Here is a 135,686-nt window from a genome sequence, read left to right as displayed (position 1 = left end):
AACACTGCTACTCCTACTGCTCTCTCTTCGTCCGCCCACGTGTTCTCGCACACCCCGAGAGCTTCTGGTCAGCGGGGTGGTGGCACCGGGATCCTCATCTCTCCCAAGTGGTCATTCTCTCTTTCTCCCTTACCCATCTGTCTATCGCCTCCTTTGAATTCCATGCTGTCACAGTTACCAGCCTTTTCAAGCTTAACATCCTTATCATTTATCGCCTCCAGGTCCCTCGGAGAGTTCATCAATGAGCTTGATGTCTTGATAAGCTCCTTTCCTGAGGACGGCTCACCTCTCACAGTTCTGGGCGACTTTAACCTCCCGACGTCTACCTTTGACTCATTCCTCTCTGCCTCCTTCTTTCCACTCCTTTCCTCTTTTGACCTCACCCTCTCACCTTCCCCCTACTCACAAGGCAGGCAATACGCTCGACCTCATCTTTACTAGATGCTGTTCTTCCACTAACCTCATTGCAACTCCCTCCAAGTCTCCGACCACTACCTTGTATCCTTTTCCCTCTCGCTCTCATCCAACACTTCCCACACTGCCCCTACTCGGATGGTATCGCGCCGTCCCAACCTTCGCTCTCTCTCCCCGCTACTCTCTCCTCTTCCATCCTATCATCTCTTCCCTCTGCTCAAACCTTCTCCAACCTATCTCCTGATTCTGCCTCCTCAACCCTCCTCTCCTCCCTTTCTGCATCCTTTGACTCTCTATGTCCCCTATCCTCCAGGCCGGCTCGGTCCTCCCTCCCGCTCCGTGGCTCGACGACTCATTGCGAGCTCACAGAACAGGGCTCCGGGCAGCCGAGCGGAAATGGAGGAAAACTCGCCTCCCTGCGGACCTGGCATCCTTTCACTCCCTCCTCTCTACATTTTCCTCCTCTGTCTCTGCTGCTAAAGCCACTTTCTACCACTCTAAATTCCAAGCATCTGCCTCTAACCCTAGGAAGCTCTTTGCCACCTTCTCCTCCCTCCTGAATCCCTCCTCCCCCCTCCTCCCTCTCTGCAGATGACTTCGTCAACCATTTTGAAAAGAAGGTCGACGACATCCGATCCTCGTTTGCTAAGTCAAACGACACCGCTAGTTCTGCTCACACTGCCCTACCCTGTGCTCTGACCTCTTTCTCCCCTCCTCTCCAGATGAAATTCACAGTTTGTGACGGCCGGCCGCCTAACAACCTGCCCGCTTTGACCCTATCCCTCCTTCTTTTTCTCCAGACTATTTCCGGAGACCTTCTCCTACCTTACCTCACCAACTTATCCCTGATCGCTACATCCCTTCCGTCTTCAAGAGAGCGAGAGTTGCACCCCCTTCTGAAAAAAACCTACACTCGATCCCTCCGATGTCAACAACTACAGACCAGTATCCCTTCTTTCTTTTCTCTCCAAAACTCTTTGAACGCGGCCGTCTTGGCCAGCTCTCCGCTTATCTCTCTCAGAATGACCTTCTTGATCCAAATCAGTCAGGTTTCAAGACTAGTCATTCAACTGAGACTGCTCTCTCAGTCACTGAGGCGCTCCGCACCGCTAAAGCTAATCCTTCTCCTCTGCTCTCATCCTTCTAGACCTATCGGCCTTCTTTCGATACTGTGAACCATCAGATCCTCCTCTCCACCCTCTCCGAGTTGGGCATCTCCGGCGCGGCCCACGCTTGATTGCGTCCACCTGACAGGTCGTCCTACCAGGTGGCGTGGCGAGAATCTGTCTCCTCACCACGCGCTCTCACCACTGGTGTCCCCAGGGCTCTGTTCTAGGCCCTCTCCTATTCTCGCTATACACCAAGTCACTTGGCTCTGTCATAACCTCACATGGTCTCTCCTATCATTGCTATGCAGACGACACACAATTAATCTTCTCCTTTCCCCCTTCTGATGACCAGGTGGCGATCGCATCTCTGCATGTCTGGCAGACATATCAGTGTGGATGACGGATCACCACCTCAAGCTGAACCTCGGCAAGACGGAGCTGCTCTTCCTCCCGGGGAAGGACTGCCCGTTCCATGATCTCGCCATCACGGTTGACAACTCCATTGTGTCCTCCTCCCAGAGCGCTAAGAACCTTGGCGTGATCCTGGACAACACCCTGTCGTTCTCAACTAACATCAAGGCGGTGGCCCGTTCCTGTAGGTTCATGCTCTACAACATCCGCAGAGTACGACCCTGCCCTCACACAGGAAGCGGCGCAGGTCCTAATCCAGGCACTTGTCATCTCCCGTCTGGATTACTGCAACTCGCTGTTGGCTGGGCTCCCTGCCTGTGCCATTAAACCCTACAACTCATCCAGAACGCTGCAGCCCGTCTGGTGTTCAACCTTCCCAAGTTCTCACGTCACCCCGCTCCTCCGCTCTCTCCACTGGCTTCCAGTTGAAGCTCGCATCCGCTACAAGACCATGGTGCTTGCCACGGAGCTGTGAGGGGAACGGCACCTCAGTACCTCCAGGCTCTGATCAGGCCCTACACCCAAACAAGGGCACTGCGTTCATCCACCTCTGGCCTGCTCGCCTCCCTACCACTGAGGAAGTACAGTTCCCGCTCAGCCCAGTCAAAACTGTTCGCTGCTCTGGCCCCCAATGGTGGAACAAACTCCCTCACGACGCCAGGACAGCGGAGTCAATCACCACCTTCCCGGAACACCTGAAACCCCACCTCTTTAAGGAATACCTAGGATAGGATAAAGTAATCCTTCTCACCCCTTAAAGATTTAGATGCACTATTGTAAAGTGGCTGTTCACTGGATGTCATAAAGATGCACCAATTTGTAAGAGTCGCTCTGGATAGAGCGTCTGCTAAATGACTTAAATGTAAATGTAAATGTAAACACATAACCCTGGTTTCTCCTGTTGGACTGCAAGAAACACATAACCCTGGTTTCCCTGACAGGACTGCAAGAAACACATAACTCTGGTTTCCCTGACAGAACAGCAAGAAACACATAACCCTGGTTTCCCCTGACAGGACAGCAAGAAACACATAACCTTGGTTTCCCCTGACAGGACTGCAAGAAAACAGGACAGAACCTTGGTTTCCCTGACAGAACAGCAAGAAACACATAACCCTGGTTTTCCCCTGACAGGACAGCAAGAAACACATAACCTTGGTTTCCCCTGACAGGACTGCAAGAAACACAGGGCCTTAGTTTCCCCTGACAGGACAGCAAGAAACACATAACCTTGGTTTCCCCTGACAGAACAGCAAGAAACACATAACCCTGGTTTCCCCTGACAGGACAGCACGAAACACATAACCTTGGTTTCCCCTGACAGTACGGCAGTAGAACACCTAACCCTGGTTTAATATAATAATAATAATAATAATAATAATATATGCCATTTAGCAGACGCTTTTATCCAAAGCGACTTACAATCATGTGTGCATACATTCTACGTATGGGTGGTCCCGAGATCGAACCCACTACCCTGGCGTTACAAGCGCATGCTCTACCAACTGAGCTACAGAAGGACAGTCATCCACCTAACCCTGGTTTCCCCTCACAGTACTGCAGTAGAACACATAACCCTGGTTTCCCCTCACAGTACTGCAGTGGAACACATTACTCTGGCTCAAGTTGCCACCCTGTCGTTGTCTCCTGCGGTGTGCAGGGTAAATACAGCTGCTCCTTACCTCCCTCCAGCAGTAGGTTATATAGGCTGGCAGAGCCAGCTGCTGGGGCCAAGAGGAGGACAGGGGTGGGGGAGTGGGATGGGCTCAGGCGGTCAGTGAGGGGGCTCTGCCACATGCTCTGTTGCCTGGGAGTCACCTTGTTGCTGTATGTTTGTGTGACATTCTTAGGACACTGTGACTAGGTGGGGGTGAAAAGGGTATAAACCCCATGTTTAGAGGGTAACCATCACTTATGTCTGGGAGAGTTATCCCCCCTGAGGTGGTGCAAGCTGTAATTTTGGTCCCGTAGAGCTAGTGAATGACAATGACAGTAATCACAGCCAAAATAGAGATATTAGGTTTCCATGAAGGGCAAAGGAAGGTGTTTGGGCAGGTGTTGGGTTAAATATATGACACATTCTCATGAAAAGGAGAGATATAGGAAAGGAAACATTGAGTGACAAAATAAGGTCGCTAAGAGGACACTTTCTAGTAGAGACTTTCTGTTTTCACAAGTTAGGTGTTGAGCACATTTCAGCACAGGTGTTACAAATCCCATTTCACAGCTTCCGATTAAATCAGAGAGAGAGAGAACACGCTGTACTGTCAGAGGGAGGGGGAAACAGGGAAACAAGGTGAAGGATTCACCATAAACCTGTATACACATCAGATACTGTATTACTGGTCTGCATGTATGTTAGATTCCCTCAAAGGTTACTCAAAGGCCATGTAACACAATGAAATTGATGTCTGTCCTCCTCAAAGCTTACCATCTTTTATCCATGGATCAGAAGAGTATATATGATGGATATAAAAGATTCCTGTCATTCTATCATAGTACCACTAATTCTTCATTAATTCAGTGCCATCCATCAGCTGTTACCATTCCAGCAGAAATCTAAGTACCATGACACTATCATTAAAGAAGCAGTCAGATCTGACAGATGGAACATTCATGTGCGGCAATTATAATCGGCAGAAAAGAGCACGCTTCTATGTGTCACTCTGACTGACTGTATAAGAGTGGTTGTGTAGCCTACTGTATATTTGAAATGGTCGTTAACGATGGCCAAAAACATGTAAAAATGTAGGACAAAACACACATCTCGACAAGAGAGACACCACAACACTACATAAAGAGAGATATAAGACAACAACACAGCATGGTAGCAAGCATAACATGGCAGAGCACAACCTGGTAGCTAAGCATAATGCTAAACATCCAGATATATACAGCACCAGCACAGGAGCTGGGTTTGGCTGTTTCTATCTGGTGAGTGTTCCACTACTGTTATAAACCAAATCAATAAAATCATATGCAACAGCAACAGACTGAGACTGACTGCTAGGTCAGCCTTGAGCACAACCATTGAACCTATCAGTGATCCTTTTTGATCTCAATATGTCATCATAAATGACCATCAGAAAGATGGATTTTTATTAATTTTTTTATATTTTAATTCACCTTTATTTAACCAGGTAGGCTAGTTGAGAACAAGTTCTCATTTGCAGCTGCGACCTGGCCAAGATAAAGCATACTTGGTGTGAACAGACAACACAGAGTTACACATGGAGTAAACAATTAAAGTAAAGTCAATAACACAGTAGAAAAAATGGGCAGTCTATATACAATGTGTGCAAAAGGCATGAGGAGGTAGGCGAATATTATAATTTTGCAGATTAACACTGGAGTGATAATGATCAGATGGTCATGTACAGGTAGAGATATTGGTGTGCAAAAGAGCAGAAAATAAATAAATAAAAACAGTATAAAAACAGTATGGGAATGAGGTAGGTGAAAATGGGTGAGCTATTTACCTATAGACTATGTACAGCTGCAGCGATCGGTTAGCTGCTCGGATAGCTGATGTTTGAAGTTGGTGAGGGAGATAAAAGTCTCCAACTTCAGCGATTTTTGCAATTCGTTCCAGTCACAGGCAGCAGAGTACTGGAACGAAAGGCGGCCAAATGAGGTGTTGGCTTTAGGGATGATCAGTGAGATACACCTGCTGGTCACCTAACAGAACAAACTCTGAAGCTAGATGGGGGGCGATCAATTCACAAATGGTGTCCAGGGCACAGCTGGGAGCTGACGGGGGTCGGTAGCTGGCGGCAACAGTGAGAGACTTGTTTCTGGAGAGAGTAATTTTCTAAATTAGTAGTTCAAACTGTTTGGGTATGGACCTGGAAAGTATGACATTACTTTGCAGGCTATCTCTGCAGTAGACTGCGACTCCGCCCCCTTTGGCAGTTCTATCTTGACGGAAGATGTTATAGTTGGGTATGGAAATCTCTGAATTTTTGGTGGCCTTCCTGAGCCAGGATTCAGACACGGCAAGGACATCAGGGTTAGCAGAGTGTGCTAAAGCAGTGAGTAAAACAAACTTAGGGAGGAGGCTTCTGATGTTGACATGCATAAAACCAAGACTTTTTCGATCACAGAAGTCAACAAATGAGGGTACCTGGGGACATGCAGGGCCTGGGTTTACCTCCACATCACCCGCGGAACAGAGAAGGAGTAGTATGAGGGTGCGGCTAAATCAAATCAAATCAAATCAAATTTATTTATATAGCCCTTCGTACATCAGCTGATATCTCAAAGTGCTGTACAGAAACCCAGCCTAAAACCCCAAACAGCAAACAATGCAGGTGTAAAAGCACGGTGGCTAGGAAAAAACTCCCTAGAAAGGCCAAAAAACCTAGGAAGAAACCTAGAGAGGAACCGGGCTATGTGGGGTGGCCAGTCCTCTTCTGGCTGTGCCGGGTAGAGATTATAACAGAACATGACCAAGATGTTCAAATGTTCATAAATGACCAGCATGGTCGAATAATAATAAGGCAGAACAGTTGAAACTGGAGCAGCAGCACAGTCAGGTGGACTGGGGACAGCAAGGAGCCATCATGTCAGGTAGTCCTGGGGCACGGTCCTAGGGCTCAGGTCCTCCGAGAGAGAGAAAGAAAGAGAGAATTAGAGAGAGCATATGTGGGGTGGCCAGTCCTCTTCTGGCTGTGCCGGGTGGAGATTATAACAGAACGTGGCCAAGATGTTCAAATGTTCATAAATGACCAGCATGGTTGAATAATAGTAAGGCAGAACAGTTGAAACTGGAGCAGGAGCATGGCCAGGTGGACTGGGGACAGCAAGGAGTCCTCATGTCAGGTAGTCCTGGGACATGGTCCTAGGGCCCAGGCCAGTTGAAACTGGAGCAGCAGCATGGCCAGGTGGACTGGGGACAGCAAGGAGTCATCATGTCAGGTAGTCCTGGGGCATGGTCCTAGGGCTCAGGTCCTCCGAGAGAGAGAAAGAAAGAGAGAAGGAGAGAATTAGAGAACGCACACTTAGATTCACACAGGACATCGAATAGGACAGGAGAAGTACTCCAGATATAACAAACTGACCCTAACCCCCGACACATAAACTACTGCAGCATAAATACTGGAGGCTGAGACAGGAGGTCAGGAGACACTGTGGCCCCATCCGAGGACACCCCGGACAGGGCCAAACAGGAAGGATATAACCCCACCCACTTTGCCAAAGCACAGCCCCACACCACTAGAGGGATATCTTCAACCACCAACTTACCATCCTGAGACAAGGCCGAGTATAGCCCACAAAGATCTCCGCCACGGTACAACCCAAGGGGGGGGCAACCCAGACAGGCCGACCACAACAGTGAATCAACCCACCCAGGTGACGCACCCCCAGGGACGGCACGAGAGAGCCCCAGCAAAGCCAGTGACTCAGCCCCGTAACAGGGTTAGAGGCAGAGAATCCCAGTGGAAAGAGGGGAACCGGCCAGGCAGAGACAGCAAGGGCGGTTCGTTGCTCCAGAGCCTTTCCGTTCACCTTCCCACTCCTGGGCCAGACTACACTCAATCATATGACCCACTGAAGAGATGAGTCTTCAGTAAAGACTTAAAGGTTGAGACCGAGTTTGCGTCTCTGACATGGGTAGGCAGACCGTTCCATAAAAATGGAGCTCTATAGAGAAAGCCCTGCCTCCAGCTGTTTGCTTAGAAATTCTAGGGACAATTAGGAGGCCTGCGTCTTGTGACCGTAGCGTACGTGTAGGTATGTACGGCAGAACCAAATCAGAGAGGTAGGTAGGAGCAAGCCCATGTAATGCTTTGTAGGTTAGCAGTAAAACCTTGAAATCAGCCCTTGCTTTGACAGGAAGCCAGTGTAGAGAGGCTAGCACTGGAGTAATATGATCAAATTTTTTGGTTCTAGTCAGGATTCTAGCAGCCGTATTTAGCACTAACTGAAGTTTATTTAGTGCTTTATCCCGGGTAGCCGGAAAATAGAACATTGCAGTAGTCTAACCTAGAAGTGACAAAAGCATGGATTAATTTTTCTGCATCATTTTTGGACAGAAAGTTTCTGATTTTTGCAATGTTACGTAGATGGAAAAAGCTGTCCTCGAAATGGTCTTGATATGTTCTTCAAAAGAGAGATCAGGGTCCAGAGTAACGCCGAGGTCCTTCACAGTTTTATTTGAGACGACTGTACAACCATTAAGATTAATTGTCAGATTCAACAGAAGATCTCTTTGTTTCTTGGGACCTAGAACAAGCATCTCTGTTTTGTCCGAGTTTAATAATAGAAAGTTTGCAGCCATCCACTTCCTTATGTCTGAAACACATGCTTCTAGCGAGGGCAATTTTGGGGCTTCACCATGTTTCATTGAAATGTACAGCTGTGTGTCATCCGCATAGCAGTGAAAGTTTACATTATGTTTTCGAATAACATCCCCAAGAGGTAAAATATATAGTGAAAACAATAGTGGTCCTAAAACAGAACCTTGAGGAACACCGAAATGTACAGTTGATTTGTCAGAGGACAAACCATTCACAGAGACAAACTGATATCTTTCCGACAGATAAGACCTAAACCAGGCCAGAACATGTCCGTGTAGACCAATTTGGGTTTCCAATCTCTCCAAAAGAATGTGGTGATCGATGGTATCAAAAGCAGCACTAAGGTCTAGGAGCACGAGGACAGATGCAGAGCTCGGTCCGATGCCATTAAAATGTCATTTACCACCTTCACAAGTGCCGTCTCAGTGCTATGATGGGGTCTAAAACCAGACTGAAGCATTTCGTATACATTGTTTGTCTTCAGGAAGGCAGTGAGTTGCTGCGCAACAGCCTTCTCTAAAATCTTTGAGAGGAATGGAAGATTCGATATAGGCCGATAGTTTTTTATATTTTCTGGGTCAAGGTTTGGCTTTTTCAAGAGAGGCTTTATTACTGCCACTTTTAGTGAGTTTGGTACACATCCAGTGGATAGAGAGCCGTTTATTATGTTCAACATAGGAGGGCCAAGCACAGGAAGCAGCTCTTTCAGTAGTTTAGTTGGAATAGGGTCCAGTATACAGCTTGAAGGTTTAGAGGCCATGATTATTTTCATCATTGTGTCAAGAGATATAGTACTAAAACACTTGAGCGTCTCTCTTGATCCTAGGTCCTGGCAGAGTTGTGCAGACTCAGGACAACTGAGGTTTGGAGGAATACGCAGGTTTAAAGAGGAGTCCGTAATTTGCTTTCTAATAATCATAATCTTTTCCTCAAAGAAGTTCATGAATGGCTAAAGGCTAACAAAACTGGTCGCCTAGAGCGTTGGGGGCAGAGGATAAGAGGAGCAGGTTTCTGGGCATGGTAGAATATATTCAGGGCATAATGCGCAGACAGGGGTATGGTGGGGTGCGGGTACAGCGGAGGTAAGCCCAGGCACTGGGTGATGATGAGAGAGGTTGTATCTCTGGACATGCTGGTTGTAATGGGTGAGGTCACCGCATGTGTGGGGGGTGGGACAAAGGAGGTAACAGGGGTGTGCAGAGTGGATCTAGGGGCTCCATTGTGAACTAAAACAATGATAACTAACCTAAAGAATGGGTGGCACTGTATGGCTGTTTGTCTCTTTGTCTCTCTCTCTCTCTCTCTCTCTCTCTCTCTCTTCTCTCTCTCTCTCTCTCTCTCTCTCTCTCTCTCTCTTTCTCTCTCTCTCTCTCTCTCTCTCTCTCTCTCTCTCAGGAATTTTGTGGTCAGTGTGCACATAGACTGTCTTCTCTTGAGAGCCAGGTCTGCCTACGGCGGCCTTTCTCAATAGCAAGGCTATGCTCACGGAGTCTGTACATAGTCAAAGCGTTCCTTAAGTTTGGGTCTGTTTAAGGCCAAATAGAATTCTAGTTTGCTCAGTTTTTTCGAAGTTTTGGGAATCGCTTCCTTTTAGGTTGTTGTAGAATTTAATGGCTCTTTTCTGGAATTTGATCATTAGCGGGCATCGACCTAATTCTGCTCTGTATGCATTATTTACATTGTACATGGAGGATATTTTTGCAGAATTCTGCATGCAGAGTCTCAATTTGATATTTGTCCCATTTTGTTGAATTCTTGGTTGGTGAGCAGACCTCACAACCATAAAGGGCAATGGGTTCTATAGCTGATTCAAGTACTTTTAGCCAGATCCTAATTGGTATGTCAAATTTTATGTTCCTTTTGATGGCATAGAAGGCCCTTCTTGCCTTGTCTCTCAGATCGTTCACAGCTTTGTGGAAGTTACCTGTGGCGCTGATGTTTAGGCCAAGGTTTTTCTGTGTGCTCCAGGGCAACGGTGTCTTGGTGGAATTTGTATTTGTGGTCCTGGTAACTGGACCTTATTTGGAACACCATTATATTTGTCTTATTGAGATTTACTGTCAGGGCCCAGGTCTGGCAGAATCTGTGCAGAAGATCTAGGTGCTGCTGTAGGCCCCCCTTGGTTGGTGACAGAAGCACCAGATTGTCACACCCTGACCATAGTTTGCTTTGTATGTCTATGTTAGTTGCTTGTGTCAGCACAGGTCTTATAGCTTCACGGTCATTTTTTGTTTATTGTTTTGTATTCAGTGTTCAGTGCTTTCTTTAATGAAAATATCATAATGAACACATACCACGCTGAATTTTGGTCCGCTTCTTACGACGATCGTGACACAGATCATCAGCAAACAGCAGACATTTTACTTCAGATTCTAGTAGGGCGAGGCCGGGTGCTGCAGACTGTTCTAGTGCCCTCGCCAATTCGTTGATATATCTGTTGAAGAGGGTGGGGCTTAAGCTTGATCCCAATCTCACCCCACAGTCCTGTGGAAAGAAATATGTTTTTGCCAATTTTAACCGCAGACTTGTTGTTTGTGTACATGGATTTTATAATGTCATTTGTTTTTCCTCCAACATCACTTTCCATCAATTTGTATAGCAGACCCTCATACCAAATTGAGTCAAAGGTTGTTTTGAAATCAACAAAGCATGAGAAGACTTTGCTTTTGTTTTGGTTTGTTTGTCAATTAGGGTGTGCCAGGTCAATATGTGGTCTGTCGTACGATAATTTGGTATAAGGCCAATTTGACATTTGCTCAGTACACTGTTTTCACTGAGGAAATGTACAAGTCTGCTGTTAATGATAACGCAGAGGATTTTCCCAAGGTTGCAGTTGACGCATATCCCACAGTAGTTATTGGGGTCAAATTTGTCTCCACATTTGTGGATTGGGATGATAAATCCTTGGGTCCAAATATTCAGGAAGATGCCAGAGCTAAGGATGATGTTAAAGAGTTTAGTCAATTGGAATTTGTTGTCTGTATATTTGATCATTTCATTAAGGATACTATCAACACCACAGGCCTTTTTGGGTTGGAGGGTTTTTATTTGGTCCTGTAGTTCATTCAAGGTAATTGGATAATCCAGTGTGTTCTGGTAATCTTTAATAGTTGATTCTAAGATTTGTATTTGATCATGTATATGTTTTTGCTGTTTCTTCCTTGTTATGGAGACAAAAATATTGGAGATGTGGCTTACCTGTACGTCTATGGATTCTTCAATTACATTGAGCTGATTTCTGACGTGCTGTTCCTTCTTTTTCCGTGGTGTATTTCTGTATTGTTTTAGTGATTCACCATGGTGAAGGCGTAGACTCAGGTTTTCTGAGTCTCTATGTTTTTGGTTGGACAGGATTCTCAATTTCTTTCTTGGGTTTTTGCATTCTTCATCTTTTGTTAATTTTCTTAGGTTTTCTGTTTGAAATGTTTAGATTTGACAGGAAGCTGAGAGGTCAAATATACTGTTAAGATTTTCTACTGCCAAGTTTACACCTTCACTATTACAGTGGAATGTTTTGTCCAGGAAGCTGTCTAAAGGGATTGAATTTGTTGTTGCCTAATTGTTTTTTGGTAAGTTTCCACACTACGTTCCTTCCATCTGTAGCATTTCTTAATATTAATGAGTTCCTTTGGCTTTGATGCCTCATTATTGAGTATTGCTCTGTTCAAATAGACTGTGATCTGATAGGGGTGTCAGTGGGCTGACTGTGAACACTAAGAGACTACAGTACTACTACCAAGAGATGAGCTATAGGTGTACCTACCATAGGAGTCCACTCGAAGCCTACCATTGACTATGTACATACCCAGCGTGCGACAGAGCTGCAGGATTTGTGACCCATTTTTGTTGGTTATGTTGTCATAGTTGTGCCTAGTGGGGCATATGGGGGAGGGAATGCTGTCACCTCCAGGCAGGTATTTGTCCCCCTGTGTGCTGAGGGTGACAGGTTATTTTCCGGTTCTGGCATTTAGGGCACCTTTGGGGTTGCTCGTCTGTGGGGTTTAATGAAAAGTCTGGTCTTACCTGCCCGGGGTTGGGGTATCTTTCTCAAGGGAGAGCTTCTCCTGCTGAGCTATTTATTTGATTAGGGAAAGTCCAGCTGAAACTGTTTGGGGTTGCCCTGTACCAATACTGCTCCAGACTTATCGAGATTTATATTAGCTGACTCAGAGTCCTCGTTGTCTACTATCCTGAGTTTCCACAATTGGTAACACCCCCTCTTACAGAGGGCTGGCGTGCTAATATAGCTGTGCCATGCCAGGGGATGGTGTGTGTGGAAGATAAGGTTGCTTATGTTCCCATTTTTATAATAGTCAGCAAAAAGTGTCTCTTGATTTTCCATAAGGAGCTTCCTTTTGTATTCTTTTGTGTCTTATTATTCTTTACATACAGAGGGCACTGTATGTTAATTAGGCTTGGCAGCTTCTAAGGCCTCTCCATTTGGCTGGATCTCTCCTGCCATTGTTGGGCTCAAGGGCTTGGACACCTCTTGCTTCACACGTCAGTGCTAATTGATGTTGTATATTTTTGTCCAGCAAGCTGTGTAGCCTTAGCATTCAGTCCTTATAAAGTAAAATGTATCATTGTAATGTATTTTTCTTCTTGGCTTTTGAAAGTAAAACATTCCAGGTTGGACGGTGTTTTCAGGTTTCTGTTTGTTTGTGTCACGCCCTGGTCGAAGTATTTTGTGTTTTTTCTTTATGTATTTGGTCAGGCCAGGGTGTGACATGGGTTTTTGTATGTGGTGTGTAGCTTAGTGGGATTGTAGCTTAGTGGGGTGTTCTAGGAGAGTCTATGGCTGTCTGAAGTGGTTCTCAATCAGAGGCAGGTGTTTATCGTTGTCTCTGATTGGGAGCCATATTTAGGCAGCCATATTCTTGGTTGTATTGTGGGTGATTGTCCTGAGTGTCTTGATGTCCTTAGTCTGTGTTAGTTTGCACCAGTTAAGGCTGTTTCGGTTTTCACTATGTTTATTGTTTTGTAGAGTTTGTGTTTTGGATTCGTGTTACGTTGTGTGATTAAACTTGGATCGCAATATACACGCTGCAGTTTGGTCCGACTCTCCTTCACCACATGAAAACCGTGACAGAATCACCCACCGTAAACGGACCAAGCAGCGTGTCAACAGGCAGGAGCAGCCCAAAGAGGAGCTGTGTATTAAGGATTTCTGGACATGGGAGGAAATCCTTGACGGGAGAGGACCCTGGGCTAAACCAGGGGAGTGTAGCCGCCCAAAGGTGCAGCAGGAGAAGAGGAAACAGGAGCAGCCCAAAGAGGAGTACAGTATGGACTATACTTCTTGGGAGGAGATAGACAGGTGGGCGGTCGACCCAGGGAGAGTGCCGGAGCCCGCCTGGGATTCGATGGAGCAGTGCGCGGAAGGTTACAGGAGAATGAGGTTGGCGAAGCAAGCACGACGGCGCGGACGGAAGCCCGGGAATCAGCCCCAAAAATTTCTTGGGAGGGGGCTTACAGGGAGTATGGCAACGCCTGGTAGGAGACCTGCGCAAAAACTCCCTGTGCTTACCGGGGCTAGAGAGACCGGGCAGGCACCGTGTTATGCAGTGGTGCGCACGGTGTCCCCAGTGCGGGTGCATAGCCCGGTGCAGTATATTCCAGCTCCGTGTATCGGCCGGGCTAGATTGAGCGTCGAGCCAAATGCCATGAAGCCGGCTCTACGCATCTGGTCCCCAGTGCATCTCCTTGGGCCGGTTTACATGGCACCAGCCTTGCGTTCGGTGTCTCCGGTTCGCCTACATAGCCCAGTACGGGCTATTCCACCTCGCCGCACTGGCAGGGCGACCGAGAGTATTCAACCAGGTAAGGTTGGGCAGGCTCGGTGCTCAAGAGCTCCAGTGCGCCTGCACGGTCCGGTCTATCCAGTACCACCTCCACACCCCAGCCCTCCGGTAGCAGCTCCCCGCACCAGGCTTCCTGTGGGTGTCCTCGGCCCAGTACCACCAGTGCCAGCACCACGCATCAGGCCTACAGTGCGCCTCGCCTCTCGTGCGCTGTCGGAGCCATTCTCCTCTCCTGCGCTGCCGGAGTCTCCCGCCTGTCCGGCGCCGCTGCCGGAGTCTCCCGCCTGTCCGACGCCGCTGCCGGAGTCTGCCACCTGTCCGGCGCCAGAGCCCCTCAGCCCAGAGGCGCCAGAGCCCGTCAGCCAGGATCTGCCAGAAGTGCCCGTCGGCCAGGATCTGCCAGTCGGCCAGGATCTGCCAGATCTGCTAGTCAGCCAGGATCCGCCAGAAGTGCCCGTCGGCCAGGATCCGCCAGTCGGCCAGGATCCGCCAGTCAGCCAGGATCCGCCAGTCAGCCAGGATCTGCCAGGTCTGCTAGTCAGCCAGGATCCGCCAGTCAGCCAGGATCTGCCGGAACCACCAGCAAGCCAGGATCTGGTAGATCCATCAACCTGCCTGAGCTTCCTCTCACTCCTGAGCTTCCTCTCACTCCTGAGCTTCCTCTCACTCCTGAGCTTCCTCTCACTCCTGAGCTTCCTCTCACTCCTGAGCTTTTTCTCACTCCTGAGCTTTTTCTCACTCCTGAGCTTTTTTCTCACTCCTGAGCTTTTCTCACTCCCGAACTTTTTCTCACTCCCGAGCTTTTCTCACTCCCGAGCTTTTTCTCACTCCCGAGCTTTTTCTCACTCCCGAGCTTCCCCTCAGTCCCGAGCTGCCTCAGTCCCGAGCTGTCCTTCAGTCCCGATCTGCTCCTCAGTCCAGGGGGGTTCTGGGTGAGGACTACTAGTCCATGGTCGGCGGCGAGGGTGGTCTATCCAGGGACGCGAGGAGAGGGGACTAAGACAATTGTGAAGTGGGGTCCACGTCCCCCGCCGGAGCCGCCACCATGGACAGACGCCCACCCGGACCCTCCCTATTGATTTGAGGTGCGTTCGGGAGTCCGCACCTTAGGGGGGGGGGGGTTCTGTCACGCCCTGGTCGAAGTATTTTGTGTTTCTCTTTATGTATTTGGTCAGGCCAGGGTGTGACATGGGTTTTTGTATGTGGTGTGTAGCTTAGTGGGATTGTAGCTTAGTGGGGTATTCTAGGAGAGTCTATGGCTGTCTGAAGTGGTTCTCAATCAGAGGCAGGTGTTTATCATTGTCTCTGATTGGGAGCCATATTTAGGCAGCCATATTCTTTGGTTGTATGGTGGGTGATTGTCCTGAGTGTCTTGATGTCCTTAGTCTGTGTTAGTTTGCACCAGTTAAGGCTGTTTCGGTTTTTCACTACATTTATTGTTTTGTAGAGTTTGTGTTTTGGATTCGTGTTACGTTGTGTGATTAAACATGGATCGCAATATACACGCTGCAGTTTGATCCGACTCTCCTTCACCACATGAAAACCGTGACAGTTTGCCAGAACATTCTCTGTATAGCTTGGGAATAATAATCCTTGGGTGTAGGAAGCGTTCCAGGTGATACCAAGTAATTCCGTCCAAAATCAGGTTGATAGCGGGATCTGCTGTTCTGTGAAAAACAGCAGATCCCGCTATCTATCTGAGTTGCTGCCATTAGGATGAATTCTTCACACAACCACAGGAAAATAAGCATGTTCAAGCACTTACTGTAGCCTTCAGCAACTTGGACAGTATGTGGAACCAGAACCAATATGGCCTAATATATATAGTCTGATCTAGTCACATTTCCTGCGGAGCAGATTAGCCTGCAACCTCACGTACAATGTAATCATTAAGAGCAGAATTAGACGTTCACAGCACTTCTCTCAGACGAACATGGACAAATAACACAATTAAACTACAAGCAATGAAAGTATACCCTCTTTTATGAATGAAATGAGAGAGACCTGAAAACAGGTGAAAACAGGTGTGGGGGTAACCAACGCTGTTAGGAAGAGGACAGCTGGTTGAACTACTCAACCACACAGCTGTGTATCACTCACATAAGTCACTGCCTTGACTCTTACAAGGTCAATGGCACATCTAAAGAGTTATTTTGATGCTGCCTGGCAGCATGACAGCCTGATTGGAACACACAAACATGACCTGACAGCAAATGTTGGGCCCTTATTTGATGTTTTGAGGTTCCCCTCTCCACACTCCAGTGCTCAGTGTAATTACACCCTGCTTTCTATAACTCACCTGTCAACTTCCCTCTGTGCCAGGGACTGTAAGGAGAGCAGGTTGGGGGCGAGAGAGAGAGAGGGGTTGATGGGCATTGGTACAATCATTTTGAAGGAACAACAATCTAATAAATACAGTAATCCTTCCACTGACATGGGAAAAGTGTCTTTATCAACATCCAGCATAAAAAAAGTACTCGGGGAAATCAAAGGCTGACCATAATTAAGCATAATGTTTTGACACTCTGGTCTCTGTTTGTACTGAGACACACTCTGTCTGGATTTACAGTCCAAGAAGTAATTAAGGGAAAGGAAACACATCCGTAATCACAAAGGCACCCAAAGCGAAGAGACAAAAGTGAAGCAGTAAGAGAATGCCATTGTTTAGTAAGGCTCTCCAGAATTAACTCTCGTCTTCAATAGTCACACCATATTAGCCGGGTTAATTACGCCTGTCTCCCAGGTGTAATCCATCACGCTCTGGACACGGCCTGGGATGGGAGAGGACTGGCTTTAATGCCTGTGTGACCAGACTGATCATTGTAGATGATTGTAGATGATCACGTTCTAGATATATGGTGTCAGATGCATTTCAATGTCTACAGTATATGCAACGGACTCACTAATAATACACTCTCTCAAATACAACGTTTGATTCTGAGCTGCTGCAGGAGCAATAACGACTTGTCTTCCACCTCTGTGGTGAACCATAGCTTATATATAGAGCACATTATAGCATGTACATGTATTACTGTCGGGTAATTACAGCCAGCTCTGGCCTCAGACCAATAAGGGTTTCAGTCAGTAGTTGTGGTATAGTATTGGACTGAACAGTGGGAAGGGTTGGAACCCTCATAGCCTGTGTCTGTCTGGATCACTATAGCCAAGAGATAAATCTGTTTCCACCACAGATCTATAATTAACAAAAATATGAACGCATCATATGAAGTGTTTCATGAGTTGAATTAAAAGATCCCCAACATTTTCAGGAAGCACAAAAAGCTTATTTCTCTCATTGTGTGTACAAATGTGTTTGCATCCCTGTTAGTGAGCATTTATCCTTTGCCAAGATAATCCATCCACTTGACAGAGTGTCATATTCGGAAGCTGATTAAACAGCATGTGCTGGGGAAAATAAAAGGATGTTTTATTGTGTGCAGTTTTGTCACATAGATGTCTCAGATTTTGAGGGAGCGTGCAATTGACATGCTGACTGCAGTCACGTTTGATGGCCACTGGCACATTGGAGAAGTGAGCTCTTCACGAATGAGTCCAGGTTTCACCTGTACTGGGCAGATGGCAGACAGCATTGTGTGGGCGAGCAATTTGCTGATGTCAACGTTGTGAACAGAGTGCTCAATGGTGGTGATGGGGTTATGGTATGGGCAGTCATAAGCTATGTACAACGAACACAATTGCATTTTATTGATGGCAATTTGAAAGCACAGAGATACCGTGACAAGATCCTGGGGCTCGTTGTCATGTCATTCATCTGCCGCCATCACCTCATGTTTCAGCATGATATGGCACAGCCCCACGTCACAAAGATGTGTACACAATTCCTGGAAGCTGAAAATGTCCCAGTTCTTCCATAGCCTGCATACTCAGACATGTCACCCATTGGGGTGGCAGGTATCCTAGTGGTTAGAGTGTTGGACTAGTAACCGAAAGGTTGCAAGATTGAATCCCAGAGCTGACAAGGTAAAAATCTGTTGTTCTGCCCCTGAACAAGGCAGTTAACCCACTGTTCCTAGGCCGTCATTGAAAATAATAATTTGTTCTTAACTGACTTGCCTTGTGAAATACATTTTAAAAAATGTGCATGTTTTGGATGCTCTGGATCAACTCGTATGACAGTGTGTTCCAGTTCTCGCCAATATCCAGCAACTTTGCACAGCCATTGAAGAAGAGTGGGACAACATTCCACAGGTCACAATCAACAACCTGATCAACTCTATGCGAAGAGATGTGTCACACTGCGTGAGGCAGTGTCTGACTTGTTTTCTGATCCACATCCCTACCTTTTTTAAAGGTATTTGTGACCAACAGATGCACATCTGTATTCCCAGTCATGGGAAATCCATAGATTAGGGCCTAATGAATGTATTTCAATTGACTGATTTCCTTATATGAACTGAAACTCAGTAAAATCTTTGAAATTGTTGCGTTTATATTTCTGTTCAGTGTACTACTGTAACAAAGACACAGACAGTGAGTTCCATAAGCGTGAATACACGGATAAGCGTAGCATATGAACAGAAACAATACTCTCCGATGGGTGATAACAATGGAGTGCTAGACAAAGGGTAAATAATCAGGGAAGTGATGAAGTCCAGGTGTGTCTAATGATGAGGCACAGGTGTGCGTAATGAAGGTTGCCAGGTGTGCATAATGATGGGTTTGCCAGGACTGGTGGTTAGTAGACCTGCGAGCGCCGGAGAGGGGTAACGGGAGTGGACGTGACAATTACCTACAGATCTACAGCCTCAGGCACAAGTTCTGCAACACAGGCCTGAGGGAACTTCTGGAGCTTCGGGCAGAACATTATTTCACCAAACCCTTTCAGGAGTCCAAATAATCATAGCCCTATACATTATATATGAGGACTCCATCTCGTCTGTAGGTTGCTGTGTCTATAAATGTCTGATGTAACTAATAATGTAGTTTCTAAACTCACAGGAGAAACCACATCTTCTTTTTTAAAAGCATTCCTGTGAGTCTAAGTCGCGAGAGTTCCAGTCAAGTGGAATGGGTGCAGGAACTGAGTGGAGGAGCTATTTTCAGCCAGCTAAGACCCAGGAGTTGTCCGTCCTGAGCACAAGCACTTCAGCCGTCTGAAAACTCACAAGAACCCTGCAACCCACCGGGACTGATCACTTTATCAAACTGTTCCAAGATATGCACTCTGCATGCCATAGGGTTCACTGAAAGGAGGGGAGATAGCAGGAGCAGTGTACCCTATAGGGACTACGAGACTTACATAACAGAAAAAACTTGTAGCCCTTTCCTGCAGTCAAATGACCTATGAGTGGAATGTTATTCATATTTTTCATAATTTTATAATTAATAAGCTTTTTCTTTTTAAACCTGCAGATAATCCGGTGTTTCTATGTCAAACGGCTTTGTTTTAGATCAGTCTTCTGTGATGTATATAAAGTGTAATATTGGGATGCAAACTCATTGTCTACATTGTCTTCTTTTTTGTAAGCCCATATCCATGTGTATGAGGTGTATACTTTTGTTCCAAAGTAGATTTTGTTTAAGACTACCAACAAACACTCTGTGTGACTGACCCTGATTTATCCCACTGCAGTAAAATGTTATAGCTAGTTTTGAATTATTATCTAAGGCTATAACTAGGTCACAGAGGTTTTTCTGGTTAGTTTTCACATCAAAGAAACACTCCTAGCCCAATGGAGAGACCTGTCCATAGTGGTTGTAGCTGGTCATTAAAGTTCCTGTCTGTGAGTCTGGCATAGACTGAGTTGGGACGTCACATTGAGACATCAGAGTCCCAGTTTCCTCCCACAGCTCCCCCAGTGAAGGTGACTCCTCTCCTCGCTGCATTCCATTCCAAAGCATTCAACTGTGAAGTTCAGCAAAGCGGACACTGATTGGCTTGAACCAAGAGCAGCTTTTAACCCTATTTTTGCCCCCAGAAAGGGCCTCTGAAAGTTTACCAGTCAGTCAGGGAGCACACTAGAACTGATGCTCTCAAAGCAGGGCCAAGTGGGGGTTTTTCTCCTCTAGATTAGCATTTGAAAGAGCTGGAGGAGGCTAGGGCCGAGGAGGGGAAAGCTAGGAGGACATTGCCGGGTGGTGAGAAGCAGAGGTTTCTCTCACAACCAAACTATTCTCCTGCCTCAGCCTTTGAGGGTGGCTGAAAAGGGCCTTTTGTCAGTCAGTCTCACTAACCTTATTCATCCCTATTATATAGAGCAGAGGCCAAGGCCTCTCTGTGCATCACTTCATCTCCCCTACTTCATCTACCTGTCACTACATACTGTATAGTACCCACACATTAATCAACAGGTTTCACTTTGAGTTTCAAGATAGTTTGTCGGGGATCCTAACTGCAATTATTAAGCATCAAAAAATATATTTATTGAAAGAGAAAGGGGAGACTACCAGTGTATACTGTACATACTGTTAGAATTAATACAATGAACAATCTCACTAGTTAATTTGTTTGTGTGGTGACCTTCTGACGTGCAGAAGACAATTTCTCTACCCCTAAAACACTTTCTTTCTGGTCGAATGCCTCATGATGAGACGTCTCGAGTGGTCAGACCATGAAATTCCAACTGACTAGTCAAGGTGCCCTACCCTGACTATGGCTCTGGCCTCCAGCCAAGATTCCCCCAAACTACATGTCTTCTTTCCCTCCTCTTTCTCATTACAGGGCGGTATTTGCCAACCAGCTGTCACTGAGGAAATTTCGGCCGTTGTGTGTCGACAGCCTTGTAACCATGGAGGTATGCCCAATAGGAAGCATCTGAATCACAGCCTACAAAATATTCACATTCACCACTTTTGGCTGTGGTCGACAAATGTTTGTTTTAGACAGAGGCCCTACTTACACTGAACAAAAATTATATACGCAACATGCAACAATTTCAAAGATTTTACTGAGTTACAGTTCATGTAAGGAAATCAGCCAATTGAATTAAATTCATTAGGACCTAATCTATGGATTTCACATGACTGGGAACACAGATATGCATCTGTTGGTCACAGATACCTTAAAAAAGGTAGGGATGTGGATCAGAAAACCAGTCTGTATCTGGTGTGACCACCATTTGCCTCATGCAGCGCGACACATCTCCTTCTCATAGAGTTGATCAGGCTGTTGATTGTAGCATGTGGAATGTTGTCCCACTCCTCTTCAATGGCTGTGCAAAGTTACTGGATACTGGCATGAACTGGAACACACTGTCGTACGCGTCAATCCAGAACATCCCAAACGTGCTCAATTGGTGACATGTCGGGTGAGTATGCAGGCCATGGAAGAACTGGGACATTTTCAGCTTCCAGGAATTGTGTACACATCTTTGTGACGTGGGGCTGTGCAATATCATGCTGAAACATGAGGTGATGGTGGCAGATGAATGGCATGACAATGGGCCCAGGATCTCATCACAGTATCTCTGTGCATTCAAATTGCCATCGATAAAACGCAATTGTGTTCGTTGTCCATAGCTTTTGTCTGCCCATACCATAACCCCACTGCCACCACTGGGCACTCTGTTCACAATGTTGATCAGCAAACCGCTCGCCCTCACAACGCCGTACACGCCGTACACGCCATCTGCCCGGTACAGCTGAAACCTGCATTCATCCACGAAGAGTACACTTCTCCAACGAAGGTGAGCATTTTCCCTCATTTGCCCGCCGAACTGCAGTCAGTTCAAGACCCTGGTGAGTATGACGAGCACACAGATGAGCTTCCTGAGACGATTTCTGACAGTTTGTGCAGAAATTCTTCAGTTGTGTAAATCCACAGTTTCATGAGTTGCCTGGTTGGCTGGTCTCAGACGATCCCGCAGGTGAAGAAGGCGGATGTCCTGGTCTGGCATAGTTACACGTGGTCTGAAACTGGAAACACTTATGTATTGCCAAATTCTCGAAAAACGACTTGATAGTTTATGGTAGAAAAATTAACATTCATTTCTCTGGCAAGAGCTCTGGTGGACATTCTTTCAGTCAGCATGCCAAATGCATAGTCCAAAACTGCACATTTTAGAGTGGCCTTTTATTGTTCCCAGCACAAGTTGCATCTGTGTAATGATCATGCTGTTTAATCAGCTTCTTGATATGCCACAACTGGCAGGTGGACGTATTATCTTGGCAAACGAGAAATGCTTGTGAACAGGGATGTAAACAAATGTGTGCACAACATTTGAGAGAAGTAAGCTTTTTGTGCTTATGGAAAACTTCAGGGATCTTCTATTTCAGCTCATAAAACATGGGACCAAGATATTTTGTGTTTATTATTTTTGTTCAGTATAACATGTCTAGACATAGAAGGAGTTTCTTCATAGAAGTACATCAACAAACTGGTGGAAAAAATACTCTCACATAATTAGATTACAAACAATGTCCTGTGAGTGGGGATGAAAAAGCTGACTACAGCGTTTGCTGCACAGTTGTTTTTGTACTCAGTCCATGGACTGTGGCGTTCGCTACTCTATATGCAGCATTCTAGGGGTTTCTATACATCTGCATTAATCCACAAACCCATTACTGAAGCCAGTGCAGCACAGTAGCAAAAAAACAACTATTAGGGTAGAGTGGGGTAAGTTGAAGTGGTTGTATTTTTGCCACCCCTTGTTTCTAGGAAACCATACACAGAATCATGTGACCAAATATTTAGAAAGAGGTCATCCTTTCATGGAGTCTGTGAAGGAAGAAACCACATGGAAAAAGTGGTAAGCAAGTTAGAGGTTTCATGATGCTTGTATCTAAACCAATATAGATTATTTGATATAAACTACAATATGAGGTCCTAAACCTAGAATGAAAGTTCATCCTTGTAGCTGTGTGGGCTAATATAGTCAAAACGCTTGGGGTAAGTTGAGCCAATAGCCATGGGGTTAGTTGAGCCTATGGCCACAATACCCCATACAAATTATTATTTAATTTAGTCAGTTCTATGCGTAATATTTTTACAATGTGTCATGTCAGGCCTGTAATAATAAAAAGTTATTATTATTATTCAATATACATTTTGTATTTGTATTTATTTTATTACATTTTTTAAATAAATGCATGTGAGATGTATTTTCTATGGGTCATTTTAATATAATGTAATAAAGAAATAGTCCGCGACAATCAAGTTGGCTTCCGAATATTGGTTACATTTAAAAAATAATAATAATACGGTGGTTTATCTGAACAACGTCACGCGCATAAGCTAGCTAGCTCTACCACGCTAGCTTACTCGAAATGACTCACCAGCTAAGGTCATTTAGTAGTTCTAGCAATGGCAAATCAAATGTCGATCGCTCAGTTTTTCAAAAAAAGACACCTGGAGGAAAAAGAGTGGGTGCCAGAAAATTATTTGGATCAATCTACCGATAGCTTCCAGAATGAGACATTTAACAGGTGGCGCCAGGATAGAAACAACCGCAATCGCCATCACAACCACCAATAATACATACCATGTTGAGCCAGGCATTCTTGCCTACCCCACTGTCTCCTCTCCTCTCGTTCTCGATGCTGAATTGCATCTTTTGCTTTACTATACTCAATCCACACGAACTGGTCATACCACCTTGAAGCGAAGTAGCGTGATTTGCCATTTATCATACTCAAAGGGAACTTTGTTAACTTTGGTTGACAGGCTGGTTCATCAACGGCAGACAAATCTGTCGGTGGACCTACTGCAGGTTCACCCCGCCATTAATGCTGGAATGATTAAATAGGTCATAGAAAATCTTTGGAGGGAGTTGAAAGTCCGTGTTGCTCAGCAACAGCCCCAAATCATCACTGCTCAAGAGGAGATCTGCATGGAGGAATGAGCCAAAATACCAGCAACAGTGTGTGAAAACCTTGTGAAGACTTACAGAAAACATTTGACCTCTGTCATTGCCAACAAAGGGTATATAACAAAGTATTGAGATAAACTTTTGTTATTGACCAAATAGTTATTTTCCACCATAATTTGCAAATTAATTAATTAAAAATCCTACAACGTGATTTTCTGGATTCTTTTTTTTCATTTTGTCTGTCATAGTTGAAGTGTACCTATGATGAAAATTACAGGCATCTCTCATATTTTTAAGTAGGAGAACTTGCACAATTGGTGGCTGACTAAATACTTTTTTCCCCCACTGTACATTGGATTATGATGAAATCATCACCATATTCAACTCAAAGCCTCGCCGTCTGCACGTTGTGATGTAGGTCACGCCTTATGACACGTTTACTAAAGTTAAGGTAACTTTTTATAGTACTACTGCCCGCCGTGGTATACAGTTCAAGTCGGAAGTATACATACACTTAAGTTGGAGTCATTAAAACTAATTTTTCAACCACTCCACAAAGTTCTTGTTAACTAACTATAGTTTTGGAAAGTCGGTTAGGACATCTACTTTGTGCATGACACAAGTCATTTTTTTCCAGCAATAGTTTACAGACATATTATGTCACTTATAATTCACTATATCGCAATTCCATTGGGTCAGAAGTTTACATACACTAAGTTGACTGTGCCTTTAAACAGCTTGGAAAATTCCAGAAAATGATTTCATGGCTTTAGAAGCTTCTGATAGGCTAATTGACATCATTTGAGTCCATTGGAGGTGTTCCTGTGGATGTATTTCAAGGCCTACCTTCATACTCAGTGCCTCTTTACTTGACATCATGGGAAAATCAAAGGAAATCAGCCAAGACCTCAGAAAAAAAATTGTAGTCTGGTTCATCCTTGGGAGCAATTTCCAAACACCTGAAGGTACCATGTTCATCTATACAAATAATAGTACGCAAGTATAAACACCATGGGACCAAGCAGCTGTCATTCCGCTCAGGAAGGAGACGCGTTCTGTCTTCAAGAGATGAACGATCTTTGGTGTGAAAAGTGCAAATCAATCCCAGAACAACAGCAAAGGACCTTGTGAAGATGCTGGAGGAAACAGGTACTAAAGTATCTATATCCACAGTAAAACGAGTCCTATATTGACATAAGCAAGGAAGAAGCCACTGCTCCAAAAGTGCCATAAAAAAGCCAGACTACGGTTTGCAACTGCACATGGGGACAAAGATTGTACTTTTTGGACAAATGTCCTCTGGTCTGATGAAACAAAATAGAACTGTTTGGCCATAATGACCATTGTTATGTTTGGAGGGAAAAGGGGAGGTTTACAAGCCGAAGATCACCATCCTAACCGTGAAACACGGGGTGGCAGCATAATGTAGTGTGGGTGCTTCGCTGCAGAAGGGACTGGTGCACTTCACAAAATAGATGGCTTCATGAGGAAGGAAAATAATGTGGGTATATTGAAGCAACATCTCAAGACACCAGTTAAAGTTAAAGCTTGATCGCAAATGGGTCTTCCAAATGGACAATGACCCCAAGCATACTCCCAAAGTTGTGGCAACAAATTAAAGGTATTGGAGTGGCCATCACAAAGCCCTGACCTAGATCATACAGAAAATGTGTAGGCAGAACTGAAAAAGTGTGTACGAGCAAGGAGTCCTACAAACCTGACTCAGTTACAGCAGCTCTGTCAGGAGGAATGGGCCAAAATTCACCAAACTTATTGTGGGAAGCTTGTAGAAGGCTACCCGAAACGTTTGACCCAAGTTAAACAATTTAAAGGCAACGCTACCAAATACTAATTTAGTTTATGTAAACTTCTGACCCATTGGGAATGTGATGAAAGAAATAAAATATTCTCTCTACTATTATTCTGACATTTCACATTCTTAAAATGAAGTGGTGATCCTAACTGACCTAACACAGGGAATTTTTACTAGGATTAAATGTCAGGAATTGTGAAAAACTGAATTAAAATTTATTTGGCTAAGGTGTATGTAAACTTCCGACTTCAACTGTACATGGTAACATCAAATATAGGCTTGTTTGTCCATTGAGATTAAAATGCTCCTGAAGATGAGTTTTATGTTGTTGGCAACTGGTCTAAAGTTACTGTCTTATTTTAATATGCTGGGATAGGTAGTTATTTGTACATGTAACGAGGTCACTCCAAGTACTATGCACTAGTATAAATGATTGTATTATGAAATAATATACGGTGCACATCGCAAAATAATGTAATAAACAAGTAGACAAAATGCCTATCTAAATATTTCTAGGCCTAACAACAACAACAAAAATATTCTGGCTTTGCCCCTGCCTTGAGGTTCTTGAGAGAGCAGCCAAGGAAGTGAGAGAAGGGAAAACCATGAGAGCAGCAGCAAGGGATGAAAAAATAGACTGAATGACACTGAAGAGGTATATTGACAAAAGATGTAATGGAACTGTGCAAAAGAGAGGCTATGGTAGAGTAGCAGAGGCACACAAGGTCTTATCTGATGACATGGAGTCTAGCTTGCTAAACATATTAACAATCTCGCGCACCAGTTTCATGGGCTTAGTTGTCTCAAATGTAAAGAACTACGAATTGGCACATTGACACAATATCCCTGTCCCAGACAACTGGTCAAGCAATGGAAGGGTAAGTGATATTGAACATAGTTATTTATATCTGAATGTAGGCAGACATTTAAGATTTAAATATACCACACCCCCATTCCATGAATTAAACTTTGACCTACCAGCACCATCACCCACTTACCCCAAGGTGGCTCAACTTACCATGTCCCTATGCTCAACTTACCCTAACCAAGTTGTGCCAAGAGACCTTTTTTCGGGACAAGCTATGTTTTCAAAACTCTTATGTTTACATGCATTCTGATCCAGGGATATACAACATCCTGAATGTGGATATCTTTGTTAGAAAGAATATTACATTTCCCTTGATGTAGTGATGCTGAATGTAAAAGAATAACTCAACATACCCCACTCTCCCCTACTCTGTGGTTTTGCTTCAAAGACACCAACAATATTTTAATATCACAGAAACACCTACCAACCGATACAACATATTGTACTGTGACAGGCATGAGCACTTCCTCAAAAAACTGTATATTTACCTACAGACAGACAGACACAGAGGGCTGTGGTAATTGGTTAGAGGACACCCAGTGGGCTGTGAGGTGCAGCTCCCCAGGAGGCCCAGTCAGATCAATAAACGGTCCGTTTGATCTGTCCAGAGCAGAGCATGGTGGAGCCCCAAGCCCATGGTTGGCATGCGATGAAGTCATCCTCTCTCTCACAGAGCAAGTAAAGCATGAGCCCATTGGACTCTCACATTTTCACCCGGCCCGGCGGCCCTTTGATCTATTGTTCTGCCAGAGCGATTTCCTGCCTGCTCACCACTAGCTGGCTGCTGGGCCTGGTCAGCCTAGTGCTAATGAAAGCACACACAATCAGCCCAGAACCTTCCACTAGTCCAGCTCCAACGGCTGCGTGAGCGCTAAGCTCCCAGTGAACGGGCACATTAAAAGACACTTGTTGACATCCATAATGGAGCAAAAAGGATTTAATTGCTTCAGCTTCGGCTACAACCCATAGGTCCTATAGTGGCCTGTGTCTGTGAATCTTGCGTTATATTCCCAGCCTCCAATTTTGGGGAGGGTGAAGAAGATGCTCTTTTAATTTCATTCCCCTCCCCCATCATGTTCCCCCTCTCACCCTTTGTAGTTGCCGCCTCAAAGCTAGGCGATGTTGGAGGAGAATTAGGAGAGAGCCTAGTCGTGGTAGGCTGGTGAGTAGAAGGTGGTGGTGGAGAAAATAACAGCCAAATGACAAAGCATGCTGTGAGGGGCAGCATTTACTGGAGCACAGAAGATGATGACCGTACCCCCCAACTGCATGCCTGCCCAAACTAGTCTCAGAGCATTTCGTACTTTTCTATACAAAAATTTGCACACTCCATTTAATATTATATGTTACGTTTTGTATGGTATGTATCAATTTGAGGATTTACATCAACCATTTCATATGACATGTTTACGAATTAGAATTTGTATGATACAGTGCATTCGGGAAAGTATTCAGACCCATGGACTTTTTCCACATTTTGTTACGTTACAGCCTTATTCTAAAATGGATCCTCATCAATCTACACATACAACCCCATAACGACAAAGACAAAAAACGGTTTTTCAAAATCTTTGCACATTTATTACAAATAAAAAACTGAAATTCCTTATTTACGTATGTATTCAGACCATTTGCTATGAGACACAAAATTGAGCTCAGGTACATCCTGTTTCCATTGATCAACCTTGAGATGTTTCTACAACTTGATTGGAGACCACCTGTGGTAAATTCAATTGATTGGACATGATCTGGATAGGCACACATATATCTACATAAGGTCCCATAGTTGACCGTGCATGTCAGAGCAAAAACCAAGCCATGAGGTCAAAGGAATTCTCTGTAAAGCTCCGAGACAGCAATGTGTCCAGGCACAGATCTGGGGAAGGGTACCAAAAAATGTATGCAGCATTGAAGGTTCCCAAGAACACAGTGGCCTCCATCATTATTAAATGGAAGAGGTTTGGAACCATCAAGACTCTTCCTAGAGCTGGCCGCCTGGCCAAACTGAGCAAGGGCCTTGGTCGGGGAGGTGACCAAGAATCCAATGGTCACTCTGACAGAGATCCAGAGTTCCTCTGTGGAGATGGGAGAACATTCCAGAAGGACAACCATCTCTTCAGCACTCCACCAATCAGGCCTTTATGGTAGAGTGGCCAGACGAAAGCCACTCCTCAGTAAAAAGCACATGACAGCCCGCTTGGAGTTTGCCAATAGGAACCTAAAGACACTGAGACCATGAGAAACAAGATTCTCTGGTCTGATGAAACCAAGATTGAACTCTTTGGCCTGAATGACAAGCGTCATCTCTGGTGGAAACCTGGCACCATCCCTACGGTGAAGCATGGTGGTGGCATTCTCATGCTGTGGGGATGTTTTTCAGCTGCAGGGACTGGGAGACTAGTCAGGATCGAGGGAAAGATGAATGGAGCACAGTACAGGCAGATCCTTGATGGTAACATGCTCCAGAGCCCTCAGGATCTCAGACTGGGAGGAAGGTTCACCTTTCAACAGGACCCTAAGCACACAGCCATGACAATGCAGGGGTGGCTTTGGGACAAGTCTCTGAATATCCTTGAGTGGCCCAGACAGAGGCCGGACATGAACCTGATCGAACATCTCTGGAGAGACCTGAAAATAGCTGTGCAGTGATGCTCCCCATTCAACCTGACAGAGATTGAGAGGATCTGCAGAGAAGAATGTGAAAAACTCCCCAAATAAAGGTGTGCCAAGCTTGTAGCGTCATACCCAAGAAGACTCAAGGCTGTAATTTCTACCAAAGGTGCTTCAACAAAGTACTTAGTAAAGGGTCTGAATCCTTAGCTAAATGTGATATATCAGTGTTTTTTTATGTACATTTGTAAAAAATTCTAAATTGTTTATGCTTTGTCATTATGGGGTATTGTGTGTAGATTGATGAGGGGGAAAAATATTTAATCCATTTTAGAATAAGGCTGTAACTTTACAAAATGTAGAAAAAGTCAAGGGGTCTGAATATTTTCGTAATGTTATGTTATGAATTTGCCAACATGATATGTTACGAATTCAAATGTTTTGTTGCAAACGTCAGCTTGGTGGCTAACGTTAGTTAGGCTAGGAGTTAGGGTTAAGTTAGGTTAAATGGTTAAGGTTAGGGAAAGGGTTAGCTAAAAGGGTTAAGGTTAGCGTTAGGGTTACGGGAAGGGTTAGCTAAGTAGTTGAAAAGTTGCTAATTAGCTCAAATACTAAAGTTGTCCGTGATAAGATTCAAACACAACCTTTGGGTTGTTAGACGTTTACGTTATACACCCACCCACCTTACTTACATTTTTTGCCTTAAGTAATCTTCTGCCTTATGTAACCGTAACAACCAATAGATATGGGATTTTATCCAAATTTTATTTGTTTTCAAATTCTTTGTGGGTCTGTGTAATCTAAGGGAAATATGTGTCTCTATACATTTGTCAGGAGGTTAGGAAGTGCAGCTCCGTTTACACCTCATTTAGTGGGCAGTGTGCACATAGCTTGTTTTCTCTTGAGAGCCAGGTCTGTCAAAGGCAATCTTTCTCAATAGCAAGGCTTTCCTTAATTTTGGGTCAGTCACAGTGGTAAGGTGTTCTGACACTGTGTACTTACTCTCTGTTTAGGGCCAAATAGCATTCTAGTTTGCTCTGTTTTTATGTAAATTATTTGTGTGTCAAGTAATATCTTTTTGTTTTCCCATGATTTAGTTGGGTCTAATTGTGTTGTTGGCCTGGGGCTCTGTGGGGTCTGTTTGTGTTTGTGAACAGAGCCCCAGGACCAGCTTGCTTAGGGGACTCATCTCCAGGTTCATCTCTCTGTAGGTGATGGCTTTGTTATGGAAAGCTTGAGAATAGCTTCCTTTTAGGTTGTTGTAGACTTTAACAGCTCTTTTCTGGATTTTGATAATTAGCGGGTATCGACCTAATTCTGCTCTGCATGCATTATTCGGTGTTTTACGTTGTACGTGGAGGATATTTTTGCAGAATTCTGCATGCAGAGTCTGTGGTCCTGGAGACTGGACCTTTTTTTGGAACACCATTATTTTTGTCTTAGTGAGATTTACTCTCAGGGCCCATGTCTGACATTATCTGTGTAGGAGATCTAGGTATATATATTTTATAATTGAGAGTCTTAAAAGTAGCTACCCTTTGCCTTGATGACGTCTTTCCACACTCTTGGCATTCTCTCAACCAGCTTCATGAGGAATGCTTTTCCAAAAGTCTTGAAGGCATTCCCACATATGCTGATCACTTGTTGGCTGCCTTTTCTTCACTCTGCAGTCCAACTCATCCTAAACCATCTCAATTGGGTTGAGGTCGGGTGATTGTGGATGTCAGGGTCATCTGATGCAGCACTCCATCACTCTCCTTCTTGGTCAAATAGCCCGTACACAGCCTGGAGGTGAGTTGGGTCATTGTCCTGTTGAAAAACAAATGATAGTCCCACTAAGCGTAAACCAGATGGGCCGGTTTATCGCTGCAGAATGCTGTGGTAGCCATGCTGGTTAAGTGTGCCTTGAATTGTAAATAAATCACAGACAGTGTCACCAGCAAAGCACCCCCACACCATCACACCTCCTCCATGCCACACACACATCATCCGTTCACCCACTCCAAATGTCAAATTTGGACTCATCAGACCAAAGGACAGATTTCCACCAGTCTAATGCCCATTGCTCGTGTTTCTTGGCCCAAGCAAGTCTCTTCTTATTATTGGTGTCCTTTAGTAGTGGTTTCTCTGCAGCAATTCGACCATGAATGCCTGATTCACGCAGTCTCCCCTGAACAGTTGATGTTGAGATGTGTCTGTTACTTGAACTCTGTGAAGCATTTATTTGGGCTGCAATCTGAGGTGCAGTTAACTCTAATGAATTTATCTGCAGCAGAGGTAACTCTGGGTCTTGCTTTCCTGTGGCGGTCCTCATGAGAGCCAGTTTCATCATAGCGCTTGTTGGTTTTTGCTACTGCACTTGAAGAAACGTTGAAAGTTCATGAAAATGTATGGATCGACTGTCCTTCATGTTTTGAAGTAATGATGGATTGTTGTTTCTCTTTTCGTAATTTGAGCCGTTTTTGCCATAATATGCCATAATATGGACTTGGTATTTTACCAGACCCCTACCATGTCAAAATTCACCTGATTGGCTCAAACGCATTATAAAGGAAAGAAATTCCACAAATGAACTTTTAACAAGGCACACCTGTTCATTGAAATGCATTCCAGGTGACTACCTCATGAAGCTGGTTAAGAGAATGTCAAGAGTGCGCCAACCTGTCATCAAGGCAAAGGGTGGCTACTTTGAAGAATCTCAAATATAAAATATATTTTGATGTAACACTTGTTTGGTTACTACATGATTCCATGTGTGTTATTTCATAGTTTTGATGTCTTCACTATTATTCTACAATGTAAAACATAGTAAAAATAAAGAAAAACCCTGGAATGAGTAGGTGTGTCCAAACCTTTGACTGGTACTGTATATGTTTTTGCCAAAAAGATTGGAGAATTGGTTTATCCATGCATCTCAGTTTTGGATAGAGAACTTTTCTTGTTGTTTTTTGCTTAGTGTGTTCCAATTCTATGGATACTTCCATTCCATTGAGCTGATTTCTGACCTGCTGTTCCTTCTTTTTCCGTAGTGTATTTCTCTATTGTTTTATTGATTCACCATAGTGAAGGCGTAGACTCAGGTTTTCTGTGTCTCTGCCTCTACTGGGATCAATACAGCCCTAATGCCACAATTTACGAGTAATGTAAAAGGCAAAAAAAAAAAAATGGCCTATTCAGCACATCAGGGATAGAGAATCAATTAGCAGAAATTGAGATTGAAAAGGCAGAGGGAGGAATGGTGGGGAAGGGAGAAAAAGAGGGAAAAAACAAGAAGAGAAGGAGAGAGAGCGCTGCAGAGCGGAAGCAGCCTAGTTCTGAACCTTTAAGAGTCCAGGTGAAATATGATTTGCCGATGATGAGAACCGCAGAGGGGGTAAATTATGAAGCACAGCGCAGTCAACTCATCATACTCACCCCCAGGGAGAGGAGGTCCTGACATTGATGGAAATGGCTTCAGTCCCTCTGCCTGCCATTTACATCAGACAGTGACTGAGTTCAATATTAACCCATAGGCAGGGTGCTGCCTGCGTGGTGCGTGGGGGGAAGGGGAGAGGCAGGGAGGTAGTGTGAGCCACTGAACTGTGGTGCTTCCAAGGTGAAATACACAGAATGAAAAAAAGAATGTGAGACCTGTGAGAGGCACAGGCTTGTATAAACCCAGGCTGGCCAGTTCTACAGCTTTCATCATAAAACAGACATCAGGCAGCCATCCATCTGAGAGGACTGCCCGTCTCATCAATGTTGTCATCAGCAGACTCAATACCAGACAGGCTGTCCTCTTACAGTCTAGGTATGATATATCTTAATATTTGGTAGTCTTTCATTGATGATGCCTCTACATTTTCTAATAGCAGGAGGATATGCTTTATCCGGTATCAAGGTGTTTCCCAAGTCATGTAGGCTATAGGCCTATACTCTACTGAGGCAAATCATAAAACACTGTAGGGGAGAGTTAAGTTGAGCCACCCTTGTTTCTAGGGAAACATAAAAATATTAATAATTTGACCAAATATTATTAAGGAACAGTTCATAATTTCATGAGTCCGTGAAGAAAGAAACCACATAGAAAATGATTTTCACAAAGTCAAATTAATTTGTGCTAGAGGTTTCATGATGGTTGTATCTAAACCAAAGTAGATCATTTTAAGATTGTTTTATACATCAGTTGGGTTCTCAAAGTTTCAATATGAGGTCCTAAACCTAGCATGTAAGTGCATCCTTGTAGCTGTGTGGGCTAATAAACTCTAAATGTTTGCCGTGGGGTAAATTGAGCCTATGGTTGAGACAATGGCAAGTTGAGCAAAATGACATGTTTTCATCCCAGGCGTAATGCAAGGCAACTGCAAAAGATGCTGAAAATTATTAAAAGACAAAAAAGTGATTGTGATTGTGTTTGGGAACTAGACATGGTGTTAAAAAGGTAGTGGTAATATTTCATTCAGTACAGAAATTTGGTGACGGCTCAACTTACCCCATACCTAGGATAAGTTGTGCCAAAAGATCACTTTTTTTTGGACAAGCTACGTTTGTAATGTTGTAAATGAATGTAATGTTTACATGAATTCTGATTATTTCCAGGGATGTACAACATCCTGAAATATATGTGTCACGCTTGTCATAATGAGTGGACCAAGATGCAGCGTGGTATGTTTCCACCCTTTTATTTAGAAGAGAAACTTAAAGCACAAAAACAATATAGTGAATAAACAAAACATGAAGCTACATGCAGTGCAGAAAGCAACTACACACAAACACAGTCAAGATCCCACAAATCACAATGGGGAAAATGGCTACCTAAATATGATCCCCAATCAGAGACAACGATAAACAGCTGTCTCTGTTTGGGAACCATACCAGGCCAACATAAATCACTACTCAACTAGATGACCCACCCTAGTCACTATCACGCCCCAACCAACATAGAGAATAAACAGCTCTCTATGGTCAGGGCGTGACAGTAACCCCCACCAAAGGTGCGGACTCCGACCCACTCCGCTCGCAGATACATCATCCTCCATGGCGGCTCTGGTGCGGGAATCGTCTCCGGAAGCTCCGGACCATGGATCCTCGCCGGAGGAACCAGACCGTCTCAGGAGGCTCCGGACCGCGAACCGTCTCTGGAGGTTCCGGACTGGGAACTGTCGCCGGAAGCTCTGGACCGGGAACTGTCGCCGGAAGCTCTGGACCGGGAACTGTCGCCGGAAGCTCTGGACCGGGAACTGTCGCCGGAAGCTCTGGACCGGGAACTGTCGCCGGAAGCTCTGGACCGGGAACTGTCGCCGGAAGCTCTGAACCGGGAACTGTCGCCGGAAGCTCTGAACCGGGAACTGTCGCCGGAAGCTCTGGACCGGGAACTGTCGCCGGAAGCTCTGGACCGGGAACTGTCGCCGGAAGCTCTGGACCGGGAACAGTCGCCGGAAGCTCTGGACCGGGAACAGTCGCCGGAAGCTCTGGACCGGGAACAGTCGCCGGAAGCTCTGGACCGGGAACAGTCGCCGGAAGCTCTGGACCGGGAACAGTCGCCGGAAGCTCTGGACCGGGAACAGTCGCCGGAAGCTCTGGACCGGGAACTGTCATCGGAAGCACTGGACCGGGAACTGTCGCCGGAAGCTCTGGACCGGGAACTGTCGCTGGAAGCTGGAGGTGCACTGGAGGCCTGATGCGTGGGACAGGTACAGGTAGCACCGGGCTGGTGACACGCACCTCAGGGTGAGTGTGGAGAGGAGGCAAAGGACTTACTGGACTGTGGAGGCGCACTGGAGGTCTGATGCGTGGGACCGGTACAGGTGGCACCGGGCTGGTGACAAGCACCTCATCGTGAGTGCGGGGAGGAGGCACAGGACGTACTGGACTGTGGAGGCGCATTGGAGGACTAGAGCGTAGAGCTGGCACAACCCATCCTGGCTGGATGCTCACTTTAGCCCTGCAAGTGCGGGGCGCTGGCACAGGACGCACTGGGCTGTGAAGAAACACTGGAAACACAGTGCGTAGAGCCGGCGCAGGATATCCTGGTCCGAGGAGGCGTACTGGAGACCAGGAGCGCTGAGCCGGCACAACCCGTCCTGGCCGGATGCTCATTTTCGCACGGCAAGTGCGGAGAGCTGGCACCGAGTTCACCGGGCTGTGAATGCGCACTGGAGACACAGTGCGTATGACCGCATAACATGGTACCTGAACAGTCACACGCTTCTTAAAGCGAGTGCGGGGAGTTGGCTCTGGTCTGGAACCTGGCTCCGCCAACCACCCTGTGTGCCTCTCGTGCTTGCGTCGGGGTTGCAAACCCCAGGGTCGTCGTTGATGCTCCCCTGCTGCGTCCGTCTGCTCCCATGGAAGGCGATCCTTTCCGGCCATGATTTCTTCCCACGTCCAGGATCCTTTACCGTCCAAAATATCCTCCCATGTTCATGATGTCTGCTCCTCCTGGCCACGCTGCTTGGTCCATGTTTTGGTAGGCTCTTCTGTCACGTTCATCATAAAGAGTGGACCAAGATGCAGCGTGATATGTTGCCAACATAAATCACTAACCACCTAGATGACCCACCCTAGTCACTATCACTCCCCAACCAACAGAGAATAAACAGCTCTCTATGATCAGGGCGTGTCCATATGTAGATGTCTTTATTAGAATACCACTATATTTCCCTCGACGGAGTGATGCTGAATGAAAAACAATCAACTCCAGCTCTCCACTATGTTTACTATCACACCGATCAGCTCATTGAGGTTTGTCCTATAATACTGTATGTAAAGGAGAATAATGACTCATGTCACCAGGCTGCCACTATTGTTCTAGCGAACATACGGACGATATTTATATGCCGTCACGCAACACAACAAAGGCTCAGGTTTCTTTTGATTGTTTGTCCCTTTCCTTTCTTCCTCCAGATGGAGCAGAATGGCTTGGCTCTTTCACATTACACACCAATCTGCACCAGGAGCTGGAGAAAGGTCACTACTGACTGTGATCAATGCATGATAATATAATCCTTCACAAGCCAAATCTTTGCTGATCTGCTCTGCTCACATTCTAATGGTGTGACAGGTTGCCCAGTCATTCTTCCACTGCAGTGGAGGGAGAGAGGAGGGCATAGGGCCAGGGGATTTGGAAACACTTTGAAAAGGTCATACTAGCAAAGATTAATATGTGGTTTGGTGAAGTTATAATGGCAGACATCTTGTAGGCTGGAGCTCGGGGGCCTTTCGGAATGTATATAGATCTGGACCTGAGTGTGTGACATTTCAGAGAATCTGCCAGAGAATGCTCATTACAGCCAAAGACAACGGTCTGTAATCCTTATCCAAATACCATTATCAATCTGACTTTAAACGTCAAATATGGATACTAATTTGGACAACATAAAATTCAGTAAGACAGGAACTAAAGGGTGGTTAATGGGTTAGTTATACCACTGGTATTTTCATGAGTTAAAAAAATATTTGGATGAACCGTTCTTTTTATGACAAACTTGAGAAAAATGAGTGCATTCTTCTGTCAACACTTGGGATAAGATAAAGATTGGATCTGATTACAAACCATTTTCTTACCTAAAGTCCTGCGTTCCTCCTATGCGCAGTGCGGTATGGTGCAGGCCAGCTGGGCAGGGTCACTTGTCACGGACAAAGGCAGAGCTAGTCACGTCCAGAAGTGGGCTCCGCCACATCCTCTCCCACAGAATCCCTGCTGAAGCCACTCTCAGCCCAAAGAGCTAGCAGTGAGCTGAATGAAGAAGCAAGCTTTATTGAGAAAAAACAGCATATTTCTATCATGTCAATGGAATTGAACCCACCAGCTCAAAGACAGACAACGTCCCCTGCAAAGAAGAACGGCAGAGAGAGAGAGAGAGAAACAACAGGTGGCTAAATCAAACATACCCTCCATGCAGTTGGCATCAGTCAAGTCAATTAAGGCATACATTCACCCAATAACTGAGAAACACGATCCTGTCCTGCCTGACTGACTGGCCATTATGTGTGGTCCAGAGGTACACCAAAGCCATTCTATTCTAGTACAAGCTATTAAAACACGAAAACAAGGGGAGAAAATAGACACAGACACACATCTCAGTTGACAAACAATAATAGTTATTTATTAAGGGGAAAATGAATGTACATTTTATGCCTCCAAAACAGGGAGGACACTGATAAATAAAGCCTCATTATAAAAGCTTAAATTGATCCAAAAATCCACAATCAATACTTTAAAAGTTGAATTTGTACATGACACATATTTACATAATTGTTGCTTTGCCCTTTTTTTATTTATTTTTTTACATGGAATTCAGCAAGAAAATAAAAATTGTGCCTTTTTAGTACAAACAACAGTTTACCTTAAAAGCACTGGTTTACAGTATCACTGTCAAACACACTCCAACCCCTCACAGATGCTGGTTAATAGTGCATTTCAATTTGAGCATATAATATCTTTGCATTTGCCACAATGCGTCATGTACAACATTTCAGAGCTACTGTGTCACTGCTCAACTTCCACACCATAGACGGCCATGACAGTTCATGTTGACGGGATAATTAGCATATATTCCTGGAGGAATATAAAGTGGTAGGATCTACTGTAGGTTCGTTCACACCTGTCAAAAGTGGAATCTGTCTTTTAATGCAAGTCAGTGTGTGAATGACCCAATCAATCAAAATGCCAAATGATCCCTTCCTATGCTTTCACTTTTCTAAAATCACTAAGCAAGGCCATAATACACCATGTTAACGTGGTGATTCACGTTTTATAATCATGACCAGGGGGAATTGTTGTGAGATATCAAGATGACAAATGCCACAGAGTGAATAGTGGTGGGAGAAATTGACAAAGCTCTGTCTGATGGTCAAAAAAAAGGCAAGATTAGCCAAGGCAGAAAAAAATAAGCAGAACAGTTATGAGTTAGTGATTAGCACCATATTTCAGTTTTACAGACAGTCAGGAGAGGGGATGGCCTTGCTGTGCTTTCGCTATCAATTCTGCTCATCGGCAGAAAAGAGAAAGAACATACCTCTGCTGAAATATTAGGCTTTATGCAGCTCTGGTTATACGAATCAAAACCCGAAACTGGAGCGTGGATGGGGGAAAAAAATCTATGAATAAAATCCAGGGACATTAATTATTCTGGACCATTTGAGAGGCACAAGAGAGTTTATGGCACCACAGTCCATCAATACAAGAGCAGACTGCAGGGAAAATAGGGAAATATGGGGTTGTCCAGAGTAAAGGTTCGTTTTGGTTTTAATAAAAGAACAGCCTGTCCCGCAGGCTGATTTATCAGTGTAATTCCAATGGGATTAACAAAGGGAATGGTTGGTCAGGTCTAGATTAATATATTCCAATATCAGCATTCAGATATTACTATGGGAAGATAATCAGAATTTCGGTCCATTCTTGTAAAATAGCTATTCCTTAGTTTCGACTCAGTCTGGGTCATTTGAATGATTGTCACTCAAAGTCAAGGAGAAAGTCTCTTCTCTTGTAACAGAGTGAATATAATCTAAAGTGCTCATCACCTTCAAACCGTGTGTGCCAGTATTGCATTGCAGTGATTGACAAATAAAATGGTTCACAAATTCAAGTGTGCAGTGGAGGAATACAACAAGTACCGCAAATGTTTCTTCTACCCATTCCGCCTGCTGGAACCGTAACAAACAGTTTTCATCATTACATTCAATTGCAAAGTGGACAATTATCTCCCTTACAGACTCTCTTTCTTCCTCATTTGGCTCTCTCGCTCTCTCTGAGACATGCTCATCTTTCTCTCCTCTGCTATAAGCTATTCTTTCTCTTTGCTCGTCTTCCATTTCTCCCAGACTCATTCATCCTCCTGGCATAACTCTGAGTCAGTCATGTTTCCTCTGCCCGGACCTTGAGTCGCTTTTCTTTAGAGAATGTTACCTTTTAGTCATTTTGCAAACACTCTTATCCAGAACAACTTACAGGAGCAATTAGGGTTAAGTGCCTTGCTCAAGGGCAAAACAACAGATTTCTCACCTAAGCAGCTCAGGGATTCAAACCAGCAACCTTTTGATTACTGGCCCAATGCTCTTAACCACTAGGCTACCTGCCACCCATTTGAGTGATTACATTGCATAACTTTTGATGTAGAGTTGATGGGAGAAATTAGCCTCTAGTTCCTTACAGGCGGGAGTGAAGCATTATGGGGCCCAGTGCTAAGCAATACCTTAACAAGTATGACAAGAAACACCATTATATAAGCTTGACTCACTGAACTGGAGTTGTTAAATAGTGTGTATGCTCTCTTTTGTCATTTTGGCTATTAGGGTATACTTGAATTTGCAAAATGCAGAACATTCTATAACAGGTCCCACGGCACCCGCAGATCTTCCCTTCGGATAGAAAATGAATGTTAGCTACTGTATACTTCATGAATGATAAAACTTCCTCTAGCCATGGTATAACTCCTGAAACTGTCCAAATCATATTTGAACACTATCAAAGCCAAGGCAAACCAACCCATGCAAGCCAGTCCAATCCATGCCACATCAGACTTGCAGAATCCTAATTCTGTTCATCCAAAAGTCACAACTCGACACTCCAGAATTGCTGGGAAGCGTCTGCATGTTTCCCTATAAAGGTCACAGGAAATGCTCTAGTTGTACTTCCTGTCCATGGCCATCCCCTTCAGGTCAATGGGGTGCATATCTATCTTCCCACGCTAGTACAGAGTCTGGGCAGTCAGCTGATGCAGTCACTGTGAGTGTGGGGCATTGTGGGATAGTGGAGGACCAAGGAATCAGCAGAAGAAGATTTCTCCATCGGCTTGAAGCTCTGTGACCCCAGTGTTCTGGGGATCTGTGGAGAAGAAAGGTATAATTGAATTAAGAGTACACTGTAACAACATCCCTCAGTGTCTAGCACAGGTAAGTAGACTTTTACCATGGCTCTATTTTCCTTACAAAGACGTGTGCTGCTTGTTGTACCTGGCTGTGATTGCTGTCCCTTCCCCTTCTTCTTCTTCTTCTCCTTCTTGTCCTTGGTCATGGCCAGCTGCATCAGGCGGTTGGGGATTTGGTTCTGGCCCTCTGTGCTGCTCTGGGCCTTAGAGCTGGCGTTGGAGGAAGAGGACGAGAAGGGGTTCAGGTTCTTCCCTTTCCTCTTGGAGCCCATCCTGAGAAAGGGTTCTTTGGTGGCGGGGGAGGAGGACAGCTCTGCCTCCCCTCCACCAGGCTCTTTATCCAGAGAGGTGGAACTCTGGAACTTCATGGACTCCTCTGAGGTGGTGGAGGGCGTCCGCTGGGTCCTGTGTGCCTGCTCTGCCTACCGATCAAATCAAACACCACGCAACGAGAAAAATAGTTAGCTTTAGGATTAGAACCTCAGGCTTGAGCCCAGGTGGAGGTTAGGGTCAGCAGTAAGTAAAGGGTTATTCTAAGGGCATCACTAAATAATGTATGTGTAGTCATCTGTGGTAAAAACGCTGTCACATAATAGCAGTTACGTCCTTTCTGGAGCGCAGTAGTATAAGGTGGCAGACGGAGAGCAATGAGCAGCACGGTGGTATTGCAGAACCAACTGTTCTAGCTCACCTCAGCCTTTTTCATCTGCTCCACCATCTCAGCCTCCCGCCGCAGAGTATCCCTGTCTCTGTCCAGCTTCCTCTGGGCGTCCCTCAGCCTCTCCAGATCCCTCTGATACTCCTCCTTCCTCTTCTGCAGCTCCTGCCTCTCCTCATCCAGCTGCCCGCGCCTCCTCAACGTCTCCTCGTCCTGCTCTTTCACCTGCGCCTCCCTGTCGCTCAGCCCCGACTCCCTCACCTCCCACTCCCTCTCTCTCCTCCTCCTCTCGTCGGCGTGGGCCGCCTGCTGGCGCTGCAGGTTGGCCACCTCCTGCCTCTGCTTCTCCAGGCTGCGCTGCTTCTCCTGCTCGATCAGGGAGTTGGGCCGCGAGGAGGAGGAGGACAGGGAGGAGGTGGAGGAGTGGCGGGAGGCTGGCCGCTCAGCCAGAGCATGACGCTGGTCCTCGATGAAGGTGTCCTGCTGAACCACCACTGCCTGCAGAGCACACACGGATGTAAACAGTTGTATCCCCTATACTAATGGATCGCGTGTGTGTCTGTGTGCCTGGTTAGCAGCTCTTTGTGGTCTAGAGAGGAGATGTGAGGAAGAGTGTTCGTACCTGCAGCGTGTTGAGGAGATCATGGAGATATGTGACACTGTGGAGGACCTGCTATTAGTCAGGAAGAGAGATGATAAAACACTTCACTTCTGCATATGGTTACACAGTAGGTACACATGCAATAAAATACTTCCTATGAAATAACCTACTGCATAGTGCTGTCCAGCAGAGACTAGAGAGGCGTGGGAGCAAGTAGTAATGCCTCTCTCACACAGCCATTTAGTCAGTCAGGGATGTACAGTATGCTGGTAGTGTAACATAGCGTGGGAGTCAGACCTACCTCACTGTTCCTCTTGAGCAGCAGCAATAGGTTGTTGTTGCCCCCCTGTGGATGAAGACAAGCACAGCTGCAGTTAGTTACTGAGATATTAAGGAGCTACTGAGGCGAGGGGCCATGTTAATCACCCCCTCGGAGGAAGAGCTTGATCCCACCTGCCTGCCGGAGAGGCCTGGGCCTGAGCAAAGGAGATTACAGGCGTTCAAAGCACAAGACTGCTCCCACACAGCCCGGCCCAGGGCATCACCTAGCCTAATGGAGCCTTAACGATATGGACTTCCTCAGCTTAGCTCAGACCTCAGTCCAGGGCCCAGGGCCGGGCTAATGTCTGTCTGTTAATGTCAGTGGTGGTGATGGGCAGAAGCAGGCCTATTGAGACACAGCTCAGTTTAAATCCCTTCTGATGGCATGGGTTAGGAGAGTTCAAAAGAATGTAAAGTTCATGCACAAAGTGCACTGTGTGTGCGTGGTGTGTGTGTGTGTATGTGTGTGGTGCGTGTGCATTGTGGTGGGTGGGTGTGTGTTGTGCGTGCATCCTTCACTGTGGCTCACTCACACACACACACATCTCTGAGCTTAGTTGTAATTACCTTCTTCAACACACTGTCTGACTCAGTCCTCCGAAGGTCTAATGAGTCCTCCCCCTCTTCTTTCTCTCCGTCTGGAATGAAAAAGAGGACACCTTTAGCACACAGCTACTGTTAACCAGTGAGCTGCAGTTCGACAGCCAGTCAGGGTACATCGGAAGAAAGGGAGGTGTTCTTACTCTTGGAGATGTTCATCTGGTGGCTGTCGAAGCCTCCGAAGGTCTCAGCGACGAGGCAGACAAACCGGCCCCACACTACCCCCGATGCATCCTGGGTACTGGACACCCTGCCCCACGGCCCCGCCCAGACTGCCATTCACCAGCACATGGAGAGTCTCCACTGAAACGAAACAAACAAACAAACCCGTGAAGATAGGTCCTGCACTCTGGTGTAAAGGGCTACAGAGATCATTGCGGCGTGGTTTGCATTTTTTCATGCTGAGGGCGGGGAGAGGGCAGGCGGTCAGACAACTGCAGGATTAATATATTTGGAAACAATAGTCTTTCCGCCTTGTATGTGTTAGCCTACATATTGTATTAAAATAACATGTTTTTCACGTTATTCATACACTCTCAGAATTCGCTGCTTCAACTTCAGTAGCCTACCTCTCCTAGTGTGGCGTGTGAGATCAAGTGTGCCTAGTGTATGTGTGGTCTCAATGAAATAGAGTAGGTTGCCTATGCATGGGCGGAACATCAGACAGCGGTTATCTTTCCAAGGAAATGAACTTAACTATGATCAGGCTGTGGTTTACTACAGTGTCTGGAAATAAATATTGATAACGGAAAGAAGTGGACGAGCTGCAGTCAAAACATTTGATCATCCAATTCATGTGGTTTTTCTGCAAGTGAGGACCATGTTAGGATTTATGTAAGATGTTCTCAAGACATTTGTTTTACCAGACGTCAAACCATTATAAGTAAAGTAGTGGTATGGTGGTTTTAAAGTAAGTAGTAGTAGTTCATCTTCAAATATGAGGTAATCAGTTCTTCTGAATATTCTCTCATCATTGATTTCATTGACTAATTTCAGCAATTTGAGTTTTTCTTGAGTGTATCTGGTATTTTATTAGGTTCCCCATTAGGTGTTGCGAAAACAGCAGCTTCTCCTCCTGGGGTCCACAGAAAACATTAATAGACAAGAACAGCCCAGGAGGAGATGTGCGCAAAGCATGCATATGGGCTACCATGGTGAATGAGCGTTTTCAATAAATATTGGTTACTCCTTTATCTGACTCTGGCAATATCCAAATATGCCAAACGTAGCGCAAGTGTCCCGCACTTATCAGACTTGCTGCTTCAAGTTCAGAAGCCGTACAGCACATGCGAGATCTGGTGCGCGTGTGGTCTCAATCAAATAGCCTACAGTAGAGGCTATAGCCTATGTATGGGTGGAGAAGCATCGGGCAGTTATCTTTCCAGGGACATCAACTTCCTAAATATGATTAGCCTATAGTTTACTACATTGCCTAGACATACATATTAATAACTCACATTTGTCCCCGTCTGGAACTCACTCCGCTCCTAAAAGGTTGGCTATAAGACATAGCCCTCATCTAGCCTATTGGCTGATATAGCCCAGTAATCCCGATGGCCTAATATAATAAGCCACGTGAGAATATCTGGTAATTTAACCTATTTCTTTGGTTATTTTTCCACTTTTTGTTTTTGCATATTTTGTATACATTTTATATATATTTTGCCATGGCTGGCAAGTGACCTGTGTCACATACGCCTAAATAACATTGCAAGACAGCGGTTGGGTTCAGCGGATGGGAGTGTGGGACAGGAGTTCTTGCAGGAGCGGATGCAGGAGTTGGGCAGAAAGCCAGCAGGAGGGTGTGGGGCGGTGCGGGGAGCGGGCGGATGCGGGATGATTAAAAAGAGGAGCGGCGGATGCGGGACTAAAAGCAGAGGGAGCGGCGGGTGGGACTAAAAGCAGAGGAGCGGCGGGTGTGGGACTAAAAGCAGAGGGAGCGCGCGGGTGTGGGACTAAAAGCAGAGGAGCGGCGGGTGTGGGACTAAAAGCAGAGGGAGCGGCGGGTGTGGGACTAAAAGCAGAGGGAGCGGTGGGTGTGGGACTAAAAGCAGAGGGAGCGGCGGGTGTGGGACTAAAAGCAGAGGGAGCGGCGGGTGTGGGACTAAAAGCAGAGGAGCGGCGGTGTGGGACTAAAAAAGCAGAGCGGCGGGTGTGGGACTAAAAGCAGAGGGAGCGGTGGGTGTGGGACTAAAAGCAGAGGGAGCGGCGGGTGTGGGACTAAAAGCAGAGGGAGCGGATGCGGGACTGCGGGTGTGGGACTAAAAGCAGAGGGAGCGGGTGCGGGACTAAAAAGCAGAGGGACGGATAAAAGCAGAGGAGCGGCGGGTGTGGGACTAAAAGCAGAGGAGCGGTGGGTGTGGGACTAAAAGCAGAGGGAGCGGCGGGTGTGGGACTAAAAGCAGAGGGAGCGGCGGGTGTGGGACTAAAAGCAGAGGGAGCGGCGGATGCGGGACTAAAAGCAGAGGGAGCGGCGGGTGTGGGACTAAAAGCAGAGGGAGCGGCGGGTGTGGGACTAAAAGCAGAGGGAGCGGCGGGTGTGGGACTCAAAAGCAGGGAGCGGCGGATGCGGGACTAAAAGCAGAGGAGGAGCGGGTGTGGCATTCAAAGCAGAGGGAGCGGCGGGTGCGGGATTCAAAGCAGAGGGAGCGGCGGGTGTGGGATTAAAAGCAGAGGGAGCGGCGGGTGTGGGACTAAAAGCAGAGGGAGCGGCGGGTGCGGGATTCAAAGCAGAGGGAGCGGCGGGTGCGGGATTAAAAGCAGAGGGAGCGGCGGGTACGGCATTCAAAGCAGAGGGAGCGGCGGGTGCGGGATTCAAAGCAGAGGGAGCGGCGGGTGCGGGATTCAAAGCAGAGGGAGCAGCGGGTACGGGACTAAAAGCAGAGGGAGCGGCGGGTGCGGCATTCAAAGCAGAGGAGCGGCGGGTGTGGGACTAAAAGCAGAGGAGCGGTGGGTGTGGGACTAAAAGCAGAGGGAGCGGCGGGTGTGGGACTAAAAGCAGAGGAGCGGCGGGTGTGGGACTAAAAGCAGAGGGAGCGGCGGATGCGGGACTAAAAGCAGAGGGAGCGGCGGGTGGGGACTAAAAGCAGAGGGAGCGGCGGGTGTGGCATTCAAAGCAGAGGGGAGCGGCGGGTGCGGGATTCAAAGCAGAGGGAGCGGCGGGTGTGGGACTAAAAGCAGAGGGAGCGGCGGGTGTGGGGACTAAAATCAGCGGGTGCGGGATTCAAAGCAGAGGGGAGCGGCGGGAACGGCATTCAAAGCAGAGGAGCGGCGGGTGCGGGATTCAAAGCAGGGGGAGCGGCGGGTGCGGGATTCAAAGCAGAGGGAGCAGCGGGTATGGGACTAAAAGCAGAGGGAGCGGGTGCGGCATTCAAAGCAGAGGGAGCGGCGGGTACGGCATTCAAAGCAGAGGGAGCGGCGGGTACGGCATTCAAAGCAGAGGGAGCGGCGGGTGCGGGACTAAAAGCAGAGGAGCGGCGGGTGCGGGATTCAAAGCAGAGGGAGCAGGGGTGTGGGACTAAAAGCAGAGGAGCGGCGGGTGCGGGATTCAAAGCAGAGGGGAGCGGCGTACGGCATTCAAAGCAGAGGGATTCAAAGCAGAGGGAGCAGCGGGTACGGCATTCAAAGCAGAGGAGTGGCGGGTGCGGGACTAAAAGCAGAGGGAGCGGCGGGTGCGGGATGAAAAGCAGGGAGCGGCGGGTGCGGGATCAAAGCAGAGGAGCGGCGGGTGCGGGACTAAAAAGCAGAGAGGGAGCTGCGGGACTAAAAGCAGAGGAGCGGCGGGTGCGGGACTAAAAGCAGTGGGAGGCGGCGGGTGCGGGATGAAAAGCAGAGGGAGCGGCGGGTGCGGGACTAAAAGCAGAAAGCGGCGGGTGCGGGATTCAAAGCAGAGGGAGTACGGCATTCAAAGCAGAGGGAGCGGGTGCGGGATTCAAAGCAGAGGAGCAGCGGGTGTACGGCATTCAAAGCAGAGGGAGCGGCGGGTGCGGGACTAAAAGCAGAGGGAGCGGCGGGAGCGGGATGAAAAGCAGTGGGAGCGGCAGGTGCGGGATAAAAGCAGAGGGAGCGGCGGTGCGGGACTAAAAGCAGGGAGCAGCGGCTGACGGGACTAAAAGCAGAGGAGCGGCGGGTGTGGGACTAAAAGCAGAGGGAGCGGCGGGTGCGGGATTCAAAGCAGGGAGCGGCAGGTGCGGGATTCAAAGCAGAGGGGGAGCAGACGGCATTCAAAGCAGATGGGGAGCGGCGGGTGCGGGACTAAAAGCAGAGGAGCGGCGGGTGCGGGACTAAAAGCAGAGGAGCGGCGGGTGCGGGACTAAAAGCAGAGGGAGCGGCGGGTGCGGCATTCAAAGCAGAGGGAGCGGCGGGTGCGGGATTCAAAGCAGAGGGAGCAGCGGGTACGGCATTCAAAGCAGAGGGAGCGGCGGGTGCGGGACTAAAAGCAGAGGGAGCGGCGGGTGCGGGACTAAAAGCAGAGGGAGCGGCGGGTGCGGGATTAAAAGTAGTGGGAGCGGCAGGTGCGGGATTCAAAGCAGAGGGAGCAGCGGGTGCGGGATTCAAAAAAGCAGTGGGAGCGGGGGTGCGGGATTAAAAGCAGTGGGAGCGGCGGGTGCGGGATTAAAAGCAGAGGAGCGGCGGGTGCGGGATTAAAAGCAGTGGGAGCGGCAGGTGCGGGACTAAAAGCAGAGGGAGCGGCAGGTGCGGCATTCAAAGCAGAGGGAGCGGCAGGTGCGGGACTAAAAGCAGAGGGGAGCGGCGGGTGCGGCATTCAAAGCAGAGGGAGCGCGGGTGCGGGATTCAAAGCAGAGGTGCGGGACTAAAAGCAGAGGGAGCGGCAGGTGCGGCATTCAAAGCAGCAGGTGCGGGACTAAAAGCAGAGGGAGCGGCAGGTGCATTCAAAGCAGAGGGAGCGGCGGGTGCGGGATTCAAAGCAGAGGGAGCGGCAGGTGCGGTACTAAAAGCAGGGAGCGGCGGTGCGGCATTCAAAGCAGGGGAGCGGCAGGTGCGGGATTCAAAGCAGAGGGGAGCGTGCGGCATTCAAAGGACTAAAAGCAGAGGAGCGGGCGGCAGGTGCGGCATTCAAAGCAGAGGGAGCGGCAGGTGCGGGACTAAAAGCAGAGGGAGCGGCGTGTGCGGCATTCAAAGCAGAGGGAGCGGCGGGTGCGGGATTCAAAGCAGAGGGAGCGGCAGGTGCGGGATTCAAAGCAGAGGGAGCGGCAGGTGCGGGATTAAAAGCAGTGGGAGCGGCGGGTGCGGGATTAAAAGCAGTGGGAGCGGGCGGTGCGGGATGAAAAGCAGTGGGAGCGGGCGGTGCGGGATTAAAAGCAGTGGGAGCGGGCGGTGCGGGATGAAAAACAGGAGGGAGCGGGCAGTGCGGGATGAAAAGCAGTGGGAGTGGGCGGTGCGGGATGAAGAAATCAGGCCCGCGCAGACCTCTACTCTGGTGCTGTATTCTTGCAGTGCCGTGACATAAAATCATTCATTCGTGTGCTGTTTATCATTGCTATTTGCCAGGTCTTGTGACCATTGCCTGGTTACATGTACGCACACGCACACACATCGTACTGTACGATTTCAGTAAAGACTACTACACACACTACTCTATCAGCTGAAGCAACCCGGTCAGACCTACATAAACTGGCTTACTTAGGGAGGAGAAAAGGAGGAAAATATCAATATCTGGCCCATTACTCAACCTGCAGCATTAAAGCAATCCATTTGTTTTCTTTCTACACTGCTGAATCAGATTACACTTATGCATTGATTCCATCCCTGTCTGCAGAGGAAAAACAAGGATATAAATAACTATGACAAGTAACCATATATCACTCTGACTTAGGTCAAAAACGTGTTTTCAGCAATATTCTGTAATCTCTCTGCCCTGGTCTTTCAGCTGCTACTGGCATTATATTATATAAAGGGGATTTTCAGGTAATTCCCTGATTACTTCTGATTGGTTCTCTGTGTCTTCAGGGGAAAATCACTGGTTGGGCCATGTGACCAAGTAATTCAATAGGTCACCAGTGATTGGATAAAGGGTCACCTGTGTTGTGTGTGTGTGGTCTCTGGGCAGCCGACCGTCCACTCTTGACTCACCTTCCCTCAGGGCATCCTTCATGATGGGCTCTCCCTTGGTGACGTAGTCTGGGGTGGCTCTGAACAGCATCTTGGTCCTGATGGACTGGGCTGGGCTGGTCTCCTCCGCCTGGCCGCTGCCTCCCTCACACATGTCCCTGAACACCTTAACCTTCTCCTCCAACAGACACACGATCTGCTCGTCCTTCTTCCTCAGCAGCTCTGAGAGGAACAGACAGACAGAGACCCATTGTGGTTATGACCCGTCTATCACGCCACTGACCACCGCTTTGGAACAAATGGTTAGCAGAACAAAAGAGAACCGGTTTTACCTCTCATCTCCCGCGCTTTGGTCTCCAGCAGTCTCTTGTCTTCCTCCGTCTCACTGGGGATTCCCTCATCGTCATCCTTCTCTCTGTTCACATACACAATCAGTTATCAATCAAACCATTTGCACTGCATGGGGAAAAAAACAATGTAAAAAAAACATTTTTTTTGTAAACTAACACTCGCGTCTTTACTTTTTTCCCTACTAGCACTGACTTTGCTTATAGCTTCTTTATTGAGGAGAAATGTACTTACAATGACTGTGATATGTGGTTGTCCCACCTAGCTATCGTAAAATGAACGCACTAACCGTAATTCACTCTGGATAAGAGCATCTGCTAAATGACTCAAATGTCAAAGTAAATGTAGTGTCAAGCTAATATGCTCTATACTGTATCTGTGGATATACAATGTGTGTGACATATTCAAGAATAATAGAATTGCTGTGGTCTGAGAGGCTTCTCCCATTCAAGTATTTCTATATCCATGTGTGTTCCTGTCTAACTGACTCACATGGAGTGCATGGCGTCCTGTATGAGCTGCATCCAGGTGTTGCGTTCCTCCTTGGTGCTGGCCAATACCTCCACCATCTCTGGCTTCTCTATGCCTGCTGTGATCAGGAAGAGACCCCTCTCCTCGTTAGCCACCTCCCGCACAATCAGCTTCTGCAGGGAGATCACCGTGGACCGCTGGTCCTGAGGGATGGGAGAGAGGGGTGGAGGGGAAAGACAGAGGGAGGAAGGAGGGAGAGGCGGGAAGGAGCGGGAGGAAGGAGGTGAAAGGATGTTTAGACCAGTGGGAGGTTTCTATGGAAGACACTATGGGGAAATGCAATGTTTAACCCAAGGAAAAGGGAACTGAATGAAAACTCCAATCTCCACTGAACAATTAAAAAAACTGCAGGACAGCAAAGTGTAACCATGCCAATGTCATTAAAACGTGCATCTACCATACAATAGCCTTGTGTGCCAGTCTTACACAATATAGCTGGTAAAACATAGATACACCTGTATTGTAACAGCAGAGCAAGCTAATCTTGCAGTAAACTAATACTCGTATTGTAAAAAAAAAAAAAAAAAAAAATGTTTTTTTAACGAATTCTTAGAGGTAGGAATACTACAGCGTGTGGCACAATGTGCATAATACATAATGAATACTTAGAGGTAGGAATACTACAGCGTGTGGCACAATGTGCATAATACATAATGAATACTTAGAGGTAGGAATACTACAGCGTGTGGCACAATGTGCATAATACATAATGAATACTTAGAGGTAGGAATACTACAGCGTGTGGCACAATGTGCATAATACATAATGAATACTTAGAGGTAGGAATACTACAGCGTGTGGCACAATGTGCAGAATACATAATGAATACTTAGAGGTAGGAATACTACAGCGTGTGGCACAATGTGCAGAATACATAATGAATTCTTAGAGGTAGGAATACTACAGCGTGTGGCACAATGTGCATAATACATAATGAATACTTAGAGGTAGGAATACTACAGCGTGTGGCACAATGTGCATAATACATAATGAATACTTAGAGGTAGGAATACTACAGCGTGTGGCACAATGTGCAGAATACATAATGAATTCTTAGAGGTAGGAATACTACAGCGTGTGGCACAATGTGCTTAATACATAATGAATACTTAGAGGTAGGAATACTACAGCGTGTGGCACAATGTGCAGAATACATAATGAATACTTAGAGGTAGGAATACTACAGCGTGTGGCACAATGTGCATAATACATAATGAATACTTAGAGGTAGGAATACAATGTGCATAATACATAAGCATAGAGGTAGGTGTGGCACAATGTGCATAATACATAATGAATACTTAGAGGTAGGAATACAGCGTGTGGCACAAGCGTGTGGCACAATGTGCATAATACATAATGAATACTTAGAGGTAGGAAATACACTACAATGTGCTTAATACATAATGTGTGGCACAATGTGCATAATACATAATGAATTCTTAGAGGTAGGAATACTACAGCGTGTGGCACAATGTGCATAATACATAATGAATACTTAGAGGTAGGAATACTACAGCGTGTGGCACAATGTGCATAATACATAATGAATACTTAGAGGTAGGAATACTACAGCGTGTGGCACAATGTGCATAATACATAATGAATACTTAGAGGTAGGAATACTACAGCGTGTGGCACAATGTGCAGAATACATAATGAATAACAAACATAACATACCAGTGAGGCAAAGACATATTTCTGGTCTTTCTCCTGGAGGAACACAAACACGTCAGACAGCAGCATGGCCTGGACATCTGAGGAAAATAACAGAGTCGGGATCAGTGGAGGAGAGAAGGGGGGGAGAGAGGGAGGGGAGAGAGGGAGGGGAGGTAGAGCGATAAAAGAGAGGGAGAAAAGGGCACGAGAAATACAGAAAGAGAGGAGAGGATGAGAAAGGGAGGAGATGGAGAAAGAGAAACGGATTGAGAGGATAGACAGGAGAGAGCAAGAAAGAGAGTGAGACCGTGATAAATGAGGCTGGTGCCGTACCCTTTAGCCTGCCTGCAGAGTTCTTGAGCTGCAGTGGTCCGTCATGCAGCAGCCGCCTGCCTCGCACCAGGTCCTCCCGTGCAAACATCTGGCCGCTCTTCATCCTCTGAATGGACTTGCTGTCCGTACGGCTGTACACCTCTTTTAACCGTTTCTTCTTGTCGTGTTCGTTCACCTTGCTGTCCACAGCATTTAGAATCTCCTTCACCAGCCTCAGAGCCTGGGTTATATCGTCATGGTCCTCTTCGTTCTCTGCACATGTCAAAGATCAGCATGTCACTTCAATACATATTGTCCAGAGGTCAAGACTTCCCAACAATCTCCATCGCGGTTCTTTCTGCTACCAAGTGGCATTCAAAGCATAAAGAATAACACTATATAACAATTCTCAGTAGAGGTGCAATTATAAGTCTCACAGGAGGTGTCTCTCACCTTTTGTGTGCTGTAGTATCCTCTGTAGTAACACAGGGTACTTGGTTATTCGCTGTGTCACTAATAAGATGCACTCTGGGATGCCTAGTCTTCGGACGATTGTGCTGCTCATCTTTTTCTGATAAACAAATAAAATAGAGATACTCATATAGTGCTTCATACAATGTCTTAATTATGACTTTAGCAGATGTCAATGTGTGTTTAAATGCACACAAAAAAATCACAACAGAGTGTTGGCACCCCCTGGTGGAGAGAGGGATTATTTTCCATACATTATAATGGTGAGACTAGGATGGGTAAACAAACATCATGCTGACACCGTACCTTGATAAAGGCTTGGAAGCGTTTGTCTTTGGTGTGAAGCTCCTTATAGAAGTTGACCGCCTCGTTGTGGCGGCTGCAGAATTTCCCATAGACTTTCTTCATGCGGTCTGCATTGGGACCCGAGAACTGAACACCACACAAGAAAATCCTGTGAGATTACTACCAACAACCCGATTAGCCTAATAATCAACATTTCCACAACATTTCCACAACGTCATCTAAACTCCCGAGTCCCCCACCCCCCATGCTGACCTGTGAGACGAGCACGTCTCCTATCTTGCGGATGAGGAAGCTACCGTCGTCCCGGCCCTCGATGGACGATTTCCGCTTGAGTTCCAGGAGGTGTGCGAAGAAGTGTGTGTGTAGTTCCAGGAGCTCGTCCAGCATGGGGAACACTCGCTCCACCACCTGGGTATCCAGTTGCACCTCCTTCTGCAGGCCCTTACTGTACACCTCAGACATGATCCTCAGTGTCCGCACGTGGTGCATCTCTGTCTGGACCAGCTCTGGAGAGGATATATGGTTAAAGATGAGGGGTTATAGAGTGAATTCCCAATGAACAGCACCCTACGATTGCCTTTGTACTGAGTAACCAATATCCTAACCCGCCACGCTGATGATATGATAACATCTCAAATAAATTGCGTGAACAAAAACAAAGTGTATCCCGGTGAGATGGCATGAGTGGTAGCGCGACAGTGTCCTCCTACCGTAGATGACATCCTGTCTCTTGACCACCTCCTTCTTGAGCCCCTTCACATACTTCTTGTCCACAGTGAAGGTCCAGGAGTCCGCCTCCAGATCCTTGGACTCCGCCTCAAACTCCCCCATCAGCTGGCTGTCCATCATTTCAGTCCCTACGGCAACAGACAGGAGCACATGAGGGCTTGCTGTATGTTGTTCACCGTGAGCAGACGAGCTCCTACACATACACGGTTCATTATTGAACGAGGATCAATACAATGCATTAAAACATTGAAATAAAACAGCTGAAAACATTGGAGGCAATCTGAACATGTTGAATGTGTTTCACATTTGCTCACTCATTTGAAGCGAGTCCTTCAATGATGGGGGAACATGATTGGACAATACAGGCAACGATGGGGGAACATGATTAGACAATACAGGCTCTGTGACTTGGGGTCTCTCAGGGTAACTCACCTTCATCGGTGAGAGACTCAGTGGACTCGTTGACCTTGGAGATCTTGTGTAGTGAGTCTGTGGACTGGGACAGGTACTTCAGGCCCTTCAGAGGCATCTCGTCCATCAATGGCCTGCACGGACAGACAGACGGGGTGAGAGAGAAACAGAGTTAGTGAAGGAGGGGCTATGAGAGTGAAAACACAAGTCCCTTACACACTCCGGCTGCACAATTGCGGTACAATGCATTAGACACGACACTTGTGATAGAACAGGTCCAGTAGTGTTAATGAGCGCGTCGGCATGAGAATGTACAAGCCGAGTATGTGAAGGTGGGCGATGGTGAGCTGGTTGCTGGTTGAGTGGTGTTGTGTCTCACCCTGCGATGTTGCTGATGGAGATGCTCTTGGACAGGTTGCTGGAGAGGATGCTGGTATTCCTGCGAGGCACCACCGGCGCCACCATCACCATGGCCTGGTCATCAGGGGGCAAGATGGCAGACCACGGACGCTCCCGAGACGCCGCCGACGTGGCTGATCACAAACACAGAAATGAGTATATATATATATTTCGTAGGAGGTGTGGGTGCACATAAATGCACAGGCAGCCTACTGCACATGGACACAAACGTACTGTACTTACAAATATACACGCAGTAGTTGAGAATACATACATGCAGTACTTGAGAATCAGTGGAGGCTGCTGAAGGGAGGACGGCTCGTAATGGACTGAATGGAATGGTATCAAACACATGAAAACCACACGTTTGATACCATTCCATTAACCGCATTCCAGCCATTACTGTGAGCCGTCCTCCCCTCAGCAGCCAGATCACAGACATGGACACAGGTTTGATCAGAAAGACAGACATGGAATTAGTGGACAGAGAAGTATGTATTACATTTACTTCTCAACATGACTCCGGACACGGACGCAGAATCTACCACGGTCTGCTGCTTCTGCTGCTGAAAAACACAACGGAAATGCAGTATCACGTATTACGCTAAATCAATGCCAATAACAAGCCTGTTACCCATTCATTCACACGTTAGACAGAGACTGATCAAATCAAATCGTATTGGTCACATGCGCATGTTTAGCAGATGTTATTGCGGGTGCAGCGAAATGCTTGTGTTTCTAGCTCCAACAGGGCAGGCACATTCTGTTCCTGTGTGTGTGTGAGTGAAGACGCATTGTAGATGTGAGTTGAGATGCATTACAGACAGAGCAGAGCCAAACGTTACCTTCATTTTGACCTGGACACACACAGGAAGACTGTCTCTGCAGCCCTTATGGACCTGTGCATTGCAGTCTGAAACGATCAGAAGAAAAACAACATTAGGACAAAGAGTTGGTCGAACAATCGGTCAAACACTGCAGAAAAAGCCTCCACTCATCTCACGGGACAGAATACTGTGATTCTAATGTAAGTAGAAAAAATACACCTTATACCTGCATCACGTGACTCATACCAAGTCAACACAGCTTCGTTTCACCTGCATCACGTGACTCATACCAAGTCAACACAGCTTCGTTTCACCTGCATCACGTGACTCATACCAAGTCAACACAGCTTCGTTTCACCTACATCACGTGACTCATACCAAATCAACACAGCTTCGTTTCACCTGCATCACGTGACTCATACCAAGTCAACACAGCTTCGTTTCACCTGCATCACGTGACTCATACCAAATCAACACAGCTTTGTTTCACCTGCATCACGTGACTCATACCAAGTCAACACAGCTTTGTTTCACCTGCATCACGTGACTCATACCAAGTCAACACAGCTTCGTTTCACCTGCATCACGTGACTCATACCAAGTCAACACAGCTTCGTTTCACCTGCATCACGTGACTCATACCAAGTCAACACAGCTTTGTTTCACCTGCATCACGTGACTCATACCAAGTCAACACAGCTTTGTTTCACCTGCATCACGTGACTCATACCAAGTCAACACAGCTTCGTTTCACCTACATCACGTGACTCATACCAAATCAACACAGCTTCGTTTCACCTGCATCACGTGACTCATACCAAGTCAACACAGCTTCGTTTCACCTGCATCACGTGACTCATACCAAATCAACACAGCTTCGTTTCACCTGCATCACGTGACTCATACCAAATCAACACTTCTTTGAACCACCCTAAACTAGAGAAACAGGAAATTCTAATCTGAAAACGCTGAGAAAATGCAGGCGCCATCAAAAAACAGCTCATCTAACCACATAAAAGCAACACAATGACTAACAGAAGAATCCGGGATTAATGTGAAGTATGAAAAGGCCATTGAGTTGAAAGAGTTCCTCTGCACCTCCAGCCCATCCAACACAACAACAACACTTCAGGGAGGGAACAGAAGGAAGACAACAATGAACAGGCTGTTGCGCTCTCCCAGATGGAGGTACTAAACAGTGAGAGGGGATTGTGTTGTGCAACAGGGTGTGTGCCCTTCAATTTTTCCGTGGCCAGCTTGTGGGAGTTGTTTTGATTGTGTGTCAAACACAGATCCTGACAGACTGAATCTCTCAATGTTGAGCTGAGAGAACAGAGAGAGGAGGCAGGTGTCCATTAGAATAAACTCTATTTGTTTATATTTCAGACGAAACTCCCTCACTCTCCACAAAGCCCTATTTGACTTTCTAGCTAGGAGATAGAGGCGAGGATCAGTCACTGATCAAGGTACCTCTGAATAACTAGGTCAATTGTCAAAACTAAGGGCTTGTTTCAAATCTAGGTCTGTGCTCGTCAAACCCTATGTGGGCCCTATGTGGGCCACAATGCTGTGAAACACTGCATATCTAAAACTAAGTCACTTCTGAGAAATGTGCCACGTAAACCTAACTTAGGGTTTACAGTACAGGATCCTCCGCTAGTGTGTGTGAGACAGACAGACAGACAGACAGACAGACAGACAGACAGACAGACAGACAGACAGACAGACAGACAGACAGACAGACAGACAGACAGACAGACAGACAGACAGGATGTTCGTCACCACACAGCAAAGTGCAGAGAGACAGAACCGAGCTGTAAGAGCAGAGCTGACTTCTCCCAGCTGTGTCAGGGGCAGGGTGATGCAACCCAGTGAAAGACCGAGGGGACTAGCTGGGCCCGGGGCCACATCCGTCCCCTGTCCCTGGTTCCATCTAACCACCCACCCCCTCTTCACTGGGACAGACCCACCCAGTCCATCACACTTCAGACAGACTGACAACAAACAAAAGAGTTTGAGAACTAGGCTTGAGAACTAGGCTCTGCTGTTCTAATGCAAGCTGCAGTCCATACAAAGATGGTGGGAGGAATGTACATACTGCCGTGACAGAGAGGTTCTATACGTCCACTTCTGTTGGCCCCAAAATAAACAACATCCTCTTAAGTTCTCCTCAGACAGACCCTCGGCGTGTAGGATTTCCTGTGTTTTGCTTAGTATGGACTTTCTCAACTAGACAAGCTGACTAGGCCGTTTCAGGGAACTGAATATAGTAAGCAGTCCCCACTAGGCAGGGTAGCCTAGTGGTTAGAGCGTTGGACTAGTAACTGAAAGGTTGCAAGTTCAAATCCCCGAGCTGACAAGGTAGAAATCTGTCGTTCTGCCCTTGAACAGGCAGTTAACCCACTGTTCCTAGGCCGTCATTGAAAATAAGAATTTGTTCTTAACTGACTTGCCTAGTAAAATAAAGGTAAAATAAAGGTAAAATAAAAATAAAATAAAATTCAATTAAAAAAAACCTACAGGTAGAAACCCACGGTAATTGTCCAGAGCAGCACCAATCATAGGCCTATATAACCACCATGTAAAGAAATAGGGGTTTTGAGGGGTTAATAAAACTAGAGCAGTGTCTCTTACCCTGGAACAAAATGAATACGTTGTGTACTGTGGAGTCTGGTCTCTCATAACACCTGACATGGGCTGGAGGAAGAAGAAGAGGAGGAGGAGGAAGTGGTTTACAGAAGAGGAGGGGGTGTCTTACTGGTACAGAGGAAGGCTTCTTTAGTGTTGATGGGTTTGTTGCACTGGTGGCAGGTTGTGGAGGGGGCTGGGTTCACAGAGCTGAAGAGATGGCCGTTCAGGCTCTTCTTCTCCTTGCAGTCTTTCTCCTTACCCTGACTCTTATCTTTGTCCTTCTCCTGTTAGAGATACAAAGACAAAATGCCATCAATTATCTGAGTCAAAGCACAGTGATGCTTTCGGTAGTTAAGCAATCATGGTCTTACAAATAGATCTCACATTTGGATAATAGTTAGCCAAAGACGTGATGCATGAGTCACTTGCACAAAGATATACTAAGGAAGTATGCTGACATCATTGACCACTAGTCAAAACGGCATGTGTTTTGGCAGTCTCAAAAACCCATTCCTAATATTTCCGTATTTTCTACCTAGAAGTCTCATTCACAAACAGAAACTTAATTCCGACAAACGGTTACAGTATATCAACGTAACCACATACAATACACCGGGCTGACAGAAAACACACTATCGGGTGTATTGTACAGATAGACACTAATTCATGACGGGTACAGGAAACAACCAATATCCTATGATTCTGACTCAACCTAAATAAGATTCTAAAATCAATTCTCCTGAAAGAGGGTAGAATGTGTGGTGAGAAGAGAGTGTATCATGATGTGTTTCCGTCTGAGCCGTGAGCCAGGCACTAGACAACTCTAAACAACGAGGCTGGAGACACTTCTTCCCCTTCTCATCAAGACACAAGTCACAGGCTGCCAACAAAAACCCGCACTGTTCGACGTCATAGAAATAAACTAGTAGATATGATAAACAAATACAGTAAAAAGTGACATTGGGAAAGTGCGAGGCACACCTTCGACATGCAGTAGTTAGTGGCAAAGTACATTATGGTGACTAACAACTCCCGGTTTCTTCCCAGAAGTCCCAAATGACCAATATCCCCTACCTCATCCTGTCCTGCCTCAGCCCTCAGCTTCAGGGAGCGACCGTGTGCCAGGAGACGTCTACACAACATTACAGTAACAGTCTGTCTGTTCGCTGGTCTGGAACAAAAGGCGCTACAGCCTCTACAGACAGAACACTGGCGTTCCCATGACGCCAGCCATCAGCCCACCAGGAGGAAGTGAGATACCATGTGTAGGATGAGGGGGGTGGTGGAGGGAGGATCTGTGCTGTGCCTCTGCACTGCTGTATTCTGCCGTCTCTGTTACACAGCAGCCCCACTGCAGCTTCCGGCCTCTGGCTCGCAATCTCAGCAAATATTTCTACAGTATGTACAATGTACATACTTTCAAGTATGAACAAGTCTTAATGGAAATCAAATGTATTTTTGGGGATACAATCACAGGGAAATAAAATCACATGAGAACTGTGTTGATGCATGGTCTGGGCGTGACTGTTTTTTACTGTAATGTTATCAGGAAACATGGTAGAATTAAGTCTAAGAGAGTGGTTTGTTTTCGCAGAAGCAGTGATGCCATACAGACGGCTTTTTGAGAAAGACCACAGCATGCCTCTGTTTCCTGTTTGACTTCCCTACTGCGTGCAGAACAGGCGCCTCGCTCTGCTACTCACACCTCACAGGCGGATACACTTACCTAACAGAAAGATACTGTAAATCCCTTCTGAATACATGTACTCTGTATAAATGTAGCCATAGAACTGTATGTATTGAGAAGCCTTTGAACACCTAATAATCCATTTGATTTAACGTCAGAAAGACCAAGAGGGAACAATAGCGCTAGGGTCAGAGTGAAAATGTACTACTGGGGCTTCTTCAATTCAATTAACCAATACAACTTGATTTATCCTCTCACATACAATTCTGAGCCAGGCCCTGTGCTCTGCTAGTGCAGGAAGTGGAGGAGAAGAGGAAATGGAGGAGGAGGAGGAGGAGGAAAGGAGGAAAGGAAGAGAAGCAGGAGGAGGAGGAGAGGAGGAAATGCTGAATAGACAGACTCACCTTGTTCTTCTTAGTACTCATTTTGCTCTTGAGGTAACTGAAAGTGCGGCTGACCTTGGTCCCTTGTCTCCCCTCAGTGTAACTCCGCAGGGGACCCGGGTCCTCCTCAGAGATGCTGAACCAGACAAGGAAATATGCACTGAACATACAGCCATTTACACTTGTTCTGCTGGAGAAATAGCAATCAGAGTACACATTGTCAGAAAGGCCCCATTGAAAAGAAAGCCTCTGTCGTACCTGTACTCTAGTGATCCAGAGGTGCTGGAGTAGGATCCCATTCCTACGGTAGAAATAGAGAGAGGGGGTGATGAGCTGGACCAATGGAAGCATGTTGAAATAACATTTTGAAATTACAGACTGGAATTCCTCTGTATAAAATCATACAGACTTACAGTATATAACCATGAAACAGGCTTGTCATATTTTTTAAATCAGAATTGTGGTTCAGTACATGTATAAATGACATATTACATAATCATTACAAGACATTTCCAAGCAGAGGTGATATCACATAACACGTTTGTACAAACATCCAACTGAACCAGTGGGTACTTGGTAGGACGGGTTACATGTGGAATTGCACACTGGGTAATATGGTTAAGGACATAGCCAATTAACATCAAGCCCCCCAAAAAATACATACACTACCGAATGTGAACAATAGACAGCATATATTTACAGTAGTAGTCATGGGTGGCCAGTAATAAAGAAAGTTACTAGGGGCAAAACACAGTCCTCCGGCAAAGCTCAATAAGGCACACATCACGTGACAAACACAGTCCTCCGGCAAAGCTCAATAAGGCACACATCACGTGACAAACACAGTCCTCCAGCAAAGCTCAATAAGGCACACATCACGTGACAAACACAGTCCTCCAGCAAAGCTCAATAAGGCACACATCACGTGACAAACACAGTCCTCCAGCAAAGCTCAATAAGGCACACATCACGTGACAAACACAGTCCTCCAGCAAAGCTCAATAAGGCACACATCACGTGACAAACACAGTCCTCCGGCAAAGCTCAATAAGGCACACATCACGTGACAAACACAGTCCTCCGGCAAAGCTCAATAAGGCACACATCACGTGACAAACACAGTCCTCCGGCAAAGCTCAATAAGGCACACATCACGTGACAAACACAGTCCTCCGGCAAAGCTCAATAAGGCACACATCACGTGACAAACACAGTCCTCCGGCAAAGCTCAATAAGGCACACATCACGTGACAAACACAGTCCTCCAGCAAAGCTCAATAAGGCACACATCACGTGAAAAACACGGAGACATTTTCAAAAACTGCCATGCAACATCTCTTACAGCTCTTAAGCTGCAGCTCTGAAACGCTAGAGCCGCGAAAGCCCTCTGAAACGTCATCCCCCAGTAACGGCCCGGCCAGGGATTTTCTTCCTATCGTTCGCCCCAAAATAATATACAAGCCGTTCTTACGAGGCTCAAAGGAGTGTGAAAGCAGCAGTGAAATTTCCTAAAGGAAACTCAATCCTTTTTAGCAGCTGTGAAGCCCAAAAGGAACACTTTGAAATGTGTTTATGTGGATTTCAAAGAATGGAGGCTAGAGGGAATAAATAGAAGTGATGGAAAGAAAAAGGGGAAGAAATATGTGGAAAACTCACAGGAGGGACATAATATGCATGGCAGCCATGTCAAATACAATAGGAAAAGGGCTACTTGGGGACCTGGGGAAATCTGTGCTAGGAGAATGCTGATTCTTTAGCCTCCGTTCGATACCAATAGTGGGAAATAGATTGTGGGGTCATGGGCGTCTCCTGCAGATATTCATTAAGGGCTGAATGATGATGATGATGATGATGATTCCAGATGGCTGACTGGACTGCAGAGGGCTTTTTACTCTGAAGCTGCAGTATTTATTCGTATAAAAGACCTCATTGAGTCTGAAGCTGTTGCTAGGTTTTCAGCCGTGTACAAATCGTTCATAAATACAACGCTCTTAAAAGGACAAAAGAGTCAATATTGTCCTTGACTGTTTCATGAACATTTAATAAATATGTGAACATCTTGGCAGATTTTTATTGATTTATTTTGAATTAGACTGAAATGAAAAACATGGACATGGTTTGGCATAATCCTGTCATTCTTCTTCAGTCCTGGTCTTGGTAACCAAGATTTTCAGAACTAAGCTGTAGGCTTTCATAAAATAGATGAAGCCATAGTCAGAAAATAACATAGAGCACAATAACTTAACAGACACAACTAGTGCACTGGTCAGACTCGCCCAATTTACAACACCTAATAGTCTACGTGGAAGCAATTGTCTTATTCTATTCACAAACACTTTGCTTGAATTTTCACTAAATCGACTTTCATTACCAGTGCATATCTGATCACATGTTCAGTTTTGGTGACTGCAGATGAGAACCTACTTCTTTCAAAACAAAGCTGTTGAATTTCTCTCAAACCAAATGACTTGTCGACAACTTCAGAGACATTGACCCTGTTAAGGGGAGGGGACCAAACAGAGATTAGGGTTGGATTTAGAGTTTAGCGGGATGTGATGTCCATTTAGTGACACGGGCAGAAGAAGAGGCACACTACACAGGAAGCAGCCAGGGGCTAGGTGGGCACTCAGGGCATTCTGGGAGCTGTACAGTACTTACTCACAACAACCTCCTCCTCATCACTGGAGGAAGAGCCAATAGAAAAGAATGTTCTAGATTTGGGGATGCTGAAGGAGAAGGAGATGCGTCTCTTTGGTCGAGTCCGTCCGCTCGCTATCCAGTTCAAGGGTACAAAAGACATCAAATCACGCATTAAATGAGCACAAGAACCTGGGCCGAACCTCAATGCCTTCCAAGTGATCAAATGAGCCCTACACAGACTTGACCTCATTCCCTACCAAGTGATTGAATGAGTGACACCCCACACAAAGGGACAGGGAAACCAGAGAAGGGAGAAATCCCCGCCCCCAGTGATAGTGAGGAGAAGCTGTAACAGTAGCCTCTGTTAGCCCCAGAGGAGATTGGGATTGAAAGAGTGAACTAACCACCTGATTGGATACTGTCCCTGTCAACTGTCTGGAAAATGAACAGCAGATGTACAGAGAGAAAATGGACCTGAAGGATGAGGTTGGAAACAGCAGGTGACAGGAGACTTGATTGTTGGATAGATAGAGGCCTGGCCTTTTGTGCCACCATGCCACCACAGACAGAGAGAAGGCTGTAGGGCAGGGGGGTCAAACTCATTCCACGGAGGGCAGGGTCTGCAGGTTTAAAAAGGTTTCCCTTTCCTGCAGTAACATGACCAACTCGCCCTCTAGTGGCCTCATGGGTGGAACATTATTCATATTCTCCATAATTGTATCATTAATAAACATTGTTTTTTTTAACACTGAAAATCCTGTGTTTCTATGTCATATTTCAGTCTTCTGCGATGTATATAAAGTGTAATATTGCGATTCAAACTCAAAATTGAATCAATTTCAACATCTTTTTTTAAGCCCATAACCATGTGCGTGAGGTGTGAGGTGTATACTCTAAGTAGATGTCTTTAAGACTGCCAGGCTACACTAATGTAGCCCACTTCAGTACAAGGTGAGGGGAATTCCTTACTAATCAGTGACCTTAAGTACAAGGGTGGAGCGAAACACTCGTATACACCAAGGCCCTCCGCGGAATGAGTTTGACATGTGTGCAGTAGAGGGGAACCCAGAGAAAGTGTTAACATGTTAGAGTGAGCCTCACCGTCCAGGTCTTTGTGACTGATGGCCAGCATGGACACCGACTTGGTGAGCGCTTGGTGAGGTATGAGGGGACGTCTCACAGGCAGAACTCTCCCTAATAGCTGAAATAGAGGAGAGAGAGAGTGATCAGTGAGCTGTCTGCAATCAAATAAAACACAATTTCACTCAACTACTGTGCATACAGAGAGCCACTCTACACGGGAAGTTGCAAAGATTCGGCGATTGCGCAAGTCTTTGCGCAAGCAAGACACAGGACGCTTATGGTTAAGATAAGCCTGGACACATACCTGGCTGTCGAGGCTGCTGCAGTCGCCAAGGTCTGACTCCTGCTCTTCTGTTAGGGACAGAAGCGAGCCTCTCTCCTCACTGTCCAGGCGGGTCACACGTCCAGCGCTCCCCACGTCGGTGGAAGCCTTCCCAGCATCCTCCTCTCCAGCCAGGCCCTCCAAACTGTAACTGCAGCCACAACACAACAAAACTGTGTGAGTTACTGAAAGCATTTTGCGTCGGGACAATAGATACTAACGCCCCGAGAGATGTTTAAACCACAGGCAGGCAGTGAATTCACACCCAGCAGATCCTCGTGCTCCAGGCAGATGATCAATCAGCTGGTTCAAAACTGAAACCAGACAAGTGTAGGGCACAAGTACATGCATACATGTAGACATTGAACTAGATCCCTGCAGGACGGCAGTGAGGAGGTGATGGGAGGAAGGAAGGAAAGCATGTATAGCCAAAGAGGAATAAATAAACACCAGCACAAACAGGAAGGAACGCATACATGCAAACCGAAACATAATATAAAGGGCAAATAACTGAAGTATAATACATATTTCCCCCCAAAGCTTCAATTTCAGGTTGGCAACTTTTAGTTTAGTTGATTCAAAAGTGTAGAACATTTAAGACAACAGAACAATTCATGTTAAATAACAGCTATCAAATAACACACTTGAGATCATGAATGTATAAGAAATCAGCATTCAGTATTGGTGTACAAAAAAAACTAGCACCTCGTTCCCGACTGTGTGATGATTGGTCCTCTCACTGAAGCTGCCAAGCGAGGTAACTGAACTAAAACCATAACTCACATGTACGGCTCATTGATGACGATGCTTATACTGGTTGTTTTAAGCTTTGCCATAGTTAACCAGCAGTGTAGCAGTAAAATACGATTGTTCTAAAGATGCTTGATGCTTCCTCTCTAAATTCTAGCTTCCTTGTCTCTGAGAGTCAGCCAGAGCGAGAGAGGTAGAAGAGAAGTGACTGCATCCCTGAGGTCGACCACAACCGACCAAACAAAGTGACAAAGAGACCACAGTGAAAGCAGCAGTGACACACACCAAGCCAGATACAGTACATCCCGCACAGAGCACAGAACATGCAGGGGCTCCCGTCTCTTTTGTATCTCTCATCTTGTTAATCCTCCTATACTGTCAGTGCATTCTTTCCATCTTTATTTCTCTCCCAGTTAGTTGACAGACAGTGATGGCATACCTTCTGCTATCAATCTGTTCCGGGTGAGGAGGGGGGATGTTGGAGGGACACCAGCTCATACTGACAGGGAGATGCCAGGGAGAGGGATGGAGAGGGACATGAGAAATGGGTGGACAAAGGGAGAAACAGGGTGACGTTATTACAGCTTGAAAGGGGGGGGGGTCAAAGGTGAAAGTGGTGGGTTAATGATTAATCCTGCAGTCGGATGTTATTAATATTGTTCATTATTTCATCATTAATAAACATTATTTTCTTTTTTTACACAAGAAATCTGATGTTTCTTCTATGGCAAATGGTTTTGTTATATTTCAATCTTCTGTGATGTATATAAAGTATAATATTGGGATGCAAACTCAAAATGGAATATATTTCAACTCTATATCTGACATGGTAAAGGTGTCTTCCTTTTAAGCCCACAACCATGTGTATGAGGTCTATACTTTTGTTTCAAAGTAGATTTGTTTAAGACTACCAAGAAAAACTCTGTGACCCTGACTAATTATTTTATTTTATTTATTTAACTAGGCAAGTCAGTTAAGAACAAATTCTTATTTACAATGACAATGATTTAGCCCACTGCGGTAAAAGGTAGGCTTTTTTCCCCCCATTGGGAGTGGTTTGATAAAGTATTTTATTGGGGGGGAAAACCTTTTTGCTTGGTTTCCACTCTCTCCAGACATAATTTGACAGTACTCTCATACTGTTTCAGAAAGGATTTTTCCACAGCATATGTGTGATAGAGGTAAAAGTAGGTTTAGCATTTTCTTCCCGTAATTGCAACACACCAGGGAGAGTCAGAATGGAAACATTGAGAAATAACAGTGTGGTACCTTCTCCTATGAAACGTTGGCTTTCGAGGCTTCCCCTCCCCTTGACTTCGCAACGAACTGAGAAGATGAATGGAGAGATGATCAGAAGACAGGAGAGGTGGGATGGACAGAGAGAGGTGGGAGCACTGACAGTACAATACATGACCAAATGGGTGAAAATGAGCGAGAAGGAATTGGTAGCAATAAAAACAAAGGCTATTCAAGTCAAGCCTCTGGATAGTGTCTCAGTGTCGCAGACTGAAACATTGAGCAGAATGAGTGATGTCAGAGGAGTGATGGTACAGTACTTCGCAAACAGCTCGCGCAGCTGTTGAAGGAGGTCAGAGGTCAGTGTTTAACCTTTGACCGGGACCAGGCCTTTCCCACAACGTCCACTTACACAGAGGAGCCTCCAGGCTGTCTATACTGTACACAGGCCCTCTGAGGGACAAGCACAGAACACACACACACACACACACACACACGAGGCCGTATGAGGACCACTCCTCTGGGGGCCAGTCTCTGTCCTAGTCTCATCTCTGTACACTGTACTTCCCAGGCTCCCAGAGTCTCAAGTGGCTCCACAATAGATATAATCATACTGAGGACAAGTCAGAATACTGTAGGAGTTGGCGGTGTATAGTTCACACAGATGATGGCGTTTTACCACCATAGCTATCCTTCCTGGGGAGTACTGTATGTTTATGTGAGTGTGTGTGGGGTACATGTAAGAGGTCAGTGTCTGGGTCTAAGAGGACTCACCTGCGTTGGTTCACATCTGTTTCTCCTTCGGGATTCTTCCCCGGGCCCCAGCTGTGCCGGCGGAACGGAGAGAGCGAACGGATACACGGGCGCATGACGGCAGAGCATACAGGCACCTCTGTCAGCTTGTCTTTCCTCTCCTCCTCCTCTCCTCCCTTCCCTGTTGTCTGCCAGGTGTCTCCAGAGCTCCAGCTGGTCCGAGTTCCCACCGCCCCCGCCCCGGCCCAAGGAGGGCCCGCGCTGCCCAGGGAGGAGACACTTAGGGGACCTACACTGCCCTGAGAGCTGGCGCTGAGGGGACCCACACTGGCCACGTCGTCAACGGAGGAGAAGGACACTGACACCCTGCTGGTGCTATCCCTTGGCCCATCCACAGCCTGGGGACAGAGAGAGACCCTGTTAACCACTGGAGTCAAAGTCAACACAACTCAAAGGCATGATATTTGGGTGCAAAAAAGAGGGAGCGCTTCTTTTGCATCAAGTATGAAGACAAAGAGAGGTGGTCATGGGAGAACGGGGTATGAATTAGTGATCAAATTAAGTTGCAGCTGTGTAAAAACACCTTACTTCAAAACCATCCAAGGTAAGTTTATTTTAGGGGATATTGCAATTCAAAAATAAAACGGACCAACATGTCGGGACTCACAGATCATCTTCAGTGTGTGTGTATATTATATATTAGGGTTTGGAAAGTCTGTAGGATACTTTTTTTGCTGGAACAGACTTATTGTAGCTGGAATTGCACATTATAACCTAATCTAACAAGTAAGCATGATGCCAAATGTGTCCCTAAATGTCAAAACAAAAATGTCCTGTCTCATTGTCTCTCAGGCTGTTTCTCACACATGCCAGGCCTGGGAGGTTAGGCCTGATGATGACTGGCCAGAGCTGCCATTAGTCTGAGCTTACTGCGGGCTTCAGACTGGCGAGAAGACAGGGCAAGGCAGGGAGAGAGACATACTGATGGGAGAGAGAGTTTTTTCCAGCCCTATAAAGGTTACATAACAACTGAAACACACACCCTTTAGGGAGGCAGGCTGCAGATGATCTTCATTGGGAGTGTATCATTAGTTTTCACATTCTCCAGCAGTGCCAGCACTGGGCGGGTGTTAAGGTAACGGTCGGCCGCAGTGGCTCGGAGCATAATAACCATACAGGCCTCTTTATGAGGAGAAGGCTATGGAAAATCAACTTCCAGAACAAATGACTCAGCCTGCCTGAGATCACGCAGCAGGGAAGCAGTCAGCCAGCTAACACTCTCTACACAAACACACACCTACACTAATCACACGCAGTAACGCAGTCACACACACACACATAAACGCACATTTCGAAAATATGCTCTAGAGAAAATTGGACTTGGAATAGGATCGTTTTAAAAGAGCCTTCGAGGAATGAAAAGACTAGTAGAATCGAGTCATGTTACTCAGGTCCTTTTTTGGTCACTGCCTGCCTGTCTCTGTCCAAAGTGCTGAGGTCACCCGAAGTTTCAAAACCTGTTGCGTAATGACAAACCTCAAGACGGGAGGCGGAGGGGCAGAGACTGGTCTGGGAGCAGTTAGAGGGGACTTGTGTAGCTTCTCAGGAAGAAAACATTTGTTAACGTTTCTAACATTTTACTCATTAACTTACTCTTTTTTTTCTTTTACATACCAACATGAAAACCTAATGAAATAAAACATGTAGCCTACAGACTGAGTTGAAGTTACAGTGTGCATGTGTGGTTGAGTGCTAAGTAGATGCCCGGAGAGGAAATGACCTCATGAGTGCAGAGAAACCAAAGCCTGTTGAAACCAAAGAAATGAGGACCAAGGCTGTAGTGGAAAAACAGCTTTGGAGTGCCGTCAACCGCCCTCCACTGAGTGTACACTATGAAAGAAGGGTGGAGGAGGAAGGGTGGTAAAGGAGAAAATGAAGGGGATGAGGTCATAATGGTGTTTGCTGGCCCAGGAAGGAGGGCTCATGGGAGCCTGCTGATGTCACATGGTAGAGGAAGCTAACCAGTCTGCTGTGGTCTGAAGGTGCAGACTAGCTGGGAAATCAATGGAACTACATCACCAAAAACATACAACAGGGAAGACATAGACCGTGTTGCTTGTTTTCTAGAACTGACTCATACGGACTCATAATGGACTCATATGCTATCATGTCACAGCCGATGAAGACTCCTACTCCTCTCCTTACATTGTATTGTGACTGAAAGCGAGTGTCTGGGTCCAGTCCAGTGTGCTCACCTTTCTGAAGACACTGTCCTCTCCCAGACTTTCCACATCACTGATTGAGTCTCTCAGGGCACCAGTGGTCGACAAGGAGCCTCCAACACTCTCAGAGCTTTCAGAGCACGGGGACACAGGGAATTCTGTGAGAGAGAAAAGGGGTATCAAGATGAGTGTCCGATACTCACCATGGCCTTGCCTTGTTTGTGTGTGTGTTGGAGTGTCAGTGTGTGTGTGTGTGTGTGTGTGTGTCTGCAGGGCTGTGGTGGTCACTAAAATTTCATCAGCTGGTGATTGTCAAGCAAATAACTGTCTGTCTCACGGGAATTGACCGTTAATTAACATAAACACATTCAGCATCTCCTGGCCTCCACACATAGCCTTACAAGCCACTGATGCAGTCCTTTGGAACATTTACATGTTAAAAAGTCTAATAAATCCATGTAATATAGCCTACACCATCACAATGAATCCATGATTTATTTTAGACAGGTCTAAAGAAACATGATATGAAGTAAAGGAACAGAAAGAGGAACAGAATAGCATACTCTGCGTTGTCCTTATGTTAGGTCCTGAGCTGGCTATGCCAAATGGCTGTGGGCTACACTAGCTCATTAAGCAGACAAGATTTTCTTAGAATTCCGTGGCATTATTTTATAGTATGAAGAATACAATTAAACATAGCTGAATAAAACAGAAAGGATATTTTCTCCAAATGATTTGAGGGAATGTGGCTATTCTATGTTGAGCGGTTAATAAAAAATAGGTACTCCTATATGCTGAATTTAGAGTTATTAATGTAACTTTAGTTGTTCTACAAACGGTGGGCTATATGTTTTGATTTCTAATACATTATAAGGCTGCATGATGAGACTCCAAGGATGATTTGAAAAATGTCGCTTGAAAGGCATGAGCTCTGCTTTGTTCTTTCACAGGCTGTACACACTACATCAGTCACTCATTCACAATTTGACAAGCACTTGGTAAAGCCTACAATTTCATGCCGGCATCCCCTGTGTGTGGCCATAATGCACCCTAAAAAACTCTATGCATTTTGTGCTCGTTGTGCCCTCCGAATCACCTCTCAGTCACATGGCTCTCCGTCACGTGATCATGTCTTTCTCACAGGCTACAAGTGAAGACAGACACATCGGTTACGCAATGTAGCTGACGCAACAGATCAGAATGTTAAGCTTAAAATGTTGATAAACTATATAAACTATATAAACTATTTCTTCACATTATAAGCGCAGCAATGTGCACATGGCAGTAGGCTGTAAGCACAAATGTTCCATAGCGGGAAAACACCATTATCAAAAGTGACCACAAATGTGATTATTCATGTAATGCTTTTATTATAAAGGTGCATTTTAATGGTGAAAATGATCGTCCCCAAACTTAACTCACGTGCTGCTTATACATGCCAGTTAGGCTCTACAACCCGTGTAAAGTGGATTAATGTGCTTCATTTTAAGAAGTTATTTGGCCACTTTAGTTACTTTAGATACAAACCGTATCAAAACGTATAGGCCTATGGGCTAGGCTACATGAGGTGTGTGGCTATGATTAGAAAAAGTCATTGTTTCTTATGCTGGGCATCATTCATACGTGATAATATATCATTCACAATTGATAGGCTAATATTGTCACCCATCAGACTATTCTTGATTTAACCTTGTCTTACATATACTAAATAATATATGTGTGACATTTTGTTATGATTTAAAGAGGACCATTATCATGCACCTGTATCGAAACCGGGGCAGCGGAAACATAAATGTAATCTATGCACTTAAATAGCGAATGGAGGACGCTTTTCCTGTGGTTAATGTTCATGCCAGCCAGGTAGGCTATACTCCTGTTGTAAAGAGAAGCAATGTGCTTAATATTAGGAAAGTTGAGAAATAAAGGTAGTAAGCCTAGCCTATAGAAAGCTGATGGGATCTTCCTATTTTTAGTAGAGGCCATCACTGTTTTCTCACGCAATTGCACAGCCTACAGAAACCTCGTGCAACATGAGCTCATGGGCTCTCATGAAGTGTTTGATTCGATTTTTGATTACATTTGCATTGATGTCAGAGTGATTAGAAGGACAATAGAGTGCTGAGTACCAGGCAGTTAGCAAGTTTGGTAGGCTACTAATGACCCTCAGCAGCATCAGAGCTTGGAGAAGCCTAATTACCGGGACTAAACGGTCACATGGAGTTTGACTGCCTAAAGACAGTGAAAAATAGGGCCAACTCAGATTGTCCATGTAGCCATTTTGTTAGCTATTAAGTTAGGGATAGAAGCTGTTCGGGGGCCTGTTGGTGTCAGACTTGATGCACCAGTACTGCTTGCTGAGCGCCAGCAGAGAGAACAGTCTATGGCTTTTGGGTGGCTGGAATCTTTAACATTTTTCCCATGTCTTCCTTTCACATGATCAGGAAGAAAAACGAGCTGCATTGCATTGATAGTTGCTATCCTCTTGGGTATGATGTTGATGATGTCAGATGCCGAAAATATTATAAGCTCTTTTTTTATTTTAACAAGAAGGATTTTATTGTTTGAGTGGGTTGCTGTTTTGTCATTGTTTGGCCTAGCAACCAGAACGATGGGACTGAAAGCGTCTCAAAGGGAGGGGACAAAGATACAGAGATGCTAAGGACAATGCAGTGGTATGGATACCTTTTAGAGCTATGATGGCAACTGATCTCTGCACAGATGTGAACGCTAGTCTAATTCCTATGACATAAGGTATGTTGTTCCAACTGATCTCTGCACAGATGTGAACACTATCTTCTTCAGACATCAAAGGTGGTAGGGTTTCACAACATGCTAACCTAGTCTACAGGTACGAGATACATTGACTGATACTATGGGGACACATGGTACAGTAGGGATAGAGGTTCAGATGAAAGCAGGTCCATGCCATCCCCATCTTATCTGAATCAATGATGTGCCATTTTAAGCATTTCACTACTCTTACAGAGAGCTGCTCTCTTCTCTACAGTACATCTCAATCCTCTGAAATTAAGTTACAACCTGGTCTTTCCAACTGAGATCTTCCAGACATCAAATTATATTCTGACATGTGCTCTTCCATGATCCAAGCAAGGACCGCCATACCCCTGACAACCCTCCCAATCTTCATTTCTGCTCTTCTCTATCTCATATAACCTGTATGATAACTGACTGCCTGGCAGAAATAAACTGCCTGGGATTGGTCAATACAAATTATTCTGAAGAGTTCTTTTACTCTGCTGTCCCCATAGGAGAACCCTTTTTGGTTCCAGATGGAACCTTTTTTGGTTCCAGATGGAACCCTTTTGGGTTCCATGTAGAATACTCTGTGGAATGGAAATGGAAATGCAAATGGAACCCAAAAGGGTTCTACCTGGAACCACAAGGGTTCTACCTAGAACAGAAAATGGTTCTTCAAAGGGTGCTCCCTTTGAGAAAGCCAAAGAACCCTTTTAGGTTCTAGATAGCACATTTTTTCATCATCATATTTAGACTTACCTGTGGATTCTGTTATGGTAGTCTTCACCTGTAATGTAGGATCAGTGCAGGGCTGGGCAGGGTAGAATGTCTCCTTCTCTCTGTGGATCTAGAAACAAAAATACATTTGGGATCAACAAGACCGAACTTATACAACAGATGTGTTTAGTACAGTAGCGGTAAGCATATTTTTTTTGGTGGAGAAACAAAATGACTACTGAATATACACCAACCTCAAGTTTTCTAAGTACTTTCTATTTTCAAAAACCTAAGAATCTGGGAAGAATTCCTAGTATTCTCAACCATGCTGTCTTGGCAGGTTGGTGTTATAGAACAGTCAGACAGATATACAATATAATCAGTCTCAGGACATTTAATATTGATGGCCTCTACTTTGGAAGACCCAAACCTACCACAGAACACAGAAGACCTACCACAGAAAACCTACCACAGAACACAGCAGACCTACCACAGAACACAGAAGACCTACCAAAGAACACAGCAGACCTACCACAGAACATAGAAGACCTACCACAGAACATAGAAGACCTACCACAGAGCATAGAAGACCTACCACAGAGCACAGCAGACCAACCACAGAACATAGAAGACCTACCACAGAACATAGAAGACCTACCACAGAACATAGAAGACCTACCACAGAGCACAGCTTTGCATAGAAGGAGAAGAAAATACATGTCTGCAGGTAGAGAGAATCTAATCACGTGAATGAAAGACCATAAACAGTGTGGCTGTGCCTCGATCTGACTCACCAGGCCCACATCTGGCCTATTCCCTGGGCCGGCCCAGGTCTGCTACAGTCAGTAGGCTCTCTCTCTCTGTGTCTGGAACTGGCTGTGTTGAGCTCTAACTGCTGCTCACCATACGTGCTGCTGCTGGGAATTTGGACCGGGAGTCGGAGAGGAATTCTGCCCACATGTAAACATCAGGCCTGATTGACATTCAGCTGACAGCTGCTAGCAGTCTGAGGCTCTAGGCCACACTGGGCACCCAGGGAGCTGTTGTTGTGGGGCTTAAGTGCCTTGCTCAAGGGCACAACAGCAGGCAATGGCATCTAGGCGGACCCAGGATTCAAACTGGCAACTCTCAGGTTGCTGGCTCGCCTCTCTGACCTCTGGGCTACCTGCCGCCTCATGATCAGTGTTCACTGTTCAGATGGCAGTAAGAACAGAATGGAGGAGGAAGAACACCACCCAACCCTCAGATAAAAACAAAGAGACTGAAAAGAGAAGAACTATTACTTTTTCTGGTAGATGCCCTTATTAAAACCCAAATACATTAGTTGAATATTTCAAGAGTTACAATATGGTAACTATAACAACCACACCTCTCTAACTACAACAACCACACCTCTCTAACTACACCAACCACACCTCTCTAACTACAACTACACCTCTCTAACGACAACTACACTTATCTAACTACAACAACCACACCTATCCAACTACAACAACTACAACAACTACACCTCTCCAACTACAACAACCACACCTCTCTAACTACAACAACCACACCTCTCTAACTACAGCTACACTTCTCTAACTACAACAACTACACTTCTCTAACTACAACAACCACACTTATTTAACTACAACAACTACACCTATCCCACTACACCTCTCTAACTACAACTACACCAACTACACCTCTCTAACTACAACAACTACACCTCTCTAACTACAACAACTACACCAACTACACCTCTCTAAATACAACAACTACACCTCTCTAACTACAACAACTACATCAACTACACCTCTCTAACTACAACAACTACACTTCTCCAACAACAACTTCACTTCTCTAACTACAACAACGACACTTCTCTAACAACAACAATTACACTTCTCCAGGGAGGGGTTTATTGAGAATGAGGACAGAGAGTAGATTCCATGAGGACAGAGATTAGATTCATACAGCTCACCGTCTGTTCCTCATCATCCATCATCAGCCCCAGACATCACACCCATTGGCAGACCACTCTTCATGTGATCAGGTCGCCAACTACAGAGCCAGTCTTCCCACGCCTTGTACATGTGTTCATGTACGTGTGTTTGTAATAAGTGTGTGTGTGTGTGCCTGCTTGCGTGTGTGTGTGCGAGTGTGTTTACATGAGTGCATACGTGAATGTACTCGTGCATGCAAGTGTGACTGCATGTGTGTGTGTGTGTGTGTGTGTGTATGTTGAGGTGTCTGTGTGTGTATCCAGGAAATTCTCCCCTCACACACGGCTGTAGATACAGGGCCTTATTGTTCCGCCCCTGCTCAGAGGGACAGGGTCTCAGTGTCGTGACACAGGGGGGTGTGGGCGTCGCCCCTCTCTGTGTCCGTCCAATCACACACAGCTGCTGCTGCTCAGAACCAGACCAGGGGGACAATACGGACAAGTGACCTAGAGATACTGTCCTCTCAGACCACACAATGGCTTTATCACAATTCACAACCCATGGTCAGATAGACAGACGACCCACAATCACTTACAGATTACCTAAGTCAGGACATAAGCATGGTTTATCACAAAACAGAGGATACTTTAAGGCCTTTACCATTCCTTTATCGCCTATAGATGGCCTTAGTGTTGACTAGGCTTGGGGAGGTATACTGTATATACCGTATACAGGGGTATTTGGGAAAATGTAAATACCGTCAAAACTATTTATTTTTAAGTTTTGAAATACATTTGAATATTTGTAGCTACTTTTTAAGTTATTACCTGCAGTCAACTTGTGCAATTTCTTAGGATATAAAGCAGATTTCGTTCTTCATTTCACCTGTCACAAATATTATGAAGCTTACTGTAGTTCCCCAGTTGAGCCAGTCACGGGTTTGTTTAGAAATAGCACAACAGGAGAAAGCATTAGCACAACTGGAGAACATGTCAGCACAACAGGAGAACGCGTTAGCACAACATGAGAACATGTCAGCGCAACAGGAGAACACGCTAGCGCAACAGGAGAACGCGTTAGCACAACATGAGAACATGTCAGCGCAACAGGAGAACACGCTAGCGCAACAGGAGAACGCGTTAGCGCAACAGGAGAACGCGTTAGCGCAACAGGAGAACACGCTAGCGCAACAGGAGAACGCGTTAGCGCAACAGAAGAACGCGCTAGCGCAACAGGAGAACGCGACAGCGCAACAGGAGAACGCGTTAGCGCAACAGGAGAACACTTTAGCGCAACAGTAGAACGCGTTTGCGCAACAGGAGAACACGCTAGCGCAACATGAGAACATGTCAGCGCAACAGGAGAACACTTTAGCACAACAGGAGAACACTTTAGCGCAACAGGAGAACGCATAAGCACAACAGGAGAACACTTTAGCGCAACAGGAGAACGTGCTAGCGCAACAGGAGAACACGCTAGCGCAACAGGAGAACACTTTAGCGCAACAGGAGAATGCGCTAGCGCAACAGGAGAACACACTAGCGCAACAGGAGAACACGTTAGCGCAACAGGAGAACACTTTAGCACAACAGGAGAACGTGTTAGCACAACAGGAGAACGCGTTAGCGCAACAGGAGAACACATTAGCGTTAGCACAACGGGAGAACACTTTAGCACAACAGGAGAACGCATAAGCACAACAGGAGAACACTTTAGCGCAACAAGAGAACACGCTAGCGCAACAGGAGAACACTTTAGCGCAACAGGAGAACACGCTAGCGCAACAGGAGAACGCGTTTGCGCAACAGGAGAATGCGCTAGCTCAACAGGAGAACACGCTAGCGCAACAGGAGAACACTTTAGCACAACAGGAGAACGTGTTAGCACAACAGGAGAACGCGTTAGCGCAACAGGAGAACACATTAGTGTTAGCACAACGGGAGAACGTCCATAGTCTTCTATATCTGATGAAGTTACAATTGTGCTGTATGCAATTCACAACTAAATGTTTGCCATCAGATGTCTTATATTGTCTTTCTGCCAGAAGTCAAAGACCTCTGGATCAGTTCTCTCTACAGTTGCCATTTTTCCCTGTGCTTTCTTCTAGTGTTTTTTTCCTTCAGAAAAGCATACATCACAACTTTGTTAATTTGCACAATTTCACTTTCACTTGTAAATGTCCCCACTCACCGAAAATTACATTCGGTAGCAACAAGCTACGCTTATATATAAATTTATGAGTTGGATTTGCCTGTCTTTGCAATTAGGTCATGTTCGTTTTTAATCTCGTTAGCATTTAGCTAACAGCGTATACGTGATTTTGCAATTAGTTTGTGCTAATTTTCAGAGCGACTGTAATCAAGATATATGGAATACAGAACACATAAACCTCAGAGGTAGCTCAGTATATCTTCGCTCCGAAGGCTCAAACAGACACTATGCAGTACATTCTCAAAAAGGGCAGACTTGTAGGTTACGGGGTCAAAAATGATGAAGTATAAAATTCTAGTTCACTGTCTATTTGGTTTCCATCAGCAAGAAAAGAAAGCTCAAGAAAGTTGGGATATTTTTGTTATAGTGGAAATATATCAGTCAGTCAGTTATCTGTCTGGACTAAACGGTTTAGCAGACAGAGTGGCCGGAGAATGAAACAGACAGTACAATGGAACTATTAAGAAACCCTGAACAAAGGATCCATTGGCTACTATGATTTATGACCTGACGATTAAGTTATGGAGTAATTCCACTGCTTTCTTGAGCAATAAAGACAAGTGCACTGACGTTCATTATTAGTGACAACTGACCTGATGGCAGAACTGATTGAGTCTTGTAAAAGTTCATTATATTTAAAAGCATTAAACTCATTAAAGACCATACGCATTTTTGTTATGTGTGCGTAAGAGAGAGAGAGAGAGAGAGAGAGAAAGAGAGAGAGAGAGAGAGAGAGAGAGAGAGAGAGAGAGAGAGAGAGAGAGAGAGAGAGAGAGAGAGGAGTGGGAAAGAGAAGGAGTGGGAGAGAGAACAAAGTCTATGTGTACATGTCTCTCCTCTGTAGGGAATGTGAAAACATGTGGATTTCCCCAGGCTTGTGGTTAATTGTCTTTCCCCCACTAGTAGAATGTGGGGGCAGGGGGCTTCTTTACCAGGTTTCTGTACAGTCTTAAAGTGGCTAGTGGACAATGCACAAGGCCTCATTGATGGGCCTGCCTACAGCCCAGTGCAGCACTGAGCAGCCTCTGTGTGCCCTGCAGCGCTGGGCGGAGGGAGAACACTACACTCTTATCCTACAGAAGCAGACACACACACCAGACAAACACATGTAACGTACAATATAGAACACGTGTACATACCGTACACAACATGTTCAGGTACGGACACATTTCCCTTCTTATCCAACAATGGATAATAGTTTGTTTTTGTTCAAATCTATTTTATTCTATTCTACAATTGTCACTGGTACAAACATAGATGAGCACATGCATTTATAAAGTAGATTAGTCTCCTGCGCTGTCTAGTAGATCAGTCTCCAGTCTCCTGCGCTGCCGCGTAGATCAGTCTCCTGGGCTGTCTAGTAGATCAGTCTCCAGTCTCCTGCGCTGCCTAGTAGATCAGTCTCCTGTACCATCTAGTAGATCCATCTCCTGCGCTGCCTAGTAGATCCATCTCCTGCACCATCTAGTAGATCCATCTCCTGCGCTGCCTAGTAGATCAGTCTCCGGCGCTGCCTAGTAGATCAGTCTCCTGCGCTGCCTAGTAGATCAGTCTCCTGTACCATCTAGTAGATCCATCTCCTGCGCTGCCTAGTAGATCAGTCTCCGGCGCTGCCTAGTAGATCAGTCTCCTGTACCATCTAGTAGATCCATCTCCTGCGCTGCCTAGTAGATCAGTCTCCGGCGCTGCCTAGTAGATCAGTCTCCTGTACCATCTAGTAGATCCATCTCCTGCGCTGTCTAGTAGATCAGTCTCCAGTCTCCTGCGCTGCCTAGTAGATCAGACTCCTGCGCTGCCTAGTAGATCATTCTCCTGCGCTGCCTAGTAGATCAGTCTCATGCGCTGCCTAGTAGATCAGTCTCCTGCGCTGCCTAGTAGATCAGTTTCCTGCGCTGCCTAGTAGATCAGTCTCCTGCGCTGCCTAGTAGATCAGTCTCCTGCGCTGCCTAGTAGATCAGTCTCCTGCGCTGCCTAGTAGATCAGTCTCCTGCGCTGCCTAGTAGATCAGTCTCCTGCGCTGCCTAGTAGATCAGTCTCCTGCGCTGCCTGGGAAAAGGAGATGATCAGCTATAAATGGATACATGTGGGTAGAGAAGGAAGCCCCTGGTGAAAAGAAACCCAATATAACGAATGGCAGACTTCAGACTTGCACTTTCCACAGTGACAGCCAATGTCTGGCATGACTCAGAGGCACAGCAAGGGAGAGGAATGTCCTTGGAGAGAGCTACATTTAAGTGCTTTGCTACAGTACTTACATCGCAGACAGAAACAACAACACTCCCAAGCTTAATTTAGGCCCAAACAATCAATACACGCCCTTGGAATAGGTGGAGTTGTTCTGAAGCAGAGACATTGCTGGAGAAAAAACATGTCAGACATGTTTTCTCCCAGGAGTTGGACTCGAGAGACGCTCAACCCTCGTCTATCTGTCACCAAGTTCACTCTGCCCTCCTCGCCCTTCAGGGAACACAACACACAGCCTGAGAGGGAGGACCAAGGCTAAGGAAGGGAGATTTGATCTGACCACAATTCATCTTCATTTTTGGGGTGGAATTGCAATAGGGCCATCTAATATGGACCATCTTGTCTATTCCCTTTGAAATCTAACAAACCTGTGCATAATGACATCCTTTAGGAAGAAGTCATCTCTTACGCAGATCTCTTCCCCTCTGTATTGAAGCCATCCAAATCTAGTCCAGCCTCATGCCTGTCCAAAACAAGTCTGGCCTGGGTTCTGACACCCAGAGATGATGGAGAGCAGAGGGGAGAATTCCCAGGTCCCATGCCCAAAGATAGAGCCTGACGCCTGCCCCCAGAGATGCAGCCTGGCCTCTTATCGCAAACCTCAAATCCACAGGCCACTCTACTCTGTCCAAGCGCTCCAACATGCTCTGTTGTTCTGCTTTGGTCTGGGCTCTCTCAGATAAAGATACAGTGCCCTTCCTTACCAGTACATATACATATACATATATATATATATATATTCACCAACCCAGAGCCCACATCCCACATTCCACTGGAATTCCAGTGCTGTTCCCAGTTCCACCCAGCTAAAGTACAGAGAGATGCTCAAAGTGGTGGTGAAGAGATGCTGAAAATTTGACTTAAACCTGAGCGGTTTGGTGGAGCACTGATTTGTCACATCACTGAAACACCTCCCTTGCCTTATGCTGAAAGCACCGCCGTGCCATTGTGTTTCACAGGAAAAACAAATGCAGGGTTTTCCTGAGTTCGGAGCTTGTAGCTGTGTGTCTGTGGAAAAACAGGGTCTGATCTAATGAATCGGTTGAGCTAGATGAGGCAGGCTTTGACGTGATACTTGAGGCAAAACTGATCAAAATCAGATATGGTGCCACTAGTAATAGACAACATTTGGAGACAGAAAACAGACAGAGGAATTTACACAAAGTTTACATAAATTATATACAATCCCCCCCGACACGCACAGACAGCAGAATATGCATCACATTCAGAATCCTAGCATTGTATTCCGTGACTCACACTTTGCACACAGACGAAGTGTCATCCAAAGTAAACAGAGGGAGAAAGAGATTGAGAGGAGGAGGGAGCGAGAGGAGACAGAGAAAGAAAGAGAGAGGGAGAAAGAGGGAGGGAGAGGAAATGAGAGAGAGAAAGAGAGAGAGAAAGAGAGAGGAAATGAGAGAGAGAAAGAGAGAGAGAAAGAAAGAAAGAAAGAAAGAAAGAAAGAAAGAAAGAAAGAAAGAAAGAAAGAAAGAAAGAAAGAAAGAAAGAAAGAAAGAAAGAAAGAGAGAGAGAGAGAGAGAGAGAGAGAGAGAGAGAGAGAGAAGAGTATGGACCACTTCCTGAGATCTGGCCAGCAGGCCTTCATTCTCCATCCAAAGACAAAGTCCACCCTGAGAGCACACTACTCAATGCTACTAACGGCTCACAAACACTCCACATCTCCTGAGCACACACTGAAGAACGGCAAAATATTAGACACATCCGGACAAATACAAACACACACAAAGAGAGTAAATGAATCTTCTGTGACACGAAAGGTGACAGTCATCTTCCCAGTGCAGATGTGAAATCTCAGTTGTTACCACAAGGATACAGCGGAGACGAAAGGCTCCATGAAAACACGTCATGAAATTTGCTAAGAAAACCTACAGCCTGTTTTTTTGGGGGGTCTCTTCCACGACCACATCCACAGGCGTAGAGCGCTCTCTCACACATGTGGCAAGTAAAAAGATTCTCTGTCCATTCGTACCTTTATCAAAACGACATCCACTGTTCTCTCCCCCTTTCCACGCAGACTATACCTCCGCTTGTGTCGCTCGTACATCTTTCCAGGCAGTGAAAAGTAGTGGTTATTAACAGAAAGGCACTAGATTCCAACATGAAGCTCAGGCTTGTGGAGTCCTTTGTGAAGTTTGGGGGAAATGAGCAACTCTTCCCACATCTGCTCGCAGAACCAGCCCCTCAGTCTGACCCTCCCTTCTTTTCCTTCTCCCTCTCACACACACTCCTCCCTCCTCTCCTCTCTTTCACTGACATTTTTTTCTCTCTCTCCTCTCCCCTATTCATCTCTCTCCATTTTCCGTTCAATTTCAACTCCTCTTATCCTCTCGTCAATCTGCATCTATTCCCCCCCGTTTCTCCCGTGTGGCGACGAGTTGAACAGCTGTACCCAGTGGGTGCTGTGATGCTGAGCGGCAGGGAGAGAGTGTCTATGGAAACAGGCTGATAAGGAGAAGCCACTGTGATGCATGACCTGCATACAGACTGGCTCCAGAAGAGGGAAGCTCTCCTACACACAGTGAGGAGCAACAGATCAGATAAACTATGACTAGAGACATAGTCAACTGCTGTTGCTTGTCCCATAGGTTTGATGTAATAACACTGCTAATAAGGACAATACCTTTAGGAATTAAAATCATACGTCTTCTATCTTTACTTAAGTACAAACATGGTCCTCGTGATGAAAAATACCCCAAGCGTATCACTTAGAATTGGAATCTCAATGCGTGTAACATGTTCTCAAACAGTGGGTGTCCCAAAGCAGAGGAGAAAGCAGAAGTGTCCTCTGTGTGAAACACTTGAGCAGGGGGGAAAAAACTCCACATCTGCAGACAGTCATCAATGGAACGGACAAACAGTTGGAACCATGGCAACCATTACAAACTGTCCACATGACGCACAGAGAGAGATAGAGAGAGAGAGGGGGGGGGGTGAGAGGGGGAAGACAGAGGGGGGAGGAGAGAGAGGAGAGAGAGAGAGAGAGAGAGAGAGAGAGAGAGAGAGAGAGAGAGAGAGAGAGAGAGAGAGGGTTGGGGCTCTGTCGGTCCTAACACGTCTGGGCAGCTTAGTAGAACGAAAGACAACCCCTGGAAACAAGAGCAACTTGCCCTAATTCCTACTATTCCCCAGGGCACACAGCTTGTAACATTATGAGAGGAAAACAACAGACCCAGATACATGACATGCTAATCATGTTTAGGGGACTTTTCTAAAGTGGCAATTCTCATTGGTTAAAACCACTACGGAGGAGGGGGGGGGGGTTTAATCAACACTTCCTGATTTCTTCCAGCCTCTCTTTGTGCTAACCAAGGACTGGCTTCTATTCTCACACTGTACAACCACTGTGCATACCACAACAAACTCTCAACCCACGTCTACAGTAAATAACAACCTATTCCAAATAGTGAAGAATGCAGAATTCTCTGAAAGCAACCTAAGAGTCTCTGAAAGCAACCGAAGAGTCTCTGAAAGCAACCTAAAATGTGGTTGTGTGACAAAATGTCAATAAGTGTACGATGTTACGTGCTGCCTGCTCAGTAAACATAGTGGTGTGGGTGAAGCATGTGAGCTCCTCCACTGAGAGAAGGATCAATCGACATTAAAGGCTGTGGGTCAGGGTGAGTTCAGAGAGGTGGTGGATGGGAGAGGGGGTGCTCCGTGAAGGGCCCTTTGTAAGGCCCTGATGCATACAGACACAGAGGGTCTGAGCCTGAGCACCTATGGAGTTCTTGGGCTGGTATCGGACCTGTAGTCAACAGGACCTAGGTAGGTAGGTAGGGGGGGGAGAGAGACAAACTGCACGGTTGCGTGTGTCCTTATATCCTGCTGTACAACTACAGAGGGAGGGGAAGAGAAACCAGAGAGGAGGGTGAATGGGAAAGAAGAGGGACGTGGATAAAGAGACACACATACAGCCAGACCCACCCTAGTCAGGTTCAGTGAGCGATGAACAGACTCACTGAAGTATTCACCGCAACTAGCTACCCCCTGCTTCCCCCCAAACCAAAACAATATGGAGGAAAATATCCTTCCTTTTATGCACTGAGCAGCCTCAGGACCTACAGTGCCCAGGCAGCCCATTCCACTGCAGTAGGGAAGCACATTTATAATCATGCTTGGTTTAGTAACCTGTGAAAACTCAAAAATCATAAACCATGACAATTCCTGACTAGAATGCAGGCTGTCAAGCACGCCTCTGCAAGATTAAGACAGGCAATATATTACTGAACCAAACATTCTGGCAAAAATATGTTTTTTATGTCATCTGTATTTTTCTTGTTAACCGTTTGAAATGCTGTACACATCGGGAGGTAGTTATACCAGAACACAACACTAGGGGGTGCCTGAGGACACACAGAGCTGGCAGGAACACTCATTATGGTTTTGGCAGGCAGCAGCAGCACAGTCTGTCCGTATTTCAGGACTTCCTCCTTTCCTGGCTGCTCTCTGCAGTACTCGCAGTTCTGTTTTACGAAGATTACTCAACTGTACCTCACACAAACTCATTGACACTGAAAGCTGTGTTGCATCATACAATTCAATTAACCAAACATTCTGCATCACATTTTATAGCAATGTAAATGTCGATGCTAATTCTGAACTGTAGTGCTCTACGTTGTTTTGTATACATTCTCCACTTATCGTTGAAAACTTTGGCCATCAAACACGTTCAAACAGACCTCTGGTGCAGTCTGTGGACCAAAATGCGGCTCCAGTTGATGTTAGACTGTCCTCTACTGGCGACTAAGGTTAGCACCAAATTAGTATTCCATGCAGCTCCTCCCACTCTGTAACAGCTCACAGGTTGTCTCTCTGACAGGTTGTCATAATCAGCAAGGCGGACACCAATGACGTGATTCCATCAACAGAACAACGAGAAACACTGCTGGAGCAAACTGAATTAGACGGAAAGGATCTGAGAAATGGCATCTGCTTTCACTCTCACTGGCAGATATTTGTTTCAGGTGGAAGAGCACTGAGCGGAGCAGGCCACGGCATGGACCTTCAACAGCTGCTAATAGGAAGATATGAATGAGTCCTGCACTGCACCCAATCTTCAGCTGTCTCATAGTCAATCAATCAATTGCATTTATTTATAAAGCCCTTCTTTTTTTTTTTTACATCAGCCTATGTCACAAAGTGCTGTACAGAAACCCAGCCTAAAACCCCAAACAGCAAGCAATGCAGGTGTAGAATCACGGTGGCTAGAAAAAACTCCCTAGAAAGGCTAGGAAGAAACCTAGAGAGGAACCAGGGTCTGAGGGGTGGCCAGTCCTCTTCTGGTTGTGCCGGGTGGAGATTATAACAGAACATGGCCAATATGTTCAAATGTTCATAGATGACCAGCAGGGTCAAATAATAATAATCACAGTGGTTGTAGAGGGTGCAACAGGTCAGCACCTCAGGAGTAAATATCAGTTGGCTTTTCATAGCCAATCAGTCAGTTACGGTATACAGCATGTCTACAAACTCTGTTTCTATTTTCTAACTGACATTAAAAATCAGATGTACCCTGATCCTCGTACTAAACACTGTGGTACCCACAGCCTTGGTTCCAGCCAGTGTCTGACTCTGATAGACATTCACAGAGTACACTACATTGCTTCTAACTGAAACTAGACTCAGACCGTTGAAAAAGATCTTCATAAAAGAGTTGAAATATTCTTCTCCTCTGAGACTATGTGGTTTACGTGCCACAGACTTCTGGCTGTCTGGCTGGCTGTCTGGCTGGCAGGCTGTCTGGCTGGCTGTTGTGTTTGACCTGGTGAGCTTCTTATAAAAGACAGTCCTCCAGAGTTACAGTGTAATTCCTCTCAAAGGCTAATAATGAAGTACAGAGGGAGTCTGGCCAAGAGAGAGCTGTGACAGTGGCCCTGTCTACATGCCACTCTCCAGATAAGCAGCACAGCTTAGCCACATTCACAAGAGGGGGGTGAATTGCAGAACTAAATCACCGCTGAACAATACACCTAATCCTTCATGCATGAAGACAATTATCATACCAGAAGAAAGTTGCCTGCAGATTGCGGCGTGATCACAACAGAGATATGACATGGCCGAAGCATTTCAGTATGACATCATCTCAGTCACATAGGCCCTGTGGACTATGCTGACAATTACGCACCACACAAAACAACCCAGGAAAATTGTAGAGAATCACAAAAGAAAATCACAGAGGATGCCTGCCCACAACTGCACGGTCAGTCCCTCACCATAACACAAGACCTACTATACAATAGAAGGTCACCTTTCAGAACCAGGTAGTCAGAAACAGAGAATGACAACAGTAGGAAACAATATGGCTTCCCATAGGAAAAGGTGTGCTTCTAGAGCTGCGTGGGAGGGCAGTGCCCTGACCTGCTGGTGTGGATGTCTCCTGCTGCTAATCAGACACTTCCTTCCTTCCTCTCTGTCTTCACACTGCTGCTGCAGCTACTGTCAGTGGGACTGTGTTATCTCTGCCTCCCTCTCTACGGCTTGTTTCTCACCCCTCATATCACTCCTCTCAGGGGAGAGAAGAGACGGTGAGGTCATCTTTTATTTTTCTCTCCTCCTGGTTAAACAGGGTAGGGCACACACACACACGCACGCACACACACGGTGAACCACGTGGCCACAGCTTTCCCATATCTGCCCACCTGACCTTTAGAAACAAGAGTTCAGCTTGTCAGGCCGAGAAGTGCGTCATGTTTGTACGGACTTTCCCAAAAGTGAAGGCAAACAACATGACAAAAAAAGGGTTTATTTAGTGAGGTCAGGTGGGAATGCTTGGCATGGAACAGCGATAAGATAATTGCTTCCCAGAAACAAATGATCTCCCAGTCATGGAAAATGTTACATCAATCAGACTATATGTGACTTCAACTGATTTGTGGGGACAGGAGTCAGAGTTTTACTCATGTTCCAAATCATTAGAGTACCAAGAGTTTTTCAATCTGTAAATTGACAAAAACATGAACGTGATATAATGATAATAATGATTATTGACTAGTTGTATTACTACCATTACGCTGCTTTTCATTGACTATGGATTGCTTTTACATTTAGTATCTATTTATTCTGCTACTGGTCACTATTACTTCTGTTCACATCTACACTACCGTTCAAAAGTTTGGGGTCACTTAGAAATGTCCTTGTTTTTGAAAGAAAATCACATTTTTTGTCCATTAAAAATAACATCAAATTGATCAGAAATACATTGTTTATGTTGTAAATGACTATTGTAGCTTGAAACGGCTGATTTTGAATGTTGTAAATGACTATTGTAGCTAGAAACGGCTGATTTTGAATGTTGTAAATGACTATTGTAGCTGGAAACGGCTGATTTTGAATGGAGGCCCATTATCAGCAATTATCAGCAACCATCACTCCCGTGTTCCAATGGCAACGTGCTAATAGCTAAGTTTGTCATTTTAAAAGGCTAATTGATCATTAGAAAACCATTTTGCAATTATGTTAGCATAGCTGAAAACTGTAATGCTGATTATAGAAGTAATAAAACTGGCCTGGACAACTGGACAAGTACATTAGAGTGTCTAGTTTGAGAAACAGATGCTTCACAAGTCCTCAACTGGAAGCTTCAATAAATAGTACCCGCAAAACACCAGTCTCAACGTCAACAGTGAAGAGGCGACTCCAGGATGCTGGCCTTCTTCTGTTGACGTTGAGACTAGTGTTTTGTGGGTACTATTTTTTTAATTGTTAATGTATTTATTGTATTTTATCCCCTTTTCTCCCCAATTTCGTGGTATCAAATTGTTAGTAGCTACTATCTTGTCTCATCGCTACAACTCCCGTACGGGCTCGGAGGAGACGAAGGTTGAAAGTCATGCGTCCTCCGATACACAACCCAACCAAGCCGCACTGCTTCTTAACACAGCGCACATCCAACCCAGAAGCCAGCCGCACCAATGTGTCGGAGGAAACACCGTGCACCTGGCGACCTGGTTAGCATACACTGCGCCCAGCCCGCCACAGGGGTCGCTAGTGCACGACGACACAATGATATCCCTACCGGCCAAACCCTCCCTAACCCGGACAACGCTAGGCAAATTGTGAGTCGCCCCATAGACCTCCCGGTTGCGGCCGGCTGCGACAGAGCCTGGGCTCGAACCCAGAGTCTCTGGTGGCACAGCTAGCACTGCGATGCAGTGCCACCCGGGAGGCCTTGGGGGTACTATTTAATGAAGCTGCCATTTGAGGACTTGTAAGGTGTCTGTTTATTTCTCTATATATATTTTGATATGTTTTCTATATTTTCTATAATTGTCCATACCATTAGTACTATCACTGCATTCTTGGCAATGAGCTCTCAAAGTATCAACTTCACTGTACTGTTTTCCACATGTGCACGTGGCGAATAAACTTTGAAACATGAAACGTTAACTCACCAGTGTAGAGTCTTCCCTGTATGCGAGAGATTCCTTCTTTCCCTTCTCTTCTCCCTGGGCTGGACACACCGTGTCTTTGTCTGGGGAGTGATACAGTATGACACAGGTATGACACAGGTATGACACAGGTATGACACAGACATATACGGAACCTGACCGTTTGACCCTATGAACAAACTAACACAGAATCCTCTCCATAAATGAAAACGTAAATTAATAAATGAAAAATTCAACTCAAGTTCAAAATATGAACTCAAAATAATGAATCATACCAGTAGTATCTAATGTATAAACAGCATAGGCCTTGACAACCGTTAGAAAAGCAACTATAAACAAGCTGCCATGCATGAAGAGAGGACAATGATCTCTATTTATACTACATCAGTGTAGAATCAGAGGATCTATTCTGCTCCATATTCCCAACCAGACAGGAAAAGGCCTGGGTGTAGCCATGTGCTCACGGACTGCCAAGACAGGGAAGGCTCTGGAAGGATACCTTTATTTTCAGAGCCTACTGTAAGGTCTGGAGAGATCATTGTACTGCTGCTTGGATACGTAAATACACACACACAGCCCCATTCACAATCACACAGCTCTCTAGATGACTGACATGGAGCCTTTGACCTTTTCAGACTGACTCAGGGACAAGAGGCCTGGGTGGTATACCATATATACCTTATACCGGGGTATTTGGAAATGCCGTTTAAACAATTTCTCAGAAGTTTTGGAATAAATTCTAATATTTAAAGCTACTGAACTTGAAGTAAATCCCTGCAGTCAACTTGTTCTATAGGTTAGGAGATAAAGAAGATCGCAATCTTAATTTACATCTACCACATAATCTTTCATTATGAAGTTTACCGGTAATCCCCAGTCATGTGGTGTTTCTTTATAAACACAGCACGATGAGAGACCGGAGCTCAGTCGCTCACTGTTGTGCAGCAATTGTCAGGTGAACTACTTACAGTATGGAATTCACAGCTAAATGTTTGCCAGCTAGACATCTTATAACTATTAAGTTAACGGGTTAAAATGTGCTACATTTTCTGCAGTTGTGCATTTTGTTTGCTAATTTAGTATCTAGTTAGCTATCTAGCTAAGTGGTTGGTTAGCTTCTTCCAAAATCCTAACACCAGAAAATCCCCTCCTGGATCAAGAGCCTTGATGTCTAATATTTGTCTTGTGCTTGGAGTAAACTGCGAGTAGCATTTCTGTGCTCATTGTAAAACTTTTGAGTTGGGAAGTCTGTCCTGCAAATAGTTTAGGTCAGAGACTGTATAAAATGTTCACGTTGCGCTCGTTAGCATTTAGTTAGCATCCTCTATGTAATTTTACATGTACTTATTAGCATTGCTAACCTTCGAATTACAGATGCTAAGTGTTGTTTGAAAATAGCCCTTGTGTTCAGTGCTGGTATTACAGGATATCCCGGTATGGCACAAGGTCTGTATGAAGGTATGACAATCTGGATACTGCCCAAGCCTAGCCAGAGAGTCATATAATGTCATATACAAGCATTCTACAATTGACATGGTATAGCTGACAAAATGTGTTAAAAGTTACATTTTAATATATTCTACTTCCTGTTTTGAGGTAAATATTCTGTGGTTCAACCTCCACAGAATGCCATGACAAATGACAGCCTACCCTTTTAGCAACGGTAAAAGCTCAGGCATAGCTGAACTAAATGGTCACATGCTCAGAGTCGTACAACAGTGTGCTCACACAGAAAGGACGGTGCAGTTAAGAAAGACGACAAAAATGCACACCAGGCCTGAATTTAGCAGCTGGGATATAAAGTAGGGGATATGTAGTAAAGGGTTCATGTACATGAAAAGTGAGCTTCAGATTTTCCTCATGACCCAAATCTACTTGAATTTGAGCTTGTACTAACTACTGCAGCTGGACGATATGAACAAAAAAATGGATAAATTGACAATTCTTTGGCGAAAATGATAAATCAACAACAGCTAGACATCCCCCACGAATGATGCAGTGCCCCCCTTGGGCCAAGCAGTATCGTTTTGTAAATAGCGGCTCTCTATGGCATGACGCGTCATTCACCTAAATTTTAACAAAATCGTCCCTGAGTTGTCTGAGATGTTGTCTGTGGCTAACGTACAAACATGCTAAAGTACTAACGGAGACAGATCCACAATCCCCTGACCAATTTCCTTGCGGGGGGAAAAAACTAGAACAACAGTAGCTGCTTTTGAAAACAGTATTTTTCCTGCAATTGCATTTTAAGTAACGGTCATATGCTTGAGCTTCTCCCCTTCTCTGAGCACTGAGGGTGGCTCACTCACACAGCAGCCGGCAGCTGAACTGGGACAGATACTTTCAGAGCATGAGTCAACATAATGCATAGGCTATTACCGCTGACCAAATAATGGTTGTAGAACAATCCACAGAAGCCCTGCGTAGCGAAATCCCCGACTTGAGCGAAATGCTTCGGTAGGAAGAAGGCAGTGTCCATGTCTGTCATTTTCACTTTTTCGTCCCAGCTCTACTAACTCATCAACTCAAATTGTATTTGTCACATATGCCAAATACAACAGGTCTATAGACCTTACTGTGAAATGCTTACTTATGAATCCTTGAATGAAATGTTTCAAATAAATGGTTTCTTCTTATTCATCTGCATTAATGAATCTATAGGTGAGCAAAGCAAAAGCAGTTATCATTGTTTTGTCATTGTGTGGCCTTACCTTTCACAGACTTGTCAAGGGGTCTCAAAGCTTCAGAACACTCCACTTTAGTATCCAGCATTCTCTCACTCACTCCATCCAGGCTGGCCAGTGTGTCTGGGGACTGCAGGCCCAAGGACAATCCACCGTCTACTTCCACTGAGAAGCTGCGCTTCTCCTCACCCGGGCCTGTTTCACTGTCTAGCTCCGAGAGGGAAGTCAGCTCTGGACTCTGGGCCGTACCACTGTCAGAGTCACTGGCTGTATGTAAATCTGCAGGTGTGGCCGGTCTCTCTGGAATAGCCTCCTGATGTGTCAGCTCTGAGGATCTCCCTGGGGAGATAGTGGAGGAGGATGTGATTACCTCATCGCTCTGTCTGTCCACAGCCCTTTCATCATGTAACAACATGTCTGTCTGAGGGTGGGAGTCTCCACACTCTCTGCTGGCTTCTACACTCTCTCCCTGGGTCAGACTCAGGCCTGCTAGTCTGGCCTCCACTTCATTCTCATTCCCAGGTCTGGCTTCGGATAGGTCACTGCTCTCCTCTCCTTGTAGAAGACGTGGCTCATCCTCTCCCTTTGAGGGGTTCTTGTCCATCACATCCCCCAGTAACTCCCCAGGTGAGACAATAGGACCCCCATCCAAGGTAAGGGTCTCAGTGGCCTCAGAAACAGTGACCCCTGACCTTGGTGCAGTGTCTTTGGGTCCAGTCTGATGCTCACGCTGGTTGTCAACAGCCTCCGGTACACGGCTTGCCTCCAGCATTGAATTGGAGTGGCATTGTTCTATGTTTGCTACAGCAGCTGCTACTGCTATGGCCACCACTGCTACAGCTGTGGCTGCTATCTCCTCCCTACAAGGCAGAGAGTCTGCCTCTTCTAACGATGCCCACTGTATAGACACCTTCTTCTTTGCAGGGGTCTCCTCTCCTGTGACTGTCCCCTCTTCAGACAGTTTGTCCGCGGAGCAACTATCCGACTGGACGAGTTCCTCCTCCTCATGAGAGGGTTGGAGGTCTGTGACATCATCAGAGTGCTGTGGCCCCATGGTCCACTTCTCTACGCTCAGTCTCTCTCCATCCTCAGTTGTCCTTCTGGCTGAGTCGGTGGACGCCTGTTCCTCCCATTCCTGCCCAGCCTCGTGGCCCTGGCTGTGGGCACCGTCCTGGTTATGCTGTGGTGGTGGTACCACTACCTCCACTGTGCCCTCCGCCGTCTGATCCAGGACCTGCTCACTGGGCTCTGGTGCTGTAACGCTACTGGGTCCGTGTGAACGGCTGCTCTCGCTTTCTCCCTCTGTCATACTGGGGCTCTGCTTCATGCTGTTTGTGTCAGTCTCTCCACTTCGGCTGCTGGCTGACTCAGTGCTACCGTTAGTCTGTTGGTCGGGGTTTCCTGCCTCTCTCTTTCTCTCGTGTGTACCGCCAATATCACCAACTCTTTCAGTCTCAGACCCCCGGGTCTGGCTGCTGTTATTGGCCAAATCCTGCTCCTCAGAATAACTCGTCAGCGCTGTGGTGATTTCCTGTCTTTGTTCTGGGTCTTGTGACTGTGCAGCCTGTGCCTGATGGCGGCTCACAGCTCCTGTCATTGTCTGCAGAGTACATTCAGAGGCGGCTTCCGCGTACTCCACCTCCACCTCGCCGCCATGTTCACCGTGCTGCCCGTTCTCCACAGGAACCCCAGCCTCTATCTGAGCCCAGGGTGCTCTACAATCCATCTCCTCGATGTTGTCAGGCTCCCCCTGCCTTTCCATAGTCTTTTGAGCCCTCGTGTCCCCACAGCTGCTACTGCTGTTGACTGTACTCCTCTCCCCAGTCTCCAGGGGCCAATGCTTGTCTTCTGGGTGTTCCGGGTGTTCCTGGGACTGTGCGTGGCCCATGGCTGGCGTAACAGTCGTCGGAAAAGCAGCAGCCTTATCGCCCGTCTCAGTCTCTGCTCGCCTCTTCTCTCGCTCTTCCTTGTTCCTTTTACGGCGCCCTGCCTTGCTGCTCTGCCTGGCAGTGATTACGCCTGTCCTCTCCCTATCAGCTTCCTCCTGCTGGTTTCCACAGGACGGTGTGCTGACAGCTGGAGTCTCACCCTCCCTCTTCCGCCGCTGTGCTGCAGCTTCACTTCTTTTATCTAACGCCTTCACAGAGTCCTTTACTGCTGCCTGAGCGGGGCCCGCCTCTCCTTCCTCTAGCTGGCCGTTCGGACAAGGCCACGCCCCTCCCGCGAGGTGGGCATGGCTGTGTTGGGGGTGTAAAGCTGTGTGCGCTGACGTGTTGCTGATGCCGCCGGATCCTGCTGTACTGTTTAGCTCGTCTGGTGACTGCTGCTGGAACACATGATCTCCCTACAGTACAAACAGAAATGCAGGGTGAATAATTGTCCCATTAATTAAACGTCATTTACACACATTATACATCACACTTTACACACAGGGATCTTCACTTCGAGTCAAGATAAGACATGCACAAAATGTTCAGAGCAAACAAAAACCCACAGGTAACTTACAATAGGCTGGCTAGCTAGCCAGAAGATTTGATTCTGGGTTCTGAGATGACTTAGTGTATGAGAATACGGCAAGTAAGTCATAGTTCAAAGCAACAAAATGAGACAGCAGACAGAGTTGAACGCAGACGGAGTTAAATGCAGAGTTCTATAGCTCACCTTGTTGTCTCTGTGTGAGCGGATGAGTTTCTGTAGCTCCTCCACCTCTCCCTGCAGGCTGGGCGGAGTTTTCCCTGGCACCGTGTCCACCGTCAGGGTGTAGGTGTTCAGTCTAGGGTGGTGCTGCAGCGCTCGGCCTCCTGGGTAACACTGCCTCTCCTCTGCCTTTATCCGGGTGTCCGGCGAGGTCTCAACCCTGCTCAACACAAACAGAACACACCTGGTCAGAGAGGAGGTAGCCAAAGCACTCAGCACTGACTCAGAATTCAGCAGCACTACCTACGCCCATATTATAACAGCTATTGTGATCCACAGGTTCATTCCCAGGGAGACCAACCTTTCACCATTCCACCGCCGACCTCACCACCAAAACTGGTCAGCTTCATTGCTACTTCTATCTCAATCACAGAACTGGTATTTAATTCATTGTTCTATGATATCGGTGGAATTGAAAAAGTAAACGCCACTTCTCCCTTTCTAATCTCCTCCACCAGTGAAACCAGTTCTACTGAGTTACAAAGAGGAACAAAAAACAAAGCAAAGAGATCAAACATAGCCGTGCTAAAATGACATTTTCGGCATGGACCTATTCTAAACGCCTCTTGTAATGGCTAAATCCTGGGAGGGACTTTAGTAGTGTATTGTCCTGTGGTCCTGGGTGTGAATCTCTCTCTGCCTGGGTTGAGTCATCTGTTCTGCTCTCTCACAATGAGTGGAACTGACTCTAATCGACTCAGTGGTGATGATGTCACCACTGGTAAGCTCCGGTGAGAAGGACACAAAACCAAAACAATCTGATGGAAGCAAAGGGCATGAGGGAGTCATTCAGTAAATGGATTGGATTAGTAAGATTCCAGCCCCTGGTGACAGGAGTGCAGACCTGGGTTCAAATACTATTTGAAATCATTTCCAATACTTTATTCCATGCTTGATTGAGCTTGCCCGGCTTAACGGACCAATAGAATAGTTCTGCTCCATATCCCACTCCAAGCAGGCTACAGCAAAAACTCAATGGTTGGAAATAGTATTTGAGCCTTGGTCTGCAGGAGCGATGAGATCAGAGGCTGCTCTCACCTGCCTCTTGGCGCCCGGTGCCAGCACAGGGCTGAATGGGTCTCCATGGCAACCCCCTAACATCATTCACTGGGGAATGAAAGGCAGGACACGGCACGGGGGAAGAACACAACAGAGCCACGTTGTGGGACCTGAGTAGGGAACCCGAATGCAGCCAGGACCCAGCCTCAATCTCGGGAGCCAGGGGAGAGAGCTTTTAACAACACACAGTTGTCATGAAGACAACTGTACTATAAACGTTGGGTTTATTATTCCTTTGTTAATGGTATATGACCTAACCAGCTTATTCCTACAGCCAGCGGGTGGAATGTTCACAACTATGCTGTTGAGATTCAGCCATGACACCTAACTGTTCTCCTGTGCCAAATAAACAGCCGGCTGTCCCTGACCTGAACTAATCCTGTCTCAGAGCATTTAACGTCAGAAGCCAGGTGACTCAATCTCTCCACTCCCAGCTTAACTCATTTCAGGAACCTTTCCACAACTCTCCCGAAAACAACACCGAACAACAGCCTCCCCAACGACACCAAGCAACATCAGAGAGATGAACATGGGTTGGTGTCTATGTGACTGGTGTAACTGTTACATGCAGACGAGGAAGCGCAGGAAGAGTGGGTACGGAGAAATCCCTGGTCTAGTCTAGTGAAAACAGTTGCTTTGTTCTCTTCTGTAACACACACAGTGCCTCTGAGGAGCTCCCGCTAGTGCTGCTCTCTCTCGCTCTCCTACGGTGATCGGGTTTCACAGCCTCCACCAACCCAGGTCGAAAGAGACCCGACAGAGACCGTTGACCCAGGGGACAGCAAAGCAGTCTGTGTGCCGCAGATAGAGAGACACCATGCGGTGTTGGGGCCTGAGAGTGTCCATATGACCCGGTCTCTACTGGTCCACGCAGGTCCAGCACATCCCTGTCTGGGACTTAGGTGACATCTGAACCTCAATGTCATAGAGAGAGATAAGTGACCTCTGGTGAACTCTGTAATGAGGTCAAGCGTATGTGCTCAGCTGGAGAACAGATCAGCACTGTATCACGGACGGCACTGATGGTAAAAGCAGGTAATCAAACTGGTTTGGTGAGGTGCTAGTTGAGGCTGTGGCTGGGAGCAAATTATCTCTATTAGATAAACTGGAAATGCAGTTTCTATAGTAGTTCCATGAAACCACTGTTTCCCACCATCTTCACTACAATTTTTTTCAGTGGTAAATCTGTCATCTGTGTTTGGGGGATGTAACCTACTGGGGCTGCCGAGTTAACATTGGTCTAGTTTTGAAACCAAAATGTTGGCTGTTTTCTTGTGTTATTTTATAGCTCAGATGTGTGAGCACATGTAACCAATCCCATACAGCTGGTACAGCCTGTGAGACCACAGAGTAGCGTACGAGCTGTCGTCCAACACGTTAACATCCCCTCCTGATTCTAAAACAGTACAAATGAAAAAGACGGACCTCAAATGTATGCCATCATGAGGCCGCAGCTAGGTACATTTTGTGATTTTTGTCCCACAAAGACGACCAAATACTGGTCTGGCTTGACGTACTTAAAGTGCATATAGCGTTGGACTCTGTGCTGACAGCAGCAGTTCGGAGCGAAGCTGCAGAGTTCATCATTGGTCTGTCTGCTTGTCTCTGTGTTCCCCAAACACTCCAAACACATTTCAACATCCCCAGCTCCTAACTAACCAGAGCTGTTCCCATTCCCACGGTTACATAAAAGACACCTCTCGCTGGTTTGGATCCCAAATCCTAATGAGCTCGCTTGAAATTCTTGCCTATTCATCTGTAGGAATGCAAAACTATGTGTTAACGAAAAGGGCGACGAAGAGCTACCTAACGACTTGAGAGCAACTAAATGCTGTGGAGAGGGTTGTGCATTTCATTCACAGACAACATTCTGAAAACAGCAGAATATATTATGAAGACCCGGTTTCTTTAACAGGTTCTGCTTTTCTTTCACACGTACCTGAGGTAGTAGAAATGACTGGCTGGCTAGCTTACTCCTATGGAAGCATAGCAATCGTGTATCTGAAGGTTATCACTACTGTAGTAAAGGTTGTTCATATTTAGGCCCTGTGTGAAGTATATAGGATGGGACACAGGTGAGTACTTACCCAGTGAAGAGCTGCTGTAGCTGGCCGTGGCCCCTCTTCTCTGCCACACTGACTGGTGTGGAGCCCTGCTTGTTGGGCAGTCTGAGAGCCTCTCTGCCTCCTGGCTGCTGGAGCAGAAACAAGGCCACCTTCCGCAGACCGCGCCGAGCCGCAAAGTGCAGGAGGGTCTCGTGTGGCCCGGGCTCAGCTGAACGGGACACACAGGGAGGGAGAGTTACACTGGGCTCAGCGACGGTCAACAGTTCCAGTCCTCTCACTAGAACACGACACACATGCAACGATGTGCTGCCAGCAGGCATCCAACAACACTCCAGCTTCTGCTTAATAGCCGACGTGTTTACTCTGCCACTGCGTGATCAGTAACCTGTTTGGCAGTGCAGTATGTTCACGTGTAAATCCCTAAGTGCATTTTCAGGCATGCACGGGCCGAGCGCCTCCCTCTCTCCCCTCTCCCTAACTCCTCCCACCTTTGCTATAAGCCTGAAGTGATAGCCCTGTCAGAGTCCCGCCCTCCTAACCTGTGTGACCCACTGTCCTGTCTGAGTCATGTGTCTAATAACCCCACCCCTTTTCCCCTCTCACCCCTCCCACTGGTCAGACTGCTGAGCCTCTGCTTCAATACACACTGAACCAGCTGGAAGGCCTGACACAACCATGCAGCTACAGTCCCATTTCAGTGTGGGTAATTAAGTGGTATTAACGCAAGACTACTCACAATGGTGTATTAGGAGATGATCTGCAATGTTACAGGTGGCTCTATTCTGAGAGCAGAGAGCCTCGTCGACCGGGCGGTCGCCATTACTATCCCAGCAGTACGAGGACACACAGTGGGAGGATTGTTCTACTTTGGTTAATGAGAGTCTGGGAAAGAGACTGCCCTGGTTTCAACGGCCCACTGGGAATTCAACAAACCAATTTGGAGCCCCCATAAAAAGAGGTGTTGCACAAAAAGGAGTCCTACTAGAAACGTAATCCGGTGCTGAGGAGTTGGGGATTAGGTCGTAGCGGAGCTGAGGGTACTAATTTAACACCGTTTGCACCAGGTCTGACACCAGGAGTCTACGTTTGAAGCAGATCATTTGAATGACTGCTGCACATCAGAGCAGACCAGAGTAGTGAAATGCTGTCAGAGAAAAGGCAAGTAAAAGAAGAAACACGTACTCTATTGCATCACACGGACAGACATACTCAATACAATACATTGATGGGAAACTATCCAATGTGAAAAGGAAAATCAACCCTTGTCCTGACCTCTACTAGACTCAGTTCAGTGTATCTGATTTGCAGAAACACGGAGACAATATGAGCATGGGCCTTCATTTCCTCTCCGTCAGCCACATTCTATGGTAGGACTCAGCGTATTCACTCCAGCCACTTACAGGAGGAGGGAGAGACCCTAACAAATCAGATTTTCCACCAGTGCTGGATTCTCATGGCTGCTTCTCTCCCACAAACCCTCAGTATAACTGCTACGCGAAGCTCTGGAATGCTAGCAGATCCTCTGTTGGCATTTAGAGTGTTGGCAGTCGATGTGACAAGGGATAAAATATGCCTTTAGGAGTTTTACTGCATTTTTTCATGATAATAATGGCCCTCTGTGCTTTATTTCAACCAGAATGAGTTGTTGGCTGGGCACTGGGGTTGGGCTCTGGGGCCGGGCAGTGCCAGCAGAGCCAGTAGAGAGAGAGAGCCTCTGGACCTAAGGCCCGCTAGTTCCAGGGCTCACCGCCTGTCGTCCAGGTACCCGGGACCAGCTTCAGGAAATGCCAGGGCTTGGAGAAGGCATTACACAGCTGGCCCACTCAACCGTTGGGGAGAGGAATTTAACCTGGCTGCAGGATCATCTATTCTAACAGACCCCCCCTTTTCTTTTTTCAAACATCAGAGAGTTTTGGAATCAAATATTATCAGGGGCCTCAGGTCACAGTGGAACCGGAGGAGATGCAAAGCACAGAGGAAATAGGCAGAGTCACATGTCCCACCTCATAAAGGACTGCAGTGCTTTCGTCAGAGTGCACGTCAGGCCCAGAACCACTTGAAACATATAAACCATCTGACAGGTGTTTCTAGGTCGCCATACATTGTTGGCTAGTTCTGTACATTGTTGCTGGGCAGATATCTCTGCCAAATCACTGAGCTCTTACAAGCTCAATCCCTGAGCAAAAAGGGACAGACGTCATTCAGATACTACAGATCCCAAAAGGTTTAATAGGATATATTTTTCACTGAGAGGCCAAGATCAAGTAGTCCTTTAAAGAGGCTGATGGGATAAAAACAATTTAAAGCCTGGAGGAGGGGCACTCTCAGTCTTTAAGCTCTCAGCATTTTTTGTGTTCCCCTTATCTATGCCTGACAGAGGCACATGGTAACATCACAACAGGACATCTGCTAGCCATAACAGCCGTCAGTGGCTCAGCATGGCCTCCATCCTCCACATTCTGACAGCATGCACAATGTGTAACTAACATTAAAGCATTAAACACATTCTGTTAGTATGACAATCAGTCATCAGTCAAAGCAAAATACAAAGACAGTAGACGCCTAGATGCAGACATGCATAAAAAGCATGTGGGCTCTAGATTTCAGTGAGTTGGAATGAGACCGTATGTTTCAACAACACTCATTTTGGTGTTCCCAATGATCTGCAGGAGCCTATAGGTTTCATGTTGGGTCCTGTACTATTAAATGGCTCTATAGGGCCATACATTCCAACTGATCTTTCAAGTGACTGTATGAAACTTAATTCATACAGTCTTTAATTCCCGGTGCAGAGAGAGCGAGAGAGAGAGAGAGAGAGAGAGAGAGAGAGAGAGAGAGAGAGAGAGAGAGAGAGAGAGAGAGAGTGAGAGAGAGAGAGAGAGAGAGAGAGAGAGAGAGAGAGAGAGAAAGTGAGAGAGAGAGAGAGAGAGAGAGAGAGAGAGAGAGAAAGTGAGAGAGAGAGTGAGTGAGTGAGTGAGTGAGAGAGAGAGAGAGAGAGAGAGAGAGAGAGAGAGAGGTAGAAAGAGAGAGGGGGGAGAGAAAAAGAGGAGAAAGCACACTAACACTCTACTGACAAGAACAGGCGTACAGGCTCCAAATGTAACAAGCATCAGTCAGCTGTGACCAGAGCCCCCGACATGTATCACAACAATCCCCTTTGAGCTCCAGAACAAGTCCCAGGCTCTGGTTAATAGACCAAATAAACACTGTTGGTTACTGCCCACTTCTTCATTGGGTGGGAATGTTTGTTTTTAGCATATCTGACATTGCGTTCCTGACTTACGACGACCCAATAGGAGCAGAAAACAGAAACACAGAGGAGGAAATAAAGTGGATCTAAACTCAGCCGGAGAGCCCAGCCAAGAACATCAGGAGGGAGGACTGGAGCTATCCCAGGGGACACTGGGGCATGATGGCAACCTCCCTCTCTCAGATAGAGCCCTTCCTCTCCTCACTAGGGCAGTCCTCTCTGGTCAGACTCTCACTCCTCTCACTGTCAGGATTCCTGTGTGCCAATTAACAGAATCACTGCAGTGGGATTGAAATGTCTGAGCCCTCCTTCCAAAAAAAACAAGGCAACAAAGTGACCTCTGATTGGTCGTTACCACAACCAGCTCTTTCCCCGGAGGCCGTGAGTGGCTGGAGCAGATTTTATGCATGCCCGGAAGGCGGAGCTGAAGTATCGTTAGTGAACCACCCGGTGGGCGCGCTCCACTACTCATTCAGTAGAACGGGAACCCGGCCAAATCATCTCTCAGTTCGGGAGGAAGGGAACAAATGTTTCTCAGTCTACTTAATTACCTCACTGAGGCGTGAACCGAACACGGCAGCACATACTGTATGAAATCTACAGGCACATTAAGAGGGAATAAAGCAGAACACACCGTGAGAAGCACTCAAAAATAGGTCCACGGTGAGACACAAAGCGGAGACCATATCCCTACTCACCTATGCTGTTGTCCAGGTTGGTACCTGGTGGTGTGCCCACGTGTGTACCCAGGACGCTCCACCCCTGGGGCAGGGCCAGGTGTCTAAGGGCCAGGGAGAGGCTGTCGTCCAGCCGCTCACACTCCTGCAGCGGGATCTGGCACTCGTCCAGCAGCAGCGCCCCTCCAGGCCGTCAGCCTGCCCCGCAGCGCTCACCAGGAACTGGGCCATGTCGAAGGCCAGGTCCTGGACGAACTGGAAGCGCTCCTCAGCCACGGGGTCCACGGAGCCTCCGGGCCGCGCCGAGCACAGCGTGACCTGCACCGACTCAGAGCAGTCATGGGCTAGGAAAGAGACGGAAGAGAAGGGGTTAGTTTACTTCTTATGTAAAGGCTTCAGACATGCCAAAATACTTTACCACGTGAGTTTACAACGTGAGTTTAAAGCGTGAGTTTACAGTGTGAGTATACAGCGTGAGTTTACAGTGTGAGTTTACAACGTGAGTTTACAGCGTGAGTTTACAACGTGAGTTTACAGCGTGAGTTTAGAGCGTGTATCGGCCTATACAGCTCAGTTGAGCCTTCGTTTGCCCAAATAACTTGTCTGGTGTCAACAGGTTTCAGAGTGGACAAACATGAATCTACCCTCCCTCCCAGTGGACCTTTAAACAGGCCATTTTAATTCTATTTAAAGGTGTATTATTGTAGAAGCCTGTGAACCAACAGGTAAATATGCTATTCTCACAATCAGAGGAATATCCATTAGCTACAGGTGTCGCAAACAGGGGTGATAACCATCAAAACCTGTTAGCATCTATGAAAAGTGTCTAGCCCTTCACCCTCGTACCCGTATACGGCTTGAAAATCCCTCCTGGTAATTGGGCAACTTTTGCAAATGTTTTGTTGTCTGAGTGAAGGTAAATGCTGTAAATTAAGAGCACTAATACATACCGCTTTGATGTCATACACTTCACATTTCCATATCATAAAAGCCATGTCATATACAGTGTTGACGTTTATGATCAGTGTTTGATGTACAGTTACAAGATGACATGGCGTCATACCCGCGGTTGTCCTGAACAGAATGAGCCTATGGTTGTCTACTGCGAAGAAAACAACCACCTGAGTGTACACCACTCCTTTCCATGCGCACCAACAGTAAGATCAGTTTCTCTGAATTGCCCTGAAGGCCTAACACTGTAATATCGTATTTTAGAACTTAGCTAGTCATGTTGGCAATAGAACATTTATAATGGGACGTTTCTTGGGGGATTGTGTAAACAACAGTGATTGTGTGATGCAGAGCTGTGTTCCAAACTAAACAGTGGCAAGTGTGCTTGCTCTAGTTCCTCAACGGCACAGCTAGGAGAGCTAAAAAATATACTGTAGTTGAAGTATATACTGTAGCACCTTATACTGTCGTTGAAGACTCTATTTTGAGTCACAAAAGTGCATTGAAATGACTTAGGAACCGTGCACACTTTGGAGAGGTGTGCACCTGTGTAGCCACGTGGTGACACCAGTTAGTCCTCTCACTCAAACCCTTAGCATTTCTTGGTCTTATGTTTAGCTGACCCCACATTTCCCAGGAATAGCCGTATCATGGTACTGAATGTATCCAGAGTATTTTCAGAATGTGGCGACACAGAAAGTACAGAAAATGTCAAATCAACAGTGTAATGTTTGGATTGTCTTGTCAGGTGAACTGTTGTGTCCGCAACTTTGGTCTAATCATTTCCCCCAAAATGTTCAATTGCTATCATGGTTATGCTTTTCATATTTCTTCTGTAAGAAACATTTCCATGGAGCCCTATCCACATAGGCCAATTCCCACGAGTGTAAAGGGTTAAGACATGGCCTAGTGACATGATGTACTGTTCTGTTCCTTTACTATGTCCCTCCCTGTTCTGAAAATGAATGGACTCCACAGCAAAAGGCCATGTGAGAGCCATATTTTTATTGACAGCTCATATTAGTCGTGACACAAGTCTGAGGGGACAGGGGGGACAGCACGCAAACATTCAGGAGGCCCACCCACTCCTATTCATGGCTCTGCTGACGTCCATACACACAACACAAACACAGATAAATCCGAGCTGGGGCAGCCATCACGACATCATCAATATGCCACATGTCAGCCATGTTTTTACACGGTGATAACTGAAGCCGGGGTTAAATATTTAAACTACTTTTCTGCCCAGAACAAAATTATATTTGGGATTTATCTCTCGGACATCTTCTGGTTAAGGCTGCCTAGACAAACACCCCGTGGATGAAAACATGGTTTACTACCAATGACCAGACTGAGACAGATATAATTATGGAGCAAAGTTCTCACATTGTGAACAATGTATTTCCAAGGACTGGGAGAGTGGTGTACATGTAGAAGAGAAGCAGTCATAAACAAAGACGACATTCCTGTGTCAGCTGCCAAGAGGCTCGTCCCATCGCAGTGTAAGCAAAAAGCACACATCATTAGCTGGAAACCCATGTAAAATGTCTCTATTTACCCATGAAGAGTGGTGTGTGCGGGCGCGTGTATGTGTGCGCGTGTATGTGTGTGTGTGAGCGTGCGTGCAACTATAAAAGATTTGGTTCATCCAAACAGCTCTGCCACACAGACAAACACACAACCAGTACCACCGTCCAGCACCAGAATGCTGTTTAAAACCTCATCTCTCGTCTGACTGTCCCGTGGGGTTAAAAAAAACAAAATGTCAATGTTTCAATTCTGTTGATAAAAACGTCCTAGCAACCATCAGTTTCACGATAACAAGAGCTGGGACCACCGGCGGCGGCAGAGCTCTGTGAGGGAGACAGAAGTGCACCTGAGGAGGATGACAGAGCTTTCTGAAGCTCTTCTACATTTGAAGGTCTTGATGCACTGGCCAAAATCCTTTAAGTGTTCTTACACTGGATTGATTACACAGGCCGTGCCAAGGAGCTGCTGCTGCACAGTGGCATGTGTCACAGTCAGATTGTCCCAAACAGCACCGTACTGCCTATACTGTGGGCCGTGGTAAAAAGTAGTGCACAACTGTCAATAGAGAATAGGGTGCCATTTGGGGCGCAAATGGAGCCATTCCACTGGAATCTTCCACCACGCTCTGTTCTCCCCTCCTCCGGCCTCACTAGGACTCTCTCCGTCAACTAGCCGCCCAGCTGTCAGAGCACACAGACGTTTATTTCACTTTCACTCCGTGTCTTCCCTGATTGTCTGGCACCGCACTGAGCCGTGGAGTTTTGTGTATATCAACAGGCCAACGACACGGTTGCTGTTGCTGTGGCTCTTTCCACAGGACGAAGAAATGTACCGTAGCTACGCTGTGAGGTCATTTTATATTATGTAGATGACATCGTAGCCACTAAACCACACAGAGGGAATACTTTAAACAGTTTGCAGCACATCCAGTTCTACCTAATTTAGTGCTGCGACAGCAGGGATGAAGCGTATTGTAGATAGGCTAGATAAGGCATCCCGACATTGGGGGGAAATGGTTTACTGGATTGGCACGCGGACACACACTGTAAGGCTGACTGGTGACAGCAAGGCTTGTGGAGGTATTTATTAGGCTATGGTGTGTTTACTACTTTGGGAAAAGGGATTTTAGAGATAAGGATTGAGTTATTCCATTCTGTTTAATACTAAGGGAAAGGAGTGGAAACACATGTCCTTATACAGGTACCTAGGGTCAATATGCACACACGCTCGGGGCAAGGCTTTCAGGAGCTGAATATATTGGTGTTTACTTCTCTAAAGCCTTGTCAGGTTTTCCTCCACTTCTGACATCCGTTACATTAAGATGGAATGTCTCCGAACATCAACAGCAATTAGAGGTCTCTAGCCATAAGTGCAGTGTATGTTTGACTGTCTCAGAGTGAATTATTAGTCTAGTTTCAATCTGGAACACTTTGAGAAACGCCGGCCATATTCCCAGGACTCCCGGTGGTATGGTAAGTCATTGGGCTGCGGGTGTGTGGGATTGCGTGAGCTTGAGTAGCCATGTGTGGTGTACAGTGTGGCAACGGATACAATACGACTCGAAGTGTTGTGGAGACAGACGGCCTGCAGTGTGGCAGTACTCCTGTACTTTCCATTGGCCTGTTCAATGGAATGTTTGGGACCTTTACGCCCTGCGGTGCATTGTGGGACTTACCTGGGCACACGGCCTGCAGGGTGACATGGCTGATCCTCAAGGTGCTGGTCAGGTGCCTCTTGTTGGTGCCAGCAAACAGCAGGTAGAACTCTACATCCTCCTCATCCTCCAAATGATCTTCATCACCAAGCTGCACCGTCAGAAGACACTCACCCTGGAAAAAGACGGATGGAAATACAGTCATACTGTACATTTGAGCCACATACTTGGATTGGTTTAACTCAGTTTACATCTTTAGAGCTTGCAGCAGAATGGCAAAGGAAATGACCTACTCTCTAAACTAGGGCTAGGAAATGCCAGGGACCTCATGATACCATATTATCACAATACATAGGTGCTGATACGAAATGTATTGCGATTATACTGTATATGTATTGCAATTCAGTACTGCGATTTGATTGTGATTCGATGTTCCAGACATATTGTTCTGTATATGTCTGCGGCAGAAAGACAAGAGGAAATCAGTGTCGGGGATGAAAGTGCTCAAAACATGTTGGCACACTCTTTAAAACATTTCAAAAGAAGACGGAGGATAACCTATCGTTATAACCGACTAGCGCTAGCTAAAAAAAGTATGGGTTTTATTTTTTGCATTTCAAAAATGCAATCGGCAAAGATTATATTGCGATACTCTACTGCAGTGTTTCCTCTGCGTTCATTTAAATGTGGCGCTGCGCCACGGCAGAATCATTCCTGCTACACCAAAAGTAACATAATATATTTCTACCAAACATAGTTTCAATAAAGTTCTGTAATGCACACTCTCTTTTCTTAGTAAATAGATCATCCATTCTGGGTTCAACAGTTCTGAAGGTTATTTAGCTCTGTGAGCTGTTGCAGGCAGCCTGCAACCCAAGAAACACAGCGTTCCTGTGACCAGTGCTCGATACAGACGCTCTGCGGCGCAAAAACACAATTCACTTGAATCACCTCAGAGTGCTCCTGCATGAGAAATTGCAAGAAAGGTACGTTAGCTTGTTTGTTTGACTAACATTAGCTAGCTAAGGGCAAAGGGCAACCAAAAAAATGGTGCATATTTAGTCTGTACTAGTCTACAGGATCATGTGTTTATTTTTGAGCCAACTCCACCAGGACCTCGACCCAATGGGTCTGGGGTCATTCAACATCAAGGAGGCGGAGGAGAGAGAGGCCAGGTGGAGACGACCAAGACCAGGGAGCAGTTCTGGGCTTGGTTCAGAGAGGAGGTGTGTTTTCAAATGCTGTGATGAAACCGATGTTACATCATGTGTGTTGGGTTAACTAATGAGGTCATCTTGTTGGGCTTCAGGACAGCCTAGAACGGAGGTTCCAAACCCTGGAGATTCTGGGGTGTGTTGGGACCTCAGGCTGCGTTCTCTAGTGAGAGGATAAACACCTGTAGTTCAGGGGTTGAAACACCTGTATTTTAGGGGTTGGACCAGCTGACGGCAATGTTAAAGCTGGCCTCGCAGTTTGATGAGTGGGGACAGACTACTCCTGACTATACCAGTGTATTCTGTTAATTGTAAGAAGGACTTCTCTGCAATGAAACGAGTAAGAACATTTAAATGTGAAAGAAGATCGACTCTCTTTGTCCCTCTCCCTTCTCTTATTTTTCATTCTGTTATTGCAGATCAAAACAGACTTGAGGAACAGACTGCAGGGAGAGCATCCAGCCGGCTCTCCATCAACGCACCCCCCCCCCCCATCAAGGAGCTCAATTACAGGAGGGCGTTGGAAATATTTTTCCAAATGCCCAGAAGAATAAAGTGCTCTGACAAAGGCTGTCAGAACTAGGTTTTTGTCGGAACTTGAAAAGACATTTCCAACGCTCTCCTTTTGTGATGAACATGAATTAGTGGGCTCTAATTCATGTTCAGTCAAATGCTCCTCTGGTCATTTTGTCAAGATAAACTATTTTATTTCAGAAAGGTCTCTGTTGTGTTTCTTTAGATAACTGCAACACTCAACCTTAAATTGCAGACTGTATACTATAATCATTTTACTGATACGTTATTGAGCTCATTTCTGGGGATGGAAATTATATTTTAGATGGTTTATTTGAGTTTTTTAATTTTAAAAAGTCACCAGAACCAAGCTTTTCAGTACTTATACATATTTTGTTGGGGGACCCCGAACCCCCCCCAAAAGGGGGACACCCCCCCTTAAACCCCCCCCCCACTACCACTAACTCCCCACAGCTAACACAATTTCCAGTGGAAAAACTGCTCTACTGTATCGATTCCCCCCATCCCTATTCTAAACCAGAGGAGAAACCAACACAGAAATATAGGAGAACAAAAAGACCCACGGGCAGGTATCAGCACCTGTTTATTACGGTAGGAAGAGGCTGTGTTTTATTATAGCACTATCAACCCATAATGTAGGGCGGAATACTCGACTGAATACATAAAAACAAACCCTGCTAAAACAATAATTACCCTGCCTTATTTAATTACAGTGTATTGCACAAGTGTGTGTGTGTGTGTGTGTGTGTGTGTGTGTGTGTGTGTGTGTGTGTGTGTGTGTGTGTGTGTGTGTGTGTGTGTGTGTGTGTGTGTGTGTGTGTGTGTGTGTGTGTGTGTGTGTGTGTGTGTGTCTTCTTGCATCAGTGTGTATTATAACGAATGATTTATTTTTTTAGAGACCTCTTTATACTAATAACTCTTGAAATTGATAGAGCCCCCAGCCTGGAGTTACAATCAGGCTGTGTGCAGTTCTCTGACAGGTCTGTTATATTGAAGGACCCGGTGTAAAACCATGACTACCTGTCATTCCGCTTCAACCAGTGCATGGTCCAGTGTGACAGCCAGCTGCACACAGCAAGAGAGGAAGAAAGTAAGATTGGAGTATGACTATGTTTCCTGAGTCCTGTTTCCTTATTTCTAGGTTATCCGTGGGCCGGTCCAAAGCACTGTACTGCTGGAGCTGTCTGCCTACCGTCTGTTGTTTTCCTCACAGGTCCACATCATATCCACCTTATCACATGCAGCAGGAATAACAGATAGGGGGACAGAAAGATGCTGACGAGTCCAAATAACCCATCTCTCTCCTTCAGTGGCAGGATCTTTTCATGTAGAAATAAACACTGAAGATGGAAAATGCATAGTTTGCATAGTTTACTCAGTCACACGCAAAAAAGAATACAAATACAAATACACGCAACGTGTCCGGAGCTACCAATTGTAGTCTTTGTAGCGGCTAGCTAGCTAGCTTTGTATAGTGGATGTTCAATGGCGTACAGTGGCCGTATGTGGACACGACTGTTGACTTTAGACAGACTGCACACATCCTTCAGTGCTGAATGACAGTCAGCGGGTCTGTCTGTGGCTGATGACAAGCGGTTAGAGGAGGAGAGGCACAATACAGGGGAATATAGTATGAAAACCATATAGGCTAACACTGCAGCACTTACTTTAACATAAAGCTATGCTTAGAACCAACGGGAAAGCTCTTGCACCATGTACGCTAGCACTGTTTAACATACAGCTGTGCTTAGAACCAACTGCCTGAGGACAGAAAACCCCCAGCCATCCTATGGTTCATCTTGTATACACCACATGACCAAAAGTATGTGGACACCTGCTTGTAGACGCTTGGCATTGCACGTGGTGATATTAGGCTTGTGTGCGGCTACTCGGCCATGGAAACCCATTTCATGAAGCTCCCGACTAACAGTTATTGTGCTGAAATTGCTTCCAGAGGCAGTTTGGAACTCTGTATTGTGTGTTGCAACCAATGACAGACGATTTTAACTCGCTACTCGCTTTAGCACGGCGGTCCCGTTCTGTGAGCTTGTGAGGCATACCAATTCCACTTCACAATAACAGCACTTACAGTTGACCGGGGCAGCTCTAGCAGAGCAGAAATGTTATGAACAGACTTGTTGGAAAGGTGGCATCCAATGACGGTGCCCTGTTGAAAGTCACTGAGCTTTTCGGTATGGGCCATTTTTATTTTTTTCACCTTTATTTAACCAGGTAGGCTAGTTGAGAACAAGTTCTCATTTGCAACTGCGACCTGGCCAAGATAAAGCGTAGCAATTCGACACATACAACAACACAGAGTTACACATGGAATAAACAAAACATACAGTCAATAATACAGTAGAACAAAATAAAACAAAAAGTCTATATACAGTGAGTGCAAATACAGCCAATGTTTGTCTATGGAGATTGCATGGCTTTGTGCTCGATTTTATATACCTGTCAGCAATTGGTGTGGCTGAAATAGCCAAATCCACTCATTTGAAGGAGTGTCCACATACTTTTGTATACATAGTGTAGGTGCAAAACATATTTGGCCTGGAGCTCTTTACCTTAATGTATGCATCTTAAAAGTCTGATTTTGTCTATGTGGTAGAGCAGATCATCTGAAAGAAAGACCCTTGTTTTACAGGTAGAGATTAGTAATGGGATCTTTCTGCTGTAACTGCAGCAGCCATTTTCTACATGAGTAGCCGACGGCAACACAAAAAGAGGAGGTAGCTAGCATGTTTGTCTGCAGCTCCCTCCCTCCCTGTCTTGTGTTCAACTCGGCTCTGATCGATGTGGAGGACACACCTCCTTAACCTGTTGATGTGTCCTACTCCGTGGTGTTGACATGGCCCTAGGGTGGCAAACGTGGCTTGCTGAATGGTTTACTGGAGCATGTACTCTGAACAGAGGCTTCTATTTGGAGATGCCAGTTGGGCGTGATGAGGGAGAAAGAAGTAGACTTCACTTTAATTTTTCTCATTTAGAACAGTCAAAAGGTTTTTCCATTATGTAAAAGTGGCTAGGGAAGGGAGTTAGACAGGTTTTAGACCGAGGTCAAATGACAAAATCCTGTGACACAAAGCTATTAAATCATTTGAGCAGCCAGTATGACTTGTTTGGAAAAGGCTTCAGGACTGTCATCAGCGATATAAAAGGCAATCGGAAGACCTCTGAAGACAAATATTTTATTTCAAGCAATCAAAAGTGCAAAAGGTCACAGTCTAAAACAAATCCAAGCAATACAAAGTGAAACCATGAAGTGCTTCTCAACAATGAGAAAAGGCTGAAGACTAATGAAAAATAATGAATCAAAACATGAGAGTAAAATGCAGTGGTGTTCAGGAGGAAGAGCACGCACACTAATGGTAAACTGGGCCTTGGGCCACTTCTACTGTAAAAGCCCAATATAGACAACAGGTGTTGAAGCTGAAAGAAAGAGAGCAAGAGCAAAAAGAGAACTAAACCAAAACATTTTCCAATAGACCACCCTGCAGGGGTTTGTGAAATATAGTTTTTAGGTATCAAAAATAAAGAAGGACCAAGGCATTCTTCATATAATTCATTAAAATGCCTATATTTGTATGGAATGGAAACCAACTCTGACGCGTTTTGGTTGCATGACCTTCGTCAGGGTGTACTTCATGCAGGAAAAACCCATAGCAGTTTTTAAACTTCGTTTACCAAAGAGCACCTTGTGTCTACCAAAATCTACTATTGTGTACCTTAGCAGAGCTTCCCTTCCTCCTTTTTATATACTTTTGATGGATTTGAAAATGTGATTATGAGTTCCAAATTATGTAAGCTACATGTGTACCAGAAGTCTGACAGATAAATTCACAGAACAAATGTCCCAACCATTCCATTAAGATTCCAACGGTTCCACTGCTCTTGGGTCTGGAGTGGTTTGCCTCTAGTCTAGCGTGTTCTTAGGCATTCTTGGGTTGTTTGTGATGCTGTTCCAGAGATCAACATCAGAGGTAGTTTTAAAAGCTGACTGGAAATAACCCCAGAGAGTGAGTCCAAGGAGGAGAACCTGACTGGAAATAACCCCAGAGAGAGACAGTCCAAGGAAGGGCTCCTGACTGGAAATAACCCCAGAGAGAGACAGTCCAAGGAGGAGCTCCTGACTGGAAATAACCCCAGAGAGAGACAGTCCAAGGAGGAGCTCCTGCCTGGAAATAACCCCAGAGAGAGACAGTCCAAGGAGGAGCTCCTGCCTGGCTGCCTGCTACTGAGGTACTCTAATGACAGACTGACCTTGACACCACTCACACCAAAAAAGACTGGGTGGCTCTCGGGCCCAGTGTGTGTGTGTGTGTTTATGTGTGCGTGAGTGTGTTTCCTCCTCGTCAGAGACAGCTGTATTACTCCAAGGACATAAAGTATCCCAACAGCACACACCCAGGCTTTCTAGAAGGGCAGGACACAGACTCTGTATTCCTACATTTGCTCTCTTGGCTGGAACAATTACATCAAATCCACGGAGGGCAGGGCATCTGATTGAATTAGCCACACTGTTCCCCTGCTCTAACTTATTTAGCACTTAACCAAGGCCATGACCAGAGTTGTCCCTGACAGCTGAAAATCAGAGCCTTCAAATTAAACAAGTTACAACACACTTATCAGGTGAACAAAACTGCTTTTTCTTGAGCTTGTATGTGCAGGATCCCTTGCTGAAATGGGTCCCTGTACAGACACAACCCAGCCACACTAGCGCACCCCGCACATGTGAATGAGTCACTGTCACGAGTGGCCCCAGCCCTGTTACATTCCTGACTCTCTACTCACACCACACCCAGCGCGAGGGGACCATAGGGCCAGGGGGGGCAAACTCTGAGCTCACCGTCTCATTGTCTAAGGTGAGGAGACAGGAACAGACGGAGAAAGAGAGAGTGAGACCAACAGAGGAGAAGGAATGAACTTCTCCATGTGTGTAGCTAGTCACTCCCTCTCTCGTTCTGCAACCCCCAGGGCCTAACCAGCCATGTGTTTCAAAGCGTATCAACTGCTCTCACACCACTTAACTTATAATGTGTTCTTTTAGAACAAGGGGTTACTTGAGTTCAGTTGCTACTTGTTTTTTTAATGTTCCCTGTTCAATATTTAGAACAGAAAGGTGGCAGGTGGTAATGCACAGGAGACAGCGGACACACAGGCAGGAAGCTAGCAAAAAAGCGTGACCACAGACTGCAGCACATCTCAGTCACGTTGATTTGCAGCTTTCTAGTTCTGAGGAAGGTAAGACAACACCAGGCTGAGTGTAGGAGAGGTACTCCTAGACAATGTGTTAAGGAGGATTCCTGGATTCCTGACAGGATTCCTGAATCCTCTAGTTAGCATGGCCCACCACAACAGGCACAAAGAGGGACAGGTCGCACGCTTCCAGAGAACACCGTTTTAGTCACGAGATACACGTCAGTCTTGACTGACGTCAGTAAACTCAGCCAAGTGGAGTTTTAAAGCAAGTGCTGAGCTGCAAAATGAGGTAATACGCAGAGGTGTAAAGTACTAATTACAACTACTCTTGTTAATGTAACTGAGTAGCTTTTCCGAGTACTTTTTTGAGTATTTTTCCAAATGAGTCATTTTACTTCTACTTGAGTAAAATGTAATTGAAGTAACAGTACCTCTACTTGATGAGGATATTTCAGTTTCCACTCCTGGTGAGTGAGTGAAAGGGGGAGTTTGTGAAATTAGTACTGCACATTAATTTCCTCTTCCTTTTCCGTTGAATTTATGGAAAAGATCACGTGTAACAACATTCAGGTAACCTTAGTGAAATTAGCTAATTATCAAGGTCAATGTAACTCAATTACTTTTACCCTGAATACTTTTACCCTGAGTACTTTTACCCTGAGTACTTTTTAAATTCAACTTTTTACTTGTACTTGAGTCATTTTTTTAAACTCCAGTAATTTTACTTCTACTTGAATAAAATGTAATTAAAGTCACAATACTTCAGTACTCTTTCCAGCCCTGGTAATACAGCAGGCCACAGATCTGAGGCTAGCTAAGGACTGTATGAATGTATTAGATCAGAGTCGTAATAGCTGATCTCGTGTCTGAGCGCAGAATATCTGTGGTGGAGAGGAGGGCTGGGATCGCATCCTCAGAGTGATCAGGTTCTGTTTGCTTTCCTCCCTGTTAATGAGGATGAATCAGCACATATTGCATGAACGACGTCTCCTTCCTAAACCACATCTAGAGTGCTGATTTGACACAGACGTCTCCTGTCTCTGCCCAATTAAAACCCCTGGCTGTCAGAGGAAGACTGGAGCCTGTTCCTACTATATGTCTGATGGCCCTGGGTTTCCTGTTTGGTGTACTGAGCATGCTCAGAAGGCTCTGCCGGGAGGAGAGCCCAGACCTAGCTGTGTGCACTGAGCCCAGCTGATCCCCTTCTTCGTGTGGCTGCTCGCTGAAATCAGACGCTGCCGGGGCGCACATCACACAGCAACAACCCCCCCTTCCCCCTCTCTTCAGTGTACCCGCTTCCGCTCCACAGGCCGAGCTGAAAGCTCAGCTCAGGGATCCAATGGCAACTTGAAGCCAGGCCCCATCCAAAGCCACACCCACACACCCAGTTACTGGCCTCTAGAGCCAACTCATGCTACACACTAACAATAGGCCACGGAGATGGTTGAGATATCCCTAACTCACGCAGGCCTCTCATTCGCATCACCGAGATTGTCACACAGATAACATTGTCCATTGACTCCATTTATGAGCAGGGTTCTAGACCAACTTTGTCAGTTGATGGCACCGGCAGGATTTGGTGGCACCACTTTTCCCCGGCGCTGAAACAGGATAATTTATGACTAGCCATCTTTTAAATTAGCATGCCCGGGAAACGGATGATGTCCGCAACATTTAAACGTTATCTTTCATTTGCGGAATGAGCAAGTAGCCTACAGCCTATAATAGCCTCCCCTCCATATACAAATAATTACATTTGAATTAACTTAACAGTATCATATTCACTGTGATTGTTAGGAGGGAGAGAAAAAATAAAACATTTGCGCAATGACAAAAAAAAAATGGATATTCTAAATCCACAACGACCACATCAGAAGACCACTTTTGAGCTCTGGGAACAATCATCATAAGAAATTGGAGGGTGTAGTTGCCCTTTAGACTCAATTGCTCACCTAGTAAGAGACTGGTGTGTTTGGCTAGCTGTACTGTTCAATGTACAGCGTAGGTTACATGTGATGGCAGAGTTTGCGAAAACAAATGTCCCCCGCGATTGGTTCAAATCATCGGGTAGTCCTACTTTTTAGTCAACATTTCATTGGGAAGGTTTTCTGGGAAAGCCTTTAGAAACATTCTTTCAAACAGAGTATGATGACTAAATTGCGCATCGCAAATATTCAACCAACTTTTTGAATACCTGGTTTGCATACCCATTGTTGCATACCCATTGTTGCATACCCATTGTTGCATACCCATTGTTGCATACCCATTGTTGCATACCCATTGTTTTTGGAATAAATCTCGATAATAATACACTTTCAAAAAGATAATTGTGAAGCAGAAATGAACATGACCAGCTAAAAACATTGACTGGCACCCTAAAAACGGTGTCGCACTGCCAAGTCAAAGGGTCACAAAGTGCTTCGGTCACCGTTTTAAGGCCCACTTAGGAATTACTTTCAGTGCCTGACTTGGGCAGGAGCTTACCGGGAACTGAGTCCTGGCACCTCAAATGTTCTACTTCTTGAGTTCCTGCACCTCTTATAGAATAATAGCTCAAACCTAATGTGGGGTTCCTGCACCTAAATATAAACAGTACCCAAAATGAGTACCGGCACCTATTTCAGTGCAAGTCAAGCACTGGTTACTTTACAGAGATGGGTCATATGTCACATTTCCCTCCCTGCCTGGATGCATCAACATGTTTTGTCATAAAAAATAAAACATTTAAAGAACAACTTAACAAAGTCAAAGTAAATCTTTAACTTATTTAACCCACACATTCGGTTCTAGGATATGAGCAGCAATACTAAACTATGTTTACAAAGCAGACTTGGTATCACTAAGACCATAGGGCGAGGACCTCGCCACCAGCACAGACACACACGGTCATTATATATCCATGTTCAGATAGACCAGACGGTCTGGTTTAACACACAGGGTGAACATGGACAACCAGCTTTACCGGGAGGTACATGTTTAAACAGAGTCTAACAGGTTTGCCACATAATCTAGTAACAGTGTTATGTCTCCAGCCCAGCCACCCTTGTGACACGTGGGCGCCTCATACCCCGTGTAAATCGAATGAAACATGCTCGAACCCAAACAAAGCACCAACATGCAATTATCCAGCACAGCCCTTACAACCCACCCTCATCGTCACAGAGAACAGACAGGCCTCTATCTATCACTCACTCAACCCAATGTTATGTACACATACATCTTATGTACGATCTATCTATATAATGAATGCAATTCTCTCTTTTATTCTAAGGTTCCATTAATCCAAATATTTCAACAACACTATATAATTTACATGTCACCAAAATATAACTTTTAATTAGCAATAGAAAATAGCCATAATATGTTTTGATGCTTTGAATCCATTTCCTCAGATGCAGCAGACAGATTTGGGATTAAAGTGGAGTACTTACATATAGCGGAGCTTGCTGTGGATTTAGTTTCATGACACTGGACACTGTGGAGAGAGGAGAGAGACCATCAGTGTTTCAGTAGTAAACCCAGAAGCAGAGGGCAGCAATGAGGTAAGCAGCCATTATACAGCCTCGCGCTACCACTTCTCTGTATCAGTCCACACAATCGGCCAACAGCCTGAGTCAGCCCACGGATGGCGGTTTGGCCTGCAGCAACACCAGGCTTGGGATCAGACGAGGCATTTAACAGACAAAAATCAGGCCTAATAACCATCATTAAGAGCACATTACAGTAACTTAGTTGCCTGGGCCTTTAATGGCCACCCTGTTTCTCCTTTTCCCCTTTTCTCGAAACTAAGGCGTCTAGCTGGTGGGTCGTTTCATATGATTCCGTTCACTTTCTGACTGCACCCCTTTTGATTCGAAACGAAGCCATCCATACATGTTTGACCATCGTAGAAGTGGTCAGAAAGTTACTTTTTGAACCGAACTGCTAAAACATTCAGGAGATTGAGGTGCTCAATGTTAGGCCATGTTGCATAAAACCCACCCCACCATTAGACACCATGTCTTCACCACTGAAAAAGATAAACGGTTGAGTCTGATACCAATGTGAAAGCTTACAAACAGGGTTGTTAAACTATTTGATCATTTATTGAGAAGAGAGAGAAAAAAGTGTTTTAATGAAACTTGTGTCATAATCTGAGGTGTTTGTGTAGTGTCTTCCAATCGGTTGAGACACAGCATACTCTTGAATCCAACATGGGTGTCGCGTATTGGCTGATAAATGGACTCAAATGTGAATAAACGTTCAAACTTTCAAATGGTACCACAAAGATGGTTGGAGGTCCACACATCAGAGAATGTTGACTTAAGTAGGAATATCCATTGTTTCTAAATCAAAACAGTCACTCCTCCACGGGAACCGTATTGAAATCACAGAAATATACATAATAGAATAGACATCTCCATTCAATTTGGCATTTGATGGTGGATGGACCAGCGGCCATCTTTCCGGTAGTAATTGGAAGTAAAAGGTTTCAATTCAATTTATATTTCAATGGTGTACCAGCAAAATTGCAGTGGTCTGAAGACTTAAGACTGAAATGACACCTTGAACTCAAGAGTATGCTGCATCTCAACCGTTGGCGGTCACAACACAAACACCTCAGACGACGTAACATGGATGTCATATGGTGGGGTGGGTTTTATGCAAAATGGGTCCATTTTGAGGCTCTCTATCTCCTGAATGTTTTGTCATTCAGGTCCAAAAAGTCCCTTCCGGACCACTTCTACCACTCAGCAAATGAAAGGTTTCATCCCAATCAAAAAGGGTGCAGTCAGAAAGTAAATGAAATCATATGGAACGACCCTGCTTTCTTTCTCTGTGTAGAACGCTGCAGACTGAGAGAGAGACAATTCCTGAGGTTTGGGCTTTTGTTGTTGATGAATAAGGTCTAAATAGTTGAGTATTTTGTGTGCTGTTTTTATTGCCTGGCTACCCAGACTCCTTGCTCCGGCCAAACACTACGCCACGCCCACGGGCGTTAGTTTCTTCTCTGGCAATGAGTCTGGATCTCGTCAGCACAAACAACTTCAAGGCTGGCACTCTCAGACTAAAGTACACTATATATACAAAAGTATATGGACACCCATTCAAATTAGTGGACGAAGCTATTTCAGCCACGCCCATTGCTGACAGGTGTACAAAATCAAGCACACCGCCATGCAATCTCCATAGATAAACATTGGAAGCTGATTGGCCTTACAGAAGAGCTGAGTGACTCTGGAGTGATGAATCACGCTTCACCCTCTGGCAGTCCGATGTACAAATCTGGGATTGGTAGAAGCCAGGAGAATGCTACTTGCCCCAATGCATATTGCCAACTGTAAAATTTTGTTAGAGGAGGAATAATGGTCTGGGGCTGTTTTTCATGGTTGGGCTAGGCCCCTTAGTTCCAGTGAAGGGAAATCTTAACGCTACAGCATACAATGACATTCTAGACAATTTTGTGCTTCCAACTTTGTGGCAACAGTTGTTTCAGCAAGACAATACCTCCGTAAACAAAGCAAGGTCCATACAGAAATGGCTTCTCGAGTGGAAGAACTTGACTGGCCTGCTCAAAGCCCTGATCTCAACCCGATCAAGCACCTTTGGGATGAATTGGAACGCCGACTGCGAGCCAGGCCTAATTGCACAACATCAGTGCCGACCTCACTAATACCCTTGTGGCTGAATGGATGCAAGTCCCTGCAGCAATGTTCCAGCATCTAGTGGAAAGCCTTCCCAGAAGAGTGGAGACTGTTATAGCAGCAAAAGGGGAGACCAACTCCATATTAATGCCCATGATTTTGGAATGAGATGTTCGATGAGCAGGTTTCCACATATTTTTGTCATGTAGTGAATGTAGCGAACGACAGAGCAGCGAAATAATTTAGTGTGAGTCGTCAGGCTACTGTTTAAAACATGTCTGTGTAGATGTGGTGGAACTTCACTCCTTTGAGCAGGCGATTCCTTTGCCTACGTTTCTTTTAAAATCTCAGATCCAAAATGATTGGCACCCTTTATAAAGATGACCAAAAAAGACTATTAAATAAATAATACAACTACTGATCTATACTGTATGCTACAAAAATGTGATCAAAAATATACAATATTTCAATCATATAATATTGCTCAGTATTTGTATTATTTATTTTATAGTCTTTTTTTTGCTCGTCGTTATCATTGGTGCAAATAATTATGGGCCTTACTGAAGTGCGAAATGAAAACAAAATCATCACCATTAATCATGTAATACCCTGATCCAAAGTCAGCTGGTCTGTGTGATGTGGCTCTGTTCAAAGCAGCAACAGGAAGTGTCTCCATTGAGAAGTGAACAGAGAGGCCTAACAGTCCTGGCTGGCACGAGCCCTGCCATTCATCCCAAACATGTCACTTTGCATTACAAGTAGAGTCTCATAGATATGAACAGGAAGACAGGCAGAGCAACTGTGCAGGGACACTGACCACAACAGACAATGTTGCACTACAGTGAGCAATGAATATCTTCTAAGGAGAAAGTCACATTACTTTTCCAACTGCAATGCTTACTTCCTCTTTAACTTTATTTCCTCATGTACTGTGAACTCACTTTGAACTTGGACCAGTTATTATATTATCTTTGATCAATGCATAAAACCACACAAACACGCTTGAGGCTGCCTGCTTTTGTGTACAGAGTGACGCAGAAACACGCCTCACCACAGGTTTATGTTTTGAGAGAACAGAGCAGGCCGTGTTTTATTGTCACATACACCAGGTACGTGCAGTGAAATGTGTTTTACAAGCTCAGCCACAGTAGTATGGTGCCCATGGAGTAAATGAGGGTTACGTGCCTTACTCAATGGCCATTCGACCAATTTTTCACCTTGTCGGCTCGGGTATTCAAACCAGCAACCTTTCGTTTACTGGCCCAACGCTCGCCCCTGCCATTCTGGAGAATCTCACGAGAGCTGGCGAGCGTGATACCCACCTATAACAGGGCGTTGGGGTCTAACCAGCTCTACCCGGGCATTAAAACATCTCGGCACCACACACTAGGCCTTACACAGACTCCAACAACAACACTGAACTAGTCACAACTAACCTCTTTATTGTATCATTGGGGAAAATGTCCGCCCTTGTCAACCCATTACAGCATCCATTTCATCTGTGAAGCAACCGCTCAATGGGAGCCTAGAGCTGAGTAAATAGAAAACCCATCCTACTTATTGTTATCTTGTCCACCTTCTGTCTACTTAAGATGATAATCCACCCCCACTATTGTTTAGCAATCAGCTTCAAGTCACATTCTGCAGGGGGGAGTTTAAAGAGGCAATCTGATTATTGAGTCTCAAATCACACGGTGTACCCATGTCCACCAGCAAAATGAAAAGCGGATTTAAACAGACTTTAAACTGAATTGCAGTCTTGCAGGTGCCGGTCAGTCACATAGAGGGGCTCGCTAATCCTGCACTGTGAAGTCAAAGTTCCAGCTATAATTCCCTTCAACAACCACCAGCACAACTACACAGACCATAACTCTGCCCAACCCCCACTCGATAAGCCACTTCTGCAGCTCAAGCCCCAGCCCCACTCTGCTCTCATCAAAGCTCACATCCCAGTCCTAGCTTAACACCAACCACCCTGAGTCCCAGGCTCTGCCTCAGCCCCATTTTCAGCCCCAGCTCCAGGCTCCAACTCCATCCCCAGCCTCAGCCTCAGCGCCAGGCCAACCCTCAGCCCCAGACAGGAACCAGACAGCCTGGCCTGCTGCTGCTGGCCTCACACTAAGCAGGTGCTGGTTTAACATGTCCAAATACATCATCCACCTACTGAGCAGTGAAGTGATCACCATCAGCGAGGAGCATCTCTATCTCTACCAGCAGCCAGGACCAGGCAGGGACAGAGGGTGGAAGGAAGGCAGAGTGGTGAACAGTGTACTGCTGAACATGGCTACAGAGGGGAGATTGAGAATGACGAAGGAAAAGAAACAGCAAAAGAGGCAAAAAAACCCTCTAGGATGGGCCAGGAGAGCGACTGTAGCAGCGAACTGCAGAATCAGCATTACGTTTGCGGTTTTCAACACCATATCAATTTCTTAAGGCATTCACACAAAAAAGGGGTGGGGGGAGGGGGTTGTGTGCCTTGGCTAGCTCTCTGGCACCGCTGAAACTCGACCTGTACATTTGGTCAGCTCCAAAACCCCCACAAAAAACACTATTCTAATTAGGGAGAGGACAGGACAGAACAGGAAGTGGGGGTCCGGACAACAGGAAGCTCAGAGTCAGCTCAGCATCATGAATAAATCAGGAGGAGTGAGGGGGCATCCATCATGGGGCAGGTCCTGCTCTCTATTCCTGGATCAGTTTCTAGTTCTTTCCTCAGTAAATGGGCTACTGTTGGAGTCAGACATACAGACGGGATAGAGGGATAATCAACTGCCTCTAATTATACCCACTGATCTCACCCTGACGCTCTAAGCCCTCACAGCCAGACAGAGGGAGGGACACACACAGCCCTATATACCGACTGACTGACTCCCACAAAGAGCTTGAACTCTGACCTATTAAGCATCTGGACATCCCCTGGCTGTCAAAAATCTGTGAGGAAAGGAGATGCTAGCCAAGCGTGTCTTTCAGAATTTCACACTCTACATGCTTAGAAAAAAGGATTCCAAACGTGTTCTTTGGCTGTCCCCATAGGAGAACCCATTTTGGTTCCAGGTAGAACCCTTTTTGGTTTCAGGTAGAACCCTTTTGGGTTCCATGAAGAACCCTCTGAGAAAAGGGTTCTTCATGGAATGTAAAAGGGTTCTATCTGGAACCAAAAAAAAATATTCAAAGGGTTCTCCTATGAGGACAGCCGAACAACCAAATTAAGTTCTAGATGGCACCTTTTTTTTTCTAAGAGTGTACCATGCAGAACATTTTTGCAAAAAATCCTGAAGTTAAAACTACGTCAAAATAGCACATCACAGTATAGCTAGAACAAGAGAGTGATGATAGCAGCACGATTTCCACTGTATCAAGAAACACTGTAACATGTTTCACATTAGTCGTATGTCCCCTGATTAATCCTTAAAAACAGGCCAGGGTACCTATGGTGCATGACGGAGCACTGCCTGGGGATTATTCTACATATCTAGAAAAATACCCATTATTAAGCAACAACATCCTGTGATCTTCAAAGGGAGAGAGGGGAGAGGGCCTGGCTGGGCAACGGGCTGCAATTTTTGCGCAATAGACCACAGAACACAGAAGCCTTTAGCCCAAGCAAACCAGTACTGTTTTCAATCAAAATGGCTGCTACAGTTATGCAAGCAATGCTTTTGTCAACACAACAATTATGCTTGTACTTTTGGTTTTGCAGTCTCTCATCCCAAAAATTAGTGACGGCATTAAAAAAGGACCAGTGACTCGTTCTGCGCTCAAAAACATTTTAGCAAAAGGCTAGAGACTGCTTATTGGTGATAACAACGACAAGGAGTCTGACAAACCCCGACACAACTAACATATTAACTCTGTGTTTGTGTACATCCTCGGGTTGTGTTGTTGTGTGTGTGGAGTTGATTTGCTCTGCAACCACAGCCTCAGTGGCCCCATAAGAACTTTAGTTTGATGGACTGTGGTGGTGGTGGTGAACTGGATGGGTAATCAGCAAACAGAGGACACATACCTCAGTGTGGTAGAAAGAATAGCTGGTCCGCAACAAGAACTAGGTCAGTGAGTTTAACTTCATTCAGCTATCTGCTGAAATACAAAGCAGCAACACGGACTGTTTGGGCAGGTTGCAAAGTCTGTCAGGTTAGAAACCTAAAAGCAGAGTGTTCCACTAAACAAAAATGGAGAACTATGGTCAATCCCAGAACGTGTGGAGAACTGTGAGTTCAGCAGCTAAGGCCAGAGCCAAACACCCATTTGTTTAGTCTGGGTAAATTCGTCAAAAAACACTCTTCAGCTCTACCTCGGCTCCCTGGTCTCTGTTAGGGGGGAATTAACTGCACTTAAACTGTCTCCTCTTAATAAAATCATAAAGCACAACAGTTCTGGCGCACTACTAACATACCGCAAATCAAAGGCGAGGGAGGACCCTAGTAGTAGGTCTAGGGAGAAGAGACAGCATTAATGTAGTGTAGTTTCAGCCTAGGTAAGCCAATTCCCTGTTGCACCACTCTTTGGTGTTGAGGTGCAGACAGTCGATGCCCAGGGCGGGGTTGTTCTCTGTGACCTGCCTGGCGCGGGGAAGGATATTATTGTGTGGATGTGGATGATGCTAAGACTGCACCATGAATGACATGAAGCCTGAAATAGGATAAGGTGATTACGGATTAGCTGGCTTCTTGCTAACCCATTCATTACATTACATTTGATTAGCTGTAACCCTCCGTCATCTGCACACGTAGTAATTATATGAAAAGCATGGCAGCTATGAGGTATCCTGGTGAGGTATCTCAGGCTGTTATATGTCCATGGCTCCGTCATGGTGGAGACTCTCAGGCTGTTATATGTGCATGCCTCCGTCATGGTGGAGACTCTCAGGCTGTTATATGTCCATGCCTCCGTCATGGTGGAGACTCTCAGGCTGTTATATGTCCATGCCTCCGTCATGGTGGAGACTCTCAGGCTGTTATATGTGCATGCCTCCATGATGGTGGAGACTCTCAGGCTGTTATATGTGCATGCCTCCATGATGGTGGAGACTCTCAGGCTGTTATATGTCCATGCCTCCATGATGGTGGAGACTCTCAGGCTGTTATATGTGCATGCCTCCATCATGGTGGAGACTCTCAGGCTGTTATATGTGCATGCCTCCATGATGGTGGAGACTCTCAGGCTGTTATATGTCCATGCCTCCATGATGGTGGAGACTCTCAGGCTGTTATATGTGCATGCCTCCATCATGGTGGAGACTCTCAGGCTGTTATATGTGCATGCCTCCATCATGGTGGAGACTCTCTGGCTGTTATATGTCCATGCCTCCGTCATGGTGGAGACTCTCAGGCTGTTATATGTCCATGCCTCCGTCATGGTGGAGACTCTCAGGCTGTTATATGTGCATGCCTCCGTCATGGTGGAGACTCTCAGGCTGTTATATGTGCATGCCTCCGTCATGGTGGAGACTCTCAGGCTGTTATATGTCCATGCCTCCGTCATGGTGGAGACTCTCTGGCTGTTATATGTGCATGCCTCCGTCATGGTGGAGACTCTCAGGCTGTTATATGTCCATGCCTCCGTCATGGTGGAGACTCTCAGGCTGTTATATGTCCATGCCTCCGTCATGGTGGAGACTCTCAGGCTGTTATATGTCCATGCCTCCGTCATGGTGGAGACTCTCAGGCTGTTATATGTGCATGCCTCCGTCATGGTGGAGACTCTCAGGCTGTTATATGTGCATGCCTCCGTCATGGTGGAGACTCTCAGGCTGTTATATGTCCATGCCTCCGTCATGGTGGAGACTCTCAGGCTGTTATATGTCCATGCCTCCGTCATGGTGGAGACTCTCAGGCTGTTATATGTGCATGCCTCCGTCATGGTGGAGACTCTCAGGCTGTTATATGTCCATGCCTCCGTCATGGTGGAGACTCTCAGGCTGTTATATGTGCATGCCTCCGTCATGGTGGAGACTCTCAGGCTGTTATATGTGCATGCCTCCATCATGGTGGAGACTCTCAGGCTGTTATATGTGCATGCCTCCGTCATGGTGGAGACTCTCTGGCTGTTATATGTGCATGCCTCCATCATGGTGGAGACTCTCTGGCTGTTATATGTGCATGCCTCCGTCATGGTGGAGACTCTCAGGCTGTTATATGTCCATGCCTCCGTCATGGTGGAGACTCTCAGGCTGTTATATGTCCATGCCTCCGTCATGGTGGAGACTCTCAGGCTGTTATATGTGCATCCATGGAGACTCTCTGGCTGTTATATGTCCATGCCTCCGTCATGGTGGAGACTCTCAGGCTGTTATATGTCCATGCCTCCATGGTGGAGACTCTCAGGCTGTTATATGTGCATGCCTCCGTCATGGTGGAGACTCTCAGGCTGTTATATGTGCATGCCTCCATGATGGTGGAGACTCTCAGGCTGTTATATGTCCATGCCTCCGTCATGGTGGAGACTCTCAGGCTGTTATATGTGCATGCCTCCGTCATGGTGGAGACTCTCAGGCTGTTATATGTCCATGCCTCCGTCATGGTGGAGACTCTCTGGCTGTTATATGTCCATGCCTCCGTCATGGTGGAGACTCTCAGGCTGTTATATGTCCATGCCTCCGTCATGGTGGAGACTCTCAGGCTGTTATATGTGCATGCCTCCGTCATGGTGGAGACTCTCTGGCTGTTATATGTCCATGCCTCCGTCATGGTGGAGACTCTCATGTGTCCATGCCTCCGTCATGGTGGAGACTCTCAGGCTGTTATATGTGCATGCCTCCGTCATGGTGGAGACTCTCTGGCTGTTATATGTGCATGCCTCCATCATGGTGGAGACTCTCTGGCTGTTATATGTGCATGCCTCCATCATGGTGGAGACTCTCTGGCTGTTATATGTGCATGCCTCCATCATGGTGGAGACTCTCAGGCTGTTATATGTCCATGCCTCCGTCATGGTGGAGACTCTCTGGCTGTTATATGTGCATGCCTCCATCATGGTGGAGACTCTCTGGCTGTTATATGTGCATGCCTCCGTCATGGTGGAGGAATGCGTGAACAATCTGAGTACAGGGGCTGATGCTCATTCACAAGGGCCAGCAGAAATAGTCTGGATGTCAATGTGTGTGTGTGTGTGTGTGTGTGTGTGTGTGTGTGTGTGTGTGTGTGTGTGTGTGTGTGTGTGTGTGTGTGTGTGTGTGTGTGTGTGTGTGTGTGTGTGTGTGTGTGGTGTGTGTGTGGCTACAGAGCTGACTCAGAGGGATAACAGTACATGGAGGGCTGGATCGCGTACACACACACCCCTTGTGGCACCAACAGGATGTAGCATGTGGGACAGTCTCTAGGGGACTTCCCCCTGGAACATGAGAAAGCCTTTGTACTGTGGGCCAGTCAGGCCCTCTGAGAGGTCAGGGGTCATGTGCAGCTAAGGTCATCCCCCGAAGGCAGATAGATAGCAGCATTACACAACTGGTTACGTAGCTTATACCAATATGCAGGAAAACAGGCATGACAAAGGATATGGGCTATGTGTGTTCTTCTTAATCAAAGCCTGGATGTGTCTCTATGAACAAGCAGTCATGCAGTAGGAACACACCATTAAGTTACGTAATGGTTACATTAAGGAACCATTCACTAGGGAAATACCAGCTTAATTGAACACCTTCAAAGCTCTCCAGCTTATCTACTCTACCATGACAGGTTTCCAATTTTGGCAAATAATGTTTCATGCATTCAATACCTTTTTTTATCTATTACACTTGTTTACCATCGACTGTGGGATTCACAGTCTACTTAATGCCATGCTAGCGTCTGTCTGTCACTCAAAGAGATATTGAAGCGGCCAACAGTTCATGTAAACTTTCATGTTCGGGAAAGTAGACTCCCTAGCCTTACCTGATACCACTGGCGCCACTGTGACCCAGGTAATAGCAAGGTCATCTTTCTACCACACACACCAAATAACAGACAGACCATGTATTCTACAGCGGCACTTGCGTTGCTGCAAGCAGAATGCAAACGGCGCCGGGCTGAAAAATGACGGCAAACATCTGGGATTTTCTCTTAACAGCTGATCAGAGAGTTATGATATCGTTACGAAGCTTAAAATCTTCTCTTTTCTACCGTATAGATCTTAAATGTGTATTCTGTGGTCCTGTTAATGATAGAGCAAGTTACATATGTTTTACACATTTGTAATAAAACAGTTATTCTCATGTTCATTCACCTGTGACCTGCTAATTACAAATGTAAATTAAATTCATTCGTCTAATTTTCTGGATGAAGGGAAAATTGTTTGAGGTGCATATATACATTTTGTCAGGTTATTGTTTATGCTAACTACCCATTGGGCACAGACGTCATATCAACCTCTAGTTTTTATTTACATTTGGTTCAGCTAACGTGAATTCAACGTGAAATTAACAAAACGTTTCACCATGTTATTGGATTTAGGTTCAAAGTTGGGTGAAAAAAACACCAAATTCCTTTACGTTGATGACTTTTTGCATATCCAATCCGTTTTCCACATTGATTCAACGTCATTAGATAGATTTTTTATTTTATTTTTTATTACGTGGAAACAACGTTTGGTGCAACCAGTTTTTGCCCAGTGGGTAGCTAGCTTCGTTAATGTTAGTTGTCACTCAGGGGATGGCAGCGTCAAACTATGTAGACACGGCCATGACCACTGAGAGGAAGAGCCGAGTATCTCTGACGACCAACCTTTTTAAGGCTACACGCATGCGCAAACTATGAAATCACTCAATTAAATGAATGTAGGAGTCAGGAATGCGCAACAACTATTTTTATTCATTTCAGTGAAGGGGAAGGTAGGCACTGCATACAGCAATCAGCAATGTTGCCTGTTGCCCCTCCTGAGGTTTTGATGCAGTTTTAGCAACTATGGGGATTTTGAGCATACCGACCACCAGAATCTTTGAGGTAAAAACAATGTAACATTTATATATAATTTTATTTTTTATTTGGCTTTTCATAACAGCTATTTTGACTGCATGTCACCAAAGTTTCCTAAAATCTTTTGGAGGACTGAGCAAATTTCAGGTTTGCCCGGGCGCAAACATGATTATTGTTCAAATGTGTTTACTGTGAACACTGAGGCTGTACCCATTTTAAGTTACAGTTTTATACACCTCCTGAGGATCTAACTCTTTTTTTCAAATTTTGCCTAAAATGACATACCCAAATCTAACTGCCTGTATATAGCTCAGGACCTGAAGCAAGAATATGGCAGCAGTGTATGTGCAAAGTTTTAGACTGATTCAATGAACCATTGCATTTCTGTTCAAAATGTTGTCTCAAGACTGCCCAAATGTGCCTAATTGGTTTATTAATACATTTTCAAGTTCATAACTGTGCGCTCTCCTCAAACAATAACATGGCATTCTTTCACTGTAATAGCTACTGAAAATTGGACAATGCAGTTAGATTAACAACAATTTAAGCTTTCTTAAATTGAAGGGGGGGGGGGGGTGATCCCGTAGAGGTCAACAGTGGCCAAGTAGGCTGCTGTGACTATTTGATCATCATGTAGGACTACCAGGGTGGACTAAAATAAAATAAACTATGGAGATAAATGCATCCCATAACATTTTAACATGGAAATAGCTGTTCTGTCAGAGGCAGCAAATGTGTGGTGTTCAATGTAGGCCAACATCCCATAAGACATTCAAAAAAAGCTCTTTACCTAACTCGCTTTTCAAAGATGACTAGAAATACACACATTTTGTGCTCTTGCAGGAAGCAACCACTCCCTAATTGTTGACTAGAAACTACCCATAACTGGGATAATAATTCACTAACTAGCAAAGAATATGAACAAATGTGCACAGGTGGGTAGATGCAGCTCTGTTTTTGATATCAAAACATGCGCATCTATTTGCGACCACTAATGCTTAAAAATCAGAGTATGTGATGAGGATCGGAGCTGGAGCGAAATTCCCGAAGGCTGATGCGTCGGCCTTCTCGCCCACTCCAATATAAATATCTTCAGCGAGAAACTGATAGAACACACAGGTGCTAAATCAAGGTGACTTACAAAGATGAGGAGGACCAAGAGCAAGAGAGGGAGTGCAGTGATGTAGAGTCCACAACTAAAGAATCATTGTGGAATCTGAAAAGACACCTATCCCCAAAGCATGATGGTGTACTTACCGCATGCACATGCTAAAAGAAAGGAACGAGGTGGGTAGATAACTAAGTGTGTCATTGTTGCAAAGTTTTTAGTTTCCTTCATGTTTGTTATATTATCTATACAATAAGCCATAATTGATTTTGGCCCAATAGACCTGGCATCTTCCAACATTCAAGGAGCTTTCCGTTTTGATTGGGTTATTTTGCCTAAAAACCTTAAGGCCGACGTATAGAAGAAATAACAACTCCGCATCCCTGCCCAGCCTGGCAAGAGTGGCCAAAAGGGTGTTTAGCATCCCCAGTGGCTCTGCAGGTGTGGAGAGGATATTCTCTACTGCTGACCTGCTCTCCAGGCACCATCGCATGAGCCTGAAGCTACACACTCTGGCCAAACGCATCTTTCTAAAAAAACAAGTATTCAAAGGCACTGTATACTGAGCCTAATAATGATTTTTGTTTTTGTTTAATTCTAATAATAAACTGGGTGGTTCGAGCCCTGAATGCTGATTGGCTGACAGTCATGGTATATCAGACTATATACCATGGGTATGACAAAACATTTATTTGTACTGCTCTAATCACATTGGTAGTCAGTTTATAATAGCAATAAGGCACCTTGGGGGTTTGTGGTATATGGCCAACATACCACAGCTAAGGGCTGGGCACTCCGCTTCGCATCGTGCACAAGAATAACCCTTAGCCATGGTATATTGGACATATACCACACCCCCTCGTGCCTTACTGCTTAAGTAAGTCACAGCCTATGTGCACAATTTATAGACTATAATGATTTAATACCACAAAATGTTGTTGAAATGCTGAGCGCTTAATGTCCCTGACTCCCTACCAGCCTAGTGTGTCGCACTCGCCAGTGTATTTCACAATGCATTTCTTTGAAGGCTATAGCATTGAAATAATTGAAATAATATAGTCTAAAAGCTTGTAGTTCCTTCTTGGGCTCCCTGTCTGTCTCCTGACCTATTTAGATAGTTAATATGCTGTTTAATATAACATGTAACCAATTTGAAATGATGAGCACTTCCTACATTCACCTTTTCAAGTTTATTAAAATACCTTTAATTCAAATCGTGTGGTTTGGTTTCAATGCTTCAAAACCAAATGGTAGGTCCAGTTAGAAACAAAAAAAGATGGGTGTTGGTTAAATTGTTATTTGAATTCATTTTAATCTCAATTTGGAGCGGCAGTTTTCTTTCCTGTGAGCGTGGAGTGGTTTTTAGTGGAGCCATTGGCCTGAGCATTTGCGCAAACACCGCTTGAGCAAGATATCTGATCACTCAACTCTGCTCACATACTCCACTATAAACACAGTCCAGTTCAAAGTGAATGGCACAGATCCATATATGGCAACGGCTATTTGCATAAAGGCCTACTGCCACTCTGATTGGTTATGGCACACCGGTCTGTGTAGAGTACGGGCCTGAGTCCTGCCTGTCAATGAATCCTACTCCAATGAATCCTACTCCAATCCTACTCCAAAAAGAATCCTCCTCCAATGCGCTTTGCCTACAAGAAAATCTCACGCACAGTTAGTTTTGCATACTAAGCCTTGAATAATTCATTTTGTTTCGGAATGTTTCATTGAAAGTGGCTAATATTGCGTTGATTCGAGCACAATTCCCACAGTATAGCGAAACGTTGATGGTGTTAACTAAAGGGGAAAACTTTTGGAAATTGAGTGAAGTTCAATCTCGGCACGGGTTGATATTTCTTCTGTGTGGCAGTCCGCAGCTTAGAGGGAACATTGCACTTCACTTATCATGGAGCTCAACCAATCAGCTGTCTCACTGTTGAAGTCTTCATGCCGACAGACAAAAGCAGCTTGGACATTATAACTGACTGTTTGGAGATCCCTGCTGCAAGTCAATCCCCGGGATTTCTAATTGGAGCCCCAGTCATTCCGAGGTTTAGGGAACTGAACTGCTGGCAAAATCAGAAGGGAATATATTATGGCTACAGCTGGGTTGGGATTATGATGTAGAAAGGCCAAGAGTGGTTTCAGATACATTAAATGTCTTCAGAATTACCCAACAACTGGTGATTCATCTCGCTGCGCTGTGAGTGCATTTTGTAAAACAATAGTGTCTAATCAGTCCTCACATCAATAGCCCCATAAAAACACTAAACAGCCAGTTACCACGGAGATAAGTGTCGAGCAGAAATAGCCCCACGCTCGCTGTGTTTAAATCTGTCTAAATCTGTCTAAACAAGCCTTCTCAGTTTGGGGTGAGGGACTGTGTGTGACTGTGTGTGTTCTGATGGGGGTGGGGTACAGGCATGTGTTCAGGTCAGGAGGGTGGAGGAGGGTGGTATGATCGAGTGGAAGTTTAACCAGAGGCCCGGTTAATGCTCCCCTCAACGCCTCACCTCATCTCTAAAGAGTCATGTTTATATGGCGGCCATTCAGTGTAAAAAATAAAAAACTATTTTAGTTTATAACGTGCTGCAAAAATAAACGGAGACATCTTTTGAAGTAAACCTTCTTAAAAAGGTTTGGCATTTGAGTGGCTCCTCTGAACCAGTGAAGAGTTCTGGTGGAATGCATACCAAGGATGGAGAACACTCAAGAGCAGACGGAGTATTTAAGGGGCCTGATAACAGCTTGGCACTGAAGATGGCGGTGCCCAAATACAGAGATTGCTAAGAGCCTGTTGAGAGGTTTTCATGCATGTGAGGAGCACTAAAGAAAGCGAGACTCTGGGGAAGCTAGAGGAGGTGGGGGGAGTTAAGACCAGAATCTGCCCCTGATTTAAACTGCAAAACGTAGCTCTCCTGCTGTAACAGGTTGTCCTCAAGGCAGGATCGAGGAGCAATAGAGGTTTGCTATTGGATGAGAGGATCAGCCTGCCTGTGCCCTGCTTTAATAGATATCAGGATATGTACCACAACATTTTACCTGGCCTCCACAGATACAGCTGTGACCGACAAGCAGAGCCCGGGGGGGTCCAGGTTTCCACAACTTGTTTTAATGAGCAGTTATGTGAAGCTGACACAGCCTTTCTCTGCAGTCTGAACAAAACAAACCCCCATCAGGAGACTCCCTCCACAGCAAGGAATCAAACGTTTGTGGATGAGAGAATTTAGGACACGAGGGAGAGACACATTTTTCCCTGAAACTAAACTTCCAGGCTTTAACTTGAGCCTTGCTCTTAGCAACCATTCTGCTCCGATAAACACAGAGGAAAACCGCGTCCCAAGAGCGGTACATTCAGCCAAGCAGGAAGACAGGCCTATTGAGAAGAAGTAGTGAACTAAATCAGAATATGGCCTGTTGTTTGTGAAAAACAAAGCTCTTCATTTGCATAGTTGTAAAATCTCAAATACCTTAAAAAGTACCTGTCCGGTCAAAGTGCGGTAAACAACGTCATAACTTCATTATCACTTTCTACACCGGAATGACATTTTGCTAGATCATTTCTCAGGAACGGCTGCTCTCCACCAGGATGTGAATAACCACTGTTTGTAGCAGGAGAAAGGATCCCTCAGCTCCATCCACCAGAACTATGACAGTAACACCATCACACCACAACAACCAGATATTAGGGAACCACATCAATGTGCACAGCGGACCGACCCGGAGTGTGAGTAGTGAGGGTTTAGAGACAGGGCTTAGTGCAGTATTGTCTGTAAACAAACCCAGTCTGATAACACAATGACACTCCTCCCGGTCAGTCCCAGGCAGCTAGGCCGCTCCATAGGCAACACTGGCAGAAAGACAGAGAGCTACAGCTCATTCACAGACAGACAGAGAAGCACAGACATGCAGGCAGGGGGCCGGATTGACAATCCCCATCCACCTCTCTACACTGACTGTCATCAGTCTGAGGTGAAAAATAAAACACTGGTATCAGAAGAAAAAAGCTTCTAGTAACTGATACAAGTGTCAGCCAGCCATAACATGGTGCCCCAAACTGAGCCCTAGCTGCCTGTCTGCCTGCCTTCTTAATGTGGCTTAATGAGATGTGGGAACGAGAGGCTAAAGAAAGAAAGATGTTCTATTACAGGTCAATGTTCTATTACAGGTCCTGACTGAGACTATAATACCTGAAGGCCGGGGTAGAGGGCAGTCTTACATCTTTAACGAGAGGAGAGGATGTTTTATCACCTGCTGCTGGTTCATCTTATCACACCAGAAAAGGCCTATTGTACAAACCTGCCACGGTATTTACACTGCGTCTTCTTTACTAGTTAACCAAGGCTTAATAAACATCCATTTATAGTCCACATCAGTAGTTAACTCCAATGTGGTTCACAGGATGTACAAAGGTCATGAATGATGAATGATTTGACTTCCCAGAAGGACACGACTAAACTCTCCAAACTCCTGATATGAGACTATGATGCGCAGTGGACCATGAAATAGTGCTAATTAAAAGTAATTATCAACACATAGCCATTTCCTGCGAGGAGAGTAATCTGAAATCTCTTACTAAGCCCACGCCCAAATGCTAAATATGGCCTCTGCTCTAATGGACATACCCAAAAAGACACCCAAATCAATTAAAATATTTATACTGTAAAAATATGAAATTGTGTTGCTGCGGATTAAAAAAACAAAGTGAGTGTAGTGAATTCATATCATACCAAATAAAAAAGACAACAACAAAAAACTGCTCTTTACTGACCTAACCTTTAAGAAAAATAGAAACATGAGTGTTATTACTGATAACACAACAGAAATGGTCATGTCTACAGGGTTCACTGCACACTGGCTACAAAAGGGACACTTAACTAATAGCAACAATCCCTTTCAACATGACTTTATTTTCTCTCAAATATAATCATGACCTATGATTACATTAGGACTAAGTAGTTTCGTGTTAGCTCCAGAGATCCCCCCACCCCCAGTGCATGACAAAGGCAGATAGAGGCTGAGCAGGTGGAGGTGAAGGCTACAGTAATGATGTGGACCTGGAAAGGACAGGCGCAGCTTGCACACTGCTGCTCTCCTCACACGCAGGCACATCATCATTAAAAGTGCAGATGTGGGATCAGCTCATACAAGGGATGACAAGTTGGAAAGGAGGACAAAGAGCCTTTCCTCTCAGGGTTTACTAAAGGTCACTAAATTTCATGGCAAGGTTCTGCTTTGACAGTATCTTTGCACTTTAAAACTCTGGCCACTGTCAGGTCAGAGTGAATGATGTTCATGACTTGTTTTCCATCCATTTTCACAAAAACCTCAACGAAAATGACTGTATTTGAAATACACATATCGAACGCAGACTTAACTTCCCCATTAAACAAGCAAACAAAAAAATGGAATCAGGCAGTGAAGCCAGGCAGCGTTTAAAGCAGGTGCGGACTCCAGAAGGACCTGTGTGAGTGTTTGAAGCAGGCGCGGACTCCAGAGGAACCTGTGTGAGTGTTTGAAGCAGGCGTGGACTCCAGAGGAACCTGTGTGAGTGTTTGAAGCAGGCGCGGACTCCAGAGGAACCTGTGTGAGTGTTTGAAGCAGGCGTGGACTCCAGAAGGACCTGTGTGAGTGTTTGAAGCAGGCGCGGACTCCAGAGGAACCTGTGTGAGTGTTTGAAGCAGGCGTGGACTCCAGAGGAACCTGTGTGAGTGTTTGAAGCAGGCGCGGACTCCAGAGGAACCTGTGTGAGTGTTTGAAGCAGGCGTGGACTCCAGAGGAACCTGTGTGAGTGTTTGAAGCAGGCGCGGACTCCAGAGGAACCTGTGTGAGTGTTTGAAGCAGGCGCGGACTCCAGAGGAACCTGTGTGAGTGTTTGAAGCAGGCGCGGACTCCAGAAGGACCTGTGTGAGTGTTTGAAGCAGGCGTGGACTCCAGAGGAACCTGTGTGAGTGTTTGAAGCAGGCGTGGACTCCAGAGGAACCTGTGTGAGTGTTTGAAGCAGGCGCGGACTCCAGAAGGACCTGTGTGAGTGTTTGAAGCAGGCGCGGACTCCAGAGGAACCTGTGTGAGTGTTTGAAGCAGGCGCGGACTCCAGAGGAACCTGTGTGAGTGTTTGAAGCAGGCGCGGAATCCAGAGGAACCTGTGTGAGTGTTTGAAGCAGGCGTGGACTCCAGAAGGACCTGTGTGAGTGTTTGAAGCAGGCGCGGACTCCAGAGGAACCTGTGTGAGTGTTTGAAGCAGGCGCGGACTCCAGAGGGACCTATGTGAGTGTTTGAAGCAGGCGCGGACTCCAGAGGAACCTGTGTGAGTGTTTGAAGCAGGCGCGGACTCCAGAGGAACCTGTGTGAGTGTTTGAAGCAGGCGTGGACTCCAGAAGGACCTGTGTGAGTGTTTGAAGCAGGCGTGGACTCCAGAGGAACCTGTGTGAGTGTTTGAAGCAGGCGTGGACTTCAGAGGAACCTGTGTGAGTGTTTGGCCAACCAGGCCGCACTATACTCTGTTTACAGAAGGGATAAATATGTTGATGGTGATGAGGGGGAGATAAATGCTGTGATGTCACAGGGGAGAGGGGGAGAGCAGGCCAGCCACAGGCAGGTGTGTCAACAGCACTGGAGTGCCTGGGACATGTGCTGTTGGTGGCCTTCTCTGGAGCAGACTTGGCTTGGTTAACACCTGCTCCCTTCTGAACAGTTGAGGGCACTTCTGTAAACCCAGCTGTAGTTAGAATGCTACAAATGAAAGATTGATACGGAGGATCTGGACAGAGTTATTCATGTTTATTATGATGATACTGTAGTAATCGAGCAGATCCCGGAAGTGCAGAGTTTAATTCGTCGCAGCAAAATGTCAGAGGTAGACCTCGAGCCTCTATCTGTTTGCAATCAATGTCCTCCACTAGAACACATGGTACAATCCAAGTGAGACACTGACTCAACACAAAAAAGGCTAATTTGGTTAGCTAAATCCATACTTGACTCAGTGCTATGAATAGATCTGTTGCCATCATGTTTTCAACACTATCCAACACAGCTTCCATCTGAAGTACTGTCCTTCTATTGTCCTGTCCTTTGTTGGAGGAAATGTGCACTGCGATTGAGGGCGCAACCTTTCACAAGGGGCAGTTAGCACTAAGACAGGCATGCCTCGTATCACACCGAGACAGTTGGGCACTGGAAAACCACTTCTGAAGTCGGAGAGCAGCTTAAAACCGGAAAAGCAGGAATGATTGGAATTGTGACCATGCTTACAAAGCAGCAAAACCACAGGCATATAAGGGGAGTGAAGAGAAAACAAATCACTGGGCAGGGAAGACAGCATAGGCCACTGAGCTCTGCGCTCAAAACATTACTTCCCTGTGAAACAGCCCAACAGCCACACGAACTGATGAAATTTTATTAAGATTGAAAAACTGAAATATACATAACTATCCCCAGAGGTGTTGATGATTCAGAAGTGTGGTATGGTCTCCCTCTGTGTCACTGGTCCCCTCTCTACCAGGTTACCCAGTTGGTGCGTCATGGGTGTTTAGTCAGAAAGGCCTGTGGGGCCCAGTACTATGTTCATAGAGGTCTTTAATGTTGCCTTACCACATTGAAAATGGAGGAAACCCAGGCAGCGAACGCATTCTCCAATCATCCATTACATGCAAAGACCTCCCATGGATTTGATTTGTGTCCTGTATGTCCTCTGGACAGCCCGAGAACACCTACTATTCTACTGCTGCTGACAAGATGCCAGTACGCCATTTCCTTTAGCAGCTCAGTCCTTAAAATCACACTTCAACAAGAAAAAGGTCATATTTTGATCAGTGAGTGATAAAATTGGCGAGAAAACAAGACATATGGCTAAAACTCAGACAGGATAATTCCCTATACCCCAATGTTACCCCAATGTTACCCAAATGAAAGAACTTTCAGGTCAATCTGTGCAGGCCCTGTGGTCCGTGAGGAACCACTCTCATAAGGATTTGAAATTCCAACCCAGGCAGTAAGTGGCAGATGGACCCACTTACGTTTCATTAAACAGAGTATTCCACTGTAAGGAATGTCAGCCACCACTTTCTCCTGTTTGACAGTTCTATTTCCAGAGCTGCAAAACACACGTAGACCTTTCCTGCAGTCAAATGCCTAGTGGCCTCATGGGTGGAACATTATTCATATCTAGCATAGTTTCATCATTAATAAACATTTCAAAACATGTAACAGACAAAAAAATGTGGTGTTTCTATGGCAAATAGTTTTGTTATATTTCAGCCTTCTGTGATGTGTATAAAGTGTAATATTGGGATGCAAACTCAACAATACATTTCAACTCCATATCTGACATGGTACAGGTGTCTCCTTTTTTAAAAGCCCATAACCATGCGTGTGAGGTGTACACTTTTGTTTCAAAACCAAGAAACACTCTGTGACCCTGATTTAGTTTTTCACAAGAACGGCTGCATTGCTTTGAGCTTCATACACAAGACACACTATTTACAGGATGCAGTGCAGCGATTGGTTTTAGGACTATTATCAAAGTACTCTATCAGTCTTTATGAACCACTATGACCAAGTCCTACATGAAAACATGCATGATAGCTTACAGTTAATTGGCCAAACCCTTAGGACAAGACCTTAGCGCAAATGAGCCAGATATAGAGCCTTGAGGGGGAAACACAAAACATGCATGTGTGCCAGACAGCTAGTCCAACTGTGTGTGATCTCTAATGCATGCTGGTGCTACAGTGGGAAACGGAATTCCACTGCTCCTAGTCTTAACAACAACAAACTCAAGGCTACTAGTATGTAATCAGAGGGGGGTTAAAGGTAAAGAAAATTTCAAAACAATAACAAACTCAAGACAGGAAATCCATGAGTCCCCGTTAACATGTACTGGAGGCTGGCTCCCAGGCCTTGGCATGTTTTACCAATCACAAGCCCTTTAGAGAAGTCGCACCGGAGTCGGTGGCGCTGGCCACACCCATTTAGATGCGGCATGCAAGGGGCAGTATCTTGGCCTAGGTATGCATGTTAATAACTGCTGTTACAACTGCACATTGGGTATAAACGTATATTTCTAAACACCCAGATAGATGGCTTATAATGAACAATATGTTGTTCAGAAACATGTGTTATTATCACAACCCTAATGCAATGAACTAGTAAACGTTACATCTACGTCACAGCTGATTCAATGTGGCTATTTGTTTCAGACCACAATCAGAGCACCATTACTCCTAACAATAATAGCTCCTGTACTTTGGTAATTTATAGGTATTGAACCAAAGTAATAATAACCAGATGAACTAACATCACAATTACATGTAATTACATCAAAGCAACTATGCATGTTATTAATATGGCAGGGGTCTGGGGATGACTTTTAGGAGGTCATTCTATTCATTCCGGGCACATTTTTAGTGGCACAACAGTGGCGTGCAATCCCCCATGTTTTTTGATGGCCGCTAGGATTTAAATCTGATCCGAAGTTAGGGGGGTGCCTGGGACAGGGTAGCCCACTACCGAGGTGTGCCGCATTATTTACCACGGAATAGGCTTTGATTCTTTGGATTCTAACCAGCAAGGCCACCTCCGTGTCACTACAACATGTGTTACATTGTTACAATCATGAGGCCAGACCCGTAGATGATAAATCAAAACGGCTATAATGTGCCATAGCTCATCTGAAACATGTAAATTGTATCTTGTACAAAATAGACCAACTAGAGTTGTTTCAAAACCACACTCACTGTCCTTTTACTTAGCTCGTGCTATTGCCTACAATGTATCTTACCTCAAACTTTGGGGTGTTTTAATGCGTGCTTTCCTCTTTCCGAAGCATTCCCCTGTTCGGTCTAACACAAGTTATCGGGACACAAACCGCACCTATCTGTACTAATTGATCTGCAGAGAGAAGTCCAGAAGATCACTCGAGCATCTAATTTTCATATAAAGTCCCCTTCTTCTCAGCGTAATGAATGGCCGCTAGTACTCAATACAGTAGGCCTACTAAATAGTTCGCAGAGCACCTACTTGTTGCTCACGACAACAACTCTCTATTCTTCCGAATCAGTCCACGAAGCATGCATCAGAGGGCGGGCTATACCGTCACTTGGGAGACGAGGTTGAGTTGGAGCTGTGTTCCATTGTCTTCTCTCACCGGTCCAACAAGCTGTCACTCAGCCATCCCTATAATATATCGTTCTGTTTGTGTTGATGTTTTTTTCCCCTGAGATAATGGGGTGGGCGTCGGAATTGTAACGGGTTTCTATCTACGCAAGCCATATTTTGACATGCAGACATTACAGGTGTTGAAACAACTGTATATAAAGTTGTCAACTTGGTCATTTTCACATAAACCCTTTTGGCAGCATCAATGCATAAGACTGTAGTAGAATA

At 45.7% G+C, this 135,686-nt stretch overlaps 1 protein-coding gene and 1 long non-coding RNA gene across 4 annotated transcripts; one reads left to right on the top strand and one right to left on the bottom strand.

The window, feature by feature from the left end:
• Positions 1-37,153: 37,153 nt before the first annotated feature.
• LOC118396556 (A-kinase anchor protein 13-like) lies at positions 37,154-135,415 on the bottom strand. Its single transcript, XM_052465643.1, is given in 41 exon segments — positions 37,154-39,899; positions 40,028-40,364; positions 40,634-41,098; positions 41,223-41,273; positions 41,503-41,547; positions 42,090-42,160; positions 42,266-42,312; positions 42,314-42,425; positions 48,216-48,416; positions 48,527-48,609; positions 49,035-49,216; positions 50,754-50,830; positions 51,066-51,317; positions 51,498-51,615; positions 51,822-51,947; positions 52,074-52,327; positions 52,532-52,678; positions 52,983-53,095; positions 53,341-53,494; positions 53,869-53,926; positions 54,206-54,273; positions 56,946-57,102; positions 58,910-59,024; positions 59,147-59,189; positions 61,547-61,660; positions 62,630-62,729; positions 62,916-63,084; positions 64,123-64,182; positions 64,953-65,009; positions 65,694-66,070; positions 67,928-68,052; positions 71,411-71,498; positions 86,163-86,242; positions 88,871-91,187; positions 91,505-91,700; positions 94,687-94,873; positions 98,614-98,775; positions 98,778-98,936; positions 102,749-102,902; positions 113,112-113,155; positions 135,082-135,415. Coding segments are annotated over 40 exon segments (7,713 nt in total). The 5' UTR covers positions 113,145-113,155; positions 135,082-135,415; the 3' UTR covers positions 37,154-39,840.
• Positions 49,628-50,691, top strand: LOC127908218 (uncharacterized). Of its 3 annotated transcripts, XR_008066377.1 has the most exons (5): positions 49,628-49,852; positions 49,965-50,076; positions 50,133-50,188; positions 50,245-50,300; positions 50,522-50,689. It is a non-coding gene; the product is annotated as an uncharacterized LOC127908218 (long non-coding RNA). The 3 variants fall into 3 exon arrangements; XR_008066375.1 differs by having other exon boundaries at positions 50,133-50,300; XR_008066376.1 differs by lacking the exons at positions 50,133-50,188; positions 50,245-50,300 and having other exon boundaries at positions 50,522-50,691.
• Positions 135,416-135,686: the final 271 nt, after the last annotated feature.

The sequence above is a fragment of the Oncorhynchus keta genome, chromosome 17, assembly GCF_023373465.1.
Source record: "Oncorhynchus keta strain PuntledgeMale-10-30-2019 chromosome 17, Oket_V2, whole genome shotgun sequence".
NCBI classification, from domain to species: domain Eukaryota; kingdom Metazoa; phylum Chordata; class Actinopteri; order Salmoniformes; family Salmonidae; genus Oncorhynchus; species Oncorhynchus keta.
Note: the sequence above shows the minus strand (reverse complement) of the source record. Positions and strands in the feature narration are given on the sequence as shown.